Source organism: Haliotis rufescens, unplaced genomic scaffold, assembly GCF_023055435.1.
Source record: "Haliotis rufescens isolate VD_foot unplaced genomic scaffold, xgHalRufe1.0.p SCAF_6, whole genome shotgun sequence".
Taxonomy (NCBI): domain Eukaryota; kingdom Metazoa; phylum Mollusca; class Gastropoda; order Lepetellida; family Haliotidae; genus Haliotis; species Haliotis rufescens.
In genome coordinates, this window is record NW_025964334.1 from 13,725,195 (window position 1) to 13,858,136 (window position 132,942).

Consider the following 132,942-nt stretch of genomic DNA (forward strand, 5'->3'; position numbering starts at 1 on the left):
AAAGGCACCACTTCAGTATGTGCCTGATAGCCTTGCCAAGTTTCGATCAAATACACTCAATGGTTTTTTAATTCTGCCCCGGAAACGAACCCCATCTCCAATTGAGTCTATGTCCAACTTCATTCCATAAAAATTTATAAAAATAAAAATTAGAAAAATCCCCAAATATGAAAAGGCACCACTTCAGTATGTGCCTGATAGCCTTGCCAAGTTTCGATCAAATACACTCAATGGTTTTTTAATTCTGCCCCGGAAACGAACCTCATCTCCAATTGAGTCTATGTCCAACTTCATTCCATAAAAATTTAAAAAAATAAAAATTAGAAAAATCCCCAAATATCAAAAGGCACCACTTCGGTATGTTTGCCAATTTTCAATTAAATACACTGAATGGTTTTCGAATTCTGCCCCGGAAAAGGAAATGATTACGGTCGGACGGACGGACGGACGGACAGACAGACTGGCTGATCGCTATATCCCCCCGCATTATATACCGGGGGGATAATAACCTGGATCCTTATTTGCAACGTGATACAACGGGTATTCTGCATTGAGACGTTTTTGAATCATTTGTAATGCTTTCTTTACTTCCGAAACTGCGAGTAAAGATGGACTCAATCGTTGATTAACTTCCTGTTGAATGCCCAAATACATTTTATCAATTTCTTGTCTAATTGTAGTTAGGAACGTGAGGCGATCTAACAAGATTTTCATCATAAGAAAAATAAATCTTTTCACATCTTGTATTTGTGCAGTGACTAGTTTGATATCGTTATGGTTTGTTTGAAAACTCACGAGAGCGGATGAAGTGCGTTTATTTGTTTTAGTCACAAATGACGACATCTGACGAACTTGCGATTGAAAAGCACGTGAAGTATTAGCAGCATGCAACAACAATTGTTTAACATACTGCGCCAGTCGTTCAACATCCTCGACTGTAGCAGTACCAAATAGCGAACTACTACTTATTGAACCAATACACGGAAGTATCGTTAGTTTCTTGTTGGAATCCTGGTGGAAAATGTTAATATGGGGAACTCTCGCTCGGCCTGCTCTATATATCCGTCTACCGCCGAAACGGTATAACAAGCCAAAGTATGTGTGGCACAAAAGTCTCGATATCTTGATCTATTGCCCAACCCATCTAAATCAGGTAATATATATTGAAAAATATGAATCTATTTATTTTGAGAAATGTCGATTCGTGACATATGTATGAAGACAACTCCCCGTGGATGTCGGAGTTCCGTATGCATGGAATTGACCCGATTCTGGATGCTAACAAGCGAAATGAGAATGAATAAGACCCATACTGGTCGGAGGAGGCCTCTGGATTCGAAAATTCAAAGAAATAAGTACATAAACATAAATATTAACTTCAAATAAAATATCATGTATCACTCATGTTTCGTAAGAAAGGTTTCCATGTATTGTGAAACCTAGTAACTGTCTGACTCACCCAAGTCACCATACTACTGGCCCCTACTACTGTCGGGCTCATTGACAAGGCTGATCATCGCACCCCGACGGCGTGGGACTCATAATGTCAGTCACTGGTTTGTCTGGCGAGTTATAGGTAGAATATTGCACAGTGAATATACATTTTTATAGTCCTGACTAGAACCTGAGTTGTGTCTTCTTAGATCTTTCACGCTACATATTAATACGTAACCTATAATACGTCTGTATCGCCAGACAAACCAGTGATTGATATTGCGAGCAAAGTACCACACCGTCGGGGTTCGATGACATGTAATCAAGACACTGAGCCGGACAGCTGACAGCCCGACCTAACGTCAGCAGGTGACCCACAGCGGAAATGTGAGATTTAAAAGTCGTGAGTTACAGTGTCTGAGCACTATTTTATTTTTATGAAAGGAGGAAGCGAACACAATGTTCCCGTCATGTGAAATCCTACATTATTCTCCGTGGTGTATTGCATGGTCCAGTGTATAGAAAGTCTCCCCGATACGAATCCTGCCGCGTCATACTTGTTGTTACCCTGCCTGGAGATCGGCACTGAAGGGATAGAACAAACACTTGTCGGTTCTAAAGGTTCTATCATTGTGGGCTAGCACTATAAACCGGGCATTAGCCTGGACTGATACAAGTCAGACACACGTCACCTCACCTGTACTATTCAACATCATCATTCAAACAGTTTGTTTGTAAGCTTTTATTGGTCCTGTTACACACATGAAAACGACGAAGTTTCGTGACAACAACATGATGTTTTAGAAACACCGCATTGACTGCCTGCATGTACTGGACGGCAATTCGAGAATCAGCAATCTAAATAGAGAGATGTATGTAAATGTGGGGTACACGAACTGGGAAAAACTTACAATCTCATTAAAATCAGATCTGAGTTCACGCTGACGCTAAACAAAGATCTGAGGACACCCCATTACGGGTCACGTCAGAACGACCTTTTGCGACCACTGAAATGACTAACAAAAAGTCGACATCAGTCAATAAGAAAGCAGCTTTCTCGAGCTTTACGGCAGTCGTTTCAACCTGACAACTTCCATTTCAGACTACGCTTGAAAAATAAGTTGACACGGTTCTCGATTAAAATTTTGAAAACTGAACAAACGAACATTCCGGAGCGTCTAATATATGGTTGAGATTGTATGGCAGTGCTTCCACGGAAGCGAGAGATAGACGATAGTTTTGACGGAATCAGTCGTACGGCCGTAACTGTCGTTCGAGGTTAACGTTTGAGGTTGCATGATTAGACAACATTCTGACCGTCACTTTCATGATCTGGTAAGCGACGCTTTGATTAGTCGGATGAAAGGTCGTTCTGACATGACCCGTAATGGGATGTCCTCAGATCTTTGTTTAGTGATAGCAAGAACTAAGATGTGATTTTAATGAGATTGGAAAAAAACTTATGAATTAATCTCATTAATTTAATCTAAAACTGTGCACTGAAACGATTTGATAGCAAGACTCTCCCTCGCCTCGCATTGCCTTATGAGTATTTAGCGTAAAGCACAGTTTTTTAATCAGATATGAACACAGCAAATGTGTCTACTACAGGCACATTAAATATTGTCCAACCCGCACGGTGCAAAAATAAATATTTAAGGAAACAAAACAAAACACCAATTTAGATTAAACATATCTTGACATAAAAAATAGTTATTGTATGAAAGTGGCACTTTTCATAATCATAAGAAATTTCTGCTACAAGCAGAGCTGATTGCACGATTGAGGTCAAAGACATAGAATTATGAGTCTCAATTTTCCGCCGAAACAGACTGCACTGGGTGTAAAAGAGAAAATAGTGATGGCAATTATACGACAAAATTAGTTTGAAATTAGGGATGAACATAGCCATAACTAATACCCCATGACCAACTGATTGATGCCTTTATGCTACTTACAGTCTGAAACATACTTACCCTTTGATTCACAATGGCTCCCAGTGTAACCATCCGGACACATGCATCCTGACACGGCGCAGACTCCCCCATGCTGACAAGGAGGGTTACACAGCGGATCTGAAAGTAAAGCTCACATCATAGAGATTCAACCATATTTAATATCCTGGATACGGTGGCTGGTTTGACGTGGTTATCGATGTGATGGTAGGGATTGCAATGTGGCATAGACGCTTACTGATTTGAATGTGGTCATCTATGTGATGTAAGGGATTGCAATGTTTCGTAGACTCTTAATGATTTGAATGTGGTCATCTATGTGATGTTAGGGGTCTGTGTGATGTAAGGGATTCAGATGTTGAAGTTGAAGATACATAATTATCAAAGCACATTAGCCTGAACATATAACATGAAATATGTACTCATAACATATTCCATGTATAGTGCTTGCATCGCTTCAAATCAATTACCTTAGCTGAACAGACATCTATAATAAAAAGGTCCAAGGTCATTTTGTGCCAATACAGAAACAGGAGTACCATTTTCTCACTTCCATAACAACTGCTCTCATACAATGTAAGCCACAATTTGTACACTTACCGTTTTCAAGTATTGTGACGGGAACAACTACGTCTCCTGCTACTGAAAACCCTGTGTCCACACTGAGGCTAAACGTCTTGTCAGAAGTACGTTCCTGGAACCAGAGTAAAATGCATTTGGTGAGAATAATTGAATGGACTGTGGCCGCATTTTTTCGTGTTCATTTTAAATTACATTTAAAATAATACTTTATTTGTTACGTGAGACTCCGTCCTCACCTAAGTACCTTCTGTCTTAAGATATAATTCTGGTGTTTCGAAAAAGCTTAGTGTTGATCATGTCAATTTTTCCAAAGCTTGATCATGTCAATTCTCGAAGCTTCTCTTTCCAAACATGCAAGAGTGACTCGCCTGACTACAGAGGGACAGGACATGCTGGTTCTTTTCCGCGAGCGTCAGGTGTCGTCACAGAGATCCATGCAAATCATGTTCACTGCTATTTTGCCCCGAATGGAATCTGTTTCGGCGGATACTCGAGACTGAGTATTCTCCGGCCTTGAAATTTTATATTTAAAAATAAGATGAGGCACAAGAAATATCTTAAAGGTTGAATAATAATACTCACGGTGTCATCAGTCAGTGGTATTATAACAGACACGATGCTGGCACCAAAAGTACAAGTGTATTGCGTCGCTGAGAAGGTATAATCCACACCTGCTACAGCAGTGCCGTCTGAAGGCACAACAGAAAATGTCAAACTACTCGACCCAGATGGAAATGCACAGGTGAGGTTGATCATAGCTAGTGTGCCCTCCTCGAAGACAGAATCCGAAGCAGTGATGGTAACAGCTGAAAGTAATAAGGATAATGAGATTGCAACTGAAATGCGAGGTAGATGAAGAATCAATCTGTTATATCCAATTTTCCAGACATACAGCGTTGGTAGAATTAAATTAGATTCGTGGTTGACAAGATTTTGGGAAAGCCTGCTTTATTTAAGAAATAAACGACGAGTGGGAGTTATTTATCGTACAACACTACAGGGAGAAAGAGGTGAGGTCAAGTGAAATTCGGTTTAATGTCGCGTCGAAGAGTATTGCACTTATATAGCGACGTGCATGCACGTGTGTGGCTTCTTGTACTAGTCCGGACTAGTGCCGATTTATAGTGCTAGCTCACTGAGATACCATGCCGCAGTTTAACATGAATACCCCACTCAGACACAGTATAATGATTCCGAGCCGACCAGCCCTTGTTTTAGCCCCTTAATGACAAGCGCCAGACAGGGTAATAAAAAGTACCATCTTTTAACGTCTTTTGGTATGACGCGGCCGGGGTTCGAACCCCGGACCTTCCACTCTCCGGGTGGACGCTCTACCACAAGGCCACAGAGGCGGTGCAGGGAGAAAAAACATGAAGGGTGCAGCACAATGACCGAACGATATGCAGATAATCCCAGTGAAAATTGTGAGAATACCACACTGAAACCCCTTGTATATAAAATGGACCTGTCCGACATCGCCGATTGCGGATTGTATTCAGGTAGTCATCGTTATTTAAATAGGGATAAATGTTTCAAAACCATGTACAATTTATTGACGTCATTAAAACGTCTGTACAAAATGTTGATATCTCATATAAGAAATAAACCACATATGGTCGTTGTTTATGGTACAGTAAAACACTGCAGGGAGAATAAACCACTTCATAAAAGACTTGATGTGGCCACATGGTCATTTGAATTTGAATTTGCAACCAATACAGTCTATGGTTCGGTCTTGGCACACCAGTGATTGACAGAATAGAAACCAATCCACACCATTGTGGTACATCTATACACAGCACGCCGCGAGCGAAAATCAGGTTAGAATAGGTCTCCCACAAGCCATGCTTGTCGTAAGAGGCCACTAACGGGATCGGGTGGTCAGGCTCGCTGAGTTTTGTGATGCATATCATCGTATCCAAATTGCGTAGATTGATACTAATGGTGTCATTCACTAGACTGTCTGGTCCAGACTTGATTATTTTTTCAGACCGCCGTCACATAGTTAGAATATTGCTGAATGCTGCGTTAACCAAGGCAGCGAGCGTGACAGTCTGATCCCGTTAGTCGCCTCATACGACAAGCATGGGTTGCTGAATACCTATTCTTTCCCGGATCTTCATGGGTTGAATCCGACTCAATAAGCCTTCTCTTACAACAAGGATGTTTAGGTTCTATTCTAAAACAGAATCCCCCTTGTGGCATTATATAACCTACATATCATTATGAATATGTGTAAAATGTTTCGTAGATTATAGACCATACCATTATAGGGACAACAAATAAAAGTATGTGTTTGGACACTGACATTATCATTTGTCCTTCTGGGCTTATTACCGAGGTGCTGACATTAGGATGATCGATATTTTAGTGTTTGCAAATGACTCATTTATTTCTTTAGACTGACATTTCTGTTTAAAAATGTTCATAGACCTCATCTATTGATTTTTGGATTAAAACAATTCAGGAGGCATGACCCCTCATCTAATATTTGCCATCCATGTAACGGTAACTACATGTAGGTGTTTAGAAAATCGAAACATGAATGGATTAGGAGCCTCCAATGCAAATAGTTTGATGGGACCGCAAAAGGTATATTCACTTACGATCATCATCTTGGATAATCACCTCAACGGTTGTGACGTCTCCTGTGGCCCGGTCCGCCAGGTCAATAATCAGGGTCTCCGGTTCCTCATTTTCCTTTAAATTACACAGTTAATAAGTCAAAGGCAACATATAGACCAGTTATACACTGACAACAACATGATCAAATGAGAGATGTTGGTGTTCAGTTTTAATAGTGCCAGCTTCACGCGAGAGTTAAGCCACACGTCCTGGCACGTTTTTATACAATCAATAAAACCCTTTCCATATTCATAAGAAATCTATGCTGAAAGCAGAGTCCATTGTGCGATTCCGGTTATCTGATAAGACTGTGTGTATGCATCACTGCCAAATGGGGGTGATACCAGGTGCTGCCGAATAGGTCAGCGTATACTGCTCCACCGGTGGCACCGATCACAAACACATGCAAATTTAAGTCAAATGGTCGCATGAATAAATACAGTAAACTACGGTTATAACGAACTCAAAGGGACCACTAATTTTAGTTCATTATAACCGTAATCTTATAAGCACATATATACTGCATTACTACAGCAAATAACGACAAAATAAGTAAGTCCGTTGTATCCTTTAGTTCGTCATAGTCAGTGAGTGAGTTGAGCTTAACGCCGCTTTTAACAGTATTCGTGTTATATCACGGCTTGTCAGCTTAATGTGGGAGGAAAGCCAGAAGTGATGCAGGTCTCAGACGTTTACCACTTCGGTGAAACCCACGAGCACGGGTATGGTGCTGACAAACCTAGAAACGTAATCGGGGCGAACCGGGATTCGAACCCACAATCATAGGTTTCTGGCGTGCCCAAGGGACGCAACTCTGCACAGCGAATTGCGGCGCCTTAGACGACTGGGCCACCCGTGCCCCCTAGTTCGTCATAAGCGTCCTCGTTATAAACGTAGTTTACTGTAAGTGTCAAGTTAAAATAGATTGCTTTGAACATATTTTGTGTCACTGATGCGCCAAAGTCCTCCGCATGTCTACGGTAAAACGTTTTAAGATCTTTACTGAGGCTATTTATATAAGGCATGCACTATTTATTACATACAATTCAGCTGAAAGGTTTCAGTAAATATAAGTAGACTCTAAATCGGCATACAAGGTTAACAGGGTATATTTTCACAGATCCAGATACTCACATCGTCATCGATTATTGAAATCTGTTGCTGAAACGGTTGATTAGATATTACACTGAGAGTAGCAGACACTGGTACATAGTCTATACCGGCTGTTGCAGTTCCAGAAGTTGATACGTCTAATGTCAAGTTCGTAGAGGCCTGTATTTCCAGTTGTATAGGGCCTGCGGCCTCGTCTCCACTCCCAACGAGAGTGACATCAAATCCAATCGCTGAAATATGAAGTATAAATAAAACTTCACACTTGGGTGGAGTACCACGCCTTTTCACTCCGAGAGAATAACTAGCCTAGATTTTCTGCCGAAACAGATTCCATTGGGAATATAGGGCAAATAGCTGTGGAAAATATATGAATGGACCACTGACACTCATTGATGACACCAGGTGCTCGCGAAAAAAGTAAGAGTGTCCTTCCCTACCAGTAACACGCGCCATTCATACAATTTGCATCAAAATGCAAGTATTTATTGCCTGACGCAGCACAGCAGTACTCCGGCCATGCGACGACAGCCTGTAAACAAACCCGACAATCAAGTGATAGGTGAACCAGAAAATCCAGTGACACGAGAGTACCATTACGAAACGTTAAGAAATATATTCGTTTTGATACACAGAGGGGTGCAGTTATGATTGGTTTGGTTGGTTGGTTTGTTGTTTAACACCACACTCATGAATATTCCAGCTATATGACGGCGGTCTGTAAATAATCGAGTCTGGACCAGACAATCCAGTGATTGTCATCATGCGTATCGATCCACGCAATTGGTTGCTTGATTTGTTGTTTAACGCCGCACTCAGCAATACGGCGGTCTGTAAATAATCTAGTCTGAACCAGACTCAAGTCAAGTGACATTGATTTTACGGCAAGCATGTGTTGCTGAAGATCTATGTTATGTACTGTTCTTATGTCTGCTGTGGTTTGACGACTTTACGTCTGCTTATCCTTCCCCATCTGCAACAATGGGAGAACATGCAACATAGAAATGGGTCTCGTCGTAGGAGGCGCCTCAATGTGATTGCATGGTTAGGCTTGGATACCTGGTTTATCTATGCTGAGTCAACAACAAAAGAAATATTTGAACCGAGACTTGCTGTAAAAGGCAACTATGCATGCTTGTCGTAAGAGGCGACTAACGGGATCGGGTGGTCAGGCTCGCCGACTTGGTTGATGCATGTCATCGATCCCAATTACGTGGATCGATGTTCATGATGTTAATCACTGGATTGTCTGGTTCAGACTAGATTATCCTATTTATTATATACTTTTTGTGTAGGTGTCTTCCAGAAAATTAAATTATTTCATTACAAATGTAAAACTTTAAATTCTCCTTACCTAACACACAGGGACGGTTCACCACCCCTTGCATTTTGCGACTTAAAAAGTAGTTTCGTGTTTGCAAAATCTTAAAAAATATAAAAAACAGTATCAAAACACATTTAGGGTCACTAACAAGTTTTTATCATACATTTAGATATGTTTATATACAAAACTTAAACAAAAAATATTCATGAAAACTAGGAGACCTCTGTTGGAAGCGAAAGAATACACGCACTTTGCGAAACGAACAGTCTCGATTGACTAGTTAAATGAGAAATTTACAGTTTATAAGGAAACATTTTTGAGAGAATAACAAGCGGCAGGTACTGATATTAACTCCTTAAATGGCCATCTGCCATTGTTCTGCCTTGTCAATGTGGAACCAATGAAAAGGGACGTCAACAGTTTGTGTACGTGCTGGACGCTTACAAGCTCCGCACAGCGATAGCCCGTTCGCGGAGCTCTCTATACTATCGCTGCCACCAGTCAAAACTCCCCACTTGTGATAGGTTGTCACAACCATGCCTGGAGTTGAACTTGCAACCGACGTTCCGTTATGTTTACAAATAAGCGATGACTGCGACACCGAATACTCTTACCCTAACTAAATTATTTCTTTGTTTGTAAATTTGAATTTCTCTTTCATTTCAGCTATCATGTAATTGTTTGTTTGTTTGTTGTTTAACGCCGCACTCAGCAATATTCCAGCTATATGACGGCGGTCTGTAAATAATCGAGTCTGGACCAGACAATCCAGTGATTGACATCATGAGCATCGATCCATGCAATTGGGATCGATGACATGCATCAACCAAGTCAGCGAGCCTGACCACCCGGTCCCGTTGTCGCCTTTTACGACAAGCATAGTCGCCTTTTACGGCAAGTATGGGTTGCTGAAGACCTATTCTACCCCGGAATCTTCACGGGTCTATCATATATCATGTAATTGGTATAGTAAGAATGTAATGGGAAATTTGAGTGATTTTCCGTTCGTCTGCAATCTCGAACCAATCTGATCAAACAAACAAAAAGTTAAATTCATCTGAGAAATATGATTATTCGTAAACCTTTTTAAAAAAAAGAAGTGTATTGGCATTCCCAAAATCATAAACAAAAGTATTAACGTTATTATATTTGGGGTTAGAGGGCAATTTTCAAGATTCTTGTAATGGCCGCGCCCACACTGGTGGCAGCGATGTTACCGAGAGTGTAACGAGACAAAGGGAGACAATTCTGGGTTAGAATAGGTCACCAGAAACCTATGGTGGTCGCAAGAAGCAACCAAATAGATTGGGTGCTCAGACTTGGTCGGGTGGTTGTCGTTTAACCTCTACAGCTATCTATCGTTTTTCAAAATTTTAATCATTGGACTTTTTGGTCCAGACTCGATAGTTTACAGACCGACGTCATTGCCGAAATTGCCTGGAATATAGCTGAGTGCGGCGTTACCCCCTGGATGCCAGAGGGACGTATTTGTCCCTTTTCTTCAACCCTCACTTTGAAGTCGAATAAAATTCAAAATACATCACGCACACAGATACACTATACATTTTGAATAATGTGGGAAATTCTCTGTTTTGTGGTATCATCCATTGTCATTTTAGGCCAAGCAAAATTACAGAAAGTGACCTTTGAAAATTAGGTATATGTACATTGTAAATGTCGCCATTTTTTACATATTCCATAAATCACCATTTTGGCGTTATTTATTGCATGTTTTGAATCTAAATTTCGGATCTTGACTCGGAGAAATGAATTTCAAAATTAGCATATTTGTGATCACAGGTATCTTGTCTTTTATCAAATCACCAATGATCATTCCAAAAACGTCGACGATAACCCTAGAATCGTTCAGAATGTTTTTAGAAATATGCAAACATGAACGCCGAGTGAACATTCTGCCATATTGGATAGTGTTTACAAAATTACGTTTTACGCATTCGAGTTTTGAGACGCCTGTAACATCACATCTGTTTCAAACTCAGCTAAACTATATACATCCTTGAATTCCTCATACATTTTAGAGTGAAATGACCAATGGTCGTTGTCACAAATACAAAGTGTCCAGATAAAATCAAGCAAAAAAAATTAGGTGTGAAAACGAACACTGTGCTCGAAAACTGCATTTGTTTGAAATGTAAACAAAGTAAAATTCAGATTTTACACATTGTAGCATTTTCTCCTATTTTGAGCTATCCATTAGTCTATTCGTTGAATGCATTTGCTCAACATTTTCAGAATATTCATGGGAAGAGAATCGTAGGAAGAATAAGGAATTAAAAACAGATAGATTGCAATGATTTGATATTTTCAACTGAAATTGTCAAAGTTGCTGTCCTGTGTGACATCATGAGTGACGCAAAATCACGCACAACAACAGCGGTATTTATCGTAATTTCTGACTATTTACGTTGGTTTCAATGAAAAATATAACAACCAATAACAGTACCCAGATTGTCAGAATGTTTCTGATAACTTACATGTCACATTTAAGTATATATGTGTCCGAGTTGATTTTATTGCTATTTTGTAAATATTTTAGTAAAGTCCTTTAATTGTCTTGTTTCTGTTTTAGCTTGTTTCTGTCTCAAGCTAGAGTACTTGAGCAGTATAAAAACAACAACAATTAGACTAGCTCCAGTACTTACATAACTACTAACATAACAATAGCCACTTTCACCTAAACAGTCACCAACAGCACAAGCGTCTTGCTTTGTTTTCCTTCCCAGCTTCTGTATTATGTAAGTAAAATGTTTCTTCTGTTCTTTGCTGACTTTGCTAAATTAGTTGGTCACTTACACTTGAAGGAAATCAGTAGTTCTGTGGACTGGATTAAAATCAGTGGATGATATATTTGTTGTGTTCAGGATCTCTATCAGGTTAGTTTGTGTTTGGTTCATATTTATGTATCTTGTAGATATGTCTGTGTATTTAGTTTTATGAATTAGATGCATTAAGGTAATGCATTGATTGGTAATTATATATATTTTATATATATCTATATATGTCAAACTGAAAATAGTTTAAAACATAAACAAGTACTTCATAATAGTGAGTGAGTATGGTTTTACGCCGCTTTTAGCAATATTCCAGCAATATCACGGCGGGGGACACCAGAAATGGGCTTCACACATTGTACCCATGTCGGGAATCGAACCCGGGTCTTCGGCGTGACGAGCGCACACTTTAACCACTAGGCTACCCGACCGCCCCTACTTCATAATAAGTATACATGTTATCTCGATCTTCAGATATTCCATACCTTCCCTCTTAATTTGGTAAACACTTCAGTTAAATCTAAACTAAATCTATAATCAAATTTAACTATTAATCACTACTTAAATACCATCTAACTACATTTGTGAATGCAGTATGTAAGTATGTAGATTATGATTAAATGGATACATATGAAAAGGTCATTTTACATGTTCTTAATTTTATTGGCCATTTCCTTTTTCTTATGCGGCCTTATTGTTTCAATTTTTCTAGAATATGGCAATCGATGTTACGATGCCTGTGATCTGCCAACGCTAACATAGTTACCAGCTCATTGCCACACAGTGGTCAGTTATGTGTATATTTTGTGTATATTGTGTTTATATTATATTTATATCATGGCAATCTGTAGAGGCGGTATTTCTGTAACCGTCTTAAGTATTTTTATATGTAATTTGGCTTAAAACCACAAGGGTAAGTGTAACTACTGCTCAGCATGTTTGATCCATTAATGTAAAATATCAAGTATAAATAATGTTTATAGTATGCATAGCATATTAAACTGGATGAGCCGTTTATGCATTGGTGTGTTGATACTATGTGATATGTTTGTTATATTTCATCTATTAGATATTTTCATTGTATTTTTTATACATATTTGCAGAGTTCAGAAACAACTAGCGTGTGTGCAAATAACTTCAGCTGTCAACTCACACCCAAGTAGCCTGTTCTGTGTTTGCTGCCCTAACCGGAGCCTTGCCCGCTACTACATTCTGGAGCCCCCAGTGAGGACTGACAGCATGGTGGAGTACACCCTGAACATCGAGGGAAATCGAACCTAGCGTTCATCATCAGTCGTCATTGGTTGTCTGTGACTTCCAGATATCATCGGTGATTATAACTGTGTTTAGTGTCAGTGACATAGCAGTTTGACCATTCTACGTGTGATGATATCTTTACATTGACTGTGTTGTGATATCAACGACTACATTGACTATTTTTTAGATCTAAATAATTGCATTGCGTCGTCTTGGTGATATGTTTTCATGTGCGCAGTCACCCTGCTTTGTGCGATGACGAGAGACATTCAACCGGAAACCAGATTCTTCTTCACCTCAGTGAATGTGTGTATTCATAGACTATGAGATTCAGAGACAGTTCTTGTGAACATCATTGCTATTTTATTTGATATGCTTTGAACATTAACTACTTCTATAACTAGATCTACCCATAACTTTCACTTGTGCATACCAGTTGTATAAGGCGCCGCAATTCGCTGTGCAGAGTTGCGTCCCTTGGGCACGCCAGAAACCTATGATTGTGGGTTCAAATCTCGCTTCGCTCCGATTATGTTTCTAGGTTTGTCGGCACCATACCCGTACTAGTGGGTTTCACCGAAGTGGTAAACGACTGAGACCTGCACCACTTCAGTCTTTTCTCCCACATTAAGCTGACACGCGGTGATATAACTGGAATACTGTTTAAAGCGGCGTTAAACCCAACTCACTCACTCACTTTTGCATATCGTTACACTTCAGCTTTTGTTTGCTATTCATGTGTATGCTATGTCAAAGATGTATTTGCTTATGCTGAGTGCTATACTTACCGTTTGATTGCTTTCGCATTATTGTTCTGCCATACTTACCTGTTGTTTGCCATGCTTTGTTGATTGGTATTCACTTATTGATGCCATATCTGTTTGCCTAGAACCGGGTACCCGTGACTTGCTTTTTAGTGTGCATGTGTTTGAATTGATATTCTTAACTAAGTCTCAAGCCATTTAAACTTTAACATACTATCTAACTTAAAATTATCTACAGTTAGGTTAAAATCAGTATAAGTTCCTAACTTAGCGTTAGGTTATATATCATTAGCTTAGTATTTATTACTTACTACTAGATTACACATCGTTGCCCTGAGGTATGCTAGAGCTTTGTTTGATACGGGAGCCACAGTCTCAACTTTGAGCGAATCCTTTCACCAAGAACACTTATCTCACCTCCCAGTAATCCCACTACAACATATCCTTAATGTTGAATGTGCGGACGGTCAGTCCTTACCTTATTAAGGCTATGTCGAAGCACCACTTTTTGTAACTGGCATGTCTCCAAATGAGCAGAATGGGTTGTTTTTAGTTGTACCCGATAGCAACTATAATGAGTCTGTTCCTGTTCTAATTGGGACCAACATCTTGAATTCACTGTTGCTTAAGTGTAAAGAACTACACGGAGAGAGATTCTTGCAGACCGCTAACCTCTTTACCACGTGGTATTTAGCCTTTAGATGTCTTGTTATATATCCGGGAAAAAGAGTTAGTAAAAAACAACAGAAAAAGCTTGCTGTTGTGAAAAGTGCCGACCTCAAGAGGATCATTGTTCAGCCTAACAGTCAAGTTAAAATTCGTGGATTTCTTCACAAACCTCTCAACCATCACTCACCATGTGCAGTTCTCCATGCAACACCATCATCAGCTATACCAGACGACCTCGAGATAGCTCCAAATTTAGTATCATACCCTCATGCACAGAAGATGGGAGTTGATGTGTACATCTCCAATGTTACAACCAGAACTGTTTCTATATCACCTCACGCTATACTTTGTGAGATTCAGCCTGTCACTAGTGAAGATATGCCTCAGCCATCTACCTCAAGTGCAGAGTCCCTGATTGAAAAGATGGATTTCAAGGAAGCAGCTGTAACACCAGAACAGTTAGCTCAAGGAAAAGGTGTAATCCGAGACCACATAGACATCTTCTCAACTGGAGATACTGATGTTGGACACACGGACAAGGTACTTCACCGGATTGAACTCACTGAGGAACGTCCCTTTAAGCAACGACATCGACGCATTCCTCCACCCATGTACCAGGAAGTGAGGGACCACTTAGAACAACTTTTACTTTGTGGAATTATTCGGAAGTCTTACTCCCCTTGGTCATCAAATGTGGTACTTGTTCGCAAACGAAATGGTAAATTGAGGATGTGTGTAGATTTTCGCGAGCTGAATAACGAAACTATCAAGGACAGTTATTCACTCCGAAGAGTTGAAGAGATGTTTGACAGTCTGGCCGGCTCTAAATTCTTTATGACTTTGGACGTGAAGTCTGGATACCATCAAGTTGAACTAGCCGAAGAACATAAAGAGAGAACTGCCTTCACAGTGGGACCACTCGGATTTTACGAGTATAACAGGATGCCTTTTGGTCTTTGCAACAGCCCCGCTACATATCAGAGGTTGATGAATGAATGCTTTGAAGGTCTACATCTGAAAATTTGTCTAATCTATCTTGACGACATTATTGTGTTCTCAGAGACCTTGGCACTTGGACCGTATTGCTCAAGTATTCAAAAGAATCAGAGAGAATGGATTAAAGTTAACTCCAGACAAGTGTTCCTTTTTCAAGGGATCAAGTTCCTTGGCCATGTAGCGTCATCCAAAGGTATCGAAGCAGATCCAGATAAAGTCCAGCGCATAACCGATTGGCCACGACCAACATCTCCAGAACAAGTTCGTCAGTTTCTTGGCTTCGCTGGATATTATCGCAAGTTTGTAAAGGATTTTGCAAAGATTGCCAGACCTTTGTCTTCTCTCATGCCATCCCCAAAGCAAGTCAAGAAGAAGACGTCACAGAGTCAGTCTTGGTCATGGGGTCCAGAGCAAGAATCAGCTTTCCAGCATTTGAAGGAGCTACTATCCTCACCTCCAATACTTGGATATCCTGACTACTCTTGGAAGTTCGAACTACATACTGATGCCAGTACTCATGGACTTGGCGCTGTTCTGTACCAGGAGATGGATTCAGGGAAGAAACAGGTCATCTGCTATGGTAGTCGTGGGTTAAGTAAATCTGAACGGAATTACTCAGCTCATCGTCTAGAGTTCTTAGCTTTAAAGTGGGTGGTGACTGAGAAATTCAAGGATTACCTGTATGGGAATACTTTTACAGTATTCACAGACAATAATCTGTTGACTTACGTTCTCACAACTGCTAAGCTAGATGCTACAGGTCATCGTTGGTTAGCATCATTATCAGCCTACGGCTTTGACATCATTTATCGTCCTGGGCCCACTTGCACAAAACGATCTGAGCGCTAAGACTACTGTAAGCCTATGTTAAAGTATGGGAGTTAGCGCTAAGATTGCTTTGTGCAAGTGGGCCCTGGACAGATATGCTGATGCATTGTCAAGATTACCTAGACTAACCGTGGAGGAAGATATAGAAGCATCTGAAGTATCTACAGAATCAGGAAAAAGCCATTTGCCACACCATCCATGCTCAGCCTTTTGTGGAATCACTTTGCTATTCTGCGGATGGTGTGAACATTGAAATGGACCAGACACAAGATATCCACAATATGACTGATCGCGACTGGAGAAGGGTACAGGCTAAAGATCCAACACTCAGGCCATGGATTGATTGTGTGAGAGCTGGTCAGAAACCCAAACGAGAAATAGTGCCTCGGAGCAAGGCCAACTCTTCACTCTTGAAGATCCTTTGTAATCTTTTCATGGAAAATTACGTTCTTTACGGACAAAATAACATAGGAGAAGAAAAGAGACGACAACTAGTGCTTCCTGCATCCCATGTGGAAATGGCTTTACTTGCATGTCATAATGAAGTGGGTCATCCAGGACGGGACCGGACTCTTTCCTTACTAAGAGACAGGTTTTTCTGGCCTGGCATGCCGAGAGACACAAAAGAATGGATCCATGCCTGTGGCAGATGCCTGAGAAGAAAGTCTTCTACCAACATCAGAGCTCCCTTGGTGAGCATACAGACGACCCAGGCACTTGAGTTAGTTTGTAAGGATTTTTTATCTCTGGAATCATCATGAGGTTATGAGAGCATTTTGGTTATCATGGATCATTTTACCAGATATGCCATGGCAATACCAACCAGGAATCAAACAGCCAAGACCACCGCTGAAGCCTTTTACAACAACTTTGTTCAGCATTATAGTATGCCCTAACGACTTCACACAGACCAAGGTGCAAACTTTGAAGGCAAGCTAGTGAAGGAACTCTGTGATATTTTAAACATCAAGAAATCCAGAACAACTCCTTACCATCCGATGGGAAATGGCTTGTGCGAGAGATTCAACAGAACACTCTGCGACATGCTTGGGACTCTTGCACCTGACCAGAAGAGAGACTGGAAGAATCATGTAGGACCACTAGTTCATGCATATAACTGTATTCATCATGAATCCACTGGCCAGACTCCTTTCTTTCTAATGTTTGGACGTGAACCAAGACTTCCCATCAACCTGGCATTTGGGCTTGAGCTTAACCAACAGAAGAAGTCTTTATTTCAATATACGAAGTCTCTGAAGGAACGTCTCTGACAAGCCTACCAACGAGCTCCTGAAGCATCTAAGACATCAAAAGATCATCAAAAGGCCGACTATGACATGAAAGTAAGAGGAGCCACTTTGGATGTAGGAAACAGAGTCCTAGTTAAGACCTTGGCTTTTGATGGGAAGCATAAACTTGCAGATCGTTGGGAAGAAGATGTGTACGTGGTTCTCAGGCAACCAAATCCTGCCATTCCAGTGTTTGTGGTCCAGAAGGAGACCTCAGAAGGAAGGAAAAGAACCTTACACCGGAACCATCTTCTACCCATTGGCACCATCTCAAGACCGGAAGTTCCGCCAAGACCAATCCCTGCACCAAGACGATGTAAACAGAGAGGAAAACCAAGAGAAGGACAACAACTAGACGACAACACAAGTAAGAAAACAGAAGATTCAGAGGACAGAGATTTGTGCTTAGTGCCTGTTCAGACATTCCAGGAGACAGCAGAAGATCATGACTCTACAGCCATGAACAGTGAAGCTGCTGACAGGATGGAAGATTCTGCCCAAGAAGAAACTGGTGATGATCAAGGAATTCATGTGGCAGCGGGACCTTCTTTTAATGGTGACGACCACTTGTCAGAGTTGTCGGAAGAACAACATGACACAGAAGAAAACCCATATGAAGAATTCGGACATGAAACTGAACAGGACCAATCTGATACCTTAACGGCACTCAGAATAGAGGACAACCAGGAGCCAACTGCAGTGGAATTGTTAGAAGCTACTGATGAGGCTGCTGAGCCACTTTTCAGAAGCCACTATACCCCACCCTACCCCACCGACAGCACCCAGACGTTCCAGTCGATCAACTCGGAAGCCCTCTTGGATGACATCATGGGAATACCTGATGAGTCACCAGATCCCGGACCAAGACAGGGAGAGGAGATCTCGGACTATCCAGGAACTTGCTTCCAGTGGCGTTTTGGAACATTTATCTCCTGCATTAATTTCGATTGTTGATGGTAGTATTAAATGACGAGGACGTCATTATTTTGGACGGGGTAGTATGTTGATTTTTTTTGCTATTTTGTAAATATTTTAGTAAAGTCCTTTAAATGTCTTGTTTCTGTTTTAGCCTGTTTCTGTCTCAAGCTAGAGTACTTGAGCAGTATTAAAACAACAACAATTAGACTAGCTCCAGCACTTACATAACTACTAACATAACAATAGCCACTTTCACCTATACAGTCACCAACAGCACAAGCGTCTTGCTTTGTTTTCCTTCCCAGCTTCTGTATTATGTAAGTAAAATGTTTCTTCTGTTTTTTGCTGACTTTGCTAAATTAGTTGGTCACTTACACTTGAAGGAAATCAGTAGTTCTGTGGACTGGATTAAAATCAGTGGATGATATATTTGTTGTGTTCAGGATCTCTATCAGGTTAGTTTGTGTTTGGTTCATATTTATGTATCTTGTAGATATGTCTGTGTATTTAGTTTTATGAATTAGATGCATTAAGGTAATGCATTGATTGGTAATTATATATATTTTATATATATCTATATATGTCAAACTGAAAATAGTTTAAAACATACTTCATAATAAGTATACATGTTATCTCGATATCTTCAGATATTCCATACCTTCCCTCTTGATTTGTTAAACACTTCAGTTAAATCTAAACAAAATCTATAATCAAATTTAACTATTAATCACTACTTAAATACCATCTAACTACATTTGTGAATGCAGTATGTATGTATGTAGATTATGATTGAATGGATACATATGAAAAGGTCATTTTACATGTTCTTAATTTTATTGGCCATTTCCTTTTTCTTATGCGGCCTTATTGTTTCAATTTTTCTAGAATATGGCAATCGATGTTACGATGCCTGTGATCTGCCAACGCTAACATAGTTGCCAGCTCATTGCCACACAGTGGTAAGTTATGTGTATATTTTGTGTATATTGTGTTTATATTATATTTATATCATGGCAATCTGTAGAGGCGGTATTTCTGTAACCGTCTTAAGTATTTTTATATGTAATTTGGCTTAAAACCACAAGGGTAAGTGTAACTACTGCTCAGCATGTTTGATACATTAATGTAAAATATCAAGTATAAAAAATGCTTATAGTATGCATAGCATATTAAACTGGATGAGCCGTTTATGCATTGGTGTGTTGATACTATGTGATATGTTTCTTATATTTCATCTATTAGATATTTTCATTGTATTTTTTATACATATTTGCAGAGTTCAGAAACAACTAGCGTGTGTGCAAATAAAATCAGCTGTCAACTCACACCCCAGTAGCCTGTTCTGTGTTTGCTGCCCTAACCGGAGCTTTGCCCGCTACTACATATACGATCCCTGAATCAATGAAAGTCTCCCCGTCAAATCCTGCGTACTGTTTGTTATGTTGGTTAATGTCATAAGCATTGTTATTGATGTAAGCGGTCGCACATGCGCATTAAAAACTTCCTATTCCGCCATGCTTGGTAATCGTTGTCATGTACACAACATGGTGTCAGTAGCTGGGAAAATCAAAACAAATGATGACACATCGTCAGTTTAAAAAGCTGAAAGTAAGTAAAGGGAAGTCTAGTAAGATTAAATAACTAAATAAGATCAAAATGGAGCATGAAGGCGGAATTAACCCTAGAATGAACTGGGAAAGCAGAGACCCACCGCAAGTGTTGAAATCATTCAGAAATCACGCAGAATTCATGTTCAGGGTCTCTTGAACAAGAAAACAGAGGCTGAAAAATACAACTACTTGATGATATTGGTAGGAGAACGTGGTAGAAATAGATTCTCAACCTGGAATATATCAGCAGATGATCAGAAACCTTTGAAAACGTATTATAACAAGTTTGAAGAACATGTTGCTCCAAAGTCGAATGTTGTGTTTTCAAGATACAAGTTTCACAGTAGAACTCAAGTAGAATCAAGGCCTTTTGAAGAGTATATGACAGCGCTAAGAATGTAAGCTAGAGATTGCAGTGATCAGAGGCAGGATTGTGTATGGAACTAAACATACAAGGGTGAGGGAGAAATGTATTTAAAGAAGGTTCAAATTTGACTTTAGCTTGAGTGTCTGAAATTGCACAGACATATGAAATTTCACAGAAACAGTTACAGAGTATGGACACCGCTGTAAATGCATTGAAAGTAAACAGACATGATAAACAAAAGAAGAGAGATACTAGTTACAGAGAACAAGGTTACATGTACAGAAATACAAGTATACAGTGTACAAGATGTGGATACAATCACTTTGAATCAGCAAGATGCCCAGCGGATGGTAAAACTTGTGTGAAATGTGGTAAAATTGGACATTATGCAGCAGTATGCAAATCAAGAACAAGTAAACAGTAAGGTTACAGAGAACAAGAAACAACGAAAACAAGGGGAAAGTATGTCATCTAGAAGAAGAAGTTGAAAGGGAGAACATTTCTGGGAATGATAAATGTCATTGGAGGTGAAGATGATGAATCAAGATGGACGCAACAGGTTTTCTTAAATGGACATTCAGTCATAATTCAGTTAGATTCATGGGCGAGAGGTAATCAGTTGTCTAAGAAGTTATTGGACAAAGTATTCAGGGGACCGTTACAGAAACCAGACATTATTTCAAGTATCAAGAGCTACACAGGTCATCAGATAGCAATCAAAGGCGTTGTGAAACTACCGTGTACGGTAAAGGGCAGAAATGACATTCATTAAGTGTTGTTCAACATCGTCGACATTGATGAAATTCCAATACTGGGTGGAGAAACATGCATTGAAATGGTCTCAATTCAACGCGTCCACACAGTCACCAATAGATTTTGAAAATCTCGTGAAAGAATATGAAGACGTATTTGAAGAACTTGGATGTCTTCCAGGTATACATTCTATCAAGCTGAATCGGGACCACAAACCAGTTGTTCATCCTCCTCGCAAGTTAGCCATCGCATTACACGACCAAGTCAAAACACAACTGAATCGCATGGTACAGTTCGGAGTAATCATCAGACAGACCGAACCAACAGAATGGGTAAACGGCATGACTGTCGTCGTGAAACTGAACAAGATAAGAATATTGATTGACTTCTCAGACCTGAACAGAGCCATTCAATGAGAGCACTATCCATTAAACACCATTGAAGAAGTTGTTGCAGTGATGCCTTAGGCCAAAGTATTCTCCAAGTGTGACGCAGTGTCCGGGTTCTGGCAGATTTGCCTTGACGAAGAATCATCGTAGCAGTACGTGAAATCTCCAAAGATGGATAACGTCCAGATCCAGAGAAAATCAGAGCGATTGAAAACGACCAACTGACCTGAAAGAACTGAAAACAGTCTTGGGATTCATACAGTATCTAGGAAAATTCCTACCAAGTCTATCAGGCATAAGGGAACCTCTACGTCTGCTCACACAGAAAGAAGAAGCCTGTCATTGGGGAAACGCACAAGAAAACAGCTTCCAGCAAGTGAAAAAAATGAAAACACAAGCACCAGTATCTGCCTTTACAACCCGAAGCTACCTCTCACACGCAAGTTGACGCAAGTTCCATTGGATTAGGAGCAGCGTTACTTCTGCAAGGAAAACCAGTAGCGTAGGCATCAAGAGCCCTAACAGAAACACAGACCAAGTACCCACAGATTGAAAGAGAAATGCTAGCAATCTCCTTCGGATGTCATAAGTTTCATCAATATATCTGCATGAGAAAGGCCGATGTCGAGACTGATCACAAACCATTACAAGCTATCTTCAGAAAGTCCCTTCAAGAAGCTCTGCCTCGACTGCAGAAGATTATGATGACGCTACAACGATAGGATGTGAATGTAAATTACAGACCTGGAAGAGAACTCCTGTTAGCTGTTCACCTGATCATGAGCAGAAAGTTCTAGAAGGAATCACAGGAAACAGAGACACTGGATGTCAATATGATCAGTTATCTCCCTGTCACAGATACAAAGTTGAAGATGTTACAGTCAGCTACAGCTAAAGACAGCGTGTTGACAGAAGTCAGAGACTACATAATGGAAGGATGGCCTGACCAGCCAAGTGAAGTTAGTTGTCAAGCAAGACAATATTGGACAACAGAGAGGAATTAAGTTCACATGTGTGGATGGTTTAGTGTTTAAAGGACACAAACTGGTGGTACCAAATAGTAGCGGAAAAGAAATGCTTGAGAGAATTCGTAGTTCACACCTGGGAGTAGTGAAATGTAAGAGCCGAGCAAGAGAAGTTCTATTTTGGCCAGGTATGGCCACAGATATTGAGAGAACTGTTGAATCATGTTAAATATGCGCCAAATATCAGAAAGGAAACCCAGCTGAAACACAGATTTTGTCAGAAATTCCTCCTAGACCCGGGTCGAAGATCGGCACAGATTTGTTCGACTACAACGAAAGTTCCTATTTACTAACTGTTGATTACTTCTCCAAGTGGCCGGAAATGGTTCGTCTAGAAGATACAACCAGTCAAAGAGTAATTCTTCACCTGAAGAGCAAGTTCGCCTGGTATGGCATTCCAGATATCGTCATGAGCGATAATGGACCACAGTTTTCAAGTTCGGAATTCAAGAAATTCGCTGCAGAATATGACTTCGAACAAATCACTTCTAGTCCTGGATATCAACAGCCTAACGGACAAGCAGAGAGAACACTCCAAACCATAAAGAATGTTCTGAAGAAAGCATCTGATCCTCACAAGGGACTCTTGGATAACAGAAACAGTCCTATCGAAGGGATAGGAAAGTCTCCAGCTCAATTATTCATGGGGGGGGGGGGGGGGATTGAGAGGAACTGTACCAATGTCAAACCCATTACTAAGCACTGAACATACAGAACAAGACAGAAACCTACTCCAGAAGAGACAAGTCAATCAACACAAACATTACAAAGCTTACACTGATCTGAACCCAATAGAAGCAGGAGATACAGTCATGGTAAAAGGAGATAACTCCTGGATGCCTGCAAGAGTAGTACAGAAACATGCCAGACCAAGATCGTACATCGTACAGACAGAGACCGGACGCACCTACAGAAGAAATCGTCGTGACCTCAGAAAAAACATTAATCAGTAAACCCATCGTACAAGACATCACCGTACTAGCACCGAGTATGCCAGCATCACGTCTAAGTCACCAATTGTAACAACCTGTCCGTCAACGTTGACCATGACACCCAAGCCGTCCATGTTGTAAACACCAACCAAACAAGTACCAGTCAACCAGCGGCATTGCCAGCCAAGACCGTAACCAGGAGTGGCCGAGTCGCAGTTAAGCCTGCTAGGCTGAGAGACAAATCAGAGACTTTAATTTCAAGTGTACAATAATGAATTACGCTTAATTGTTGAAGTGCCAAATATTGTTTAATATTCAGAGATTTATGTGATATTTCTAAGTGCCAAATTGTGAATCTCATGGACCGTGAGTGTATTGTGAAACACTTATGGACTGTTTGGTGTTAATTTGAATTTCAATATATGGAGTGTATTAAGCGTGAATGTGAATTTAATAAATAACATTTCATGGACTTAAAAGTTTGAAAATTCCTGCACTGAACACTAAAGTGCAGTGTATGAGAGACTTTATTGAAAACATTCTGGAGTAACATCCTGATTCCATCAGAGCACTCTAACTGTAGAGTCATCCTGATAGTTCAATGTGAACTTATTTTTAGTATTGTTTAAATCCCAAAGAAAAGGGGATGTTATGTTTGTTGATGTCATAAGCATTGTTATTGATGTAAGCGGTCGCACATGCGCATTAAACACTTCCTGTTCCGCCATGCTTCGTCAACGTTGTAAAGTACACAACGCTGTTGACAGTGAACACGCGATTTTGTAAAAGTCAGTCACCGGTAGGGATGTCATACGTCAACATTGTTGTACATATTTGGTAATTTCTTTAAGGTGAAGGTCCTTGAACATGATGAATGAAAGTACACAGGATCACTGTATCCTGTTGTTTAAGTTTCAGTTATGAGTGAGTGAGTGAGTGAGTGAGATACACTTAAACGTCGCATTGGCATTGTTTCAGCCATAAAGCGACGAGACCAAGTTTATTTATTCACAATTTAGTAAATTATGCAAAGTAATATTTAAAAACAATTTATGAAACACATTTGAGTATACCATATTTAAAAATAATTCAAGAAACATATTTGAGCATAACAATATCATGTATACAGTTTCAAAATACGGGCTATAGGCCATCAGCAACCAAAGCTAGGCCACCCCGCTGGGGATCATGGGGACTGACAGTACCTCTGCTTTCTGCATGATACCCCAGCAGGATTTACGTCATCACTTTAGCCACTGGTGGTTGTGCACAATGCTTAAGCAGATATTCGTGTGTAAACTGACTGTGGCCGATACGACATCGTCATGTCTGGACTGACAACCCAAGTATGTTTGACCGATTGTTTGTTTTAATTCGTGAAGTTTTATTGCTTCCTACGTGGGTGTCCCACCTCTTTTGCAGTTTGATAGGTCTTCAGCAACCCATACTTGCCGTAAAAAGCGACTATGCTTGTCGTAAAAGACGACTAACGGGATCGGGTGGTCAGGCTCGCTGACTTGGTTGATACATGTCATCGATCCCAATTGCGTGGATCGATGCTCATGTCAATCACTGGATTGTCTGGTCCAGACTCGATTATTTTAGGGACCGCCGTCATATAGCTGGAATATTGCTGAGTGCGGCGTTCAACAACAAACAAACAAATAAACTAAAACTGAATATATTACTTTAAGAAAAAGGATAATATTTTTCGTCAAATAATATATGCACACATTTCTAGAAGAATTATCCTGATAATTCTATACCAATAGAGCTTTCTTCGCATCTTTTATTGCATAATTCTGAGACGTGTTGAAGAGAAAAATTATGAACAATTACATGTCCAATATTCAATATTATTTTGTTTGTTTTGAAATATTCTGAGTAACTGATTACGTCAAATTGATGGTAAACAGAATGGTGTCTTGTTAAGTTAAGATACACGCGTACGGTAAACCATCTATTCAAGACATTATTTAAATGGTAAGAGCAGTCGTTTTATGTTATGTCGAAATAGCGTCAAATTCCCTTTTACACATCAAAATTTTCCATACCATGAACGAAAATCAGGACACCCCCAAAATCAGTCGAAGGACACCCCCAAATGAAACTCGCTATAACTGTTTAACGAGTACGCTTTGCGTATTTTTATGTTATGTCGAAATAGCGTCAAATTCCCTTTTACACATCAAATTTTCCATACCATGAACGAAAATCAGGACACCCCCAAAATCAGTCGAAGGACACCCCCAAATGAAACTCGCTATAACTGTTTAACGAGTACGCTTTGCGTATTTTTATGTTACGTGTGTTTTGCATAAATGCTCAGGTTATAAAAAAATAAAACTTTCAGTAGTTTATTTACATGAAAAAGAAAACATCGTGAGTAAAAAAAGTATCAACCAAATGTATCAGCACACAACTACCAGAAACGCCCATGGTTGACTTTTGGCACTTCACGTTGAGCCGCAAGCAGTACGATATTTTCTTTATAATTTCATTATTTTTTATATTCGATCATAATTTTTTGTTTGCTAACTGAAGGAAAACACTCAAGATCCTCAATTTCTAAAAATTAGTAAATTTCAATGTAATTAATTATAAACAAAAACAATCTGTATCATAACATCATCGATTGGATGGAACTTGTACGATCATGGCAACGGAGGTAAACTAACAACTCCACATGCATAGTGGTCCTGTAGGACTATTACAATAATTTTGTTACATCTGACTTAATTTTCTCAAATTATTGACACGTATGTATAAATCTTTGTTAAAAATATCTAATTTTTATAGAGTTTGCGAATGATTTCGTTTGATAAACTTTGGGACACATTGACAAGCCGACAAACGTCAGTTTAGTTAAACAAAGTTAACAAACGCTGCAAATAATAACAAATATTGGATGATACGCAAAATCCGAACTGATATACATTCTAGGTAAACCATTCAACAGCAAAATAATGCAGTTTACGAAAAATAATCAAAATACTTGCAATTTTAGCTATAATTTCCGAAACTGGAAGCAAGTACCGCATGACACACAAACGAAGCAAAATATGTAAAAGTTTGTAAGTTATCATAAAAATAAATCCGAAATAGATTCAAATTATAAAGAAAATACATCATTTTTACTATTTATTGATCTGGATAGCAGTCTTCACTCCTATTTGTTTCATATTTGTTTGTGATTGCTGCTGGTACGTAACATCAAATATGTAAGTCTAAATCCGAAACCATAAAGGATTTTACGCTCGATGATTTGTAAATTATTTTCTGAAAAGGACAGTAGCGTAGAGCGATTATAACATATTGATATGCCATAATAATAACACCATAATATTGTAATTGATCTGTCATTGCAAGAAGAACAATTTAGAATATTAAAGATTGTTTTGGAAACGTTTACTCCCCCTCTACAATCTTCGGAATGGATGAAAGTAAGTATTCACGTCGGATGGATAAATGTAGGACCAATGTGATTTTGTACCCAAAACAAAACTGTACTAGGTGATTTTGTACCCAAGAAAACTAAACTAAATCTGTCTGATTATATTTATTTTGTCATGTTTATTGCAAACAATGAACTGAACATTATGATAAAGGATTTGATCAAGTTCATAATATGGTTAACCTAAATGTACTTGGTACTTGACTGAAGTCAGTCCACATTGGCACAACTCAAACTGATTGATTCTGATAGGTTGGTTGGTTTGTTGTTTAACGCCGCACTCAGCAATATTCCAGCTTTATGACGGTGGTCTGTAAATAATCAGACCCGTGAAGATTCCGGGGTAGAATAGGTCTTCAGCAACCCATGCTTGCCGTAAAAGGTGACTATGCTTGTCGTAAAAGGCGACTAACGGGATCGGGTTATGACATTAATCAGTGGATTGTCTGGTCCAGACTCGATTTTTTACAGACCGCCGTCATATAGCTGGAATATTGCTGAGTGCGGCGTAAAACAACAAACCAACCAACCAACTGTAAAAAATCGAGTCTGGACCAGACATTCCAGTGATTAATATCATGAGTATCGATCCACGCAATCGGGATCGATGACCATGCATCAACCGAGTCAGCGAGCCTGACCACCCGATCCCGTTTTACGACAAGCATAGTCATAATCACGACATAGCATGGGTGATTGTGATAGGAAAGTAATAAATACTACAATTAACTAACAGTTCACCAATTTACTGACCTCTTTTTCAATGACAAGAATTTATTACTTTCCGATTGTGATAGGAAAGTAATAAATTCTTGTCACTGAAGAAGAGGTCAGTAAATTGGTGAACTGTTAGTTAATTGTAGTATTTTGACAGGAAAGTGATACAAAAAGCACATTTCAAATGGATTTTGTGGAACGATGGAAAAGATTTCTCATCAGTGGAATTCCTTTTCACATTTAAAAACAAGCATTTGTTTACGCATTCAAACCCAGGTAGACGGCTCATGTTTTGACCTAAAAGTAGAATAAAATCTGCAGAGTATTGACACCTCAGAAATGAGGGCTTTTAAAGTTATGATTCTATCTAACTTGTCAGATGGTTTGACGTTGGTCTATCAAAGAAAGTGCTAATGAAATTTCAAAAAAATAATTCATGACACTGAAAATGTCAAGCACTTAACCTGAGTTTATTCAAGGAAAGACAAATGTGTGTTTTTTTAATTGCAAATACTTTTGTTTTTGGCAATTCTTGTCTCTAGATGGCAAGGGCACTTTTATATACACCAACTGAGGAACCAGTAACACACCAGCTGATGACGTTTGATACTGTGATTGCAAACAAGGAGAAAACAGGTTTGCAGCAGTACATGTTTGCGAAAATAAACCACATATAGTGACATAAAGTCAGTGGGTGTGGCTAGCAGGATAAAATACATTTGACAAGGGTAATAATGTATACAGGGACATTTCTTTTCACTCCACCCAGAAGGCTGAGACACTTAGAACATGATAAGGAACTCTACTGACTGGATATTCAGAAACCCATCAAATGATTAAAAATGTCAGATCCAAAGCTGGTGATGATCTGCATCTATTTTGAATTGTTGTACATCGCATTGACTGACAGACGGAAACCTGTTGATCACATTTCACAATGGTTCATGTTCCTTTAGCATGGATGAGCGTCACTGTCAAACACCTGAGCATACTGCAACAAACCTGGAAAGTCCTGCCTGACTAATTACACATTATTTCATTGGTGAGAACCCTGAAAAAATACGTAAGATAGGATAGTTCCATGCACCTTTCTCCAACAGAACTGCAGGAATTGTCAATGTACGCATATATGCGCCCTATTCCTTTTTCAAAAGATAACATTCTCTTATTCCCTTATAGATATATGACAAACTCACCAGCTGAATTGCCCCCCGGGTTCTTGTGATTAAACAAACAAAAATCTCATGTTCTTTCACAAGAAATTAATGAATCATATTCATATTACAATTATATTGAAGAACTGTTTTGTTTGGAAACGAATCTCTTTATACACAAGATTAATGTCCTTATGAGCTGTGTATGTATATGTACATAAGGATGTTATCTATTTCTTATTTTTTATGGAATACTAAACTTGAATAATGACATCAAATAGTTTTTTATTCACATATTTGATGTTCAGGTGAAAGTTAATGATTGTTGAATAAACTGTCTTTAAACTAAAGATAACATTTGAAGTTTGATCAGTTACACTGTGCCGATGCAAAGACCAATATGTAGTGTCCATACGCATAATCATTGTGGGAAAAGTTACTAATCATAAAAAAATATAGCTTTTAGAAGTTGTGAACAGCTGTAAATAATAAAACATTAACAAATCTATCACCAATATGCAATCATTGGAGGTCTTCATATTTATGGAATTCATTATAAAATGCTCCGTGAAATTGTTCTAAAATCACGCTAGAATCGCTAAATGTATTATAAAAGGAACATTTCTTTAACTTTCCCACATGGAATGAGAAACTAACACTGAAAATATGTTTGTGGTATTTTATTGATATATACATCACGCACCTGCGTATATTCTATCATATTCGGCATCGCTTGAATGCTATTTTGAAACACGTTTTGTCACGCCTATTTTCGCGCACCTGTTGTGGAGGGTGATCATTGCCGATCGACGATATCTATAGACGAATTGCCCGGTACACAATTATTGTAGTGAAAACACAATCATCAGCGTGTACATCGCAGATACATGAATCATATCCTTTTATAATCAATGTAACATCGAATGGTGATCCTTATATATCAACAAAAGTTCAAATAATAGATACCTAGAAACTTGCATGGGCGTGTTGATTAATCTACCTTTTCCGGGTCACGGGAGCATGCAGGCTCAAATGGATGAAAAATACGCCAATTTTATCGTGAAAATCACATTGTTATTTCATATTGGTGGTGATTACTGATAATATGTGTTGATTTGTGTTTATTCTGTACGTGACAGACGAAATATTTCAAAATTGACAGTAATTGTTTTGTAACGAAAGATTATCAACAGACTACACCTGTCTCTGACATCACATCCGGTGACCTTTGCACTTACTGAAATATTGCTGTCAGAATTCACGATCTATATTTTTTGTTTTTCTCTCGTCATATTAAACGGAAAATGACAAATGAAAATTCTTCGATTGAGAAGATCGTCAACTTCCGCCAAGGCATGTATATGAAGGCAATGTAAACTTTGTTGATATTAAAATAGCAATGTTTGATTTTCGAACGTCTGCTAGCATCATGACACGAGATTTGTATTTCCGTATATCGTAAATATTCCACCAAAACATTTGAAGTTAGGATTATTTATGAATATTTAGGAGTCATTAATTGTTTCCTGCAAATATTAGATTAACCCTAATGTCCGAATGTTGTTTTTTTATAAAGTACGATATCATCATTTCTCATGCGTTTTTTAATACCTAAATGTTTCAGTATCGATATTTGTGTTGGACAATTTTGATTCCTCATGAACAAAACACCACGAAAATATATTGTCCTTACCCACAGCTAATTCACACCAAGTGACCTGAGTAGTGCTAAGCATAGCGGAGTTATGCCTTCTTTTCTTTGTACGTGTGTAACCTCTCTGTCGCCTTTTGAGGTCATAGAGGAAAATTAGTTTTCGTCATTTATGGCAGGCTATTTTTTAAATTGAATGTATGTCGTTATACGTTCGCATATAACTCCATTTCATATATATTTATATCGTTCAGATATTAGGCAGTGTTTTGTTCGCTCACAAGTTAACGTAAAGCTGCTAAATAAAAAAACAATATAAAGCTGAGACATTTCCTGTTTTTCAACACAGAATAAATTCTCGGATAACACTCAGCAGTGTGTTTTTTCAAACGGGTTTAATATTTGAAGTAAAATTTACACTATCAGATAGGAAATTTAATATTCTACATCAATATGTAATTTTATAGCCGGAGGTAGATCCAGTCCCATGTGAGCGCAATTTTCACAAAACTTTCACTTTTCCGATCTTAGGAAAATGAGCGGCAGAAACAACAGCTCGGCATCCAGTGGGTAAACAGCAAACAAACAAAACTTGAAAGGTGAGCTAACTGTGAGTGAGTGAAAATATAAATTCACATGGGCAGTATCTCAGCCATGTCATTTCAATGATTATACGTAATAATTACACGTAGACTGTAAAAACCTGTCACAAACGATAGTAAACATATTAACTTTCACAGATCTGTATTTAAAACTCTCTGCTTCAGGTAAACGTTTTCATTCGTCAGAATTTCATTATGCAACTGACAAACGATCATCTCCATACACACTCAGTCATTCCAAAATTCTATGACAACACAAAACACAATCGAGGTAACATTCTGTACTTACAACTGTCAACTTTACCGATACAATTCACGTGCTATCATAACAACACCAGAACAGGTATTGTCCTTAAATTACTATATAACCACAAAAATATACCACTATTCATTACAATACATTATGAAAAGGGTTTTAGATATCCAGCAATCCAAATAAAATGAGAATAAACATTATTAAAAATGTCCTTGACAGTTTTCACACAGGAATATTTAGGATACGCTTTACCGTGATTCTCTCATCACAGGGAATACAAAACGGAAGATCCTTATCTTTCAATAAATAAAAGTGTATGTCTAGTATGGCCAATACGACATCGACAGTAAGCCAAAGTTGCAAGTCTTTTTCAGTACCAAGCAAACTCTATTGTTTGGTTGGGCGGTCGGGTAGCCAAGTGGTTTAAGCGTTCGCTCGTCACGTCAAACACCTGGGTTCGATTCCCGACATAGGTACAATGTGTGAAGCCCATTCCTGGTGTTCCCCGCCGTGATATTGCTTGAATATTGCTAAAAGCGGTGTAAAACCTCACTCACTCACTATTCTTTGGTTGGTGTATATATCAAAGTATTTATGTCACTGGTGTCATATCAAATATTCTTATTAAGAGGATGACACATTGCATTTTACAACATTAACTTTTATTTTATTTCTCTCAATAAGCGTATAAATCAGATTTAATAATTTTCTGTTGCAGTCGTGTGGCGTTAATTTCCTCTCTGTCGGGACAGCATGGTCTTCACCTTTTTAAACTACTACACAACTGTGCCGCCACGTTAGTGAGTATGTTGAAATCAATATTTTGGTCACTTCACAAATGCGTTAGTATTACAAAATATACACCGGAGCTAAAAGTCCAGATTTTCATATTTAAATAACTATAAAAAAGAGAATACTTCAAAGTAAATATACCTCCGTCACTATCATTAGGACTTAGTTAACAAATTATTTGCCTGTTGCTATGATAAGTGATTCCTATTTCAAACATATTGGTGAACAGGTAAAATATGGCATCAGTTGGTCAAATAATTTGGCTTGAATTAAAGCAACAGTATATGATATATTGAAACTGATTAATGCTTACATGCGTGGGCTGTGAAGGCCAAGATGAGCGTTGTCCAAATGTAAATCATTGTGTTTCATCAACTCTCCAAAGTTCACCTGCTAGTTTATGGATGAGTAGCTCAATATATACATATTAATGTCATATCATACGTCCCATAATGATCTCTGATTGGTTGATTCAGATCAGGCTTGTGAAAATCCAGATTTGTGTTAACCAATCAGAGATATGCACACATCTGTGACAGGTGCAATGTCAGGACCTTATACGTCAGTCATTCTTGGTGACACCTGATGCTTGAGAACAGGTGTAAATGTAACTGAACAATCTTACAAATAGGCCTCAGCAAACCTTTCAAAATGTTTCATATCAGATGCCAATGCGACGTTACATTTTACCTCACTCACTCAGACATGTAAAGGACATTTTCAAATTTGAAGCAACAATGACAAAAATTATGTCTGGTGCAATTCCCTATTTTGACATGTAACATATGTGTTTTTCCATTTTTGTAATCGACACAGAACAGATATTTGGGATTTCTGTCCACGCCTACACTTGTATGGTGAAAGACCACAAAAGCTTTTCTTACTATTACAAATTACACAAGGAGATCTGGTAATATTCCCTGTTCAGATTTATTTAAGATCTTTCATTGAATTGTTACGCCAATTCTCTGTTATGGTTCCGATATATAGAGAGTTAAATATTCTTAAGAAATTGAAAAAAAACATTCTGTAGCGTCATCACGTGCGGCTTGCCATGTGTGTTGCCAGTCTGTCTGTAACGTTCAAACAGTCGGAAGATGGCTGTAGGTGTACGGCTGAATGTTTTATCCCTGCCGGGCACTTAAAAGACACGAAAGCTGTTGGACACACACACACACACACACACACACACACACACACACACACGTGCAAGATCACGCACGCACACACACCTCGGACTGGCCAATGTTTTGCACACAAGCAAATATGCGGACCTGGCTTTCGAAATGTCAGGATTCCATCCTAAGAACCAAGTTGTCCGAAGTCCCATTGTCCTCAGTGCCTTAGGTTTGGTACCTTCCAATCTGTAGACTGATATTGGGAGAGTACCCGGGTTTGCTTCCAGAAATGCAGCCCTTCTGACAATCTGGGCAAAGCAGAAGGCACATTCTCCGAGATGTTCTGGGTGGGTTTTACTAGGCAGCGCTTCCTGGGAGAAGTCCCATTCACTTTCTGGGCTGCTGTAGAGGGGGCAAGGGTCTGAGCTGATGATGAGCCTAACCAGCCTGAATCACCCTAATCCTCTTTGCTGCTTTTTTTTTATTTTTATCTTTACATAAAAATAAGGTGTCTATCATTAATGCCCCAAATCTAGAAGGTTCCCACGACCAGGTAATCCTACCGGGGAACCATTCACTGCTAGGAGTGAACAAAGTCAATTGTTTAAGGAGACGCCATATGTGTTTTAGTGTGCGGCAGGACTGATGCCCAAGAAACTCTCAGGAATCAAGTTTGCTGAATGAGATCGCCCATCCATCGGCTCTCCGCGACCATCGTTGCTAAAGTTAACCTGATTTGTGGCCAGTGTGGTGTTGACAGAATCACGTGCCACTACATGACATTATGAAACATTAATTTCGTATGGGTGAGTGAGTGAGTTGGGTTTTACGCCCGAAGTGATGCAGGTCTCAGACGTTTACCACTTCGGTGAAACCCACGAGCACAGGTATGGTGCTGACAAACCTAGAAACATAATCAGGGTGAAACGGGATTCGAACCCACAATAATAGGTTTCCGGCGTGCCAAAGGTACGCAACTCTGCACAGCGAATCGCGGCGCCTTAGATGACTGGGCCAAACGTGCCCCCTTACTTTCGCATGACAATGACAATGACAGTATTTGCCTATATAACTTGATTTAAACTATAAAACTTAACAGAACAAAGTTTTGGATCATGACTATTTCTGGGGATATATTTTATAAAATTATATATTCACAGTTCATTTTTAAACCTATAACACTGATTTGCATTATGAGTCCCACGCTGTCGGGTGCGATGACCGACCGAGTCAATGAGCCTGACAACCCGACCTAAAGCAAGTACGGTATACCCACGGCGGAAATTTAAGATTTCAAGATTTAAGATTTAAAATAAAAGTGACAAAAACATTTCCGTGCATTTCGTTGCATTTGTTAAAACTTGTTCGTCAGTGTCAGTTTCATTTCGTAAGGATATCAGAGACTGTTGTAGAGACAATCGTCAAGGCATCCTATACACTCCACCAAGCTGTGTCGTATCCAGATGCTTTAAATCAATGAAGAAGTCAATGAAAGGCACAGCAGTCACCTCGTGTTAGTACCTTAAATTTTAAAATATGTGTATGTTAAGCCCATCATGGCAGCTTTATTGAAATACCTGTTTTAGGCCATTTATTTATTTGTAATGAAATTTCTTATACGTGGAATCTTAAAGCGCCAGCAACATAGGTCTTTAGGCCGTCATAAGTCTGGGCGAGCACAAAACAGCCACACACACACAGGTGCAGTCATGTCTCTATATAATGACAATATCGCCTCTTATTTAGCACCAGCATCTCCCTTTGTGCTTATCAAATCTCATGTATGCACACAAAATCTTTTTCCGCCCAATGGCTCTTCGGGTGTAATGAAATCTTGATTGTAGTCATAGGCGACGCACAACAGCAGCATATGCATGGTTCAGGCCACCTTCAATATCTAACCATCATTTATCATACACCTTTCAACAGGTGTTAGAAACAACTATTTCGACTTCATAATTACAAATAGTTTGTATGACCCTGTTGGTACAATGACAGAAGTACACAATGTTGAAGTAATTAAATTTATGTTTAACAGGAGACTGGGTAACAGGGAGGACATCACAGAAGGACAGAGAGTAAAGCAATGTTAAATCAGCCAATACAACTGTTCATTGTGTGTTTTATGTAGATGCTCATTGCATATTACTGAAACAAAATTCAACTTCTGAATGAATTATGCATATATGTCAAATGTTATTGTGACAAATTTCTGTCCTATCGAGATACCCTGATAATTGTGATAACATGAGATAAGTGTTTGTCAAGATGTTTGTATATATTGTTTAACAGTGTAAGAGTGGCATCCTCAGCTCCTCTGACGGCTCTGTAGGCAAACTGAAGTGGGTCAAGTAAATGTTCTGTCTGTCTTATAAGGAAAATTTTAACAATACGTTCGAGACATTTCATAGGTATGGATGTTGAAGCAACGGGTCGGTAACCATTATATACAGAAGGATTTGGATTCTTTTAAACAGGGATAATATTAGACGTCCTCGAAAGTAAAAGGGAGTCAGTGAGTGAGTTGGGTTTAACATCGCTTGTAACATTATTCCAGTTAATTCACGGCGTGTCATCTTAATGTGAGAGGAATACCTGAACTGATGCAATCATAGGCCTTAGACACTGGACAAACCGTGCCAAACCCCTCAAAGCACATAAGCATTGATTCGGTAAAGGTAAAGGTACACAATTTTATATTGTCAAAGTTTGGACCAAATCTCCAAGGTTCAAGATAGCGCTATGTTTTTGTGTCCCGATGGGAGATTAACGGCCAAATGTATAATTTCTTTTATGCATTTATATAGTGAGGCGGTCGGGACCGGAGAATAGGTCTTCAGCAACCCATGCTTGCCATAAAAGGCGACTATGCTTGTCGTTAAAGGTGACTGATGGGATTGGGTGGTCATGTTCGCTGACTTGGTTGATGCATGTCATCGTATCCCATTTGCGTAGATCGATGCTCAAGATGTCAATCACTGGATTGTCTGATCCAGACTCGATTACTTACTGGCCGCCATCATATAGCTGGAATATTGCTGAGTGCGGCGTTAAACAACAAACAAACAAAAATCTTGAAAGCATAAGACTTGAAAAAGTAAAACAAGCAATTAGAAATTATTTTTTTTAAACTCTGCTCTTGTTGAAAATAGATGATATGAGGGGTATATTTGTCTTGGGAACAATGAATGACTACGAGCCAATAATCTGGAACACGAGGTTAAACCCCATTTTACCTTACCCGCCAAGCGTTTTATTGACTTCTTAATTGATTTGAAGCATCTGGTAATCAAACAGCCCGACAGGGAGTATAGGTAGGGTTGGTAGCTTTCATCGTTTCATGTGAGTGTTACTCTGAAAGCTTTTTTATTCATATTGACGACTCATTTCGATATGAATAGATCTTCAACAACCCATGCTTGCCCTAAAAGGTGATTATGCTTGTCTTAAAAGGCGACTAACGGGATCGGGTGGTCAGGCTCGCTGACTTGGTTGATGCATGTCTTCGATCCAAATTGCGTGGATCGATGCTCATGATATCAGTCACTGAATTGTCTGGTCCAGACTCGATTATTTACAGACCGCCGTCATATAGCAGGAATATTGCTGAGTGGGCGTTAAACAACAAACCAACCAACCAACTTTATGTCGAGCAATATTCCAGCAGCTCAAATCCTTCGTGTTTACATTTCACAACATTTGATATACAATCAAGCATGCTCTTTCTAACAAGGTTTGGGCCGCCTCCGTGGTCTAGTGGTAGAGCGTCCGCCCGGAGAGCGGAAGGTCCGGGGTTCGATCCCCGACCGCGTCATACCAAAAGACGTTAAAATATGGTACTTGTTGTTACCCTGTCTGGCGCTCGGCATTAAGGGGCTAAAACAAGGACTGGTCGGCTCGGAGTCAGTATACTGTGTCTGAGTGGGGTATTCATGTTAAACTGCGGCATGGTATCTCAGTGAGCTAGCACTATAAATCGGCATCAGTCCGGACTAGTACAAGCAGCCACACAAACACATACACGTACATGCACGTCGCTAAATAAGTGCAATAATCTTGGACGCGACGTTAAACCCAATTTCACCTCACCTCTAACAAGGTTTAAAAGAGCATCATAGGACTCTTGCTTAGAAGATGTTTGATCAAGGTTACAACATTCAAGGCCTCAGTAAAGCTTTCAAAAAGTTTTATGATAGACATGTGGAGGACATTACCAAATTTTGACGCATAGTGACAAAAATGATGTCCGATGCAATTCCTATATTTTGACTTGTACTTTATGTTGCATGTTTGTCCAGGTGAACAATTGACTTGCCTTTACGTGTGTTTGTGACGGTTGCCACTGGTGGTGCAAGATACGCTCATCTTTTGCGAACACCTGGTTTCATTACTATTTGAAAGTGATTCATAAACGCATGTTCATGATATAGTCGGAACTGTACAGTCGACTCTGCTTTATGCAGAGATTTCTATTGGATATGGAAAGGATTGTGTCGCTTTATTAATATATTTAGCATTAGCATTAGCATTAGCATAGCATTACAATAAAAATGATTGTTTTATATATCATTTGTTGCTATTTACAACATCATATATAACAATCATTCCCCCCATTTCTGTTTTGTTAATTCTAAAGAGCTGTATATCACGCTCTTCCCTTTATGACAAATTATTACATTGGTTTCATTTATCTATGACCTTTATCTCAAACTTTTCTTTTGAAGATTTTGAAGGATGAAATGGGAAACATTACTTCATAAACACGATCAAAGTGTAAATACAACTTTAAGTCGGATTTATGAAACTTAATTTGAAAGAAAAGGTTTAATTTCATGTACTAGTCATAGAAATATATTTTGAGGAAAGGTAGTTGGTTGGTTTGTTGTTTAACGCCGCACTCAGCAATATTCCAGCTATATGACGGCGGCCTGTAAACAATCGAGTCTGGAACAGACAATCCAGTGATTAATATCATGAGCATCGATCCACCCAATTGGGATTGGTGACATGCATCAACCAAGTCAGCGAGCCTCACCACCCGATCCCGATCTACCCCGGAATCTTCAAGGAAAGGTAAAGCAGCCACGTGCGAAATATAAGGTGGGACGAGAATGTATGATTTCTAGTGGTCATAGTGAAATACATATGTTCAGATGTGTATGCACATGAACAGTATGTTCATTAAACAACATTTGAATCGAAGTAATTAATATTTTCGTAATTTTCTCTTTCATTTAACCTAGGTATTATTTATAAATGTACTATACTATATTTCCTTCTTTCACCTGCGAATGTTACCTTGTTTAACATGAAGCCTTCTCTACACTTCTTGGGCTTCCAAATTCAAGTATTAAAAGTGTCTCATTATTTAAAGTTGCAAGCTTTTTTATGAATTAGATTATAACCATTTACAACACATTATTACACCCAAAGTGTAACTGGTCTCGGTATGTACCGGTGATTTCAAAACGAAGCGATTCTTAAATCACAAGGAGACCGAGTTACGAGTGATCGAAAATAGGTTTGTTGAATAGATTTGCTACTAAGAAAACGTTTCAACGAAATTGACCCAATTTATTTGTACTTATTCCTTGGTGGCAGTACGTTAGTATAATCTTATTTATCATTTTGAAATTAAAATGATGTCCGATTTTGAGCAATCTCCATTTGATATTTGTTTGGTGTATTTGGCCATTTTTTACTTTTTATCCTTTGAAAATGACCGATGTCAGTTACCCGTTACATGGCTGTTTTTATCACTAATGAAAGAACACTAACACTGAAACCTATATGGACGAAATCTGGCTTTCATCAAGATCTATAATCCGAAATGCCATCGTTTTGTAACATAATCTTTGAAACAGTCTGAGTATGAACCAATCACGACCACTTCCGTCAGTTTTGTTTTGACGTCAAAACGCCTGACAATTTCATCGTGATTTCGGTAAATACAACTCACGGAATATTCTCAGTGAAAGTGTACTTCGACATAAATGTCATGTTTATCCCCATAAGGACATGTACTTTCTAATAATATGAATTTTGGATATTTAGATTTCAAACAAGGGCGCTTACATTACTTTATTTGCTACAGTCGGGTGCTTCCATATTATGATTAATGTAGAAAAGTAGAAAAGTGCCAGCAGTTTAACCATGGCTACACAGTGCATAAGTCTTTTGGATTTGTTGACTTTAGTTTCTGGTGGAAAGACAATAAACGCGATTTGCGTGTTATACAGTATGGTTACACTGTGTGAAGAATAATGCTTTTGATACAATGTATAACCGCGACGTCATCACAGTGACATACGGAGCGGTATACAAAGCCAGATTTAACCATGGGGTTAATACAATGTAAGGTACGAACACGATGTGACTGCCGAGCCTTTCATTGATTTCTTCATTGATTAAATTTAAACCATCTGGTTATCACACAGCTTGGTGGGATGTACAGATATAATGGCAAAATAAAGGAAGTTGGCAGTCTTTCTAACCAACGAACTGCTAATGTCAATGTATTGAGTCTGTTTCTGGCATTCCAAAGACGTCAACGCAGCTAAGGTCACAAGATTTGTTGGTCGGTTGGTTTGTTGTTTGACGCCGCACTCAGCAATATTCAAGCTATATGACGGCGGTCTGTAAACAGTCGAGTCTGGACCAGACAATCCCATGATTAATATCATGAGCATCGATCCTCGCACTGGAGATCGATGACTTGCATCAACCGAGTCAGCGAGTCTGACAACCCGATCCCGTTAATCACCTCTTACGACAAGCAAAGTCACCTTTGGGTTGAGGGATGAGAGAGAGAAGGTATTGGGAGCTAGCCTTCAAGCCAAAGAGGAGAGAACTATGAGGTCCCTGGTTTTATTCAAGTCAGTGCCTAGACTTGTCATTCATTTCACATTAATTAATTCATTTATAATAATGAAATACAATAATGATAATAATAATAATAATATCCCAATACAGTTTCAGTCTATGTCTGGGAATACATGCAATGTGTGTTATATTGGAATGTGTACTGTAAATGAGCATAAAGTCGTTAGAAGGGATACACATTTACTTGTGTAATAACGGTAATGGCAAACAACATAGGGTTTACAGATAAATCAGATAAATTGTGTACGGTACAACCTACATGACAATTCTGTATATGGGATATCACGCCTGTTTGGGTAAGTGTGGTGAGAATTAATGACTATCGTAAACACGAATTTTATAGAATGGAAATACGGTACGTAGGGCATTTACTGTAAATAAAATAGGGGGGGGGGGGTTAATCCGAATAAAGAAACGAATGTAGACGGTGGAAGTTAGAGCTCAGTTTTTATGACCTAGACATAAAAAGGTAAGTTACGAACACGAGGCGACTGCTGATCCTTTCAACGATTTCTCCATTGATTTAAAACATCTGGTTATCACACTGCTTGGTGGGGTGTACCGGATGGCTTGGGGATTGTCTCTACAACAGAATCTCATCGCCACATGAATAAATTGACACCGGCGATCTAGTTTTAACAAATGCACCGAAATGAATTTAGAAAGTTCTTTAGTCGCTTTTATTTTAAATCTTAAATCTTTAAATCTTAAATTTCCGCCGTGGGTATCCGTACTTGCTTTAGGTCGGGTTGTCAGGCTCATTGACAAGGCTGATCATCGCACCCCGACAGCGTTGGACGCATAATGTCAGTCACTGGTTTGTCTGGCGAGTTCTAGGTAGAATATTGCACAGTGAATATACATGTATATAGTCCTGACTAGAACCTGAGTTGTGTCTTCTTAGATCTTTCACGCCACATATTAATATGTAATCTATGATACGTCTTTCTCGCAAGACAAACCAGTGGTAGATATTGCGAGCAAAGTACCACACCGTCGGGGTTCGATGACATGTAATCAAGACACTGAGCCTGACAGAAGGTCGTCAGAAGGTGACCCACAGCGGAAATGTGAGATTTAAAAGTCGGTTCATTTATCACTTACACTAAATAGATGTTACTTGTCATGGAAACTTGATGATGCTTCAGTTATACTACAATGAAGGGGACACGGGTGGCCCAGTCGTCTAGGGCGCCGCGATTCGCTGTGCAGAGTTGCGTCCCTTGGGTACGCCAGAAACCTATGATTGTGGTAAGAAATTCCGGCTCGCCCCGATTAGGTTTCTAGGTTTGTAAGCACCATACCCGTGCTCGTGGGTTTTACTGAAGTGGTAAACGTCTGATACTTGCATCATTTCGGGCTTTCCTTCCACATTTAGCTGACATGCTGTGATATAACTGGAATACTGTTAAGAGCGGCGTTAACCCAACTCACTCACTCACTATACTATACTGAACAAAAAGTTAGGGATTATGGAGTGGTTTGTTTGTTTGTTTGTTTGTCGTTTAACGTTGAACTCAGCAATGTTCCTGTTATATGACCCCGGTTTGTAAATAATCGAGTCTGGACCAGACAATCCAGTGAATGACGCAATTGGTTTACGATGACATGCACCAACCAAGTCAGCGAGCATGACAACCAGATCCCCTTAGTCGCCTCTTACGACAAGCATAATCGACACTTTAAACTGTTGACCACATATTCAGGTGAGTTACAATGTCTGTACACTATTTTATTTTAATGAAAGGAGGAGGCGAACACAATGTTCCCGTCATGTGAAATCCTACTACATTATTCTCCGTGGTCTATTGCACGGAGAGCACATCCATGGTCCAGTGTATAGAAAGTCTCCCCATCCCGCCGCATCATATTTGTTGTTACCCTGTCTGGCGCTCGGCACTAAAGGGACAGAACAAGCACTTGTCGGTTCTAAAGGTTCTATCATAGTGGGCTAGCACTATAAACCGGGCATTAGCCTGGACTGATACAAGTCAGACACACTTCACCTCACCTGTACTATTCAACAGAACTACATCATTCAAACAGTTTGTTTGTAAGCTTTTATTGGTCCTGTTACACACATGAAAACGACGAAGTTTCGTGACAACAACATGATGTTTTAGAAACACCGCAGTGACTGCCTGCATGTACTGGACGGCAATTCGAGAATCAGCAATCTAAATAGGGAGATGTATGTAAATGTGGGGTACACGAATTGGGAAAAACTCTATAAAATCAGATCTGAGTTCTCGCTGCCGCTAAACAAAGATCTGAGGACATCCCATTAGGGGTAACGTCAGAACGACCTTTTGCGACCACTGAAATGACTAACAAGAAGTCGACGTCAGTCAATTAGAAAGCAGCTTTCTCGAGTTTTACGACAGTCGTTTCAACCTGGCGACTTCCATTTCAGACTACGCTTGAAAAATATGTTGACACAGTTCTCGATTAAAATTTTGAAAACTGAACATTCCGGAACGTCTTATATATGGTTGAGATTGTATGGCAGTGCTTCCATGGAAGCGAGAGATGGACGATAGTTTTGACGGAATCAGTCGAACGGCCGCAACTGTAATTCGGAAAACCCCATGTTTACGTTTGAGGTTGCATGATTAGACAACATTCCCACCGTCACTTTCATGATCTGGTAAGCGACGCTTTGATTGGTCGGATGAAAGGTCGTTCTGACATGACCGGTAATGGGATGTCCTCAGATCTTTGTTTAGTGATAGCAAGAACTAAAATCTGATTTAAATGAGATTGGAAAAACTTATGAATTAATCTCATTAATTAAATCTAAAACTGTGCACTGAAACGATGGGATAGCAAGACTCTCCCTTGCCTCGCATTGCCTTATGAGTATTTAGCATAAAGCACTGTTTTTTAATCAGCAAATGTGTCTACTACAGGCACATTGAATATTGTCCAACCTGCACGGTGCAAAATAAATATTTAAGGCTGCTTATCCTTCCCCATCTACAGTAACTACGTTTATAACGAACACGCTTATAACGAACTGACGGATATTACAAACTTTTTTTTGTTCCTGTCATTTGCTATATAGATGTTGTATATATGCTCATAACGAACTACGGTTAAAACGAACTAAAATTAGAGGTCCATTTGAGTTCGTTATAACCGTAGTTTACTGTATGTTGACAGTTCCGGTGATTTGGTTGATGTATGCAGTGATTCAGTCAGCTGTAAAGTAACAAAAGCTGTCTCGTTACAAAAGAAAAACAATGCGCTTTAAGCGAGAAGTCGCCATGGCACCATTGTAAACCGTCACTTCATTGGCGGTTTCAAATGACGGGTGCCAACACATGCCAAGGGGTTGGTGCATAATTTACAGTTAATGCTCCTGGTAAACGCTCCTGGTAAACGATCATTCTGTGCCAATATAGAATCAGGAGTACCATTTTCTCACTTCCATAACAACTGCTCTCTCACTTCCATAACCACTGCTCACTCACTTCCATAAGAACTGCTCTCTTACTTCCATAACAACTGCTCTCTCACTTCCATAACAACTGCTCTCATACAATGTAAGCCACAATTTGTACACTTACCGTTTTCAAGTATTGTGACGGGAACAACTACGTCTCCTGCTACTGAAAACCCTGTGTCCACACTGAGGCTAAACGTCTTGTCAGAAGTACGTTCCTGGAACCAGAGTAAAATGCTTTTGGTGAGAATAATTGAATGGACTGTGACAGAATTCGTGTTCATTTTAAATTACATTTAAAATAATTCTTTATTTGTTACGTGAGCCTCCGTCCTCACCTAAGTACCTTCTGTCTTAAGAAATAGACCTCTGAAGATTCCAGGGTAGAATAGGTCTTCAGCAACCCATGCTTGCCGTAAAAGGCCACTATGCTTGTCGTAAAAGGCGACCAACGGGATCGGGTGGTCAGGCTCGCTGACTTGGTTGATGCATGTCATCGATCCCACATTGCGTGGATCGATGCTCATGATGTCAATCACTGGATTGTCTGGTCCAGACTAGATTATTTACAGACCGCCGTCATATAGCTGGAATATTGCTGAGTGCGGCGTTAAACAACAAACCAACCAACCAACTAAAGAAATAATTTTGGTCTTTCGAAAAAGCTTGGTGTTGATCATGTCACTTTTTCCAAAGCTGGATCATGTCAATTCTCAAAGCTTCTCTTTCCAAACATGCAAGCGTGACTCGCCTGACTAGAGATGGGACAGGACATGCTGGTCCTTTTCCGCGAGCGCCAGGTGTCGTCACTGAGATCCATGCAAATCATGTTCACTGCTATTTTGCCTTTTACCCCGAATGGAATCTGTTTAGGCGGATACTCGAGACTGATTATTCTCTGACGTTGACATTTTATATTTAAAAATAAGATGAGGCTCAAGAAATATCTTAAAGGTGGAATAATAATACTCACGGCGTCATCAGTCAGTGGTATTATAACAGACACAATACTGGAAACCAAAGTACAAGTGTATTGCGTCGGTGAGTACATATAATCCACACCTGCTGTAGCAGTGCCGCCTGAAGCCGAAACATTAAAAGTCAAACTACTCGACCCAGATGGAAATGCACAGGTGAGGTTGATCATAGCTAGTGTGCCCTCCTCGAAGACAGAATCCGAAGCGGTGAAGGTAACAGCTGAAAGTAATAAGGATAATGAGAATGCAACTCAAATGCGAGGTAGATGAAGAATCAATCTGTTATATCCAATTTTCCTGACATACAGCGTTGGAAGAATTAAATTAGATTCGTGGTTGACAAGATTTTGGGAAAGTCTGCTTTATTTAACAAAATAAACCACGAGTGGGAGTTATTTATCGTACAACACTACAGGGAGAAAGAGGTGAGGTCAGGTGAAATTCGGTTTAATGTCGCGTCCAAGATTATTGCACTCATATAGCGACGTGCATGCACGTGTGTGTGTGTGGCTTCTTGTGCTAGTCCGGAGAAATGCCGATTTATAGTGCTAGCTCACTGAGATACCATGCCGCAGTTTAACATGATTACCCCACTCAGAATACTGACTCCGACCCGACCAGCCCTTGTTTTAGCCCCTTAATGCCATGCGCCAGACAGGGTAACAATAAGTACCATATTTTTACGTCGTTTGGTATGACGCGGCCGGGGATCGAACCCCGGACCTTCCACTCTCCGGGCAGACGCTCTACCACTAGACCACAGAGGCGGTACAGGGAATAAAAACATGAAGGGTGCAGCGCAATGACCGAACGATCCCACCCAAAATTGGGAGAGAAATGACAATTGCTATTGGGAGCAAATGAAGATAATCGTAGTGAAAATTGTGAGAATACCACACTTAAACCCCTTGTATATAAAATGGACTTGTCCGACATCGCCGATTGCGGATTGTATTCAGGGAGTCATTATTATTTCAATACGGGTAAATGTTTCAAAACCATTTACAATTTATTGACATCCTTAAAAAGGCTGTACAAAATGTTGATATCTCATATAAGAAATAAACGACTTTTGGTCATTGTTTATCGTACTTATAATAAAACACTGCAGGGGGAATAAACCACTTCATAAAAGACTTTATCTGGCCACACGGTCTTTGAATGTGAATGTGCAACCAATACAGTCTATAGTCCGGTCTGGGTACACCAGTGACAGAATAGAAACCAATCCACACCATTGTGGTACATCTATACACAGCACGCCACGAGCGAAGATCCAGGTTAGAATAGGTCTTCCGCAAGCCATGCTTTTCGTAAGAGGCGACTAACGGGATCGGGTGGTCAAGCTCGCTGAGTTGGATGAAGCATGTCATCGTATCCAAATTGCGTAGATCGATACTCATGGTGTCATTCACTGGATTGTCTGGTCCAGACTCGATTATATCAGACCGCCGTCACATAGTTAGAATATTGCTGAATGCTGCGTTAACCAAGGCAGCGAGCGTGACAATCTGACTCCGTTAGTCGCCTCATACGACAAGCATCGGTTGCTGAATACCTATTCTTACCCGGATCTTCATGGGTTGAATCCGACTCAATAAGTCTTATCTCACAACAAGGATGTTTGGGTTCTATTCTAAAACGGAATCTCCCTTGGTGTCGTAAACAAAGACGCATTATATAACCTACATATCATTAATGAATGTGTCTAAAATGTTTCGTAGATTATAGACCATACCATTATAGGGACAACAAATAAAAGTATGTGTTTGGACACTGACATTATCATTTGTCCTTCTGGGCTTATTACCGAGGTGCTGACATTAGGATGATCGATATTTTAGTGTTTGCAAATGACTCATTTATTTCTTAAGACTGACATTTCTGTTTACAAATGTTCATAGACCTAATTTATTGATTTTTGGATTAAAACAATATATGAGGCATAACCCCTCATCTGATAATTGTCATCCATGTAACGGGGACTGCATGTAGGTGTTTAGAAAATCGCAACATGAATGGATTAGGAGCCTCCAATGAAAATAGTTTGCTGGGACTGCAAAAGGTATATTCACTTACGATCATCATCTTCGATAGTGAACTCAACGGTTACGTCGACTCCTTTGGCCTGGTCCGTCAGGGTGATAATCAGGGTCTCCGGTTCCTCATTTTCCTTCAAATTACACAGTTAATAAGCCAAAGGCAACATATAGACCAGATGTTGGTGTTCAGTTTAAAAAGTGCCAGCTTCACGTCCTGGCACGTATTTATACAATCGACAAAACCCTTTCCATATTCATAAGAAATCTATGCTGAAAGCAGAGTCCATTGTACGATTCCGGTTATCTGATAAGCCTGTGTGTATGCATCACTGCCAAATGGGGGTGATACCAGGTGCTGCCGAATAGGTCAGCGTATACTGCTCCACCGGTGGCACCGATCACAAACACATGCAAATTTTAGTCAAATGGTCGCATGAATAAATACAGTAAACTACGGTTGTAACGAACTCAAAGGGACCACTAATTTTAGTTCATTATAACCGTATTCTTATAAGCATTTATATACAGCATTACTACAGCAACTAGCGACAAGATAAGTTTCGTCATAGTCAGTGAGTGAGTGAGTTGAGTTTAACGCCGCTTTTAACAGTATTCCAGTTATATCACGGCTTGTCAGCTTAATGTGGGAGAAAAACGGGAAGTGATGCAGGTCTCAGACGTTTACCACTTCGGTGAAACCCATGAGCTCGGGCATGGTGCTGACAAACCTAGAAACATAATTGGGGCGAACCGGGATTCGAACCCACAATCATAGGTTTCTGGCGTGCCCAAGGGACGCAACTCTGCACAGCGAATTGCGGCGCCTTAGACGACTGGGCCACCCGTGCCCCCTAGTTCGTCATAAGCGTCCTCGTTATAAACGTAGTTTACTATAAGTGTCAAGTTAAAATAGATTGCTTCGAACATCTTTTTTGTCACTGATGCGCCAAATTTGGAAATGTCCTCCGCATATCTAACGTAAAACGTTTTAAGAGCTTTACTGAGGCTATTTATATAAGGCATGCAATATTTATTTCATACAATTTAGCTGAAAGGTTTCAGTAAATATAAGTAGACTCTAAATCGGCATACAAGGTTTACAGGGTATATATACACAGATCCAGATACTCACATCGTCATTGATTATTGAAACCGTAATATTCAGCTGTCCATCAGTTACATTGAGAACATTAGGCAATGGTACATAGTCTGCACCGGCTGTTGCGGTTCCAGCAGTTGTTACGTCCAATGTCAAGTTCATATCGGCAATTATGATCAGTTGAAAGATGCCTTCGCTCTCGTTTCCACTCAAACCTGGACTGACATTAAATTCAGTCGCTGAAATATGTAGTATAAATAAAACTTCACACTTGGATGAGGTACCATGCCACGCCTTGTCAGTGCGAGAGAATAACTAGCCTAGATTTTCTGCCGAAACAGATTCCATTAGGCGTAAAGGGCAAATAGCTGTGGAAATTGTTTGTTTGTTTGTTTGTTGTTTAACGCCGCACTCAGCAATATTCCAGCTATATGACGGCGGTCTGTAAAATAATCGAGCCTAGACCAGACAATCCAGTGATTGACATCATGAGCATCGATCCACGTAATTGAGATCGATGACAGTATCAACCAAGTCAGAGAGCCTGACCACCCGATCCCGTTAGTCGCCTTTTACGACAAGCATAGTCGCCTTTTACGGCAAGTATGGGTTGCTGAAGACCTATTCTACCCCGGAATCTTCACGGGTCCTGTGGAAATTATATGAATGGAAATTATATGAATGGACCACTGACACTCAGTGATGACACCAGGTGCTCGCGAAAAAAGTAAGTGTCCTTCCCTACCAGTAACACGCGTCATTCATACAATTTGCCTAAAAGAGTAAGTATTTATTGCCTGACGCAGCACAGCAGTACTCCGGCCATGCGACGTCAGCCTGACCCGTGATGATTCCGGGGTAGAATAGGTCTTCAGCAACCCATACTTCATAGGGACTTTGACCAAGATTTAAATGTGTATCGAAAGGAAAGAAGGTATTTAAGAAGTTATTTTCACATAAAAAGAGCATATATCTGAGTAAGCAAAGAGATTTATTATCTTCTTCCTGTTCAGACCCTAAGCAATTTTGGAAGCTATTGAAGAATCAGAGACAAAAAGGTAGTTCATCTAACAACATCACCACCGGCACCTGGTATAACTATTTTAAGAACTTACTTAATCCTACAGTTTATAATTTTTCATCTTTCCCTAATAAAGAGCTTTCAACAAATCAACTTCAACAGACAATTAATGTACTAGAAGAATTTTGTAATTCAACAGGAATGTGAAGATAAATCTCAATAAGACTACACTTATGGTGTTTAGGAATGGTGGCCCACTGAGAAAATGTGAGAAATGGTATTTTAAAGGTGAACAAAAAGAAACAGTGAGTTGTTATAAATATCTGGAAACTCTCTTCACAACGAAACTTTCATGGACTAAAACACAGATATGTCTAGCCGCTCAAGCCACTAAAGCTTTATTCTCACTTCAACAATTTCAACAAAAGTTTGGATATATTCCTGTTGGAGAAGTTTTAAATCTTTTTGACTCAATGATAACTCCCATTTTATGCTATGGATCTGAAGTATGGGGAATTAACTACTGTAACACTATTGAGCAAGTGCATCACAGATTTTGCAAAAGATATTTGAAACTTAATAAATATAGTAATTACAACATGGCTCTAGGAGAATGTGGGAGAGTGCCGCTTCAATAGACAGTATATGTCCAGAGCTGTGAGTTACTGGTGCAGAGTGATCCATATGGAGCCTCAAAGATTACCATATCAGTCCTATTTTATGCTCAAGTCACTTGATGACTCTGGTAAAACCACATGGGCATCACACATCATGTATATCCTGTTTCAACATGGATTTGGTTTTATTTGGATAAATCAGGAATGTGGTGATAGCAAATTATTGATGATGAAATTTAAACAGAGGTTGTATGACTGTCTTTCTCAAAACTGGCATCTCTCCATAGAGCTCTCATCTAAATGCAAATATTACTCACAGTACAAATCTCTCCTTAATGCAGAAAAATACTTATTATCATGTGAAATCTCTGCTTATCATAAAAGATTAATATGTATGTTCAGGTGTAACAACTTTAAACTTTCAGTTCAAACTGGAAGACATTCTAAAATCCCATATGTAGAGCGTGTGTGGATGTATTGCCACTCCAAACGTTTAATTCTAATTGAGGATGAGTATCATTTATTGCCACTCCAAACTTTAAGGTTTAACTCTAATTGAGGATGAGTATCATGTATTGGAAATCTGTGACAGATACCGAACTGCAAGAAGAGAATGCTTTGCTGAAAGTGAAAACAACTTTAGCACATTTCAACAGTTTTTAAACCTCATGTCAACAAACTCCACAAGAACTTTTAAACACATTGGACTATTTCTATCTAAAGTTATGAATATACGTAACTCATCACTGTTCTAACGTATTCTAAAACTATTTGTCTTAACATAACGCCATAGTATATAAGCATGTATGATCTACATTATGTTAACATGTATTATTGGCTGGAGGCCTGATTACTGAATAAATCTCTGTCTGTCTGTCCATTGTTATTGGATATAGCTATGGGCATGTCCGTCCGTCTGTTTGAATCGTTTCCGGAGCAGAACTCACAAACCGTTCAATATGTTTTCATGAAACTTTGCAGATCTGTCAGGTACATGCTGAAGTTGTGCCTTTTGCTATTTAAATTTTTAAGAAACTTTTATTTTATACGTTTCCATGGCAACAAGATCGACTTAGGTTCTGTGAGGGGAGGGTTCGTTTCCGGAGAATAAATCATAAACTGTTCAATATTTCTTCATCAAACTTTGCATTTATATCACTTAAGTGGTGAAGTTGTGCCTTTTACTATTTTGGAATTTTTCGAATTTTTTACTTTTCATAGGTTTAAACTACATACTGAACTGGTGCCTTTTGCTATTTGAGGATTTAAATTTCTTTCTGTTTTCAGTCTCCGCGGAAGCAAATTCAACTTAGGTTCAATTTGGGATGGGGTTCATTTCTAGAACAGAACTGAGAAACTGTGTTATAGTTCTCCACAAAACTTTGCACAAGCATCATCTAGATACTGAGCTAGTCCCTCTTGCTATTTTGCTCTTTTTCACATTTAAAAAAAAATTATATGAATTATATTTAACTTGATTGATGGGGAAATATTTTTCTGTCGATCATTTGATCAAGGAGTTGTCAGTTTTAATGTTTGAGTCAATAAAGGTGTCTGAGAGTGGCAAAAGGGCTGTTTTACAGAAGGTATTACAATACTGCATGTTCGACTGAGTATTATGACATGTAAAATGATAACATGTAAAATGACAATGAATTTGTATGTATTTAACCAAGTTGTATAGTTCTGTGAAATAAAATGATTTTTATGACTTTCAACATACTAAATATTTGCTTCCGATTTTAGTCATTGGTTATCTGTTAATTTGATCTGTATGTATATGGAGATATTGCTGGCACTCGAGCAGCCTACTTCCTCGTGGTGAGTGCTGGTAACATGAACTGCAACATGCGACCAAAGTGGATTATACTTATATTTACATTACTTTTCTTTGGTGGTGGTTGGTTTTTGTTTGTTGTTTAACGCTGCACTCAGAAATATTCCAGCTATCTGACGGCGGTCTGTAAATAATCGAGTCTGGACCAGACAATCCAGTGATTAATATCATGGGCATCGATCCACGTAATTGGAATCGATGACATGCATCAACCAAGTCAGCGAGCCTGACCACCCGATCCCGTTAGTCGCCTTTTACGGCAAGCATGGGTTGCTGAAGACCTATTCTACTCCGGATCTTCACGGGTCGTGATTTGAACAGAATGTGAACTTTTGACTCGTAGTTTACAGATGCATGAATATTAATCCTTATATGTATCTGACATTATAGTACTTTGCATCTGTGTAAAGATTTGTTTGATTGTTTCAATACGCTCACTCACTCACATTTCCCTTCACGTCACAGTAGTAGAGAATGTTGTCTCATTATTTAGAATTTAAAAAATAGTTTCACATATTTTTATGAACCTACTATAACAATTTTAAAAGCGAAAATTAGTTTTACTGAGCTAGTCATTTTACTAAATGCGTATTTCATGCATTGGTTTATTATGAAGCTTGAATGGATATTGAATCTCTGAGAACTTAAACTTGTAATCCTGCCTATGTCATTGTCAGAACGCATTCTGACAATACTGATATATTTGTTTATTGTTGTGTATTTGTGATCTAATAAACTTGGTCTTTTTCAGAAGTGGTGATAATCAACAGACGTCTACCTCATAAAGTAGGTGTATAAATAGGAACTTTTTGAGATTGGCTTGATTCCCTTCAGTAATGTAATGTCTTCTCTACCGGTATATCAAATATTTCATTTAGCTGAGTAACTTCAAGAAGTCCTAAAGCGAGAAAGGCTACATTACCTGTGGGATGTGACAGACAGGCAGAATCAACAGTCACTGAACAGACTGAAGTATATCAGGAACAAGAGAGCGCAGACATACAGAATCTCATCAGTTTAATCCACAGGGTTTGTACTCCCAATTTGTCTTTAATAAGCTTAATCCTGCTTATTCGACATAGACAGAGTTATAACCGTGAATCGTAGGAAAGTAACTGAAAGTTGTGACCATAAAATACTCTTTCCTACCTAACATTCATTTTGTAATCAGAGATGACATAAGTAGAGAGGTCTGTGGATGTTTCCTTGTCTGAAATATATCCAGTGATTGTTATTTCATGGCAGGATGTTGGTGTACATGAAGAGTCATTCCACAACTTTAATCCTGATGATGTCATGGAGGGTATGGTTACCATTGAGACAATGTACTATGTGTCACAGTTGCTGAAGGCTCAATTCACTACTTCTCATGGACTAAACATTCCCTCATGTCTTTATACACTAAGTCTCACCAATCAACAGTTACCAGGACCAAAAGTCCCAAAAGATATTGATTGTGTACAGATTCACTTCTTTCATGCAAACTTTGTAGTGTCAGCTCAGCAAAATGGATTCTTATATGTCTAAGACAGTCTAAGAAATGGACTTCTCTATGAAGTTATTGACATTTCCCAAGTACGGTATGAAGTACCACAGTCACAGGGACGCACTAATCTATGTGCAATGTTTGCCACCTCAAGTGCCCTGATGTTGCTGAAGGGGAGAGACCCAAGATATAATCAATATGATAGAATGAGAGAACGTCTTAGAGATTGTTTACGAAATGGAAATATACTTCCTTTTCCAGAGAACATAACTGCTGAGCAGACAAGACAGGTATCGAATCACACAAGGAAAAAAAACTGTACCGTGACAATGAGAGACAGACATTATGCAGAGAAAAGATAGTGACTATCGTAATAGTGAAAAGGAAAAAGACCAACTTGCAAGGAAACGGAAAGAGAAGATAGTGAATATCAACAAGCTGAAACATAGAGACAGGCATTGTGGAGAAAACAGAAGAGATAAGATAGTGACTACCAACTGGCAGAAACACAGAGACAGACATTGTGGAGAAAACAGAAGAGAAAAGATATATTGACTATCAACTGGCAGAAACACAGAGACAGTCATTATGGAGAAAAAATAGCGACTATCAACTCTCAGAAACATAGAGACAGGCATTGTGGAGAAAACAGAAGAGATAAGATAGTGACTACCAACTGGCAGAAACACAGAGACAGACATTATGGAGAAAACAGAAGAGAAAATATAGTGACTATCGTAATACTGAAAAGGAAAAAGACCAACTTGCAAGGAAACTGAAAGAGAAGATAGTGAATATCAAGAAGCTGAAACACAGAGAGGCATTATGCAGAAAACAGAAGAGAAATTAAAACATAGTGACTATCAACAGGCAGAAACAGAAAGAGAAACATTATGTCGAAAAGAAAAGAATACTGCCAAAAAGAAAGAAACGATGAAAGATTGACAAAGCAAGCTAAAAGAAAATCATTGGCACCGTCTAGTTTCTCTGACCGTGTAAAACAGTTTGATTACAATGTGTCTCAGGGACCTTCATATGTTTGTAGATGTTGTGAGCAAATGTGGTACAGACATTCCGTACTTCAAGCCTCAAATTGCTTATCAAGCAAAGCTGATGTATGCCTCAATGGTATTATTTCCCACGATGGAAAAGAGTGGCTCTGCAAGACTTGTCATAACTACTTAAAGAGAGATAAGATGCCTCCTTGTGCCATTGCCAATGGATTGTCTTTCTATCAAGTTCCTGAAGAGCTGCAAGAATTGCATTCCCTAGAGTTACGTTTAATTGGCTCCAAGGATTCCATTTATAAAAATATATCAAGTACCTCGTGGTCGCCACCTGAAACCGCATGGGAATGTGGTGAATGTACCTTGTAATGTGGTTAGCACTGTCTCGACTTTTCCAAGAATGCAGAGTGTTGATGGGACAATAAAGGTCAGTCTGAAGCGCTAATTCACATACACTTCAAGTGTCATGGATGAAATTATCAGACCTAATAAAGTTAGAAAGCAGCTCAATGGCTCGTTCAGCATGGAACATTATGTCAAAGAGAGAAGATAACGTTTGATGAACACTGGACTTACACATCAGATAATTCACCGTCAGAAAATGACAGTCTAGATGTAGACAATGAGTCAAACCATCAGTGCCAACAAAATCAAGACACAGAAATCACTGAACAGAACAGTGAAAGACTTGCAGGTGATGATCAAGAGTTTGAAACAGAAGAGGCCCATGTTCACAGAGGAACTACAGATACTATGTTTTCTGATCCATCCTTTGTTGAGGCAGAAGAAAGAGATTACATCTGGTCATTTGCTCCAGGTCAGCATAATCAACCGGTATCAATATCTAAAGACTTGTACAGTGAAGAACTGTCGTTTCCTTCCATTTTCTGTGGGCAAGCTCGAAATGATAAAGAAAGAGAAACAAGAGTATTTTACAGTGATATTGAGAAATCTGAATTAGGACGGAAAGACAGGAGGGCTGCCAAATGTGTTGATAATATCTTCTACAAAACAAAGAAACTACAAATGAAGATGATATTTGTTAAAATGCAGGTAGCTATAAGAAAATTTCAAACCAAAGTTCAGAAACTAACATCTTGTTCCCTGAAACAAGAGGGTGCCATTCATAAGTTGATTCACCTTGATGAAGGGTACAGAGTACTCAGAAGTGTTCGTTGTTCTCCTCCATACTTTGAGAATGCAAAGAGAGATTTGTTTGCCATGATACGCCACCTTGGTCCTTCCACATTCTTCATGAGTTTCTCAGCAGCTAAAACACATTGGGTACATTCGCTGAAAATAGTTTCAAAGGCTGTAGATGATAAGGACTTAACCGATTGAGGATAATCTCGTTTTCATGGATGGAAAAGTGCCGTCTCATTCAAAGTGACCCTGTAACCTGCTCCAGGCATTTCCACTACTCTGTGCAAACTCTTCTGAGATTTCTTCAAAGTGATCTGTATCCTCTGGAAGGAAAGCTGCAAGATTATTTCTACGGGGTAGAGTACCAGCATCGGGGGTCTCCACACATCCATATGCTGGTGTGGGTGGATGGTGCTCCTAAGTACTGCGTTGATGACACTTCAGATGCAGGGGTTACAGACTTCGTGAACAAGGTCATCTCTTGCTCTTCATCACTTGAACAAGCAAACATGCAAGTTCATAGACATTCAAAAACATGTGCAAAAGGCCAAAGTCAATGCAGATTTAATTATGCTCAGCCTCCAATGAGAAAAACAGTTGTCCTACATCCCATTGAAGACCCATCTGCAAAGGAGGACTATGGAGGGAAATATAGAAAAATCAAAAAAGTTCTTGATAACATGAAGTGTGGTGAAGACATTGACTTCATTCAGTTTCTGCTGAAACCTGATATGTCAGAGGAAGACTCTATGCTTGCTATTTGCACATCTATATCTTCCCCAACACTTTTCTTGAAGCGTTTACCTAGTGAGATCCGAGTTAATCCATATATTCCAGTTTGTCTATCTGCATGGAGAGTAAACATGGATGCTCTGTACATCCTTGACATTTATTCCTGTGCAATGGCTGGGTTGGCTATATTTCTAAGTTCCAGAGAGGAATGAGCCTGCTCCTTGATAGGGCTTGTGAAGAAGCAAGACAAAAAGATAGCAACATCAGATTGACAATGAATTCACAAATAACATTGAATTATCAGCCCAAGAGGGTGTTGATATTTGCCTTCAAGTTCCACTTCGTCGAGCATCGAGGCAAGACGTTTTCATTGCAACATCACCCCCTGAGGATCGAACACAATTTCTCAAGTCTATGGATGAAATTGACATACTCAGTGATGATTCACATGAAGTAGCTGCTGAAAATAACATCTCAAGTATGCAAAGCGACCAAGAAACCTAGAAGCTGTTACTTTAGCAGATTGGACATCTTTGTATGACGGTAAAAAATCAGTAGAACAGATCTCTGACACTGATGTTGACTTCATTGATGATTTTGGCAATGTAGAGGATGCTGAAGTTCCTGCCAGTGAAAAGAATCCCAAGAAAAGAAAGGTTCCTCGTATCCTCAGATATGTGAGGTATAACAAAGAGACTCAACCTGAGGAATTCTACAGAGAGAAAATCATGCTCTTCACCCCATAGAGACAAGAAAATTATTGGTCATTGTACTTCCTTTAAGGATAGATATACACATGCACAAAAGTTAAGCGCCACCCACCATGTTTGTGAGCTGTTACTTTTGGCACTTAATGATGACTTTTATAATGAGATGTACGATTGTTATAAGCCGTATATGTAAACCTCATGTGATGCAAAAGTTGTCCCAAAGCAAGTTTATCTTGTGTTCCAAAAGGATATGAGTAGAATGGAATTTTACTGAAGACCAGAAATTGAAGGATTAGAAAACATTGAAAGCCTGTTTTTGTCATGTAACTGTCATGATATCAGCAGACCATATCAGGTGTCACATAGACACCCTAGGGAGTGCAGAGTCTATTGCAAGACAGAAACGTCAGTAACATGTGTATGATCCACGGACATTGACCATAGCTTCAAGCCTACGCCTCATACTCATTACAAGTCGTTGAATGCTTCTCTGAGGCAAACGGATCCATTCTTCATGAAGTGCGGCTTCAAGTTCAGCTGGGGGATCACGATCTCTGATTTTCCGGCCAAGAATGCCCCAGAGATGCTCAATCAGATTAAGATCCGGACTACAGGCCGTCCAAGGAAGAGTGGCATTAGCTTCTTGATGCAAATAAGCCAAAACTGTCCGAGATATGTGTGGTCTAGCATTGTCGTCCATGTAAACAGGGCTTGTCTGAAGAGGATGGTTGTCAAAATGATGTACTACAACTGGACGAAGAACGACATCTTGGTATTGTTGGCCATTCAGGTTTCCACGAATTGTCACCAGCGGAAGTTTGCAGCCGAAGGAAACACAACCCCATATCATGACAGACCCCCGCCACATGCTAAGGTCTTCTGGATGTTCCTTGGTGCAAAACGAGTGTTACGTTGCCTCCAAGCACGTATTCGACCATCAATAGTTCGTAGCGTCATTCGACACTCGTCAGACCAATGGATCCTTTTCCAGTTGGCCAAGTTCCATCGACTACGGGCACGACATCATATCAGACGATTCCGCGTGTGCCTCTCAGTCAGTTGAGGAAGTTTTACTGGTCTTCTGGCGTTATAACCAGCCGCTCTGAGGCGACGCCTTACGGTCATCGTCGAGAGTCTCTGATGGGTAATCCACTGCAGTCTTAAATCTGTTGAAGTGGCAAATGGATCCTGAAAAGACGTCTATCCTCTCTGTTGGAGGTCTTTCTTGGCCTTCCAGACCTATGCCTGTCATTGACATCATTAGTTTGACCATGTTTGACAATCAAACGAGTGATAACACTGTGATGACGACCCATTTGTCTTGCAATGGCCCTGCATGACATGCCAGCATCTTTCAGCGTTCGTTAACTTTCTCCTCACCATGGCTGATTTTCAACCTCTATTGGAAGTGGAATCTCACACAGGAGCAAAATGCAACCACGTGTCTGAAACTTGAATTTCACTATTTATAGGGTAGGGGAACTGCAGCAACATGTAAAGCACGCTTTCCTTGTGGTATCTGGACAAATTTGGATTCATGAAACTATGGAAACCTAATTCAGTCATACATCATCATATTTCTGATTTCTGATTTCCACACATGAAATCAAGAGACTATGAATATGGTGGCGCTTAACTTTTGTGCATGTGTACACATGGAACTTCAGTCAATCATTCATGGACAACATAAATTCTATGAACCCATTGCGGCAGAAGTAGACTTTGCTGAGCAACAAGCATCACAAGACCTTCACGAACACTGGAATGAATTGGTACCAAATGCTGAACACGAAAATCAGATTGACTTGGACACAACTTGAGCCAAGTATTCAACATGATGTTCTTATACCACCAGCAGATCTGCCTGAACATGACATGGGCCCAGACTTGGGTATTCCCAAAAGAGCAGAAACAACAGACACGTTACCATTTGATGAAATGCCTGATGAGAAGCACAGACAGTTTATTCGATCCTTGAATCATGAACAGAGAGAGTTCTTCAGTGACATTCTTTATAGACTGACAAACCTTTATATGCCTTCTTGAGTGGGGGTGCTGGAGTTGGAAAAGGCACACGTTTGACAGCCATTTATCAGACTGCCATGAAATATTACAACTCAAAACCATGTTCTGATTACAACACAAGACATTTCCTAGTCATAGCAACTACTGGAAAAGCTGCTTTCAATGTGTTTGGTAAAACTATACAGTCTGCCTTTAAAGTTCTTCCCAACCAGCGACTAAGTATGGATACACCAACCTCTGATAAACTCATAAAATTGAGATGTGAACTTGGGAACACAAAGCTCATTATCATAGACGAAATATCCATGGTCGGACTCCGTCTCTTCAACCTCATTCATAAACGCATGCAAGATATAAGAGGTTCTTCCAAAGATTTTGGCAACATATCCATTATCTGCTTCGGTGACCTGTTCCAGTTCAAGCCAGTGTTTGACTGCTATCTTTTCTCCATTAATTCACAAGGCACTTCTGCTTTAGCGACCAATTTGTGGCAATAATACTTTACAATGTATAAACTGACCACAATTATGAGGCAGCCTGCTTGTATTGAGTTTGCACAACTCCTCAATAGACTTCGAGAAGGACAGCATACAGAGGAAGATATCAAGTTCTTGAGTCCAGAATGTGCAGCTCCTGTAATGCAGACTACCCTATGTATGCGCCTCACCTTTGCCTTGAAACTCTATAGAGTTCAAACGTGGAATGATGCTGCTTTCATCAGATCCGACAAATGTAAGAAAATGTGCACAGATCATGATGTTGTGGTTGGAGATGTTTGTTGTTGTTGGTTTGTTGTTTTACGCTGCACTCAGCAATATTCCAGCTATATGACGGCGGTCTGTAAATAATCCAGTCTGGACCAGACAATCCAGCTGAGGAATATTGCTGAGTGCGGCGTTAAGCAACAAACAAACAAACAACAAACTTAGAAACCCTAAATAAGCTAAGCCATAAATCCACCATCTTTTTAGGGGACTTCAACGCCCACCACCCTTTCATGGGATGTTAAGATGAAACAGACCAAAACGGCAAACTCATAGCCGAATGGATAGAATAAAAAAAACAACTAATACCACTAAATAACAACCAACCAACTAGATATGATAAAATTAATCAATTAAACTGACGTCCAAAAGAAACTTTACCATTTGAAAATACAAATTTCAGGCAAAGTATTATTTTTTTTCGATGAAGTCTATCTAAAACACATAACCTAAATACAACAATAGTGTATGCAGAAAATATTAATCGTCTGTTACATGTTTGCGAGATAACACGCGAAAAAGTGAAACTGCAAATTCACGTGCGGGTAAGGGTATAAAACGATTGCAACGGCAAGTCAGACATCCACAGTGATAAAAAAAAACACAAAAGAATTGCCACGACTTACAGTCGAACAACTTGAACGAGCCTTGGGTATGGTACAGATGGGAGCCACCCACGCCCATATTGCACGAACCTTCGGTTGCTCCCGTGTTGCCGTTACCAACTTGATGCAACGTTACAGACAGACAGGGCGGACCGCTGACAGGCCAAGAACAGGCTGACCCAGGGTGACCACGCCCAATGATGACCGGTACTTGCGTACCTTGCACCTCCGAAATCGCTTCCTGACAGTGACATCATCGGCGACAAATGCCTTAGGTCACAGGGTTAGTCGACAGACAGTGGCCAGGAGACTCAGGGCTCAAGGAATCAGGGCTTTTAGACCATGCAGAGGACAGCTATTGACAGCGCAACATCGTCGTCTGCGATTGAGATGGGCCCGTACTGTACGACGTTGGCAACGACGTGACTGGCAGAGGGTTGTCTTCACTAACGAAAGTCGATTCTGTATGTTTAGAGCTGATGGAAGACAACGTGTTTTCCGCCGAAGGGGTGAACGAACGGCGGCGTGTTGCGTGCAGGAGGTCGTGACATATGGTGGAGGGAGTGTCATGGTGTGGGGAGGGATCTGTGGGCAGGAGAGGACACCGCTGGTCATCGTTGACGGAACCTTGACAGCTCAGCGTTACATGGATAACATTCTTCGTCCAGTTGTCCTACCATTTCTCAAACAGCAGCCACGTGGTGTCATTTATCAGCATGACAACGTTAGACTGACTGAGTATGGTTTTACGCCGCTTTTAGCAATATTCCAGCAATATCACGGCGGGGGACACCAGACAACGCTAGAGCCCATACAGCCAGAATTGTCACTAACTTCCTCGCAGCCAACAACGTCAACGCCCTGCCGTGGCCTGCACGCTTACCCGACATGTGCCCAATAGAACACCTCTGGGACTTGATGGATCGTCGTGTTCGACAACGACCACATTCTCCAGCCAACCGGCAAGAACTGATCTTGGCCCTCCAAGAAGAATGGCGTCAAATCCCACGTGACCTCATCAGACGACTGACTTTTTCTGTGCGTCGAAGAGTTTTTGCTAGTATTGAGACATTTGGTGGTCACACACGCTACTAATGACTTGTTACTGAACGTGAGCGATTGTTTATATACTCTGCCTATTGTCCATGATTCTGAAAGCTCGAGTTTTGTACCACACCCAACTTTGTGGGGTCTCTGACGTCATTCTCGGTCGCGGTATGATTGTCATTTTCAGTGTTGATTATGTTGATATATTGATATTTTCTCAATACACTTTACTTCATGCATGTATGTTTTGTTGTTTTTGAGCAAGAGTGATTTCAAACTCTGGTAAAGTTTCTTTTGGACGTCAGTTTATCTGTACAATCTGTACCTCTGATCTCGCCCAAAGCACTTTGTGGGAAGTGCATGAAGAGTTACTCGGCAGCGACCACTTTCCAATCCACATAACCATAGGAAACATAAATATCCAAACCCTAAATGAACCCCAAGAACCAAAAATCACTTACAGCGAGGGAGACTGGGACAAATTCAAAGCACTATGCAAACAGATCAACCCAGCGGATCTCGAAAATAAAGACCCCGAACAATACTGCCAAAACTTAATAGAATGCATAGTCAACATAGCAAAAAACACTATCCCCTTCACAACACCAATAATAGGCAAAACCACAGTACCCTGGTGAACCGAAGAAATTTAAAAAACTAGGAAAAAACGCAAAAGCGCATATAATAAAGCAAAACGAGACTACACATATCTAAAGATAGCACATCAATTAAATCATGAAGTAAAGCTTAGTCAAAACGGCAAAAGCCAAAAACTGGAAAAAATTCTGCGAAGAAATAAACCATCACAAAGTCGTAAGAACAGCATGGCACAAGATACACGCAATCCGAGGCATTAAACGAACGAAAAAAACACCAAATATAAATAACTCGACAAACCCTAAACAAAAAGCAAATAACCTCGCAGACCACTTCTCAGCCATTAGTAGTAATAGTAACTTCCTTGAGGAATTCCAAAACCAATTAAAAAATCAAAATAAATTCTTACAAATTACCCAAAGATGATAACCTAGAATTTAACCAACAATATACACTAGAGGAACTACGCCATGTCCTAAATAATAGAAAAAAAGGAACAGACCCAGGACTTGACCTTACCTCATACCAAATAATTAAACAGCTACCCCAAAATCTTCTGGAATCACTACTTAAACTATACATACAAGAGGCATTGGTCACCCCAATACCAAAGCCGAACAAACCAGCAAACGAAGCAAACTCCTACAGACCAATCTCCCTAACCCCAAACTTATGTAAAATCATGGTGGCAATGGTCAAAAACAGACTCCAACACTATCTAGATCAAAACAATATTATAAACCAAGATCAAAGTGGATTCACCCCAGGCCGATCAACCTTAGACAACCTCGCCCGATTAGAACAAAACGTCAAAACGGGCCAACTAAACCGACAATACACATTAGGCATATTTCTAAACTTCTCTAAAGCTTTCAATATGGTATGGCATAACGGACTAATACAAAAACTAAAAAAGGCAGGACTTAAAGGCCAAATAATAACCTATATCAAAGGCTTCCTAACTAATCGCAAAATAACCGTGGGTATCGACCAAACGCTATCGGACCAGTGTCCCTTAGAAAATGGCACACCCCAAGGCAGCATTCTAGAGTGAGTGAGTGAGTGAGTTGGGTTTAACGCCGCTTTTAACAGTATTTCAGTTATATCACGGCGTGTCAGCTTAATGTGGGAGGAAAGCCCGAAGTGATGCAGGTCTCAGACGTTTACCACTTCGGTGAAACCCACGAGCACGGGTATGGTGCTGACAAACCTAGAAACATAATCGGTGCGAACCGGGATTCGAACCCACAATCATAGGTTTCTGGCGTGGCCAAGGGACGCAACTCTGCACAGCGAATCGCGGCGCCTTAGACGACTGGGCCACCCGTGCCCCCACTTACTCTAGAATCAATCCTAAATCCACAAAATAAATTAGAAAAATTCAAAGCCTTAGGCATATATTTAATTAAAACAGGACTAATTAGTCGCATTTAAACCCCAAATTAACTAATAAAATCAAAATCACATAAACTAGCAAACCACCCTCCACACACAGCTCCCTTAGTTCGCTCTCTACCCACTCTTGGCATTCATTCCAAATCTCAAAATCTCAAAATTACTTTATAAGCAACCCTTAAACCCCCCTCCTGGGTTGCACCACCACTTCCTTTTCCCCCTTTCGGAAACGCATTAAATGGCCTGGTGGGCCTGTGTGCGACATACGTTTGCAGTCGGAAAGCGCACGTAAAATCTCCAATATAAGTAAGTAAGTAAGAAACCTCATCAAAGAAAACACACAGTCAAGACACTGGTTGGTTTTGGTTGGTTTGTTTGTTTAACGCCGCACTCAGCAATATTCCAGCTCTATGACGGCGGTCTGTAAATAATCGGGTCTGAAACAGACAATCCAGTGATTGATATCATGAGCATCAATCCACGCAATGTGGGATCGATGACATGCATCAACCAAGTCAGCGAGCCTGACCACCCGATCCCGTTAGTTGCCTCTTACGACAAGCTTAGTAACCTTTTACGGCAAGCTTGGGTTGCTGAAGACCTATTCTACCCCGGATCTTCACGGGTCCCCTTGCTTACCTATTTGGAAATGAATAACTGCATTGAAGTGGACGCGTACCGTAACGTTATGATGACGTAAAGATGTTGTACACCTCGGATATAGACGCTTTCGTGCGAGGACGTAAACAAAGGCACATTACCAAGGGATTATTTACTATGTACGCATAAACGAGAGACTTTACCGGCAGCCTATATCGTGAACACTGCGCCAGCTTCCCACTCGGGATTACACTGGATTTGCTTTTACGTACCGAATAAAGATACCGTAGAAAGTTTTGATTCATTCGGTTTGAATAATTCTCTAATGTATGTGAATTCAATAGTTTTAAATATCTATACGGTAGACGCGTGTTGAAATATTCTAGTAGAAAGCTTCAATGTTACGATAGCGTTATTTGCGGTTATTATTGTCTGTATTTTCTATATTATCGGTGTCGACACAACTCGATGAGTCGCATTTTAAACAGTTTCACCGATGATTGTACTATAAACGATGATATCGTACACTCTTGGTATTGGAATAAAAAGCGTTAAAAACGTAGATGCTACTATTTTGTTGTTTATTCGGATATTAAAGCGACGTACGGCTATAGGTTAAACAGCTGATAATAAGTATGACATATTCGTACATTCGATGTAATTGGGTGTGAATAGCTCCTGTCAACGGGTCGGTCAGACGTACGAAGGGCGATTGATCAGTTCTAAGCCTAACAAAGAAAACAAAGTCAGTTTCATACCAAAGCTTTTTTATTTTTCGACATAGTCCCCTTTAAGGTCAACACACTTCTGCCAGCGATGTTGCAATGCCATTATGCCACTTTTGTAGAAGTCAGCTTCTTGGTCACTCAAAAAGTTGTTGACCGCTGTAATGACGTCATCATCTGACTGAAAATGAGTTCCAGCTAAATGGCTTTTCAACTGTGGGAACAGATGATAATCCGACGGAGCCAAATCAGGTGAAAAAGGTGGATGTTGGAGAAGTTCAAAGCCACACTCGTGGAGTTTGGCCATTGCTGTCAGTGATGTGTGTGCTGGAGCACTGTCGTGATGATAAAGCACACATTTCGTCAACTTTCCACGTCGCGTAACTTTGATTTTCTCTCTTAACTGTCTCAGAAGTTCCACATAGTAAGCCCCTGTAACAGTACGGCCTTTAGGAAGCCAGTCCACCATGATCACACCTTCAGAATCCCAAAACACGGATGCCATGACTTTCCCAGGTGAGTGAGTGAGTGAATTAAAATTTTAAGTCACATTGGCAATATTTCAGCCATATCGTGACCAGCAATAGTTAAACATAATACATATATTGAAATTTATATAAAACCTGCCAACGAAGGACAGTAAAATAACTAGACATATCACAGAAATATATTTTAAAACTAGTATGGAATCATAAAATTGATAGCACTAAATATAACATCACGGTATAAAAACGGGCTGTAGATCACCAGCAACTGAAGTTAGATCACCATACTAGGTACCATGGGGACTTACAGTACTTCAGCTTCCTGCATGGAACCCAGCAGAATTACATCATCCCTTCAGGTGTTGGCGATTATTAACATACTTAGCCATATTAAAATAACATATATTGTACGATTAAAGACAATGGTAAGAACAAATCTACCTTTCCCAGCTGAAGGCACAGCCTTTGCTTTCTTTGGAGTGGGAGATGTGACATGTTTCCACTGTTAGGACTGTTGTTTAGATTCAGGTTCAAAGTGGTGGACCCTTGTTTCGTCCATTGTAACAAATCGTTTGAGAAAGTTATCTGGATCACCTTCAAAAAGCTTGAGGTTCTCCCTTGAGAGATTCTCTCTTTGACGTTTCTGATCAGCTGTCAACAGTTTGGGGACCCATCGAGAAGAAACCTTGTGCATTCCTAGAATATCTGTCAGAATGAAATGCACTCGCTCCTGAGAGATGTCCACTAAGTTGGCTATCTGTCGCTGTGTCACTCGTCGGTCGTCCATGACTATGTCTAGGATGCGCTGTACCATTTCAGATGTTGAAGACACAACAGGTGGACCAGGACGGGGTTCATCATCAGTGCTCGATCGCCCACGTTTAAACTCTGCCACCCATCTTTTCACTGTTGCATATTACAGGGCATCTTACCCTAGTGTGGATAACATATCCTCATATATGGCATTGGGTGGTAAGCCTTTCTTGTAAAGGTATTTGATAACAGCTCGCTTTTCCTGTTTCTCCATTTTAAGTCATCTCATAACCCCCCTTGCAGTCAATAGCTTATACTAAACTAAATAATGTGTCAAATTAAACAATCCTCCTGTGTATGGCACTGTACTTGATCAGTCTATCACCACCACAACGGAATTCATCCGTACCACACTCCTTCAGAGGTAGGCTCACAACTTATCAATCGCCCCTCGTATTCAGCGTCAGCGACCCGTAATCACCAATCTCGGGCGATTAACGGGTTAACAACGACAATGCGGCCAGGGCCAATGTTGCTTACGCACGGTGTCATAACTATTGTTTAGAATTTCTAGTGTTAGTTTCAAATTGTTCGCAGCTATCGAAGGTAATGAAAACAGTAACATATTTCTTAATACATAAACATGCTTAAATACGACATTCGAAAGCTCAAGTATAAAGACAGTATCTATTCACGACATATTATACGTAGTCTCGCCTATTATGGAAGGTCCATGCTTTCCTTACGCAGTAACGTTAAACAATCCGAGTTCAGACTTTATCAAAGGTAGCAACTGTAGCATTGTTCTACATTCTTCCATAGTCATTGCTCTTCCTTTAATGGTCGCCTTACCGGCCAGAAACATTCTCACATCCAAAAGAGTACGGTTTTCAACTCAACATACGTTTAGTCTGGTCACTGCCGACAATTTGAACTAATTAAGCGAACACTTTTCGCCACGGGTGTTCAGACTTTTTATAGCCTCAGATCTGGGTAGATATTTTAATGTCTGGAAAATAGCGTCAGAGGATTCGAACGTAGAATTATTAGTTGTCCTAGTGATCCATTCGGCTACCGTAGAACCGGTTAGAAGACGCATCAGGATAGATGTACCAATAATCATAATACGTTTCTTTCCTTTAATGGTCAAATTTCTACCCAACAATCCGCAGTTAGCGGTAGCGACCATGGAAGTTCGTCAAAAGGCTGTTTCATGTTTTCTCAACTGCTGAATTAGTTAGTCGTTCGCCGGTTCCGTGTATACTGTTTAATTCCACAAACCGGTCTTATATAAATCTAAGTTACCGGGTTTGAGTTCGGGTCATTGACCCGGAACTGCCACGTGATTGTCCGGTGTTCACTGATTATCCGGCTGGTCACGTGATTTGATCGCCGGACTGTCATCACGGTTGTATCATTTGCGGCTCAAGCTGTTCCGAGATATCGGAAGTGAAAATTGATTTAAGCACCGATTGCGACTCTAGTGTCGACTACGGATGTAAATGTTTGGATGCGGATAGCTGTCGGAGTTCGTGGACAGCGGGATCGGATATTATTGATATTCCCGATCATCCTTCCTACAGGTATTTAAAAAAGCGATACCTACTACAAATTTCCTATTCAGATTAAGCAGACTTCTCGAGCTGGCCAGGTGCGGGTTTTTCTACACGGGAATGAACGATTGCGTTCAGTGCTATATGTGCGGTATTAAACTGTACAAATGGAAATTTGAAGACAAAATATTACAAGAGCAAAGAAGACATTCCCCCAACTGCGGTTACCTGAAGACCGTATTTGGCTCACCATCCACGGCGATCTAAGACGTCGTCAACATCCACGTGTACATCCACGAAACACAGGCTTCCTTTTGGAACCACCAAATCTCACAAAAGAAAACTTTAAACATTTTGCTGAGAAGCTTTCATTAAAGATATCCTTTCTCTATTTCTTTTTTTTAGCTGGAGAATCTCACTTTGTAATTTTAGAACTTCTGCGGGCAGAAATCAGCCAATGAGAGGACAGCAATTAAAAAAACGGGCAAAAGTGCATGTTATACTTTTTTTATTATTGTATCCACTCAGCGTAGTATATGGTGTACTCTTTATAAATCAATAATTGTCTACCCTGGTTTAGGAGATACGTCTAATTATTTTGCGGGCAAAAATCAGCCAATCACAGGACAGGGTAAAATATACGTCATCGTTACTCTGAGGTGGTGATAATTGTTGTTGCGGGCAGAAATCAGCCAATGAGAGGGCAGAAATATATGACGCCATTTATCTGGGTTTGGGGGGAGGGGGACCCTGCTGGCAGAAATCAGCCAATGAGAGGACAGCGACCCGTAATCGAGGTTACGCACGGTGTCATAACTATTGTTTAGAATTTTAAGTGTCAGTTTCAAACTGCTCGCAGCTATCGAAGGTAATGAAAACAGTAACATATTTCTTAATGCATAAGATCAACGGGCAAAAAAACGGGCAAAAGTGCATGTTATACTACTAACACCATCAGATAGGAAATTTAATATTCTACATCAATATGTAATTTTATTGCCGGAGGTATATCCAGTCCCATGTGAGCGCAATTTTCATAAAACTTTCATTTTTCCGATCTTAGGAAAATGTGCGGTCAAAAAAACAACTCGGCATCCAGTGGATAAACAGCAAACAAACAAAACTTGAAAGCTGAGCTATCTTTGAGTGAGTGAAAATATAAATTCACATGGGCAGTATCTCAGCCATGTCATTTCAATGATTATACGTAATAATTACACGTAGACTGTAAAAACCTGTCACAAACGATAGTAAACATATTAACTTTCACAGATCTGTATGTAAAACTCGCTGCTTCAGGTAAACGTTGTTATTCGTCAGAATTTCATTATACAACTGACAAACGATCATCTCCACACACACAATTATTCCAAAATTCTATGACAACACAAAACACAATCAAGATAACATTCTGTACTTACAACTGTCAACTTTACCGATACAATTCACGTGCTATCATAACAACACCAGAACAGGTATTGCCCTTAACTTACTAGCATATAACCATAAAAATATACCACTATTCATAACAATACATTATAAAAAGGGTTTTAGATATCCAACAATCCAAATAAAATTAGAATAAACATTATTAAAAATGTCCTTGACAGTTTTTACACTGGAATATTTCGGACATGCTTGACCGTGATTCTCTCATCACAGGGAATACAAAACGGAGGATCCTTACCTTTCAATAAATACTCCTGTGTATGTCTAGTATGGCCAATACGACATCGACAGTAAGCCAAAGTTGCAAGATCTTCAGAACCGAGCAAACTCTTTTGTTTGGTTGGGGCGGTCGGGTAGCCAACAACATTAACTTATTTTTATATCTCTCTAAATGCGCATTAATCAGATTTAATACTTTTCTGTTGCAGCCGCATGACGTTAAGTTCCTCTCTGTCGGGACAGCCTGGTCTTCACCTTTTTAAACTACTACACAACTGTGTTTACACGTGCCGCCACGTTAGTGAGTATGTTGCAATCAATATTTTGGTCACTTCACAAATGCGTTTGTATTAAAAAATACACACCGGAGTTAAATGTCCAGATTTTCATATTTAAATGACCATAAAAAAAGAGAATTAATACTTCAAAGTAAATATAACTCCCTCACTATCATTAGGACTCAGTTAACAAATTGTTTGCCTGTTGCAATGATTAGTGATTCCTATTTCAAACATATTGGTGAACAGGTAAAATATGGCATCAGTTGGTCAAATAATTTGGCTTGAATTTAAGCAACAGTATATGATATATTGAAACTGATTAATGCTTACATGCGTGGGCTGTGAAGGCCAAGATGAGGGTTGTCCAAATGTAAATCATTGTGTTTCATTAACTCTCCAAAGTTCACCTGCTAGTTTAAGGATGAATAGCTCAATATATTCATATTAATGCCATATCACATGTCCCAAAACCATCTCTGATTGGTTGATTCAGATCAGGATTGTTAAAATCCAGATTTGTGTTAACCAATCAGAGATATACACACATCTGTGACAGGTGCAATGTCAGGACCTTATATGTTATTCTTGGTGACACCTGATGCTTGAGTGAGTGAGTGAGTGAGTGAGTTGGGAGTGAGGGAGTGAGTGAGTTGGGTTTAACGCCGCTTTTAACATTATTCCAGCTATATCACGGCGTGTCAGCTTAATGTGGGAGGAAAGCCCGAAGTGATGAAGGTCTCAGACGTTTACCACTTCGGTTCAACCCACGAGCACGGTTATGGTGCTGACAAACCTAGAAACATAATCGGGGCGAACCGGGATTCAAACCCACAATCATAGGTTTCTGGCGTGCCCAAGGGACGCATCTCTGCACAGCAAATTGCGGCGCCTTAGACAACTGGGCAACCCGTGCCCCGTCCTGATGCTTGAGAACAGGTGTAAATGTAACTGAACAATCTTACAAAAAGGCCTCAGCAAACCTTTCAAAACGTTTTGTCAGACATGTTGAGGAAATTTTCAAAATTAAAGCATCAATGACAAAAATGATGTCTGGTGCAATTCCCTATTTTGACTTGTAACATTTGTTTTTTTTCAAGTGAACATTTGACTTGCCTTTACGTGTGTTTGTGGCGGGTGCCACTGGTGGGGGCAGCATAAGCTCAACTTTACGCAAATCATCAGCATTTGATAGTGATTCATAAGCATATTTCTTTCATGTAATAGATGTTAAACTGGGAAAATATGATGGACAAGTTCATGTTCCTTAAATGAAATAAAACCCCATTTTTGGAATCGACATTTGGGATTTCTGTTTACGCCTACACAAAAGCTTTTCTTATTACAAATTTCACAAGAACATCTGGTAAAATTCCCAGTTCAGATTTATTTAAGATCTTTCATTGAATGGTTACGCTGATTCTCTCTTATAGTTCCGAGATATAGAGAGTTAAATATTCTAAAGAAATTGAAAAAAATCATGTTAAATTTTGAAAGTTGCTTCTTGGAGTGCGTTGTAATACCACAAACTTTATAGTTCTTTGTGATTGTGCGGCGACTGATGCAGCCGTTGGTGCCGTTACCGTCGCTGTGACGAACGTATTGTGCAAATGCAAAGTGCGCAAGTACCGGTCATTCTGTAGCGTCACCAGCGCGGCTTGGCATGTGTGTTGCCAGTCTGTCTGTAACGTCCAAACAGTCGGAAGATGGCTGTAGGTGTACGGCTGAATGTTTTATCCCTACCGGGCACATAAAAGACACTGAAGCTGTTGGTCAAACAATTATACAACCACACACACACGCACGCACACACGCACGTAAGCTCACGCGCCTCGGACTGGCCGACGTTTTGCACACAAACAAATAACTCAGTATGCCTGAATGATTTAGTAGTCCGACATAATAATATATTAGGAATATAGTTCCTGTGGTCACGGTGACCCTTGCCTGAAAACCAGAAATAGGTCCTGGTATCAGCAGACTGAAAATAGCTCATATAAACTTTGAGCTAAAATGTATTTTGGTGAGGAGATATCGTAGATTGAAAGTTATCTTTAACGTTACTTGCTGTTTTATTTATATTTTTGTTTATTGAGAAAATAAATATATATTTCAAATGGACAAATATCTAAACGAACAATTTGCGAACATTCTGTACCTGATATTAAACTTTTTGAGACGAAAGGGACTATATTTTCAAAAGTATAACGATTTGTAAAACTCTACGAGTTGCAAAAGTTACAACTGTAACAACGTGTAAAAACTGGTAAATTATGAAGATATAAGTTGTAAAATACAGTAAGGTTTCAGTAGAAATAAAATTGTACAAAAATATTCAAATAAATATTCAATCAGTTAGGAGAGAAGACTTTATACAAGTCAGGAGTCAAATAGTTAATGAAATGCGTGAGTATTATGTGCATTATATTGTTCTGACATGTGTTTTCAACTTCAAAGAAAGCATTGGGACACAAATAACCCAATCGTCTGAACAGCATATTTTTCAGATCCTCACAGAGAGCGGTATAGTAGTCCAGAACAGGAGATAGGTTTATAGATGAAATATTTGTGGGGCATGTAACTGCTAAAACTATGAATGGTGCATCACATCACCATCAAGCCTTTTACTGACTTCTTCATTGACTTGAATCATCTGTTTATCAAACAGCCTATACGGGGAGTATAGGAAGGGTTGGAGGATTGGGTATGCAGCAGTTTTCATCGCTTCATGTGAGTTTTACTCTGAAAGCTTTTATATATATTAATGATTTATTTCGATTTGAATAATACATCATTACCATCAAAACCTTTATACTAAAGTAATGCCATGAATTGGAGTTTAGTTTTGTTTTTCTTTCTTACTTCATGACACGTTTAACCTATATCTGTAAATTATCGAGTCTAGGCAAGACAAAACAGGTGGATAATATGAGGAAAGCCCACGCTGTCGGGGTACGATGGTAAGTAACCAATCAAATCTAAGAGCCTGACTGAGCTCTATTTATACGGGATCATCATTCAAATAACCCATTACATCATCTAAACAACCACCACCCAATGACTCCCATCTCTATTTATTTATTTATTGAGAGAGAGAGAGAGTGAGAGAGAGAGAGAGAGAGAGAGAGAGAGAGAGAGAGAGAGAGAGAGAGCGAACGAACGAACGAACGAACGAACGAACAAAATAGAAACAGTTTGGACTGAGACAGTAAAACTGTCCCCCGCTGTGTTGCAGACGGGACTGCTGCACCATATGGTTTAGATTGCAATCCTCGGGTGGTCCTTGGGGGCATAGGTTCAACATGAAGGCAATTAACATACATCTTTCCAATCGTGTCTACCAACGTTACAATTCTTTAATATCACTCAACCCTTTGCATGAAAGTCGACCTTATAGAATGTCTAGAAAAAATAATTGGATTCGACATTTGTAATGATAAAATAAAAGACGTTGGCAGTCTTTCTAAACAACGAACTGCTAATGTCACTGTATTGAGTCTGTTTCCGGCTCCACAGAGAAAGGAAGAAGGCCATATGATGACATTCATTTGAAAGATGTGTTGCCTCTCCTTCAGGAACCATTGGGACAGCACAAAGTACTCTGTGTCATTGAAAGAAATTAAACGACTCCAGCAACGTTTGCTAATGGGTGGATCTAAAAACGGTAAGAGCCCACAGTATCGACTGGAGACTATAGTTCTTGATATCGCTTTGAAACGTTTGACCAAACCAGAAACAGACCCCACTTAATCAGACAAAGACCGCGATGTCTTATATTTAAGTAACATTCTTAGACAGAGATCAGTTTCACAAAATGTCCCGCAATATTTAAAATTACAGGAACCACCAACAATTTCATTTTCCTATACGAACACAATTTCATTCAGGTTGTTGAATTTATTAACGTGTTGCAGAACGTGGTCTTGGCAGCTCATGATGTAAATTTCACTACTTGTGGCTGCCAAGACCCACCATACTGCTTTTAACCTGCAGGTCATACAATCACAGGTATATATTGTTGACAATAACAACTTTAATCAAATATAGACCAAAATACCGTGAGCAACCTCCTACCAAATAAGATCACTACTTTAAAATCAATACGGGTGCTTTCGAAGAATATGCCAAAATGGGCCAAAAGAGGAGAGGAAGCTGTTGAATATCTTTCCGACTGGAATATGTCAGTGTGTGATGTTGTCATTGGTAGAATGCACAAACTTAAAAAGAGGAAACGGAATTGGAATAACCCAATCTGTCCAAGAGAGCTGTCATCCAAAGTCTGGCTGCTCTACATGAAAAGGCCTCAAATGAGATACCCATTCTATGTAAGCATCACTACATTAACTGTTTGTTCAAAGAACTTGGTATAAGTGACATATAAAATAATGCCACATATAAGGCCGGTGTTAACTGAGGAAGAAGTGTGGTGAACACAGATACAGTTACGTATCTATGTTCAGAGGTTCAGGAGAATTTGTGAAAAATGGAAGCAAATGCCATCTGAAGTATACTGAAAAAAATAATATGTGAAATGCTGGACCTTCTCATTGATAACATCTGCGTAACATGTGGGGTAAGACAGTAATGCAAGAAGTAGGCATCCCCATGGGCACCAATACTGCTCCTCTTCTTGCGGATTTTTTCTTCATGCAAATGAATCAGAATTTCTGTTCAGATTGGCAATGTCAAAACAAGGTAATTTGGCGAAGAAGCTTCAGGTAGATCGATTATCTGATATCGTTCAGTAACAATCAAATAGCCACTTTCCTTCCACTGATTTCCCTACCTGAACTAGAGACAAAGGAGGCCAGTGTATCCGCCTCATCTGTTTTATATTTAGATCTATGCATAAAGATTCAGAGTGACAAAACACTCTCCACAAAGAGGGATGGCGAGCAGTATCCCAACAGTCCAGAGTGAGTGAGTGAATGATTATGGTTTAACGCCACTTTTAGCAATATTCCAGCAATATCACGGTGAAATGGGCTTTACACATTGTACTCATATGGGGAATCGAACCCGGCTCTTCGGCGTGACGAGTGAACGCTTGAACCACTAGACTACCCCAGAGTCAAGATATACAATGAACACGTTTTTGTAACCAGATGGTATAATAATGGGATTGAATTGAGTACTTCAGCCCGAATTTGTTGACTGGTACTTTCATTGTTACCTGCTCGCAGTGATCAGCTGATTATGGTTTTTTGTTTGTTTGGGGGAATAACATCGTGTCACTGTAAAACTTGAGCTTATTAAAACTGTAAGTACGTTTTGGGAGCCATTGGTTATCGCTGCTATATTCGACTTGGAGTTATATCAAAGGGTACAATAGCGAGAGAACACTGTACATGTACTTCAGATTTGTGTTTCGTAAATAGGCCCACGTGTATCGTGGGTCAAGTATCGCGATGCGTCGGAGTATCGGTGTATCGTTTCACCCTTAGAATTCAGCCATTTTCTGGAATTACTCCGTATTTAGTCATATATAATTTATTTTGTATCATCCATTCTAACATAGAATTCGCAAAAAATAAATATTTTCTAAGATGAAGGTGAATGCATTGATGTGTTAAATTAGATAGGGTTTTGTCAAAATCTTAAATCATAAGGTGAGACGAGAATGTATGTTTTCTTGTGGTCATAGTGAAATACATTTGTTCAGATGTGTAAGCACGTGAACAGTTTATATATTGAACAACAGTTTAATCGAAGTAATTAATATTTTCTTAACTTTCTCTTTCCTTAACCTAGATATTATTTATAAATGTACTGTAAAAACAATAATAGTTCCTTCTTTCACCTGCGAATGTTATCGTTATCTTGCCTACGTTACCTAGATGTCGCCAGCTCTACACTTCTTGATCTTCCAAATTCAAGTATTAAAAGTGTCCCATTATTTAAAGTTTCAAGCTTTTTATGAATTAGAAACCATTTACAACACATCATTACACCCAAAGTGTAACTGATCTGGATGATTTAAAAAAAGTAAGCGATTCTAAAATCACAAGGAGACCGAGTTACGAGTGATCGAAAATAGGTTTGTTGAACAGATTTGTTACCAAAGAAAATGTTTTAACGATATTGACCCAATTTACCTGTACGTATTCTTGGGTGATACTACTTTAGTATTATCTTATTTACTTTTCTGAAATAAAAATGATGTCCGATTTTGAGCAATCTCCATTTGATATTTGTTTAGAATATATGGATATTTTTTACTTTTTGTCTTTTGAAAATGACCGATGTCAATTACCCCATGGTTTTTTTTATCACTAATGAAAGAACACTTACACTAAAACCTATATGGACGAAATCGGGTTTTCATCAAGATCTATAATCCAAAATGCTATCGTATTGTAACATAATCTTTGAAACAGTCTGAGTATGAACCAATTACGACCACTTCCGTCAATTTTGTTTGGACGTCAAAACGCCTGACAATTTCATCGTGATATCGGTAAATACAACTCACGGAATATTCTCAGTGAATGTGTACTTCGACATAAATGTCATGTTTATCCCCATTAGGGCATGTACTTACCAATAATATGAATTATTGGATATTTAGATTTCAAACAAGGGCGCTTACTTGACTTTATTTGCTACAGTCGGGTGCTTCCATATTAAAATCAGTGTAGAATAGTAGAAAAGTTAAAGTACCAGCAGTTTCACCGATGGCTAGGAAGTGCACAAGTCTTTTGGATTTGTTGACTTTAGATCTCGATTTGCATGTTATACAGTTTGGTTACACTGTGTGAAGAATAATGCTTTTGATACAATGTATACGTTTTTGAAACCGCGACGTACTGAGCGGTATAAACCATTGTTAAACATACACACATTTTACAATATAAGATACGAAGGCTGGCCCTCATCCGGCCTACACCTTATATCGCCTACACCTCATCTGGCCTACACTTAATACAAATGGTTACTTCCACACCCCTGTTGTGTAGAATGGTACTGTCCATTAACCCATTAATGATTTCATTCATTAATATGAATTAATGACCTGAGTACATGGGCCTTTGAACTAATCCGATGTTTTCATAGTGGTATCTGATCCTTGAGGGTTTTTTGAGTGTTTATACAGGATTACTGGTATAATCCACTTTTAACAGGTCTACTCATCTCAAAAGTTTTGTAAGTGTGTATACATTACCTTACCTGATATAATCCAATCTGAGAATTTTACCAGGTCTACTCATCTCCAAGTTTCTGTAAGTGTATATATATACCTTAGTAAGTCCTATTGTTTCTCTTTACTTTGATCAACGAAATAGCTTTCACAATGTTAACAGGTGAACACGAGGTGACTGCCGAGCCTTTCATTGATTTCTTCACTGATTAAAACCATCTGGTTATCGCACAGCTTGGTGGGGTGTATAGGATGCCTTAATGATTGTCTCTACAACAGTTTCGAAATGAAACTGACACTGACGATGAAGTTTTAACAAATGCAACGAAATGCATGGAAATGTTTTTGTCGCTTTTATTTTAAATCTTAAATGTTTAATAACTTAATTTTCCGCCTTGGGTATACCGTACCTGCTTTAGGTCGGGTTGTCAGGCTCATTGACTCGGTTGATCATCGCACCCGACGGCGTGGGACTCATAATGCAAATCACTGTTATAGGTTTAATAATGAACTGCGAATGTATAACTTTGGGGTGTACAAACGAGACAATCCATTGATTGTCATCATGAGCATCGATCCATGTAATTGGTTGGTTTGTTGTTTAACGCTGAACTCAGCAATATTCCAACTTTATGACGGCTGTCTATAAACAATCGAGTCTAGCCCAGACAATCCAGTGATTGACATCCTGAGCATCGATCCACGCAATTGGGATCGATGACATGCATCAACCAAGTCAGCGAGCGTGACCACCCGATCCCATTTGTCGCTTCTTACAACAAGCAAAGTCACCTTTGGGTTGAGGGATGAGAGAGATTGATAAGATATTGGGAGCTAGCCTTCAAGCCAAAGAGGAGAGAGCTGTGAGGTCCCTGGCTTTATTCAAGCCAGTGTCTAGTCTTGTTTTTCATTTAAGAATTGACCTTCACTTTGTGTGAGTTCATTGGAGTATGAACCCTCATAGAGTGAGGGCCAAACTGTATGAACGTCGGTTTATACAGTGTTTGGCCCTCACTCTATTAACATTGCTTTACGTTCATACGAGGACACGGCCGACCTCTAGCGACTTCCTGTTTACATATCCATCCACCTTACAAAAGTAGTTCCATTTAAATAGATTCAATAAATAATCAGAACACTATTTTCGTCTTTAATAACGTTAAATACTTTGCAACAATTCATGAAATGCAGTTAACAAAACTAAAAAAAGAACAATTTTTTAACAAACATTGGTGAAACTGTAAAGCAGTTTGGCGGTGAAATCGCGCACTAATACAGTGTAGCAAGTACTTTGCAAATCGTGAGAGCGGTCGAGACGGAATTTAAGTCGCACGTTTATTGTTTACCAGCGAAGTTCAAGTTGAATTGACAGTTATGAAAACTACTTCTGGACATAAAGTGGCCACCTGTGACGGCAGGTTTTGAAACATTGGCAAATGCTGAGCTGAATGCTATGCATCATCGTCTTCTGACGGCGGCCTTGAAACCATCGCAGATGGCTGCCGATTGGCGGCGTCCTCAAATCCAATGTTTCGAAGTACAGAACTGACCTTGTACTGTTGGTCAGAAGTACAACTTCTGTTGTACGAGGGACGTTCAATAAGTTTTGCAACTTGGGCATTTGTGTTTACACAAACAATGTCAACTTGTGGCAGGGCTGACACTAGTAATAACATCAGGTTGACACGTGTCAGAACAAGTTCCAAGACACAACAATAAGTTAGATGTGGTGGCTTCATGCACCTTAGGGTGGTCACAATCATGGATTCTCTCAAACATTAACAACGCGCTGTAATAAAGTTCCTTACCATGGAGGGATGCAAAGCAAAAGAAATCCATGATCGTATGTGGCCGCCATATGTGAATGTGGATTCGAACAGTTTAATCACCCACCCTACAGCCTAGACTTAGCCCCAAGTGACTATTTCCTGTTCCGGCATATGAAATCTGCTTCCTGGATGACGAGGACATAAAGGCTGCCACAGAGGCGTGGTTAGAGGGCCAATCTGCGGATTTCTATAAAAGTGGTATTAAAAGCTTGTAGGACCAATGGAATAAGTGTATTGAGGTGAATGGAGATTATATCAAAGTATAAAAGTGCAAAAGATATTCTGCGACTTGGCCTTATATTGAAGTTGTAAAACTTAATTAACGCCCCTCGTAGCTTCTGACACTTTGCCTCGTTACTATGCCCTGACATAAACATGATGTGGCGGCGGCGTCACTCAGCGCTTTATTAGCAGTAGCCCTGTGGGATGTAAAGATGCGGTTCAACCCAGCTTCTTTGGATATTGTACGGATTGTGTTTCCGTAGTGGCGTTGGGAGAAGGGTTCAGAAGAGAACCACACATTATCACCAATAATTAGAGACTTTACGGAACAATGTCAGCCGCATGGCTTTCATCATCATCAGTTACCCCCTGGTTAGTTTTTCCCGCTACGTCATGGGTAAGAGTTGCAAATTCCCTGTCTCCATCGTCAACGTCAAACGTGAACGAAGTTTTGGATTACTGAGAGTGAAACTAAAAGCCTTTTGGGACGTAATGAATGGCTACGTCAAACGAAACTTTCTGCAAAACACATGTTGGGGTATCGTCATTAAGATATTCTCTGATTTTAACAATATCTCCCTTGGCAATGATCGGCTTGTGCTTGTTGGTTTTCACAAGCCAGCTCTGACATTTAGTTTTAGTTGACCATTCAACAAAGCATTAGCCTTGTGGAATGCCTTATCTTTCACAATGTCAATATCTCTTCCGATAACCCTGACTTGCCTTTTGAGTGCAGACCGAATGATCCGCATTGTGTTTTTTTGTGATAAACATCATGAGACTGAGACTTTGTTCTCGGTCTAGTCTCGGCATTAAAGGATCGCTGACTTGTGGCTAGCTCTTCTGGAGAAACGTTAACCCAATCTGTTTGGATTTTACGCGTTTGGAAGGACCAGTCTGAAATGAAAGGTATGTAAATTTGATTGATGTAGATATATGGCCATTACATATTTTTAATCTGATATATATATAATTTCATGAATGTTATAGAATTATACTTTTGTAGGTTGGACCTGCGTCACTGTTTATCTTCAAGACTTCAAGACTCTTTTATTCTGTAATAAAGGCCTCCAGCCCAGAGTACATGTGTATATAATCAAGTCACAACAATTTTAAATTACAAACAACAATTACAATCATTAAGAAAATATCTACTATAATCATCAAAAGTAAGTGAAGCACTCGTAAACTATATATAAAGTTGTCTCCCTTTAACCTCTGAGATAAACCTGCCTTGCCTGCGTGCATTTAACAATATACAGTGCTAAAGATTCTGACAAAGAATTATAACCTTCTCAAATTTGTCGAGAGTACAAAGATTACTAGTGCAAATACTTGGCAAAAGCACACTTCTGAATTTTTTATTGTCACTGTTTATCGGGAGTACGTAACATGGAGTAGAATGTTTGATTGGCGAGTTATTGAGCGAATCCATAACACTATTTACAGTAATTGGAATCATTAAAGTGCAATAAAAAGATGCTCACCGCTGATCCCATTTTGTGTTTTTTTTATTGCTGATGCTGAATGCCTTTGTGCCTCAATGTCATCCAGTGTTTCTTCACTTATTTTGGGGAATCTCCCATCACTCTCAGTGTCATCCACGGGTTCGTCTTTTACTTAACGGGAACTGCAGATGTTGTCTCATTGTCTTGACCCAGTGATAATAATATTGCATCAAGATCGTCACTATCGATTCAGTGTACATCAAATGAACCAAATTAAACTTTGAACCCTGTTCATCGTCCACTTTTTTTTTAGTGTTGACGTCTAGCAGACGATAACACAAAACAAAACAAATTTATCATATTATTATTGTTTTTATTTCAAGCACGACAGAACACTTTTCCAACCTATGGTTTACCATAACAGTTTTGTAAATAAATAACACAGAATTATGTTATTTTTTGTCACTAGACTTGAGCAAGATATAAATAGAATACATGAAGGGTTTTCCCATGAAGGGTTTTCACAGGAATGTATTGGAAAGTAGTCCCGCGTGACACCTCTCGCTTAACGTATGAACGTCAAATTGTGTCATTCATATGCACACTCCAGCGCAGTGGTGACTCAGTATAACACCACTGCCACAGGCTAAGTTGCATATCACGTGACCGGACTTTTCTCTTGTTTGTAATTATAAACAAACGCGCTCTTTTCAGAAATCAGAATAGAACGGACTCATGCAAGTATTTGTAGATGCTTTAATATGATTTTGCATAATTTTACAGATATGCTACTACAACTGCGACAGTGAGTTCCATGACAATACATATTTACACATCAAAGCTACCTATCGCTAGCTCTCCGTAGGGCTTCGATGACCAATGTAAACATAGGATAACTACGCAAATGGAAATAATTTTTCACGATTTAGGATATTTTATCAATGACAGCTAACCATTCTATGACATACGTTTATCAAGATGTGTAGACCTGTCAAAAATGAAACAGATGAAAAACATATGCAATATCTTGAATGGACTGTGTAAGATATGACGAATCGTCACATGGCGCTGACCTGTGGCAGAGGGACTATGCTGGTCGTATGGAACTCTGGGTAGGAGAGTGGTTCATACGGTTATGAACGTCAGTTTCTCGGTCAAGTGACCACTTCTCTTCCAATGGAAAAAGTCGTATATCGTGTAAACTTCAAATTATTTCAGATTAATTCATTCACATAAAATAATGACATACAATGATAATAATAATGATAATAATATCCTAATACAGTTTCAGTCTAAGTCTGGGAATACCTGCAATGTGTGTTATATTGGAGTGTGTACTGTAGATGAGCATATGGTCATCAGAAGGGAAACACATTTACTTGAGTAATAACGGTAATGACAAATAACATAGGGTTTACAGATAATATGTTATAATTACTCAATTTAATAGATTGTGTGCGCTACAACCTACATGACAATTATATATACGGGATATCGCGCCTGTTTTGGTAAGTACCGTAAGAATTAATGACTATCGTTAACACGAGTTTTATAGAATGAAAAATACATAGGTAACGTAGGGCATTTACTGTAAATAAAATAGCAGGGTGAATAAAGAAACGAAGATAGACGGTGGAAGTTAGAGCCCAGTTTTAATGACTTAGAAATAAAATGTAAGGTACGAACACGAGGCGACAGCTGATCCTTTCAACGATTTCTCCATTGTTTTAAAAATCACGTGGGCTTGGTGGGGTGTACCGGATGGCTTGGGGATTGTCTCAACAACAGAATCTGATTGCCACACGAATAAATTGACATCGGCGATCGAGTTTTAACAAATGCACCGAAATGAATTTAGAAAGGGTTTTGTCGCTTTTATTATAAATCTTAAATTTCGTTTTAAATTTCATAAGTGTATGAACGACGTAATTTGACGTTCATACGTTTTTCACGAGGCATACGTTTTTCACGAGGCCGTGTTCTTGAAATGACGTAAACACCGATGGACTACTTCCACATTCCTGGGGAAACCTCTGGGAATTCCCTAGCAAGAATACATACAGAAGCGTTCTTTCTGAACAGTTAGACCCTTTAATCTTGAACTCAGCATTTGACTGCATGAACGTTTACAAATATCCTCGCTACGATCGAACCTATAGTGAACTAAACGAAGAAATGCACATCCAAACTATCGAAGTATCGACTCGATCCGTGTCGAGGCTGACAGTGACAGTGTACAGCAATCTATGAATTTACCTTAGTATCTAATTAACACACCTTTAATCACCTTTCAATGATCGACCAGTTGATCAATGATGACTAAAACATGTAACCGCCACAACCGCCACAGTAGAATTCAGTCCCAGCTGTGACATACCAGAAGATTTTATTAAAATGTAATGGTTGGTAAATCAATGTACATGCTGTTTCTCTTCATGGTATTGAAAGGGATAAAGAAGGGACTGGTTTGCTCAGTCAATATGTGTCCCAAGTGTGTGAGTGAGTTAGCAGCTGAACTAACATCATTATAAATATTAAAAGTCCAAGCTAGTACAAGCAGGCATGCATATTCAACAGTTTAGAAATTGGCACTAGTCCTATAATACTTGCAAAACTGCCCCAATAGTTAAGAGGTGGGTGAAATGGGGTTTAAGATTATTGCACTAATATAGCGACGTGCATGTACGTGTGTGTGTTTGTGTAGCTCCTAGTACTGGTCCGGACCGATGCTGATTTATAGTGCTAGCTCACTGAGATACCATGCCGCAGTTTAACATGAATACCCCACTCAGACACAGTATACTGACTCCGAGCCGACCTGTCCTTGTTTTAGCCCCTTAATGTCGAGCGCCAGACAAGTACCATGTTTTAACGTCTTTTGGTATGACGCGGCCGGGGATCGAACCCCAGACATTCCGCTCTCCGGGCGGACGCTCTACCACTAGACCACGGAGGTGGTCCAATAGTTAAGATGTCATTAGGACTTATAGAATAGAAATTGGCCCTTTTGGGGTTTCGCTAGATGTTATCATTATAAGGACTAGTGGACAAAAACTGTTTAGTTTTTATCATTTTGTACCAAGATCCATGATGCTCGATATCTTAACAGCAGAAAAGAACAGTCCTCATGCAGTGACCATAGGACGGAGCAATGCTGAAAACCACCTCTGGTTCGTCAGTACCATGGAGAACTCTCAGGTTTCACATAGTACCAGGTGTTTCCTGCTATAAATCGGGCTTCCTTGAGATAACTGAAATACTGCTGAAAATCAGTGAAAATGAGCAATTAACCTAACTCTACTCACTCATCATGATCATCAGTAAAAACCTTGTTCCTTTCTTTTTATTGTTTTATATTCTGTTTTACTGTAGAAATGTCGCAGGTTAAGTTTTACTAATCTGTTAATCAATTATGTCACCAATTTTTTTCCATATCTATCTGCCTCAGTTGAGGAAATCTTGGCTAAACTGGATAGCATATATGGTGTCGTTAGTTCAGCTGATACACTTCTTCAGGATTTTTTCACTGATTGTCAGAATGATAGTGAGTTTGTAGGCTGGAGGACACACTGATGAAAGTTAAGATGAAGGGCGACTTCATAAATGAAGGATCAGGGGATTGGATTCTAAAGACAAAGTTTTGGAGTGGTTTAAAAAATGAAAGGCTTAAGGATGCCACGCGTCACAAATTTGATGACTGTACAGATTTTGATTCTCTGCTTCGTGTTGTTCGAGAAACAGAACAAGAGCTCACTGGGTCTAATAGGGTTAAGGACTCTAAACAGAAGAAGCCTCAAGTTCATTCTCAGGTTGTTGATGCAGATATATCTCAATACTTGAAGGATATTATCAAGAGATGAGAGAACTTAGAGAAAAAAACAGATAAGTTCAAATTAACATAAATCATCAAAATTGGAGAAGGATGTTGGGGAGATTGTAACTAGATTAACAAAACTTGAGTCCAAAGTTGGACAAGTTACTAAATCTGGTAGTTACTCTGGAAATTCTAGTTCACGTTGTACTGGCCAGGGTCGTGGTAGAGGTATTGTCAGTAACCGGGCTTTAAACCAGTCTTGACTTCTGTTGAGGACCAAACAGACGCCACTGATACTTTCAGCTCCAATGACTTGTATTCTAGGATGGTTGGTCCACGTGTAGAGGCTAATGTCTTTGTTAATGGCAGGGAATGTTTGGTCTTGCTTAATACAGGTTCACAGGTAACAACCGTTGCAGAAACGTTTTATCATGAGCACATGAATGATCTTGAGTTGCGCAGTCTGGATGAGTTTCAATTGGAAGTGAGTGGTGCAACTGGTAACAAGCTGCCATATTTAGGTTATATTGAGGTTCCTATTGGCGTTGCATTTGATACTGGAACGTATGACATTCCAGTCTTGGTAGTTGGGGATACCGTGTTTAATGCTAGAATTCCTGTAGTTCTTGGTACCAATGCTCTCAAACTATTTTGCCATTGTCCACATGATGTTGTCGCTGAACCTTGGCATATTTGAATGCCAGTGTAGGTATTGTCAGGTCTACCAAGGGCGGTCGGGTAGCCTAGTGGTTAAAGCGTTTGCTCGTCACGCCGAAGACCCAGGTTCGATTCCCGACATGGGTACAATGTGTGAAGCCCATTTCTGGTGTTCCCCGCCATGATATTGCTGGAATATTGCTAAAAGCGGCGTAAAATCAAACCCACTCACTCACTCACTCAGGTATACCAGTAAGCATTCCTTTTCACTTAAGCCCATGGCAGTTGCTACATTGAGAGGCATAGTCCATACCCAGTCAGGCAGAATGACCGCTGTTACTGAACAGTTAGATAATGGCAGTTCACCTCAAGGGTTAGGTATCTGTCCAAGGGTAGTAGAAATAGGAGCTCAAGGCAAAAGTACTGTAGTTCATGTCAAAGTTTGTAATTTGTCCGCAAGGGTAATTACACTCCCAGGTAGAGCTAAGCTGTGTAATTTGCAGGAGTGAGTGAGTGAGTGAGTTTGGTTTAACTCCGCTTTTAACAGTATTCCAGTTATATCACGGCATGTCAGCTTAATGTGGGAGGAAAGCCGGTAGTGATGCAGGTCTCAGACGTTTACCACTTTGGTGAAACCCACGAGCAAGGGTATTGTGCTGACAAACCTAGAAACATAATCGGGGCGAACCGGGATTCAAACCCACAATCATAGGTTTCTGGCATGCCCAAAGGACGCAACTCTGCACAGCGAATCTCGGCGCATTAGACGACTGGGCCACCCGTGCCCCCTAATTTGCAGGAGGTTCAGGTGATGGATTGTTCACCGTTGAACTTAGACAAGTTTTCTCCTGGTACTGTTAAAAAAATCCTCCCGTTACCATTGATGTAAAGGGCAGTCCACTGTCATGTGAACAGAAACACAAGGTCGAGGGTATGCTTAGTCATTGTTCAGACATTATGTCTCAACATTCATTGGATTTAGGGCATACTACAACAGTCCAACATGAAATAAACCTCACAAATGATAAACCATTTAAGAAGCCATACTGTAGGATACCCCCAGCCTTATTTGAAGAAGAAAGGCAACATCTTAAAAACATGCTCGAGTGTGGAGCCATACGTGAAAGTAGTAACCCTTATTCTTCAAACATTGTCTTAGTACGCAAAAGGGACAACGGTCTGAGAGTATGCATTGACATGACAAAAAAATAATGCTAGGACTATTAGAGATTCATATTATTTACCCATGATAGATGAAACTCTTGATTGTCTTGTTGGTTCTCGGTGGTTCTCCAAGCTTGATTTGAGCTCTGGCTACTGGCAAGTAGCGCTAAAAGAACTGGATAAGGAAAAAACAGCATTTTCTGCAGGTCCTCTCGGGTTCTATGAGTGTAATAGAATGCCATTTGGGTTGACAAATGCACTAGCAACTTTTCAGAAATTAATGGAAAGATGTATGGGGGATTTACACCTTAAGGAATGCTTGATCTATATTGATGACATCATTATTTTCTCACAAACGTTTGAACAACATTTGGAGAGTGTAGAGGCTGTTTTTCAGAGGTTGCGAGAACATGGTCTAAAGTTGAAACCTTCAAAGTGTGAGCTTTTCAGAAATAAGGTTAAGTACCTAGGGCATATTGTGTCATCGCATGATGTAGAAACAGATCCAGGGAAAGTGGAAGCACTGATAAATTGGCCAATTCCTAAGAACATTAAAGAACTACAGAAGTTTCTTGGTTTCACCGGTTATAACCGTAGTTTTGTCGAGAACTATGCCAGGATAGCCAAACCTTTGACTGATTTACTTCTTGGGAATCTGCAGAAAGGAAAGCCAAAACAGAAGGGAATATGGACTTGGAATAGCGAACAGCAGAAAGCTTTTGATACACTGATTCAGTGTCTTACATCACCTCCAGTGCTAGCCTATGCAGACTTTACCTTTTATCCTTAACATAGATGCAAGTATGGAAGGTCTAGGGGCAATACTTTATCAATTTCAGGATGGTAGGGAACGTGTGATAGCATACGCCAGTAGAGCACTTAGGAAACCTGAGAGAAATTACCCAGCTCATAAGTTGGAATTCGTGGCGCTAAAGTTGGCTGTGTGTGACAAATTCCATGAGTATCTGTATGGAAGTTGTTTTGAAGTAAGAACGGACAACAATCCTCTTACATATGTTTTGTCAACAGCCAAGCTAGATGCAACTGGTCATAGGTGGCTAGCTGCTTTATCCACTTATGATTTCAAGATTGTCTGTCTTGCAGGGAAAATCAACAAGGATGCTGATGCATTATCTCGTCACCCTCAGTTTTCTCAGCATATTCAGGCAGATGTAGTAAAAGCAGTTTGTTGTTGTCAGACCGTGGATGCTGTTGAGTGCTTGACTGTTAGTCCAGCTGTTGAGGAAAGCAAAGTCCCTTTTAATCATGTTGATTGGGCATTTGAACAATCTAAGGATCCGGATATAGCTAGGGTAGCAGGTTTTGTTTTGAACGAGAGAAAACCTACGTCACGTCAATTGAGTAAGGAGACTGATACAGTTCGTAGACTCTTAGGACAATGGTACAAGTTTGTTTTGAGGGATGGTGTCCTCTTCAGGAAGAGGTGGCATCAAAACAGGTTAGGACATCAGCTTGTCTTACCAAAGCAATGGCAAAAACTTGTTCTTGATGCACTGCATGATGATATGGGTCACTAAGGACGCGATAGAACATTGGATTTAGCACAATCACGATTCTATTGGCCTGGTTTAACCAGTGATGTGGATAGAAAGGTACGTTGTTGTGGGAGATGCATCAGACGAAAACATTCTCCAAACCAAGTTGCTGCTCCATTAGTTAATGTGACCACTAGTCAACCCATGGAGTTGGTTTGTATAGATTATCTCTCACTAGAGGAAGCTAGGGGCTATGGTAATATCCTTGTTATCACTGATCATTTTACTAGGTTTGCACAGGCTATTCCTACCAGAAATCAGACTGCTAACACAACAGTGAAGGCATTGTTTGCATTTTTCCTTCATTATGGATTTCCAGTTCGGCTGCATAGTGACAAAGGACGCAACTTTGAATCTAAGGTCATTAGAGCTTTGTGCAGGCTTGCAGGTACAGTTAAGACTAGCACCTCACCATATCATCCTATGGGAAATGGTATGGTAGAACGGTTTAATCAGACTCTCCCCAAAATGCTAGGTACTTTGGAGGACAATCAGAAGGAAAATTGGACAATATATGTTTGAAGGAAAGGTTGAATTTTGCTTACAAGGTTGCTTCCGCAGAATCGGGAAAGGCTGCCAGTCGGCAGAAGAAGAGATATGACCGTAGAGTGAGGGAAGCTGTTCTTTCTAAAGGTGACAGGGTTCTTGTGAGAAATGTAGGTTTTAAGGGAAAACATAAGTTAGCAGATTTTTGGTCTCGTGAGTCTTATGTTGTTCTTCACCAGCCCAACTGAGACATCCCGGTATACATCGTCAAAAGAGAAGATGGACAAGACCCACAAAATCTTTGGACAGAAATATGTTGCTTCCTTACATGTCTCTTCCAGTTCCACATGAGCAGGAACCTAGGCAAAGTCAACCAAGTCAACGTGAGATAACTGAATCCAATCATTCCTCGACGGAGGACAGTGATTGCGAGGACATGGTAGTTTTCTCTATTGGGAGTGGTCATGGAAACCATGATATTTCCATCACTTCATCTTCCACTGAGGCGGATAATACTGCGTCACAGATTTCCAATGATGTTAATGTTGAAAATACAACTCAGGAACAGAATATGGCTCTTGATCCAAATGTAAGCCCATTTGTTCCACGGCGATCCAGTCATGAAAGAAGACCACCTGTCTGGTTCAATGATGGCAACTGGGTCATGCAGCACCAGGCTGATACTGAAATCTTTGTCTGATTTCTCAAGTTGTTCAGACAATTTTTGTATCTATGTGCTAATTCGTTGGTTTTTATTTTCAGATGCTGTTCGTAACTGAAATGTCAGGGATGACATTTTACAGAAGGGGTGAAGGTGTCGCAGGTTAAGTTTTACTAATCTGTTAATCAATTATGTCACCAACTTTTTTCCATATCTATCTAATATTGGCTTGAACAGCCCACCTTAACTGTTGTCTGTGAGGTACATCCTGGGCCCTGGCACATGCAGTCCCTGCAAATGATGTAGAGGCAGATCACATGACTGTCCTCTATGAAGACTGCATGTGTTAGGAACCCAGCACACACCATGCCGGACCACCAAGCCACAAAACATGTCATTTTGTTATAATTACAGGTATGTTGAATGAGTTGCGTGAATGCTCTTTTAATCTTTTTTTTATCTAAATTGAAATAGGTTAATTCTTCATGTGTGAATTATATTAGTCCAGATAACTGTTTAATTATTGAAATGAATATCAATAATATAGTAGATAACTGTTGAATTATTGAAATGAATATCAATAATATAGTAGTTAAAAACAACTACATGGTCAGTGTGAGGACACACCATGCCGGACCACCAAGCCACATAACATGTCATTTTGTTATAATTACAGGACTCTTCATCATCAATAAAACATCAGCCCAGAGCACGAACTTTGTTGTTCCTGTGACAGAAATGGTTTACAAAAAAGGAATAACATTTATTTTGTTCGACTGTTTCAGGTATGATTAATTTTGATTATGGCTTTTCCGTTCTCACCAATTCTTATCAGTCTAACAGCGATGCAAGCACTCTCACTACAGGTACCTGAACACAACACATATCAATGAACAGTAAAAGGAATTTATTCCAGATAAGATGTTAGGACAGTCTCACCTTTTCGCAAACACCTATAACATATTGTTTCGCATAATTATATAGATATGCTACTACAACTGCGACAGTGAGTTGCATGGCAATATATATTTATACATCAAAGTGACCGTATCGCTAGCTCTCCGTTGGGATTCGATGACAGCACGTGGAGCCGTACAACCAATGTAAACAAAGGATAACTACGCAAAAACAAGTAGATGTTCACGTATTAGGATACTTACTTAATGAACCGTAACCATTCTTTGACATTTGTTTATGAAAATGTGTAGACTTGTCAAACATGAAACGGATGAAAAGCATATGCAATATCTTGAATGGACTGTGAAAGATGTGACGAATCGTCACATGGCACTGGCCTGTGGCAGAGGTACTATGCCGGCTGGCTGCCGGCCGCATGGAACTCTGGGTAAGAGAGTGGCGCGTGATAGGGCGTGATAGGGCCGTTTTATCTGTTTTCGAAAGAGTTCGCAAGGGGGGTAATAAATCAGGGGGAGATAAGAACTTATTGAAAAGGACTATTAGCATCCTCCTGAGAAGCGTCCGTAAAATCCTCTCGGGGGGATACAGCGCGTCTTTTGTCCTGTGAACTTTCTGACCTGTGACGTGTATCTAAATGGGACTTTTGTTTGCTATCTGAATCATGTGATCTAGATCTGGTCGTATCCTTCAGATTTGCATGTTGTTTTAGCTTATTTATATCCTGTGATATAGCTTGGAAACGTTTGTCAAATATTTCGGACATGGTTTTTGTCAACGATTGAGACCATTCACTCATACTCAAGGGTGGGTCGGGGGATGGAACAGATTTGAGCTCCGATGTTTCTTTAAAACCATGAGTGACCAAACTACCCATAGCACCCGGGCATATGGCTGCGGTCCCAAGACCAGAGCTGGATGCCTGCTCCTTAGTTTTGGGCGGGTGGGTTGAGCAACGTGATTTTTCCTCAAAAGAAAAAAGACGGGTTCTCTTTATACATCACCCCTTTGTGCCCGTGTGTTTCTCTGAAGAAGTCAGTTTACCTGAGAGACAACACTTTTCCAAATTTGATTAAGATTTAGTTTTGGTTTTGGGAGAAAACGATGTAGACTTTTTGTCCGATGATCTAGTCTTCCTCTTGGATTTAGACTTAGACAATTTAGGGCTTTATAGAACTTGTCAAACTTTTCCTTTGATAAGTCCTTGCAATACGTGCATCTTGATCTTGGAGTGCACGTGCTCTTTCTACAAGTACTACATTTAGGGTGAGGACCCCCGACGACGGTAGTGGGGAGACATCCATCCCCACAATACGTAAACTAAATCTTCCTACTCACGTCAACGATCTGTCTTCTTATACCACCGTTCTCAGCAAGCTTGACGATCTAGGTTGTCTGCTATAATCCAATGACGATCGTAGGTTGTCTGCTATAATCCAGTGATGATCGTAGGTTGTCTGCTATAATCCAGTGATGATCGTAGGTTGTCTGCTATAATCCAGTGATGATCGTAGGTTGTCTGCTATAATCCAATGATGATCGTAGATTGTCTGCTATAATCCAATGATCTTCGTAGGTTGTCTGCTATAATCCAGTGATGATCGTAGGTTGTCTGCTATAATCCAATGATGCTCGTACGTTGACTGCTTTAATCCAATGATGATCGTAGGTTGTCTGCTATAATCCAATGATGATCGTAGATTGTCTGCTATAATCCAATGATCTTCGTAGGTTGTCTGCTATAATCCAATGATGATCGTAGGTTGTCTGCTATAATCCAATGATGATCGTAGGTTGTCTGCTATAATCCAATGATGATCGTAGGTTGTCTGCTATAATCCAGTGATGATCGTAGGTTGTCTGCTATAATCCAATGATGATCGTAGGTTGTCTGCTATAATCCAATGATGATCGTAGGTTGTCTGCTATAATCCAGTGATGATCGTAGGTTGTCTGCTATAATCCAATGATGACCGTAGGTTGTCTGCTATAATCCAATGATGATCGTAGGTTGACTGCTTTAATCCAATGATGATCGTAGGTTGACTGCTTTAATCCAATGATGATCGTAGGTTGTCTGCTATAATCCAATGATGATCGTAGGTTGTCAGCTATAATCCAGTGATGATCGTAGGTTGTCTGCTATAATCCAATGATGATCGTAGGTTGACTGCTTTAATCCAATGATGATCGTAGGTTGTCAGCTATAATCCAATGATGATCGTAGGTTGTCTGCTATAATCCAATGATGATCGTAGGTTGACTGCTTTAATCCAATGATGATCGTAGGTTGTCAGCTATTATCCAATGATGATCGTAGATTGACTGCTTTAATCCAATGATGATCGTAGGTTGACTGCTTTAATCCAATGGTAATCGTAGGTTGACTGCTTTAATTTTTTAGATTTATACTAGCTGTGAATTATTATCCGATACATGTTTGGATTGATAAGCAAATACTTTTGCATGTTGATCCAACACACAGAGGCAAGAAGTGATGTTTTCCCGACTTGCCAATGCGCAGATGCAGTTTGACAAGGGATAGGGTTTACCTCAAAACTATTGGGATAATTGGCAGTGAAGAGGACGTCTGTTGAAAACATCCGAAGATTTTATAGTTAGATAATTGCCAAAATGGGAATTTATGGCTATGATGTAATAGAGGTAGGATATTCGTAGGAATTATGGAATGTATCTGTCAACAAGAATAAGACAAAAGATATTGTTTTTAGAAATGGTGGTACACTAGCTAGAAGGGAGATATGGTTTTATCAAGGACATTCATTAGATGTTGTATCATTCTATAAGTACTTAGGTGTATATTTTATAAATAGATTGTCATGGAAGATGCATGCTAACCAAGCTGCTGTACAAGCTAAGAAGATCCTAATTGGAATTCTTCAACATATGAAAGTTTTTGGAAATATATCTTATAATACATTCTTTAAGATTTTCGAAACAAAAATAAATCCAATTTTGTTTTGTGTACCAGAGGTTCGGGGATAGGAAATGATGGTATAGAAAAAGTACATTTATATGCATGCAAAAGATTCCTTGGTGTGAAACCTAGCACGTCTAATCTCATGGTCTACGGAGAATGTGGACGATACCCTTTAACTATGTTTGCAAAGTTAAAGACGATACAATACTGGATTAAATTAGTTAAAATGCCTGTAACAAGATATCCAATGAGTGAGTGAGTGAATTGGGTTTAACGACGCTTTTAACATTATTACAGTTATATCACGGCGTGTCAGCTTAATGTGGGAGGAAAGCCCGAAGTGATGCAGACGTTTACCACTTCGGTGAAACCCACGAACACGGGTATGGTGCTGACAAACATAATCGGGACGAATCGGGATTCGAACCCACAATCATAGATTTCTGGCGTACCCAAGGGACGCAACTCTGCACAGCGTATCGCGGCGCCTTAGACGACTGAGCCGCCCGTGCCCCCTGATATCCAAAGAAATGTTATAACAGGTTATTACTCTATGATCAACAAGGGCAGACTAACTGGGCATCTTCTGTTAAGCATCAACTTTATTCATGTGGTTATGGTAATATATGGACAGAACAGGACACGTATATACCAGATCATTTCATAGATGCTTTCACTCAGACCCTGAAAGATATGTACATTAAAAAACAGCATTTTTCCTTATCAGTATCAACGAAACTATCAAGTTATTCCCTCTTTAAAAATAGCTTCTGTGGAGAGCAAAACTTATCAGATGTGACACTGAAAACATTTCGAATTGCACTTGCAAGATTCGGAGGTGGTTCACACGAACTCTTTATCGATACGGGAAGATATATGGGGATCGTGAGAGAACACATAATGTGTCAGTTTTGTGATTTAAACATTGATGAAAGTGAATACCATTTCTCACTACTTTGTCCTTGTATGCTGAACTCAGTAAACAGTTCATTGATAAATTTGTTACCTTAATGTCAAGTAAGAATGTAGTAATAACGAAAAAGCTGTCAATGTACATATTGCATGCTATGAAGCTAAGAAGCTCCTAATATGTTACCTTATAAATGTATATACGCCCATTACTATATGACATGTACCATAGGCATGTGGCCTCTCAGTATTATGAATAAACACATAGAAGACATCATGAGCATCGATCCACGCAATTGGGATACGATGACATGCATCAACCAAGTCGGCGAGCCTGGCCAGCCAATCCCTCTTACGACAAACATAGTCGCCTTTTACGGCAAGCAATGGTTGCTGAAGACCTATTCTAACCCAGATCTTCACGGGACGGTAGATGTATTGATTAGGTTGGTTAACAGGGTTGTCAATATGTATCCAGTATTCAACGTCTGCTGTTCTCCCACTTCCATGGTTTTTTTCAGTACAGCAACATTTAACGCTATTTAGCAGAAACAATCCCCAATAATACATCTCAAAACAATTCACACAAAGAAAAATCTAAGCACATAGGTGAAAATACAATTGGGTGTCGACAGAAAACGGGGACTTCCTTGTTATATGAACAATATTATAAATCACAAAACATCTGTACCACTGTCGGCGTTAATTTTTTTTGTTTTCTCCACAACAAACTTACACCAGTTCAGGTAGGCGAGGCTGGTATTACTATGTGTAATGAACACAATATCTCCTGCATCGAACGACCTCGTCTGTTGGCATGTCAACGTTAATGTATGATGAGGTGACACTAAAATGCAATTGAAGCGCTCATACAATCACAAACTTAAAATGTATCCAACATGTTATTGGCTGTAAAAATCCCTTTGGACTCTATATTATAGCTTATATTATAGCTTATAATATATATTATAGATATGGAGAAGGCTATAATTGTACATCTCTGTTACAAATTCAGTTCAGTAGTGTAATAAAACCTAACTCTGAGAAATTTCATGAATAATATTGAATTTGGCAAACAAATAGTCAACCCTAAGAAAGAAATTGAGATAACGTCAATGTCTCCACCTTGTATAAGGGCCAGAGAAAGTATATTCAACATCTTGTTTAGTCTTGGTATCCTTGTATTTTGAAAGTGATACTCCTCAAAAAGAGTGTGTGAGTATAGTTTTACGCCGCAATTACAAGAAATATCACGACGGGGGACATCGGAAACGGGCTTCACATATCGTACCCATGTGTGGAATCGAACCCGGGTCTTCGACATGTCGAGCAAACGCTTTAACCACTAGACTACCCCTCCGCAAATCCTCAAAAATGAAATGCAGAAGTAGATGAGTGGTGTTGGCATTGACACACATCTGAACAATTGATAATATTGACATGAAGCCAATAAAGCGTGTCAGTGGACACGCAAATGACAAAGGTCAAGGTTATCAGGCCCCCTCGTCATCTCGATGCAGGATAAATATTGACTTGTCGCTGAACCAGTCAGTCTCCATCGCTGGTAAGGATATACCCTGCGTTCTTGATACCACGCATTTCGCAGTAGACGATGTTGTTGCATCAACAAATAATCATGTCTGACCAGCGCGGAGACTTGCCACACGAAGGCGGTGCATCAACCTGGGAATGCAACTGTTTTACGAATGTCGTTGTAAGCGCTTCATTAACCAAGATAAGAACCTGTCTCATGAGCGCTTCAACAACCAATCCAAGAGCCTGTTTCATGAGTGCTTCAACAACCAATCCAAGAGCCTGTTTCATGAGTGCTTCTACAGCCAAGATCTGAGTTGTCTCAGGAGCACTTCGACGGCCAAAACAAGAGCCCGTTTCATGAGCAGCCACGAGAGCCTGTTTCAAGAGTGCTTTTAAAGGCAAAACAAGAGCCTGTTTCATGAGTGCTTAAAACAGCCAAAACACAAGAGCTTGTATCAGGAGCATGCCTTAGGAGACAATAGTAAAGGCTTCTACAGCTACAAGAGCCTGTTTCATGAGTGCTTCTACAGCCACAAGAGCCTGTTTCATGAGTGCTTCAACAGCTTCAAGAGCCTGTTTCATGAGTGCTTCTACAGCCTCAAGAGCCTGTTTCATGAGTGCTTCTACAGCCACAAGAGCCTGTTTCATGAAAGCTTCTACAGCCACAAGAGCCTGTTTAATGAATGCTTCTACAGCTACAAGAGGCGGTTTCATGAGTGCTTCTACAGCCTCAAGAGCCTGTTTCATGAGTGCTTCTACAGCCACAAGAGCCTGTTTCATGAAAGCTTCTACAGCCACAAGAGCCTGTTTAATGAATGCTTCTACAGCTACAAGAGGCGGTTTCATGAGTGCTTCAACAGCTACAAGAGCCTGTTTCATGAGTGAGCGCCTTAACAGGCAAAATAAGAGCCTGTTTCATGAGTGCTTCAACAGCTACAAGAGCCTGTTTCATGAGCCCCTTAACAGGCAAAATAAGAGCCTGTGTCTTGGGCGCTTAAAACAGCGAGTACAAGAGCTGCCTAAGGAGACAACAGCGAAAACAAGTGTTTGTCATATGTTTACAAAAAGACCTTTTAAACTGAAATTTCACCAATGGCCTGGTTAGATAAAAATCTAGAAGTGTCCGGGTAGGCACTAAATATGACATCACGTGATGCTAGTCACACCTCTTTATTCACTGGCACTTACTTTCTCAATTAATAGTGTGCAAGCAGTGTGATCTATTGGTAGTGCAGGACATGCTTACCCATTTTCGGAAAACACCTTGAGTCACCACAGACTTTAAATAATCCATTCATATAATTTTAATCACTATTTTGCCTTCGACAGAATATTCTCTGTCATCGAGCTTTTGAATAAATGAACACTTCAGCAGCCTGATGGCTACACAGGTTCAATTATCCAGACAGGTGCATCCTCACGAGAGCTGCAACAGGTTCAATTATCCAGACAGGTGCATCCTCAAGAGAGCTGCAACAGGTTCAATTATCCAGACAGGTGCTTCTTCACAAGAGCTGCAACAGGTTCAATTATCCAGACAGGTGCTTCCTCACGAGAGCTGCAACAGGTTCAATTATCCAGACAGGTGCTTCCTCACGAGAGCTGCAACAGGTTCAATTATCAAGACAAGAGCCTGAATTTCAAATCTTACCTACACCTTTAACAGCTTATGGTTGTGTCTTATCAATAAAACAAAATAAAACATTTTTACAATTACGATGTTTTATTTTCAAGTATTCAGAAACTCACAAAACATATTCAGTCAATATAACCTTTTCGAAAAGAAAATAATATTAACATCAACAAGAATACAAATGGTTTCAAAACAATCTTATGAATCACCAAGCTCGCACCAGTTCAGGAACCAAACCAGATCTTCTGATTGACAGACTCACCCTTAAACTACCACCAGCTCTTCTTTCACAGAAGGCAGACACAAAACCTTATATAAGACAAAATGGAGGATGGAACCTATGTAATAGTTTCGGTAGAGTATATCAGATACGTTGTACTTTTTGCCCCTTGTTATCTCAAACTTCACATTGACAAGTAAGCCAAATAGTCAAGGAACTATAATAATAATCATTATAATTTTTATAATAGTTACCCAGTCTCATGATATTTCATTTTTTCAAAGTCACTCATTCAGGCCCAGCACATAACTATCTCAAAGTAACCCATTCAGGACCATCGCATAACTATCTCAAAGTAACCCATTCAGGACCATCGCATAACTATCTCAAAGTAACCCATTCAGGCCCAGCACATAACTATCTCAAAGTAACCCATTCAGGACCAGCAAATAACTACCGGTATCTCAAAGTAACCCATTCAGGCCCAGCACATAACTATCTCAAAGTAACCCATTCAGGACCATCGCATAACTACCGGTATCTCAAAGTAACCCATTCAGGCCCAGCACGTAACTATCTCAAAGTAACCCATTCAGGACCATCGCATAACTATCTCAAAGTAACCCATTCAGGACCATCGCATAACTACCGGTATCTCAAAGTAACCCATTCAGGCCCAGCACATAACTATCTCAAAGTAACCCATTCAGGACCAGCACATAACTATCTCAAAGTAACCCATTCAGGCCCAGCACATAACTATCTCAAAGTAACCCATTCAGGACCAACGCATAACTATCTCAAAGTAACCCATTCAGGACCAACAGTATACTATTTCTCAAACAGCCGAGGAACGCCATTGCCTTTATTGAAACACTGACAACTTTGAAATGCCATATGTAGTGAGTCAGAGAAGCCATGCTTGATACACTTCCTCCGATACCGTCCCCTTCAAATGTATAAAAGCTAAATGATCCTACATCATTCAGTGTCAGGTATACTTTGTGGGCTGCTTGGACATGTCGTGTTCATTCCTAAATTTAGAGACAAAATATGTATCTAAAGTCATTCTACCTCTACAAGTGATTTGGCAAATATAAGATTGTAGCACTTTCATAAACAAGTAAGTTTTAGAGTTCTAGATTAATATCCAACTGACATCTTGGCTTCATAACACAGTCCACTGTAGGCCACAAGTATAAATTACTGGTAGGGGTGAGTGAGTGAGTGAGTTGGGTGTAACACCGCTTTTAACATTATTACAGTTATATCACGGCGTGTCAGCTTAACCCGAAGTGACGCAGGTCTCAGACGCTTACCACTTCGGTGAAACCCACGAGCATAGGTATGGTGCTGACAGACCTAGAAACATAATCAGGGCGAACCGGGATTCGAACCCACAATCAAAGGTTTCTGGCGTGCCCAAGGGACGCAACTCTGCACAGCAAAATGCGGCGCCTTAGACAACTGGGCAAGCCGTGCCCCTCATTGTAATAGAAATAAAACAAATTCAAAATTGATAGAAAATATTAGTTTGATTGAGGTGAGGTTTACTTGCCCTATGTCACGTGACCCTCATCGAATCAGAAAAAGTGTGCGTCTTCCTGCTTAGAAGCGGGGGTAAAAGGGACCTAATATGCCTCTCAGAAACCCACATGCAGCCTGTCTTGTTCGTGGCGGGACAAAAGGAATTTATTCTCCCGGTAAGAAATTTATTTCCCTCCAAGGCGGGATACATAGTGTTTAATCAAGATCAAGTGAACAAATCAGATCCAGGGATGAGAATGGATATTTCACTTTTCAGCTGAAACTTTATGAGGGAAGCCATCAGATTTTCACAAATTTGTGGTCACTAAAATTTGTGGATCCACGGAAGATTCTCATCCCTGCAGATCTCATCATTCATCACATCTCATCACATCGTGGTATGATAAATGACTTTACGTCCCTCATCACCCTGGAATACATGCAGACAATTTTCCACGTAGCAGTGATATATGTGTCTTTCTTCAACTGACACAATAAGAAGTCTACATAACTTCCGGACATCACATGACCCTTGCATGAACTTTGTACGAACCCTACGATTGCCTGATATTGCCATTCATCTATTTTCCACAAATTTCATGTGGCTGTTTATAACTCATGGAAGTCAATGAACCCGTGCTATTGCCTATAGCAATGTGTAGAGAAGATGGCAAAAAGGCTGTGGCACACGTTGCACAAGAAATATTGTCGTGTCCAGAATTTGAAATAATTTAAAAACCCAACAATACAATGGGTCAGGTGACCATAAGTGTTGCCTGCCCGTCTTCCAAGTCACCTGCCAACATTCAGGCATTATAAATACTGAAAAATCGCATCCTGATTCGGTTGAAATAATGCAAGAAAATACTTGAGATAGAAAAGAGTCATCAGATGATGACAAATCCCCCCAGCAAAAGGCACAACTTCATGTGCAAAGTTTGCATGAAAATGTTTTCACAGTTTTCAAGTTATGCTCCGGAAACAAAATACAGACAGACGGACCTGGTGATGACAATAATAAATCTGAATAAAATTGAATACATAAGGAGTCTTAACAGTTGGGAAGGTGGAGGAAAATTTCATGCAGCCCAATAGAAATGTTATCAGCCATGGGCAGGAAGGCAGGCAGTTAGTTTGGACACTGGTCGTGTTTGTGATGAATTTGAATGCTTATTGGTTTGAGCACTCATTGGATTCCCTCTTGCTCGAACCAGGCCATGTCTTAATTCACTGGTTAAAAATAACATCTACACGACAATTCGACTGCATGTATTCACAGGTGATCACAGGATAACTATTGACGACGACTTATCATTGGATGAATATGGGTACTAATACTCAATCTTAACAACAACCGTTTCCCCGTTAACATCACTCTCAGTTGTAATAATCCGCACATTATCCAGAGAGACAGCATCGAGGAAAGACGCTTGTGACACTTCTACTCCGCTTAAAGAAGATACTTGTACAGGCTGGGCATCTACCACTTGTCCATGTTGCCCGGCGACCATAGCCTGGTTCCAGGCCTCATGTTCCTGTATCACAGCAACCACCTCTGATGCTTCCTCTGTCGTCATGACAGTCACACTGTCTGGTCCAGGAACTGCAGATTGTGTGTCTACAGAAGTTGTCTCCATGACAACACTATCAGCAGTTTCTTCCAAGAAGTTAAGGGTTGAATCACTGCTGATATTCCTCGTCCCTTCCGGCCCTATATCACACGGTATGTGGATGACTTGAGTTCCTGCAACTGATGCTGATGACTTGCCCAATTTGAAGTGATCGTCTTCAGACCCTAAATATACAATACTGTATTCAGCAGAATCGGGAACAACAGAGTCTAGTCCAGGCTTGTCTTGTACAGCCAGGTTAAGGAGAACTCTTTCACCCAGTACATTGTGGGACTGTTGCACAGCCTGGACTATACATTCCTCTCCACCAGCTTCAACTGGCTCGGTTTTAATCACGGTAATTTCTGGTGCAGCAGCATGCTTTTGAGTCGATGAATACCCTTCAAAATAATGCTGTGGATGGATTACCCGTATGTGACTTGAGAGCTTAGGTTTGCTTACAAACACTTTGTTACAGTGAGGACACTTATCATGAGCCACCTTGTGCATTTGCATGTGGATTCTGTAAGCCTTGGGATGAGGGAAAGATGCGGAACATATTGCACATTGGTAGGGCTTGTCTTTGGTGTGCATCTTCATGTGAATTGACAAATGTTTTGACTGTGAGAAGGTTTTCTGGCAGATTCCACACTTAAACGGTCTCTCCCCTGTGTGGAATATCATGTGTCTTTTTAACAACTGAGACGAGGGGAAAGTCTTCTGGCAAGTTTCACACGGATAGTCCTTTTGTCGTATCTCATTCTGTCTAGCAGATGTTCTGGGTACATCTACCACCTCTTTCTGCACATTTTTCTCATCAACCACTCTGCCTGAAGAGGCTTCACTCTCTTTCTCTGTAGAAGCCTCGGCAGCTTCAAGGATTATGTCAACAAGCTCCAAGGAACTTTTCACTTTCTTGCACTCTACAGATGTTTTTTCATCCATTGATGATTCAATGTGTTTTTTCTGTCCTGAATTATCTGACTCATAATTTGTAGTCATGTTGCTCTCCACGTTGTTTTCTGTACCTTCACTGCCTTGTAAATCTTCGGAATTGGGTTCCTTTTTCACTGCAATTTCCTTACTCTTGCCACCACCAGCAGTTCCTTGAAGGCTTACCTTGCTATAACTATGTGTGAGAAACACCTCAGAGTCTCCTGCCATATCTTCCACTCTGGTATCAGACTCCATACCAGCCTCAGTTTCAGAATGACCAGCCTCAGTTTCAGAATGGCCAGCCTCAGTTTCAGAATGGCCATCCTCAGTTTCAGAATGATCAGCCTCACTTTCAGAATGATCAGCCTCACTTTCAGATTGACCTTTGACATGTTCCTTCTCATTGCCATTACACCCACAGGGGCATATCAACTTCTTATTGCAGGTCTTGCTTTCAATATGAGACTTGAAGTTTTTCTCTCTTCTGAATCTCTTCCTACAAATGTCACACCTGTACCGTTTGGGCACTTGGTGAGGCTTGCTACCATCACCACAGCCACAGGGACAATCAATTCTGAATTGGCCCTTCCTACACATCTCCACATGGATTCGCAGCGATCGAGGATGAGTAAATCTCTTGTCACATATGTTACACATGTAAGGCTTTTCCCCAGTATGTGTCTTCAAATGATCCTTCAGATGAGCACATTGAGAGAACCCTTTCTCACACACTCTACACTTGTATGGCTTCTCCCCTGTGTGCATAAAGTTATGTCTCTCCAGACGCTGACTGTTAAGAAATTTCTTCCCACACAACCTGCAAACATGTGGTTTATGAAGAAGATCCTCCATCTTGTTCCGATGGTCCAGCTTCTCTTTCAGTGTTGAAAACCCCTGCTTGCATGCCCTACACGTGTGTGCGTCAGACTTGGTGTGGGTCCGTTTATGTAACTGCAGCTTTACTCTCTTGGTGTACGCCTTCTCACAGAGGTCACACTGGAAAGGGTTCTCTACGCCGTGTTGAATCTGGTGTTCCAGAAGAGCGTCCTGCTTACAGAAGCTACTGTCACATTTGTCACACTTAAAGATGTCTGGGTGACACGCTGCAATGTGCTTCTCCAGATGACTGAGTCTCAAGAACAACTCTGGACAAAACCCACATTGAAACATTGCAATGTCAGGATGGTTCTGTTTCACATGGTTGTCCAACATACGAAGACCGGTGAAACCAGTATCACAAAGCTGACACCTCACATCTTTGGATTTGGAATGGAGTTTGACATGAGATCTGTAATTGCCAAGTTTCAAAAAGCGTTTCTTGCAAATTTGGCACTGGTACGTTTCCTTCTGTTCCTGAGCATGCATGGTCATGTGACGCCCAAGAAAGACGGATGATGCAAATCTTTTGTTGCATAACTTACAGAAAAATCGTTTCTCTGCATGGGCCCACATATGGCCTTTGAGAATGGAGGCTGTGGCATATTTCCTATGACAGAAGCGACACTGGAAATTCTTGGTGTTGTTATGGTCCTCAAGATGCATTTTCATCTCGGAGATTGTCCTGAACATTCTTCCGCATACTGCACATGGAAACTTCAAGGTCACAAAATGAGTAGCCTTGTGACGCTTCAAGTTTCCTGATTGGTTGAAAGTCATCGGGCACAAATCACATTTGAATTTTTTCTCACCCGAGTGGACAATCATGTGTCGCTTGACATGCATCTCTTGGGAGAACTTTTTGTGACAGACCTCGCACTGGAACGGCTTAATGTTATTGTGTTCCCACATGTGGGTCTTCAAGGCACCAATGGTTTTGTACGACTTGTCACACATAGAACATTGATATGGATTTGCTCGACTGTGGAGCTTCATGTGTCTTCGTAGGTTAGTCTGTGTTTGGAATGTGCTGCCACAACTATCACATTGATATGGCCGTGCGCCATTATGCAGCCGCAGATGCTGGTTGCGGATCCGTACAGTCTTGAATGTTTTACCACATTCGTCACAGGGAAACCTCTTGTTTGGCTCGTACACGTAGTGAATTTCTTGGTCATCCTCTTCTTCAGGCAGATTTTCCTCTTCCACGCCATCAAATGATTTCTCATCATTTTCCGTCTTTGCACTTGGTTCAGTGATGTGCAGACGGAGATTCTTTTTACTCCTTGGGGGATCAGGTATCTCTCCATGAACACTAATCTTGTGTTCCCTAAGCTGCTTTGACAAAGGAAATCTCTGTTTACAGGTTTTACAGAAATACGGCTCCTTGTCGCGCCGGTGGATCCACACATGAGCCTTAAGGAGCACCTCTGAGGCGAACCTCCGCTCACACATGTCGCACTGGAACGGTTTGTGTTCCATGTGGTCTGTGACATGTTCCTTTAGCTGATTCAGCTTCACGAACTGCTTGCCGCACACGTGGCACTCGTACACGATGTGGGTCAGCTTGTGCCGCTTCAGATTGCCCAGTGATGTAAACTGTTTGCCGCATATATCGCACTGGTGAGACTTCACTTCAGAGTGCACAGACTTATGACGTTTCAAATGAACAAGCAGGGGGAACTTTTTCTGACAGATTTCACATTCAAACGGCTTCTCAGGAACGTGCTCCCACATATGAGCCTTCAGATAAGCTTCTGTGCTGTACGACTTCTGACAAATATCACAAGGGTAGGGCTTGGAGGTGTCATGGAGCTTCTTGTGGCGGTACAGATTGGCCATGGAAAAGAACTGCTTGTGGCACACATCACACTTAAAGCGGTTCTCCAGGTTCTCCTGATTGCGAGTGTCCTGGTTCTCCAAGTGGGTTTCCATGTGTAGGCGAAGAGCTGCTGGAGACACATAGTTCATGTTACACCGGCTACACTGGTAAGGCTTCTCAGTCGTATGGACAACGATATGTCCCGTGAGATTAGGAGCACAGGTGAACTGCTTACCGCACATGTCACACTTGACGACCTTGGCTCCAGTGTCGACAATCACCTGGACCTTCATCCCTGTGTCCGGTGTTGTGATCCTGTTGTCGCACTGCTCACACAGGAACGGCTTGTCGCCCGTGTGGACCTCCAAATGCTCCATGTTCAAGACGTGGTGCTTGAAAACAGAACAATATGGTGGTCACTTCATTTTTCCGGCACACCACATTCCACGTAAACTTGCAATAGTTCACGATTCTTTTCCACTATTCAAATACCACATTTTCTTCAAGGTATCCATCTGAGTTATCTCCCTTCTTTTGAGCTTCTTTGTGAGCACAGGCATGAATCTGAAAATAACAATGAAACAACCATGTTAACAAATATAAGTTAATTAATTTTGGCATTAACAAAATGTTTCAAGGCATCTGTGAAGATTAACTATTGATGGCTGTGCTTCACATGAGGCATGAATGTCTAGTGGGACTACGGAAACCGTCACGTAAAGAAAGAAAGCAAGACATGTCATGATTTTCATCTTCTTAAGTTTTTAAGAGACATATGGGGACGTTTGGTAGTGAGGTGGGAAGGGATAAATTTTGATTTATTAAGTTATAATATTATTATTTTAATCATAACTTTGGATTCCTGTGTTCAATCTCACCTACAATCAGCTTTCACAAGCGTGAATATTAATTTGAGGTGACTGCAAATGGGGTTTAACGTTGCATATAAGATTATTGCACTTTAATAGCGGTGTGCGTGCGTGCGTGCGTGCGTGCATGCTCAAACTCATCTGGACTAAGGCCAGTTTTATAGTGCTAGCCCACTAAGATACCATGCCATAGTTTAACAGAGATGGACACAGTATACTAAATTCATGCTGACCAGTACTTGTTTATTCCCTTAATGCCTACTGTTAGACAGGAAACAGCTAGTAAAATCTTAAACGTTCTTAGGTATGACACGCCCGGGCATTGAACCACTGTCATTCTGCTCTAGGGTCAGACACTGGGGACAGTAATCAGTTAGAGTAAACAATTAAAACACTTAGAGCCATCATATCAGTGAATGCGAACTGAATAAAGGGAGACATCCACACATCCACTGTTCAGTCAACAACAATCAATATTAGGTCCTACACTACATAAAGCTCACTCCAGGGGAGATAACTCTTACAGACTGAGCACACTGTAACCAACTGCAAACAAAAAAACAGCCTGATCAGATCTGATCTGGTTCTAGACACAGCGAATTGCAGCGCCTTAGACAACTTGGCCACCCGACGCCCGTGCCCCCTAGTTTTTAACTGACTGAGTAAGAGGAGAAATTAATATATTATCATTCACCAGCTAGAAATACAAACCAGTAGGTCAGGCTAATAAGATTTTATTATCACTGGCCAGAAACAAAATAAAATTCTTGCCTACTGGGCCGGCACGACCGGTAATTTAATTCTTATTTGCTTCCAAAAAATAAAAAACATTGAAAACCATTGATAAAAAAAGATATTTTCATGTATTAGAATATATAGATCCTGGCAGCCGAAAAGAGGCATTCTACCTTATAGTGAGTGAGTGAGTATGGTTTTACGCTGCTTTTGGCAATATTCCAGCAATATCACGGCGGGGGACACCAGAAATGGGCTTCACACATTGTACCCATGTGGGGAATCGAACCCGGGTCTTCGGCGTGACGAGCGAACACTTTAACCACTGGACTACCCGACCGCCCCAAACCAAGTTTCATGTTTTGCCCATGATAATAAGTGTGAGTTATCAAAATATTTTCGACGTCATATTGCTGTAACTATGAAAATCATACACTGTATCCAAGTAATGTTATAACGATCAATCATCATGAATGATTGATTGGTTACCAGTGACAGATTGGTTAAACCCAAACCAATGCCATGATCTATTATCAGTGCCATTAATCAATAGAGAATACTACAATATCACTTCTTCTTTCAAAATGTTCAACCACTTCTCTGATCTTATCCTGAAATAATTACCAGTCATCAAAGTTTAAATTTTTACCAAGTGGTCATATGGCTACAAGTATTTTTTACCAGGTAGCCAGTGGTAAAATCAAGAAGTCAAGCCAATATTGTAGGTAGCCAAAGGCATTTGAAATGATCTTTTATCAAATAACTATTATATGTACAAGTCATAGCACTACTCTTGGAATTGTATATTAGTGAAAACTGTACTAGAGTTTTGTTATTTGTGACTCAAACAATGATGCAATTTATATTACTAGATCATATAGGTATATCCTTGTTATCCAATATACTATCAACTAAAATAAAATACTAATTTCATTAATATTTATGTATTTCGGTTCATTGTTGACTCTATGAGGAATTATTTGCGAGTACAATTAGTAGCAGACATGTTTATGTTTATGTGTAGCAATAGAATTTTGTCGCCACAAGATATTTTTCAAGGCAGTCGTTTCTACCTCTGAATTTTAGACAGTAGACAAATTGAAATTTAGGTCACATTGGCGACCGTTTTAGTCGCAACTTTGAGGCCTGTCATCTTCAATATACAATCAATCAAGTGTCTTAACTTACAACAAAAAATTCTTCTTACTTTAAAAACGGCAAAAACAAGTTGTTTCTAGGGTTGTGTATTGGCAAAACAATTGCAACATGCTATACAGGTATTAGTATTGGGATGTGTATTGCAATATACTGCAAGCTAAAGCTTTTGACACTGATTGACAGTGATTGTACATGCAGATCCTATTTTCAACATACTAAAGTGAATACTGTGATGTCAGGATCAGTATGGTCAGTCACTGCCATGAGAGAAAAATCACTTCTGCGTTTCCATGGGCTCGTCAATCCATTTCAAAGGAAACATTATTTGTGAACGAATTTGTGTTGATTTTAGGTTAAACAATACAAATAATGACAAAACTTTACATTAAATCGTATATGTATATCCTAATCCAATCTCACACTATGCATGTCTTCCTATTGCTTTCAATCCTTATGTGGAAATGTGCTTGAAGTTTTACAGCTTCCAAAAACATTTCACCCAAACACATCCCAGCATCACCACGGTTACCACACAAACAAATGGGCCATGCACTCGATCTCATTAAAATCAGATCCTAGTTTTCGCTGCCACTAAACAAAGATCTGAGGACATCCCATTACGGGTCACGTCAGAACGACCTTTCACGAATTTTGACCTACCAATGAAATGACTGACAAGAAATCGACAGTAGCCAATCAGAAGGCAGCTTTCTTGAGCTTTAAGACACTAGTTTCAAACTGGCGACTACGCTTCAAAACATATTTTGACGTATTCTCGATTAAAAAAAATAAAACTGATAAGAAGAACATTCTGGAATGGCTTATAGATGGCCTAGATTGTATGGATATAATCACAAAACCCATAACGGTAGGTCGGAATACCCCGTGTCAAATATTTCGTGGTTGCATGATAAGAAAACACATTCCAACTGTCACTTTCATGATCTAGAAAGCGACGCTCTGATTGGTTGGATGAAAGGTCATTCTGACGTGACCCTTAATGGGATGTCCTCAGATCTTTGTTTGGCATAGCGAGAACTAGGATCTGATTTTAATGAGATTGGCCACGCACTATAATCCCGTGCACAGCAACCTACACGATCTGATCACCTGCCACTTCATTCTCTTTCTTCGAGCTGAAAGGCTAGAGGAGCTGTGATGCAGTGATGGTCGGGTGGGCATATAGCGTGTGAAATAGTATAAGTATATAAATATACAATTTAATGTACATTTTAAACTTATCCTATCTCACACTTTGCATTTATTCCAGGGTTGGACAGTGGGTGCAGATATGTGAGTCCGTGGAGACTACAACCGTGAGACAGACACGAGGAAGCTGGTGCTAAACAGTGATAAAAATACAGAACCTATAACACTGCCTTGTGTCAGAAAGACAACAACTCGTGAGTGGGTAAGAAATCCATAACAGACGGTGTGCCCCTTCGTGATAGTTGGAATTAACATCACGAAATTGGGTGTAACATGTGTTACATGTTTTCATGCAGGACATTGTTACACAAAAGAACGTGTTGTTTTGAATAGGGACTTATTCAGCATACGATTTACAACAAATCCGTAAGTGATCTCCAGGCAATCAGTTCTACAAGACCTCACCACTACCGCTGACGGACAATAGGGTGAGCCAGCTTGGCATCTCTTTTAACGCTTTGTCAATGCTACCAATCGCGCCCACAGGATTGAAGCATGGTAAGACGAGAAGAGGAATGATCGACAACATACACAAGACAGTCATCAACCAATACTGAGACAATAAATGCCTAAAGCAGAGGTAAGGGCTTGGAACACCACCGACAAAAGCCGCTGATGGACAGGGTGCAATTGCTGTGCAAGGCCATGTTAGAGACGATTGCTCTAGTGGATTGGAGGTCACTAGAGGAGGCAACCCAGCGAAGGCGTAGGCATGAAGGATAGTCGAGCGAAGCCCAAAGGAGACTGTGGTACGGGAGGCTTCCATTGTGGCTGCTGCGGAAAGAGGGATGAAGAGTCTCTTGCAGGAGTGCTGAAGTTGCGTCGCAACCTTGAGGTAGATGCAGAGAGCCTTAACCGGGCATAAGGAGATGTCTCCATGGTCATCTGTGTTGATGATAAACGCCAACAACGCGATGGTAAACAACCTGTCTGACCGTCCCGGAAGCTGATTCTTCACGATAAGGTCCTAGCAAAGCCCCGTAAAAACCTTCCCATTGTGTATTATTTCAAACTGTACCCTGTTAACATTAAGAACATGGATCTCACTCGCTCTAGCAGAAGTTGTAAGGGCCAGGAGAAAAACCATCTTAAGGGTGATCAACTCAATGTGCTTCTCAGCAAATGGTTCATACTTCGCAGAGGCAGTAAGATCCCAAGTGGCCGGCCGGAATTGAGATGACCAGTCAGCCAACTTGTAGGACCAGAGAGATCCGTAGCCAAAGACGTCTAAGCCCTTAAACGTCTAAAAGATCTCAGATGTTGCAGATACCTGTTGAGGAGGAGCAGTAGTCGGCTTGGTGTTGTCAAAAGCCTGACAGTGAGCTTTGTTTGCCTTCCATTTATGGTTGGTGGGTTTGTTGTTTAACGCCACACTCAGCAATATTCCAGCTATATGACGACCAGACAATCCAGTGATTAATATCATGAGCATCAATACATGCAACTGGGATCGATGACATGCATCAACCAAGTCAGCAAGCCTGACCACCCGGTCCCGTTAGTTGCCTCCTACGACAAGCATACTCGCCTTTTATGGCAAGCATGGATTGCTGAAGACCTATTCTACCCCAGATCTTCACGGTCGATTGGTCAATAGGAGGGACATCATAGAAGGGACATAACTCATAATAGCCAGTGGTGGCGCTACGATTGAACCAAGAAATTCCGGCCTTGTTCGGCAGGGGTGGAAAGTGGACTTTTACGATCAGTTAGCGCCCATGCCTCGGGCAGATGACAATCACAGCATTGATCATGAGGATCAGTAGTGGAGTCAGTATGTCCGCAATTTTTACAGGCCAGGCGTTTATCATGTTCCATTCCCTTCCTCTTCATCCAGACTAGTTAATTAGTGTGGAAAATGTTATTACGAATGAGGAGGTAGCTCACACAAAAATAATAAACAAACAAAATTGTATTCTTTAGAACTCAATACACGTCAGGGTTAGATATTAACACTTGCCTGCTAGCCCACAAGCCTTGGGCTATTGGTAATTCCTGTGGGCTAGTACAAATTTCCCAATTTCCCCATTGTTTTAACATTACAAGGGCATCTTATCTTTACCCTGGCTAGGAGAGCTTTTCAGTTTAGCTCTGATGCTACACGTCTCCGCAAGGTGACGGTGCGAAAGAGAATCATGTTGCAGGGGTAGTCAGGTGATCAAGTCATGAAAGGTCCTACACACGGAATTACAGTGTGTGACCCATTTGTTTGGGTGGTGACCATTGTGATGCTGGGATGTGTTCGGGTGAAATGTAAAGCTGTAAACTTTGTTCAAGCACATTTGCACCTAAGGATCGAAAAAAGATGCATATATGGTGAGATAGGATAAGTTCAAAAATTGGTTATTTATCTGTTACGCAATATACTGGAATTCCGAAAAACTATTGCAATACATAGGGTTTGAAAAGCCTATTGCAGTACACTGGTAATACCGTGCAGTCATAGTTGTTTGATACACAATTTTTTTTAATGTTTAACAGAAAAAAATAGAAATTGATTTTATTCAATGACTGATTGGATGGAACAAAGCAATTTTGACTAAAGATATGCGATACAAATCTTGACACTACCGTTTAACAGGCAGTGAATATTCTAGGCATTTTAATGATTAAATCAATTTTTGATAGAACATTTTAAATGACAATCGATGTCCTTGAAAATGAACAGATCTGAAATCCTGACACGTGAACATGGTGAAGATTTCCCTATCAATAAGATATGTTGTACAGGTAATAGCATCTGATTGAAGGGTGGGGTCTATTTCTGCACATAACAAGACTTGCAAAGCAACGCCCTGCCTCTTCTTAGCGATAGTAGAGGTTATCACTGGAACCAGGCCAGTGTCATCCATATAAGCCCTGTGACCAGACGAAGCATTGTGACATGACATTGTAGGTTCAAGCAGGAGAATGTTATCAAGACATGCTCAAATGGCTGACAGATAGGTGTTGTCTTTCTTATACTTACAAGTTTTGCATCAGACAATGGCTATCATGCGTCAAAAAGTACCATCAAATATTAACTTCTTTAGAAAATCTAACAATGAACTAGTCTATGACCCAGGTACCCAACCCCCTATTACCTGACCCTGCCTGGGTACCCATTGTAGGTCTCAAAGAATAGGGGGCAAAATGACTGATTAGGAATTTATTTACTGGATCCCTGGCTAAAACTATTTAGATACATGTATAAAATGATCTGAACATGAATTCACTGAAGCTGACTGAAGCTTTATCTTTACTCAAAACATTTACAAGTCAGTAGGAATGCGTACATAGTCAGAGGGAAATGAGAACATAAGTGACCTGTAGTGTAACCATGTAGTTTCATTGATTTGTCACTAAACAACATATCATGTGACTAACCACCGGTCCTGGTATTACAGGGATGTGAGCAGGTTTTCCCGAAAAAAGAGGAAAAGTCTAGGGGGGTCTGGGGCATGCCCCCCCCCCGAAATTTTTAAAACATTTGATTGCATTTTAAGCAATTTCGTGCAGTTTGGACAACATTCACACCAAGAAATGTAATAAGTCAATAAGTCAAATAAACAAGATGGCAGATTCAGTAAAATTTCGAAGTTAAATCAGTACTTTTAAAAAATTGGGCATAGCTGTCGCGCACCTGGCTACCCGCCAGGTCTGGGAGCAATACTGCCATAAACTTCAACCCCCATCCCCCAGACACAAGGATAATTATCGTGGGTACTTGTCCCAGCTAAGAACACCCACCAGTGAGTGCAGCCCTCAAAGTAGCAACCATCTGGGTGGCCAAATGCGACTTAAATCTATGATTGGCAACCTTAATGTATTTACTGTTCAACACTTGGCTACCTAAAAGTCAACATAACTGGTGACAATATCTGTTGGCTCCTTAAAATTTGGTTTCGCTCCTAAAATATTCATGTTAGAAGCCGCTTGGCTCCCTAACACAAAAAAAAGGAACTTAGAGGTCCGGAGGGGAGGTCCTGTGACAAATATAAAAACCCTGTGAACAATCCAGAGTGGACCAGACAATCCAGTGACAGATATTGTGAGCAACACTGGCCACACAATCCATTTGGCCGCATCTTGAGTCCAGCACAGTTGCCGTGAAGATTCCGGGGTAGAATAGGTCTTCAGCAACCCATGCTTGCTGTAAAAGGCGACTATGCTTGTCGTACAAGGTGTCTAACGGGATCGGGTGGTCAGGCTCGCTGACTTGGTTGATGCATGTCATCGATCCTAATCGTGGGGATCGATGCTCATGATATCAGTCACTGGACTGTGTGGTCCAGGCTCGATTATTCACAGACTGCTGTCATATAGCTGGAATATTGCTGAGTGCGGCGTTAAACAACAAACCAATCAACCAGCACAGGTCGCTAGGGATCTCTTCTAAAGCACAAACCCCACTGGCGTTGCACTATAGCAAGGGTGGGTCATGTAATCAAAACAACACTCATTCTTTTAGGCTTTGAATGGGAACAAACCTTTGGGGATCAAGGTTAAAATTGCTCCCCAGCACTAGGCCTACTGGCTTTGTAAGCAATGTTGAAAGACACCTAAATTGAATGGGGGTGTCAACCTGTATGATGACACTGTATGACTTCATTATCATGGCCATCACCAGATGGTTACCCTGCCAGTGGTTTATCTGGTAGCCCACACTTTACTAACAACAGGGTTTTATAAAAATGCTAGAATATTGCTGACTGTGGCAAAAACAATGTCAAACATTGGAACATTATAGAATTCTACTTCGGGTGAGTGTCAAATATTTTCCTTGCCTGAGAACATATCATGCATCAATGAAATCCCCGTGAAGTCTGTAACTTTACTATATTACGAGTATATGACAATATGTGACCTAGAAAAAACATTCATCACCAAGAGGCAATACACTGATCCTTATTTATTTTAGCAGCATAATATAAATAGAACTAGAAATATCGCCTAGATCAGCCTAGTCAAGGCGGTAAATAATTTTCAGTTATATTGTAGTGATGTGCTCTGTCAGTATGACGCGCTGTCGATGATCAACAGGTCATATAAAAGCAAGCCAAATAGCATATAGGGTTAGACCCACCATTGAACTCTCTAAAGAGACCTGAAGGCTGCCGTACACATGTGTTGCGCGCCATTGACCGAGCTCTTCGAATGCGAGGCTGAACACAAAAGTCTACTGGCCATAGGTCAATAAAGGTTTTGTTGTTTCACAAGTGAGCATTACCATTTTTCAGTTCAAACAGACACTGTTGTAACCATGATCATGGCTTGTTTAGTATTCCGACATCACATGCGACATTAGCAAGGAAAGAAGAGATGGGGGACATACATAAACCATGACAACACAGGCCCTATCAATCAAGCCGCGTCACTAGCCCCGCCCACATATCCCAACATGCTTCTATGCGATCAATGACGTATCCAAGATGGATTCCCTAAAGCTCGCGAAGGAAGCAACCATTCGACCATCAATTTTCATGGTTTTTAGAAGCATGTGCGTGAAAATACTGTTTCGTGCAACTTCTACGGGTGGTAATGGATCAGATAGTATTACCTGTGATCTTCAGAAAACTTCGTTTCGCTTGCAGAGCATGATAGATGATGAAGGTGGTATCGGTTGATAAATGACGTAATGACCTTGCCGGTATGCAAATTAGAAAGGTCGGGGTCACTTGACTATGCAGATTCTGGATGTCGTGACCTGAACGAAACGGAATCATAGCGTTGAGTTGACTGGATGCCTGGCTGTGTAGTCGGTGACTGCAATTTGAGTGTAATTCGCTGCTGTTTACAACAATCTGTAGCGGTGGATTTCCCTTCCAATATGACAGAAGAAGTATTCAAAGGTATTTACTTCATATTTCAGAGAAAATATTTGTATTTGGACGGAACTAGCCGAGAAAACCACAGACAGATTGAGGAACAGTGGGAACTGGCCAGCCAAAAGCAAAATCATATTGTCGAGTGGAGAATCGTTTCAGCACACGGCTACACTGTTCGTAATTTCTGGGTACAGTTGTGGTTATATGTCAGATACATCTGTTTTACTGTTATTTCTTCCAGTCTTTACGACAGATTTCGTTTATAGTTCGTGAAATCGGTCTAGGACATGATGTCTGTCCTCGTCCCTTGCTTGTCAGTGGTTGGGTCATGTTCCCGTCAAGCTCACAATGAACTATCTGCACAAAATGTTACTGACGTTTAAATGTATGTGATTTTTGTATTTTTCAGCTCCACGGAACAAACGGAGGTCATTACAGTCAAATTCTGAGGTAGGTGTAGCTTCCTTTAACTGTAAATCGGTTTCAAACTAGCTGTACTTTGTTGAATAGCAAGATGGCGGATATCTTACTCCCTCAACTTGGTCGAAACCTTCAGTGGTGACTGCGTCAAAATGGACCAGCGCAAATGAGATCTTTCAGCGTTTTATGTTCATTTGATAAAGTATATCGGATATTTACTAAAGTCGAATGTTGTGTTGTTTTGGTTGAGTGTTGGTTTCCTGGACAAAGATTCATATTTGTATTATATGATGGTGTAACTAATTATCCTGGATTGGTGGGTCATATCTCGATTTTTATGTCAACAGTCTTTTTTGTAAAGTTGTTTTATTCCATTTTGAGTTTGTTAAATGAATATCGAGACAGTAACGTGCTAATAAGTGGTGAGACTTTGACATTTGTGAAAGTTGTTTTCGGTGTCATTGAAGTGCTTCACGGATCGTCTTATATCTCGCATCACGTATGTTGTTTGATGGGAACAAATTGAGTGATAGACTTACAAACCGAAACATGAGACACTAGTCCAAGATAATGTAGAAATTATCAGTAAGTAGGTCTACTGGAAGTGCAATCGTCAACTGCATAAACCCCAAAACAAATTCATTGTTCTAGTGACGAAATCAAACCAGTCGTTTCGTCAGGATTAAAAGAATACCATTTCAAGAAGAGTGTGTATAAGCAGTTGTTTGACAGTGTCATTGTAAGGAGCCATGTTAGAGTTAATTACGTCGTCGTAGATAAAAACTTTAGGCAAGTGCCCCATTTATCCCGCTTCCCGGAAAGTCCCGGCACACGGCTCACTGCAGTTTCCACTGTTCATGAAAGAACAGTTTTAGGATTGTTTGAGTGATGTATGTGAGTCAAGACTTTCATGTTATTCACAGTAGATCTACTCAAAAATACATGTCTGATGTTGATTGTAATTGCGTGAACACCATGTCAAATTGTTGCTCCCTCTACTACTCGCCTGTCACCAAACAAGATGGCGGACAGCTGTGTGAATATATAATGAGATGACGTAGTGTAAACAAATGGAGGGGTAGATGGGGAGGGGGTGTTTGTCAGACAATCTCGACCAATACAGGGTTAGAGATCAGTTAATTTCCTAGGATATTGGCTGACTGTCGTCCAGAATGTAGTTAGCTACTTCTCTTTGATATTTAGTAATGATATATAGGCCCAGATGAATGATATGTCCAGTCAACATGATCAAAGTTGATTAAATCATGAAGTTTTGAAATGTCATTAAATTTTGTCTTGAAATTCACTGAGATAACTTACTGCTGTTGCCCTTGAAAATGTGATGGCATCACTTTCTTCCCCCAAACCCATTTCACATTCTTTGGTTGCATCACTCTGAAATTACTTTCCAGCGTTAGAAACTAACAGTTTTTGTCCACTGGTGCAGATGATGATAACATGTATCAAAACCCTTAAAAATGGCTAATTTCTACTAGTACCTAATGATACCTTAACTATTGGGAAGTTTGGCAAGGACTATAGGATAAGTGTCAATTTCTAACGCTGCTTTCCTTAGAGTTTTGTAATGATTGTTTTTCAATGATTGTGTGTGTATTCATCTGGAAACACACGTCAGTCTTGCAGTTAATGGATAGCATACATTCTGTGTTTATTCTAAGAAATTTGAACACAGTAAATATTCAGCTTTTGTTGCCAAGTTGACTATGAAACTAAAGTTATAAGGTAATGTATTCCTTAACATGTAGCATGGCAATGTTACATCAGTGTGTCCATTCCCATCAAACAAAGACAGACCAAAGTTGAATTTAAATTCCCCCCCCTCTGTAACTGTACCATAATATTTTTTTCTCAATCACACTGTTTTCCCTGCTCTGATCATAGAACGGTGTTGGAAGCTGGAAAGTCTAGAAGTCTTTGCAGCGTTCAAAATTAAGGTCGTTCTTGAGGTTTGTTCCTATAGTATTTGAAACTCGGGACCCAGTAAATTTTAAATATTTCGCATAGGGTTATGACATGACCTTGATTTTCATGCTAAATTTTGAACACTGGTCCTTGCCACAACCCTGTAAAGTTAAAAGTAAAAGATTTACAGGATCCCTAGCTCAGTTACCTTAGACCTCCAAGACCCCTTTAATTTCGAACACTCTTGGTCATTCATATACTTGAACTCTTCAAGGGATGAATTTATATTTTCATTTCTGAAAAGAGCTCATTATATCCATGTGAAATCATTTTTTTCAGATGAGCACATCACCTCATAAAAAGAAAAGGACTAAAGAAGACTTCATGGATTTCTGTGCTATGGTTTTAACATACACCCAGTATGAATCCCACCGACAAGATGTGAGTACAGTTAAATATTCATAATTTTGCATTTGGTAATTTCCTCATTTTGAAAGGTTGCATTTGTTAACATTGTTATCTATGACAGCATATAAATTGATGACTGACATGCACAGAAACTAACTATATTTGCGATATTGCTCGTTACAAATATTCTGAACCTTTGGCATCATTCATTGCTGGGTCATAAAATTCAATCTAAAAAAAGCCATCCTTGATAAAATGCCGCAATCAAATATATTTTTGTGTAGTTTTGTATGTAAATGAAATAAGCTTACATGTTAACAATATTCAGTCAAAAAATGTTTTATTTATGTTTTTATGTTTATTGTTGGAAACCATTTTTTTGTTTAATTCAGCTTGTTTCAAGCCCAGTATGGTTTGAGAAGTGTCTTGTTACTGACATGAGATATTTGGCTATCGCTAATGAAGCGATTCACATTCAGCTCACTATACAATTAAATTTCACGTTTGTGACTCAGCATGTCTTTACTTGTGCGCAAATTTGAAACATTTCCAGTTGACATTTTATGAAATAACTTAATTTGTGAAAGCTGTTGTTACATGAGAAAGGTTGTTTTATTTATAGCAGTATTCTCCAAATGTTCACTGTGCAAAAACATGGCTCTGTTTTCAAAACATTCTCATTGATGACAAATAGACACATGCTGCAAGGTATGTGGCTGTTTGAAGTATAGAAAATGTCACATGCCGTGAGCAAACATTAATTACACACAGAACTTTGGGTATCCTTAAAACTTGTCAAATGTTTGAAGCAATTATTTTACTTTCAAAGTCTGCTACAAAATGTCTACATGGTGATCTGATTGGTCAGTTCCATTTTTAAATAATAACTAATCATTGAATTGATTTAGTCTGAATACAATGATGTGAAAAAAGGATTGTGTCTGTTCAGGATCTCATTCCCTTTGAAAACAATATTTTATAAGTATATCAATTAACATCTGTATGCGGATGACTTACGCCCATACAAGCAGAATATCATAACTATTGCTCGTAAAATCAAGAAGAAAATCATTTGGGATTAAAAGTCTTTTTCAGTATATCTATCTTAGTTTGGGTCAACAGAATCTTGTTTGACAATGTTAATAACATGGATATACATTTATTGAAGTGGAGTGTCATAATACTATTGATTGTAAAACTGCATTAAAAGTGCACACACTGAACTGAACATAAGTTTAATCCTTTTTCTTGATCCTGTTATGAGTGAAATAAGCGTCACCTCTACAAATCCTTAACCTAATTAACATCAGTTATGACATAACAACATGAATTGGGAAATTCAATTCCAATTTTGGATTTTTGCTGACATTAGCTGCAGACTTTGAGATGAATATCAGCCTCTAAGCAGGTCAAGATAAACCCCTGGTTCAGCACACCGGTATTTGCTTTTATGTACTGAATATTCAGACAAGTAGACTTGTTTATGTTATGTCCTGGAGTTAAGTGACCATGCTGATGTGCTGTGTGTCTTCTAACGTACCAGTAACCTACATCAGTGTGTTCAGTGTGGTTGTGACAAGTCACAAAGTTTACACTGATTTAAAAGATGCACACAGTATGAGATAATCAGATTACTATTACAGTGGAAGAATTATGAATAGTTGTATTCCATGTATGACAAAAGATACGCGTGTTAGAGTCAGGTTGCAAATGAACTGGCCACATGGAAGAATGTTTGAACAAGTGTCACTTTTTGTCATGGACTTGAGCAGAAATCCGGCATATTGCATCACTCCTAATAATACCTTGCTAGTAACTGGCTACCCAAGTAGCAATCCCAAACAGAGATGGAGGGCAGTCTAAATGGTGGTTTTGATGTGTGGGAGTGGCATGTCTATACTTCTCTTTTATTGTAATGATTATGTTCATGGCGTTCAGTTTTATGTGTTCATCTTTGATACACACCTGAAATAAGACTCAGTGGTAGAATCTATTCGTTTTAGTCCACTAGTCCTTATTATGATAACATAAACCCTTAAAAATGGCAAATTTCTACTGGTCCTTACGATACCTTAACTATTGGGCAGTTTGGCAAAGACTATAGGACTAGTGCCAGTTTCTAACGCTGAGACTTATATCTCGGACTGCTATTAATATATATCGGACAGGATTAATTAAAATGTCTGGATCTAGATTGAAAAGGGCTTATTATTGTGGAGCATATTCTCTGTTTGAGGAACTCTGTAATATGGAAAATATGTAAGTAAACATGGACATTTGTTTAGCCCATCTCAGAATTAACAGTTCGATTACTATTCTATCTCTGTATTATAATCATGTCAATGAATGTTTCATAGTAATTTATCACAATGTTTATTGTGATCATGGAGGTTAACTAACAAATAGTATAGTGTTGTGTGCTGCCCAATGGTGTGAAATATCACCACTCACTCAATAAAAGTTGTCTACCTTTAGTTACCAGGATCCAGTGGTTTGGGGATTGAATCCCTCATTCACAATATGGTCAGTGGTATTGATGTTGCTGGAGACAAATGTCATTCTTACATTACCATGTTTTTAGGAAAGTTGGATAGGACATTCTTTTATGTCATTACCAAAAGGAAACATTTCCATTTTTTATGATAAATCAGTCATTGTTCTAGCAGATGAAACAATCTAAAACCCTGCTTGATCACCTTTGCTTGTGAGTTTCATTTCGGTGATAGTACCTGAATCTTCTGTTGAGTGAAATATTTTACTTGGAAATATGGCTATACCATATTCATCTGCGGTAGAAACTAACACTTTTAGTCCACTGGTCCTTATTATGATAAGAAAACCCATAAAAATGACAAATTTCTTCTTGTCCATATACCTTGGCAAGGACTACAGGACTAGAGCTTATATCTAAAGCTGTTCGTGTAATAAGTGTCTTGGGTAATTAAAAATGGACAAACGAGGGTGTTTATTAAGACTATACACAACCTAGAATTGTTGTCAGATCAAGATGTTGGGAATAGAATTAAGTTCAAATGTCTGTGAAACTAAAACATTTTAAATAATAGTTGCTAGGCAATCTTATACCCATTCTCACTCACTGTGCTGTTGTTTTCTGTAAGAGCAATCTGTAATATACACAAAGTATTGACTCTTATTTAAAATTTCAGTTGTAGTATACGTCTCTCATCTGGAAGTTGGTCAGTGGGTGCTGATCAGAGCAGGGCACTTAACACTGCCAATAGGGTATATAACTATTACATCAATGATAATTCAGGAATACTCCCCTTTCATGCATTGGATATTGTGATAGTATTGTGCCCAAAATTTGCACCATGTTGAAACGATTTTTTATTATGTAAGCTTCAATTTTTATTATGCACTTCAATTTCAATAACAAATGCAACAATCTTGACTTGAAGAGTGATTTTGAATTTACCCAGATCTTTTTCGCTCTTTGCAGATTTCGAAATTATGTAAATAAATCTTGGGGCCCCATATGTGTATTTTCTTACGTACCATTAGGCCTATGACATGGATGCTAGAATTGTGTGCCTTATTTCAAACACTGCCTAGTAATGAAAAGAGACTGTCCGCAAAATTAATTTTGCTGTAAAATGTGGTTTCCATGGCAACCAACATTGTATGAAATCTATTTTTGTCATCAAGTAATGAGGCAACGACACAGCTGTTGCTGATAAGCTCGAGTTTACAATGGGCAATCTACAATATGTCCTCTTGAGCGAAAGAGAAAGGAATACATGGACATGCAATTGGAATGAAACATTTTATGTTGAATGCAAATGTTTTGTTTGATGTAATGTATGATGTATTGTTATTCATGCAGTACTTATCATTACATGATGATAGTCATTCTCATTGATTAATGGTAAAAATATGCAAATTTGAAGTGTTCAAAACATGAAGTGAAACAGAGCTCCAGATAAGCTTTTGGTGTTGTGGGTATTTTACCCATGCATTTTAAAATCATTGGGTATCAGTAATTCTATCTGCGTATTCAAATTTCTGTTACCTACTCGTTTTTACACATGTGGGTATTTAAGTTAAGTATTTAAAAACACTATTCATCTAGTCCCTGCAAACTGGTGTCGTGTGGGTTCGAGAGCTTTATAGGACAAAATAATAAAACGATACTTCCACAAGAAAGTGTGATGGCAAATTATCATGATTTGACTGTCATCGTGGAGTTTGGCAAGGTTGACGGAATGCCAACTTATAATTTCAAAATAAGTTGCTCATTTGCTAATCGAATACGCAGGGTTACTTCACAATATTTTGATGATACGCACAAGTTTTATTTTTGTAGCATATCTGTTATGTTCGTTGCGTATTTGATACGCTTGGATTATATTTTACTGCGCATTTCTGCATTTCTGATGCGTATTTCACGCAGATGCGCAGCTTATCTGGAGCTCTGGTGAAAGTGGCACTGTCAAAATTCAAATCTAATTTTAAAAAAAGAACTGGGGCCACTTGCACAAAGCCATCTTAGCGCTAAGATGATCGTAACTCCCATACTTTAACATACGCTTACAATAGTCGTAGTGCTGAGATAGCTTTGTGGAACGGGGCCCTGGACCCTCATTACTTTCTTACCCTGCCTGACTTGTCTTGGAATAAATTCTAATATGATCCATGTCGGTCTGTCAGAAAAATTACATCTCTCTGAAACTTCTATTGTGTGTGTCCTTTCAGCTTACTGAATATTGTTACACACGGTCAGTCATCCGTTAGGACGAGGCTAGAGAAGATGTACATAGACTAGTTGTTTTACCCTAAAAGTAGTTACCATGGTTACTTTACATTTATCACTTGTTCAGAATGAGCAGTGGACCAGTTGGATATGACCAATGGCATCTACCACTGCTTTAATCAGGCCCAGACAAATTATGTATTTCCATGTTTGCAGAAAATATTTGCATAAAATGTCACTGCAGACTTTAAGAAAATCAAGGACTCTGCCTTTTTGTTTCAATCAATACACTTGTTTTCATTATTTTCAAGCTTTTTTATTGAATTTTGCACTCGAATGATGCCCAAACATTTGACATGATTCAAGCATACAAAATATGAATCCTTCAGTATGACATTTTAGATAATAATTCTGACTTAAACATTCTTGAGGTATTATGACTACATAAAGTTGACATGTCAAACATGTTAAGCCAAACGGGAATTGTCTAAATTAAGAGATAAACAAATTTAAAGAAGGAAAATGAGTTTCTATTGATTTATGACGAAACAGTATGTATTTTCCACAGTATTTTGAAATTTTAGCCACAGAATTCTTCTGGAACTGTTTTATGCGTCTTCTAATAAATTAACAAGTGTATGATCATGATGTGCTATAGGCACAAACTTTGGGAGTTTGATGTCGAATAAGAACCTTATTCATTGTGTATGAAGGTTGTGACAGGTCTGTAAGTATCCTTCCGACGTATGTGGTTTTACAGTTAAACGTACATGAATGAAAGCTCTGCTGATGGTCCTGTTTATACTCTGAAAATGAACAGTGTCATTATTGTAGGTAAATTGGGATGAAATACAAGCAACATTGTGTGTTGGTGTTGCGACTCAAGTACTGTTGTGCTATATATTTATTAACTTTATTCTATCATTATGGTACAATAGTAATGATTCTGATGTTCAGTCTGAAATTTTCGTTGTTTTGAGCTTATCACTATTTGTCAGTTTAGCTATTAAGTATTTTAAAATCTGACATAAAACTCTGGTGTTTGAGGTCATATATAATAGCTGAGGCGTTACAGATACTATTTACAATAGTTTGAGCATGAAGTTACTGTTATTCCTACACTATAACAATCTAATCTAGCCTGTAATAAATCAGATAGTATTTAAGGTATCAGCGATTCAGGCTGAAGGGATATGGCACGCAATCAAATGGAAAGGGATTTCCTTCAAAATACATGAAAAAATTGATTTAAAAAATATTACTCTGATTGCGGTGTTGTAGGGCAAACAGCTGTCTTGGCAGTTTCATTTCATGCCACTTTTTCTCATGATAATTAGCATAGTTCTTCTTCACACAGTATTCCGAAATAGAAATTTATATCCATGTTCATAAATAACAACACACTATCAGTCCAAGTTTTGTAACTTTATTCATAGCCATCATGGAAGGATTGGACAACTGTCCTTTTGAGGAGCAACATATCACAAATGTGAAGGAAATTTTCCTGTTGTAATCTCCGTTAAGATTTCACCTTGATAAAATATCAGCTGAGCTCTTAAACTCACTAGCTCTCAACAAGCATGACGATATTCTTTAAGCAAAGTCATAAATTGCCAATATGGTGAGAAATTATCTCATTGCCGCTGAAATCTCGGTGAATGTTACCGGCTCACTCGGTAGAGAGCTAGGTGGACTGATGTAAATGCCTGCCCTTTGCCGCCAAGGTGAAGGTCAGATGAAGCAGGTCACTATAAATAGCTCTTGACACATATTCCTCCTTTCCACAATGATTGTCAAAAAAATCATTAGTAGTTGTGTTTTGCATTATTGCCCAAACCCAAAGGAGAGGGGTTTGAGAGGAGCTTACCTGATATGGTTGAGTCAGAGTTTTCAGAGGTATGAGTGAAAATGCATTTACAGAGCTCAAGATTGTTCGAGAAGCATAATCCTGGACTGAGATCTCAACTGCCTGGCAGGGCAGTTGGCACCTTGCCAACCAGGAGCTTCATATCATGTGATATGCTGGCTGTTTCTGATTGGCTGTAATCTTCTCTGGTTGACCTCTAGGTCATTTTGCAGTGTGCAGCTGAGAGTGAATTTGTTTACCTCTCAATCTACAAATGTCAGCTATCTGTTGTGAAGAAACTGACTGCATGACCAGTTCTATTCATATGTGCATGCAGCGGACATGGCAAGGCAGTGTTGACATGTCGTGACATGTTATGGAACTACAGGGAGTGTGTACTCTGGGTTGCAGGCAGTTGGAGACATTGATATGCAAATCATGCTGCAGTAAATCGATAGCTGCAGCAGCTCATGCATGTATGAGAAATGAATGTCCTTTTCTGGGTGGATATGTTTCTTGAGACTTAACAGCACATATCATGTACATTGATAATAATGTGATGTTGTGACTTTGTTATTTGATAGTAGGCTGTGATACGACCACCTGTGTTAGTTACTAAGAGGGTGTGGGGGGGGAGATACTTTTGGTTGCCATAGCAACCATTATGCGACCTTTCATTATCTGACCCAGCTGAATTATGGCGATTGTGTTCAAGAGCATGTAATACCTTGTGAGTCGGGGTTTGTTGGCAAATAATGTTTACTTTGTGTGTTGAAATGCCTTTATCTTGTTAGATGAAATAATTATATTGACCTAGTTACCCCTTAAGTTCAAACACTGCCCAACACTGCCGTGCAGTTTTATCTACAGAAAATTAAGATAGAAAATTAATATTTCAGAGATTACATTCTACTGTTCAACATTTTTACTTGGGTGGGTGAAATATATATACATCCGAAATATTTTAGAGCTGTCATTTTGGATCATGGAGCTTGTATACTAGGATAAATATGTTTTCATGGTTTATGAATTTTTGTGTGTGAATATCCCTGTCATTTTTCAAAAGGGCAGGAAGAAGAAAATAGACATTTCCAATTTATTCTTTCTTCAAACTTTATCTTTATTTGTTGCAGTTCATGTGGTCTGGCTGTGTACACAATTATGATTATCTTTTTGTATTTTGGGGGCATTTGCCTGAATGGGTATAAAATATTTCTTTTCTGATTTTACTGTTTTTACTTTTCATTTGTTGAATCATGCATCAGTAAACCAATTTCTTTTTTAAATTGTCACTTGATTTGTTTTCAAAGAGACCTTGAGTGTTACATTTACCATTACAGGAGATGCGGTCAACTGACAATGTCAGTCCCCTCGACAGCGGAGGCAGTACAGCAGAGAGCTACGAGGCAGAATCTACTGAGTCAGCAAATTCTACTATGTCTCTTTCCGAATCTGAGCATTATGGTTCAAGAGATGACTCAGAACCAGGTATGGATCATGTATATATTCATTTGCGAAAGATTCTATAAAAGTTTGTTCTGGTCTAGTATGATTACATTTATCCTCGTCCATTCACTAAGACTAAAATATACTGAAAATTATTGTTAAAGGTCCCAAAGTTTTAACCCAGTCCGTTGCTATTTGCTCGATTGTCTCTTAACTGCAACATGATGCGTTCTTCATCTGAGTAGTCTCAATGAAGGGGCATAGTTTGACTGACAGTTTCTACCGCTGGTTTATGAATTGGTATCTAATAGGGCTGGGATGGGTAACTCGGGTACTTGGGTCAGGTGGGTACTGAGTAGGACCCGGGTACCCACAGGACTACCCAGACCCGAGGTTAGTCATGTGATATATTGTTTAATGACAAAAGTTAACTGGAACCCTATGGTTACGCTTATGTCCGCATTTCTTTCCAACTACGTACCCATTCCTTCTGACTATTATATGTTTGAGTAAAGATAAAACTTCAGTCAACTTCAGTGATCAATATGTAGCATGAAAGTCAAGGGATCCTTGTCATAACCCCTTTGTATTAGTTTAAGATTGATATTAACACTATGACAGAGTTCAAGAACCCCAGAACACCCTTAATTTCGAACACTGCTATCGAAAATAAACTTGAATGATCTGGCATGTTCTTAATTTTGGCAACATCTAATATGTTTTTCTTTGTTTCAGAAGACGATTCTCACGAACTCATCACATGCTTCTGTTTGAAGCCCTATGCTGGGAGGCCTATGATTGAGTGTAATGAGTGTTTAACATGGATTCACCTATCTTGTGCTAAAATCCGCAAAACGAACATACCTGACGACTTCACATGTCAGAGGTGCAGAGACGCTAAGTTCACAACACGCAAGTCAACTCGCATGCGAATCGAGAGCAAGCGGATTAGCACGTAACACAAGTATCATGTGCGACTGAAAGACATGTTGTGATATTCTCAGAGGGAAGTCTTTCTGGTGATGTTCTTCGAAGAACATGGGCATTACGCTGCCGCTCAAGTGCTATGGACAGTCGTCACATTCCATGTTTGTGTACACCTCATTGTTCTTGTTCATTACATGTTATCAACATGTGTTCATTTGAAATGTACGTTCATCATCAATTACAAGTTCCGCTTTCAGGAAAGGAATCTGCAGACAGAAAGATTTACTGTCCCCTGTTCTGCAGTCCTTTGTTCCAGAATGAATGGTCTGGTTCGAATGGTCATATGACAATATCAATATATTTAACGTAAAACACAAAAAAGCTTAGCTTGATTCATTTTCAAGGGATGAAGTGAACCTGCAATTTGTAGGCCAAATATATGCTGATGCTGTGTTAGGGAATTTTATAAGGATTCTTCAACATTTGATCTTTACCCCAGATTTAGCACTGCCCTTATAGGAGGTCATTTCCACAACTGCCATGCTTTTTATAGTTATTTGTGAACAGAAGCAGGAACAATCAGGGAACTAAATGTTTTGGTCATTCTATCATCCTTATGTTAAATTTGCAATCATGATATTGACACTTGCTCATTTTAAATGTACCAGTAGTCAATCTAGAGAGTATCTTGCTCTAGAGTTTCAACATGATTTGATAATGTAGAGGTAGTTATTGTTTGCTAAAACAAACCTTTAAGATGGACATAAAATAACTGATGTCGTACTTAAAATTTACAAGTCACCCTGAAGATCAAAGCGCAATGAACATCCTCCATGAAATTTGTCAACAGATCTCACACTTGTTGATAAGATCTAAATGCAATACATTTAAGTTATCTGACCACAGATTGGAAGCTTGTGGTCTTTTACATAGCTTTAGGCATGTGCTAGCTTTATTTCTCCTTTTGCCTAGAGACAAATTATGTATAGTCCAATCAGCTGGATTTGATTTTGTGATTTGGTTCCAATGGAGACAGGTTGTTCAAAACAATGTCCAGTTCTCGTGTAAATACTGATCTCAACCACATTGCAGAACCATTTCATAAAAGTGCTTTAAATTGTGACCTAGGAACGATCAGTATCATGCATATTCACATTGAGCCTTTTATTAGTAAACAACAATTTGTTAATTTTCTTTATATATTTGGAAGATGAAAATGCTCCCTGCATTTGAGGTAGAAACATATTTTTGTATGGATAGTAATGTCAAATATAGGTTCTCTTTTCTTAGTGAAACAGATATTTTGAGGAAACAATCAAGTTCTTGAGATGAAATATTTGGTACAGTTGAAATAAGAAGATCTAAGTTCGGAGTTGGGTACTATCAGTAAATATTTGGGTTTTGTGAAAGATTTTGTACTGTACATGAGCATATATTTTTATCGGATCATGTGTATTATGTCAAAGGTGGAGTGTGTGTAACGGTCTGGAGCCTAGGTCTAGATTATTTGATTAGTGCCATGTGTGAGACTGAGACATTGACTCTGGGTCGTTGGGGTAGTCATTATATGCTAGAGTGATAGCCAGTGGAATCTGTCTAAACCAGACTTGCATGGGGCCAGCATCAAGTGTAGTAACTTAAGATGGCACTCTGGATTGGACAGAAAGCTGATTCGAGCAAGAGTATATCCCTTGGTGTCCCACATGCAGATTGAAGATGTGTACATGTACAACAATTTATATTTGACATGTTGGACTCGGCAGGAATTGCAGATGGATATGTGTTCATGCTGTCATCAAAGCTCTGTTATCACTGAGTCAGGGTCATTTTGGCATCAATCGAAGCTTACCAGATGTGCGAGTGAGGTGTGTGAAAAGTTAATTATGATGATTAGAGAGCATCAATTACAGTCTCGGATCCAGAATGAAAGTAGTCTGGATTGGGCAGATTTAACTTTGTGATATATTATCATAGTCAAATTTGGGGCCATAATTTTGGTCCAATATTGACAGAAATCACCATAACACTGGAGGTAGAAGTGGTGTAAAATCTAGCCAGGGTTGCCAGTTTAGCAAGGCTTGTAGCCTCCCTTTAAGAAATCTTGTTTTTTGTCAAGGGTAAGTGAGATGTATTTGTAGCCGTCTATCATTGTAAATCACTTTGTTTAAGCAATACATCGGGTGGAAGACTTGTTTCTTCACTGAGCTAACTTATTAAAACCATTTTGTTTTGTAATGGTTTTTCTTATTTAAAATTCTTGTGTGCAACTTTTGAAGTGTTAGTATGAATACTGATTATGCAGATAATATATAGAATGTGAAGGAACGTGAATGAGGGAAATGTTGCAGACTGCTCTGAAGAGAAGGTTGCTGTTTTATTTTCAGGAATAATTCTATGATAAAACACAGATCATTTCTTTCAATTCAGTTCAAAATATGACTCATGTGAGTATATATTGTAATACAGGAGTAAAATATTTTAGTACTGTATTTTATTGCAGGAACTGAGTTAATACAGGCATTTATTGTTTGAAAATCTTGCATTTACTTGTACTCTTCAAAGAATTTTTGTAATTTATTTTAACAGATGCTTTTGTGAATGGAATTTTTATGGAAATAAATCTGTCTTAAATTTTTATTTGAATATCAAATTTTGAAAATTTCAATAAAATCAAACTGATAAAGGTACTGATACTTAATACTTTACAAATTTGTAAGTGCAGCCGAAGGAATAGCATGATGTTATCCCAATGGGCCTTTTAGCTCCTGTTTGAAAGATCATGGTTGTCCTGTGAACAGCAATAAAGTGTCTACATGTTGTACCTTTACATGCATTTGTATCGTCAAAGCTGAAGTGCCATATTTTCATAAAGGGAGGCAATTCACTCAACCGGCATCGAGATTTTACATGTATTGTGTTATTGACATAATATGTAAGATTTAATATATTGCTTTTTACGAAGTTCCTTTTGACATGATGTTGAGAAATTGTGAAATCCGTGTATACCATACACATGCAAGTGCTTTTATGAAAGGGAGAAAATAGTATTGTACAAATGTACAGTTAGCTAGCTTTTGTACTAAACCATATGATAATTCAAGCATTACAGTATTTGGGTATGGGTCTCGCCAAATTCGACCCAGCTGAAGCTTTCAAAGTCTATCAAATCTATTTTCAAGATTGTTTACTTTACTGAGGCCCAATGTTGGTCCTATTTCAGATCGTTGATGACAATTTCTGTTGAGCGTGCTTGAGCTTGTCATGGTGTTCACAGATAGGTACTTAAAAAGTTTACTATCCCCACAAATTTGACTTCATCAGCTTTTGGGGGTGAGTGGTTAATGGTAGGGATGTCATGACTCAATGTATTAATGCATCTTGAACATACACCTGATGATATGACACTATGTGCCTACCCATGTATCATTTCAAAGTTTAATTCTGTATCGATTTAAAAATGTAATGCTTACAAAGAAATGAAAAACCCCACCTGACCATTACTCCCTCTCTCTTTGTCTTATCTCTATTCAGAAACAAACAGCTTAATCTGACAATATCATTAAAATCAGAACTTCGTTTCGCTATCGCTGAACCAAAATCTGAGGACATCCCATTACGGGTCACGTCAGAACGACCTTTCATCCCACCAATCAAAGCGTCGCTTACCAGATCATGAAAGTGACAGTGTTTTCTAATCATGCAAACGTTAACATGGGGTTTTCCGAACGACAGTTACAGCCCGTACAACTGATTCCGTCAAAATTATCGTTTATCTCTCGCTTCCGTAGGACAAACATTTGAATGAAGGAGACTTTGCACAGTACGTGGGAAGCACTGCCATATAATCTCAACCATGTATAAGACATTCCGGAATGTTCGTCAAGCGTAGTCTGAAATGGAAGTCGCCAGGTTGAAACGAGTGTCGTAATGCTCAAGAAAGCTGCTTTCCAAATGGCTAATGTCGACTTCATGTTAGTTATTTCAGTGGTCGGTCAAAGTTCGCGAAAGGTCATTCTGACGTGATCCGTAATGGGATGTCCTCAGATCTTTGTTTAGCGGCTTCGAGAACTTAGATCTGATTTTCATGAGATTGTTTAATCTTATTGCATAATACTATCAACATGAGCTTAAATTTGTCAGTCCTTGGAGGTTTCTCGAGGTGTATCTGTGCATAGGTAGGTGCATCATGACCCCAAATTAAAGGTGCATACTGATGTGGTGTCAAGATGTATACCCAAAACCAAATTGTTTTGTCTGATGTTAAAGGAGGCTTATAGAATTATAATTCCTTTGCCTTATGAGTTTGTTCTTGCTTCAGATGTCTTTCATCTCAGAAATGCCCTGTTTCATCCTTGATTCTTCTGCGTATTATATCTACCATCTGTTATGATAAATATTTGGGACTTAATCGCCACTATTTCTTCATATTTGAAGTGACATCACCAGCTCCATCTGTGGTATCACTAACTTAGCACAGAATTTCTCTTGCTCAAGAGCTTAAACCAAACAAATTGCCTCTTCTGAATGAGATTTCAGCATCTACATTCAAAGATGCGGCGGCAAGCAAGTGAGCGCCCATTATATATCATGGAATCGGAAGACAGTTATATATGCACCTATAGCTGAAAAATTTGTTTTCCTGAGTATCAAGACAGGTATATAAATCCTGCTTCATTTTCTAGTATTTGAAACGATATGCAACAAAAGGACTACTGACGATATCACAGTTTGTCTCAATCATAAAAGATCAGTGTAATATTTTTTGAGTGCTATATTTGTTGTTATGTCTTTCGAATTGAACTGGAAATTAAGCAAATAAGGCATATTGGTCCAGGGTATTTGTCACAGTAGAACGGAGATAAAACACACTGCATCGTGGAGAATGACCTACATGTATATTTCTGACAATGTCTCTCATTTGTATGGTTAGTGCTTTCAGACATTTATGCACCAAGTTGCTTTCTTCCTGATTATTTGGTCATTTAATGACAAGTCTTGCTCTCCCTGAATATTTGCAAAACGGTAATTTGGCATAAAATGATTCAAACATTCACAGTGTTTGCCTTGAATAAGTGTCAAGTTTTGCATAATACTTGCCACAAGTAACCATGCTTGGCTTTTTGGGACTTCCGACAAGTTTGTGCTGTTGTATGTTCAAGTTGTGGAACATGAGATGCAATTGGTGCAAGTGCCCTTTTTGTTTTGTTTTGGGGAAAATTGTAATGCCTATTTTGTTGGAGATAGTTGATCTCATAAGAACTGGGGTTGACTTCAGAAACTAACTTTCCTGTCACCAGAGACTTCAACTCTTGGTAAAAAATTCTACTATGTAGAGAGTTCAGTGTAAGGTTTAACTAAATACTTGACATGAGTTGCTTTCATAATCTGGCCAGGGTATTTCTATGCAATCATGGTTGTCAGATTAGTCAGTATGTTAATGGACATAAAATCCTTGACCCACTTGCACAAAGCAACCTTAGAACTATGACAACCATACCTCGCCTACTTCAACATTGAGCTGAGATCGCAGTGTTCAATTGGGCCATGGGCCCACTTGCACAAAGCGATTTTAGCACCAAGATGATCATAACTCCCATACTTTAATATAGGCTTACAATAGTCTTTGTGCTAAGATCGCTTTGTGCATGTGGGCCCTGGTCATCACCTGTTAGCGTTCCTTTGATTCAGATACAAAAGCAGAAAACCTCAAGCACCCCTTTGTGTCTTAACACTGAAATTAAGTCAAGGGTAACAGCCAAGATCTATATTGGGTCTTGTGATACTATGTAGTCGTGTAGCTTGTTTATTATTTAAAACTTTGTCAGCTTGGTATTTGAGGAGGGTGTGAGAATTGGGATGTCCAAGAATTAGTAGATCTTTGTAAATCAGACATTCAACATGAGTGAAAGGTGGCCTGTCAGGTCATTGTACATATGTACAGGGAATTTTTTTAAAGATGATGTTGCACAAGCTGCAGAAGCATTTGTCTTTTGGAAATCATCAGATGATTGTTGCAACAATTCATAGTGTGACAAAGTTAATAAAAGCTAAATTTATGAGAATAATGTGTCTTGGTGATTTTTCATGAATGATCTACGCAGTGTCATGAGTAAACCAATGGATGGATGTTTGTTTGTTTGTTGTTTAAGGCCGCACTCAGCAATATTCAAGCTATATGATGGCGGTCTTTAAATAATCAAGTCTGGACCAGACAATCCAGTGATTGACATCATGAGCATCGCTCCGCGCAATTGGGATCGATGACATGCATCAACCAAGTCAGCGAGTCTGACCACCCGATCCCGTTAGTCGCCTTTTACGACAAGCATAGTCGCCTTTTACGGCAAGCATGGGTTGTTGAAGACCTATTCTACCCAGGAATCTTCACGGGTAAAAACCGATGGATGAGCGAAGGATGGTTCTTTGTGAACAACTTATTTACAAGACTGCTGTGGACCTGTGTAATGAAGCAGATGGGCTGTTATGAACAGCTATGGTCCAGTTGTCTTAATTCAGACGCCATAATTTGATGTGCAGTTGCTTCCCTTGAATGTGTCAGAAACCTGTGATCTTTGGTTTGAATCTCAAATTCGCCCTGATTATGTTTCTAGGTTCGTTGGCACCATTACCAGTGGTCTGGGGTTTCACCAAAGTGGAAAATGTCTAAAACCTACATCACTTTAGGCATTCTTCCCACATCAAGGAGACTTGACCTGAAGATTGTTCAAGGTGCCATTGAGCCAACTCACGTGTAGCTGAGAATAAGTGGTTGTTCCCCAAGAAACTATTCATGCCTCCTGACAACCAAGTTCTCATTTTATTTCATCCTCTGACCCTGGAGCCTTCCTCCTGTATGCCGACGAGTCCATGCTGGAGCTTTAACACTCAGAACGTGAATGAGTGGTGTGGGTTTTACACCTCACTGAAAAGTATTTCAGTTATATTACTGTATGTAAGATTAATGTAGGAGGGAACAGCTGAGTAATGTTGGTCTAACATCCATGAGCACTTGTACATACATGCTGACATACCCAAAATCAGAACTATCTGAAATTTAACCCCAGAACCATAGGATTCTGAGTAAGGGAAACATGGGTCATGTGTATCTCCCATAGAAATCATCAAATGAATAGAGAACGTAAGCATGATGAGCATCCGAGATACTAAAGCAATATTAAAAGGAATTTTTAATAAAATTAATGAAATAAGTTACAAATATAAGTGTCAGATATACAAAGAACACTTTTTATAGCCAGACAGTGTAATTACATGATTAATTTGCATATTTCAGCATTGATTTGTTGACATGGTATTTCTGGTGTTAGGTGCTCACGTTAGTGTCTCTCTGTTGGGGGAAAAAACATAAAAACTCATTATTGCATGAATAATGCGCACCACCTTCTACACAGCTGTGGGTTTTTTTTAAAAAGTGTGCACTAGACTCAAGAAAATACGCTACCAACCAGTACGATTTTGGAGGAATCATTATAGAATATTCTGAAAATATGATCAAGTGAAATATTACGAATTGCATGACCAGTTATGAAGACTAATTGGTGACCTAACTACCGACATTGTCACAATCAATCAATTATCAACCCACAGTTTCTTATTTTTCACTTGTGAAAAGATCATTTCTCTTTACAAAATCATTCATTTATACATGCTATTATAACTAATTCTTTTGAAAATTACGAATTTTAGATCCTATGTATTCCATGTTAATCCTAATTGCCTCTAATTGGGGTTGGCATTTCTGGAAGATTAGTGGTGATGATTTGGGGCACTTACTCCATTGTAATAGTCTAACATGTTGACACCACCAATATTTTATCATACATCTAGGACCCAAGTATTCATTAGTTAGCTTACCGTATTCGATGTAATAAGCGCCTACTGAGATATTTACCAAAATATTGGCTAGTGAACAATCCCAATTAGCACCCCTTACGATTGATTAATGTACACAAGACACATTTATTCGTGTATGAAATGCACCCTTAATTATAGGCATTTAAATTCTCGAAAATATATCTATCGTGTATAATACGCACAGATTCTTCTTTTATATTATTTCAGGCTGTCGGCATAAACCACAAAGTTTACAATCTTTCAACTCTGTTTTTTATCTCACCAAAATGATATTCTAATAAGAGCCCCCTATTTCTAATTTTGAGAGTGCCCTGTGTGCTTATTACGTCGAATACGGTATATTGTCAAGCATTACGAAATGTATGGCGCCGACATTGGCTGTGGGCTTCCTGCAGAGATTACCAGTCAGTCTCTTCAAAAGGTCAAGGTAAGTCCAGCACATGAAGGGTGCCATTTTGTCGTCTGCTTGTTGTCTGCTTTTAGCATCTTTCAAAATCATGGGGCAGAATAGTGCCGAACTTATTGTGGGTGTCACAGAAATGATTGTACAAATTTCAGGAGACATAAAAGTCTTGGCTCAGACACTGGAAATGCCACAGACACAGTTTAACAGTGTTATCAGACACATGTTTATTTTAAGATGTCTTGCGAAGTGGAAAGAAGAACCAACACGGTGAGAGACAAAAGTGCATTTTCTCGTTTTGTGAAAGAGAACAGAGATGTCTTCACATACAGGATTGTATTAATTTCAGTTTTGGAAGAGACATAGTTTCGATACAAAAACAAGAGGTCAAATAAAATCAAAAAGACAGCAAACAACGTACCACTTCACCACATTATTGACAATTAACTTTT

At 39.5% G+C, this 132,942-nt stretch overlaps 3 protein-coding genes across 7 annotated transcripts; 1 reads left to right on the forward strand and 2 right to left on the reverse strand.

Annotated features, from left to right (window-relative positions):
* Nucleotides 1-2,160: 2,160 nt before the first annotated feature.
* LOC124135465 lies at nt 2,161-69,266 on the reverse strand. The gene is made up of 11 exons (XM_048386354.1): nt 69,190-69,266; nt 47,842-48,047; nt 46,747-46,840; nt 44,664-44,887; nt 43,815-43,908; nt 7,731-7,939; nt 6,578-6,671; nt 4,554-4,777; nt 3,990-4,083; nt 3,411-3,509; nt 2,161-2,292 (listed from the first exon to the last, which is right to left on the reverse strand). Exons 1-11 carry the CDS (start codon nt 69,236-69,238, stop codon nt 2,285-2,287), a joined length of 1,395 nt encoding a protein of 464 aa, XP_048242311.1. The 5' UTR covers nt 69,239-69,266; the 3' UTR covers nt 2,161-2,284.
* Nucleotides 69,267-97,339: 28,073 nt separating this feature from the next.
* LOC124135458 (zinc finger protein 62 homolog) lies at nt 97,340-122,484 on the reverse strand. 4 transcript variants are annotated; one of them, XM_046500805.2, is made up of 2 exons: nt 121,864-122,484; nt 97,340-103,320 (listed from the first exon to the last, which is right to left on the reverse strand). In XM_046500805.2, the coding sequence occupies exon 2, from the start codon at nt 103,131-103,133 to the stop codon at nt 98,844-98,846; it is 4,290 nt and encodes a 1,429-aa protein (XP_046356761.2). In that variant the 5' UTR covers nt 103,134-103,320; nt 121,864-122,484; the 3' UTR covers nt 97,340-98,843. The 4 variants fall into 4 exon arrangements, with proteins under 4 accessions (XP_046356761.2, XP_046356758.2, XP_046356760.2 ...); XM_046500802.2 differs by lacking the exon at nt 121,864-122,484 and adding an exon at nt 112,267-112,403; XM_046500804.2 differs by lacking the exon at nt 121,864-122,484 and adding an exon at nt 111,937-112,064.
* Nucleotides 112,413-130,277, forward strand: LOC124135463 (PHD finger protein 23B-like). Of its 2 annotated transcripts, none has more exons than XM_046500811.2 (5): nt 112,413-112,558; nt 112,944-112,984; nt 115,217-115,318; nt 123,183-123,330; nt 124,024-130,277. In XM_046500811.2, the coding sequence occupies exons 1-5, from the start codon at nt 112,450-112,452 to the stop codon at nt 124,245-124,247; spliced, it is 624 nt and encodes a 207-aa protein (XP_046356767.1). In that variant the 5' UTR covers nt 112,413-112,449; the 3' UTR covers nt 124,248-130,277. The 2 variants fall into 2 exon arrangements, with proteins under 2 accessions (XP_046356767.1, XP_046356768.1); XM_046500812.2 differs by having other exon boundaries at nt 124,027-130,277.
* The last annotated feature ends 2,665 nt before the right edge of the window (nt 130,278-132,942 follow it).

Bases quoted from the DNA above. Each gene is read 5' to 3' on its own strand.
- LOC124135465 (XM_048386354.1), bottom strand. From the start codon at position 69,238: ATGATTTACATTTGGACAACCCTCATCTTGGCCTTCACAGCCCACGCA. The intron at 44,888-46,746 runs GTAAGTGAATAT...TATTACTTTCAG, and splicing joins CACTATCGAAGATGATGATC to CTGTTACCTTCACCGCTTCG. The intron at 4,778-6,577 runs GTAAGTGAATAT...TATTACTTTCAG, and splicing joins GATTATCCAAGATGATGATC to CTGTTACCATCACTGCTTCG.
- LOC124135458 (XM_046500805.2), bottom strand. From the start codon at position 103,133: ATGGAGCATTTGGAGGTCCACACGGGCGACAAGCCGTTCCTGTGTGAG.
- LOC124135463 (XM_046500811.2), top strand. From the start codon at position 112,450: ATGCCTGGCTGTGTAGTCGGTGACTGCAATTTGAGTGTAATTCGCTGC. The intron at 112,985-115,216 runs GTAGGTGTAGCT...CATTTTTTTCAG, and splicing joins CATTACAGTCAAATTCTGAG to ATGAGCACATCACCTCATAA. The intron at 123,331-124,023 runs GTATGGATCATG...TCTTTGTTTCAG, and splicing joins AAGAGATGACTCAGAACCAG to AAGACGATTCTCACGAACTC.